At 55.5% G+C, this 136,451-nt stretch overlaps 8 protein-coding genes across 15 annotated transcripts; 4 read left to right on the top strand and 4 right to left on the bottom strand.

Annotated features, from left to right (window-relative positions):
* Positions 1–9,024: 9,024 nt before the first annotated feature.
* Positions 9,025–28,821, bottom strand: SDC4 (syndecan 4). The gene is made up of 5 exons (XM_050907228.1): positions 28,741–28,821; positions 14,318–14,459; positions 13,309–13,361; positions 12,885–13,068; positions 9,025–11,645 (listed from the first exon to the last, which is right to left on the bottom strand). Exons 1-5 carry the CDS (start codon positions 28,819–28,821, stop codon positions 11,494–11,496), a joined length of 612 nt encoding a protein of 203 aa, XP_050763185.1. The 3' UTR covers positions 9,025–11,493.
* A 7,375-nt stretch (positions 28,822–36,196) lies between these two features.
* On the top strand, positions 36,197–38,534 carry SYS1 (SYS1 golgi trafficking protein). Its single transcript, XM_050907377.1, has 3 exons — positions 36,197–36,358; positions 37,007–37,074; positions 37,673–38,534. The coding sequence occupies exons 1-3, from the start codon at positions 36,197–36,199 to the stop codon at positions 37,911–37,913; spliced, it is 471 nt and encodes a 156-aa protein (XP_050763334.1). The 3' UTR covers positions 37,914–38,534.
* A 3,942-nt stretch (positions 38,535–42,476) lies between these two features.
* On the bottom strand, positions 42,477–48,398 carry LOC127023346 (neuritin-like). Its single transcript, XM_050907427.1, has 4 exons — positions 48,356–48,398; positions 47,699–47,846; positions 43,255–43,491; positions 42,477–43,182 (listed from the first exon to the last, which is right to left on the bottom strand). The coding sequence occupies exons 1-3, from the start codon at positions 48,396–48,398 to the stop codon at positions 43,266–43,268; spliced, it is 417 nt and encodes a 138-aa protein (XP_050763384.1). The 3' UTR covers positions 42,477–43,182; positions 43,255–43,265.
* A 7,500-nt stretch (positions 48,399–55,898) lies between these two features.
* Positions 55,899–62,984, top strand: DBNDD2 (dysbindin domain containing 2). The gene is made up of 4 exons (XM_050907403.1): positions 55,899–56,010; positions 60,858–61,013; positions 61,464–61,607; positions 62,397–62,984. The coding sequence occupies exons 1-4, from the start codon at positions 55,968–55,970 to the stop codon at positions 62,603–62,605; spliced, it is 552 nt and encodes a 183-aa protein (XP_050763360.1). The 5' UTR covers positions 55,899–55,967; the 3' UTR covers positions 62,606–62,984.
* A 1,512-nt stretch (positions 62,985–64,496) lies between these two features.
* Positions 64,497–70,578, top strand: PIGT (phosphatidylinositol glycan anchor biosynthesis class T). 2 transcript variants are annotated; one of them, XM_050907239.1, is made up of 12 exons: positions 64,497–64,665; positions 65,073–65,250; positions 66,092–66,219; positions 66,721–66,821; positions 66,979–67,065; positions 67,328–67,415; positions 67,504–67,601; positions 67,900–68,065; positions 68,169–68,369; positions 69,506–69,671; positions 69,805–69,888; positions 70,024–70,578. In XM_050907239.1, the coding sequence occupies exons 1-12, from the start codon at positions 64,497–64,499 to the stop codon at positions 70,274–70,276; spliced, it is 1,719 nt and encodes a 572-aa protein (XP_050763196.1). In that variant the 3' UTR covers positions 70,277–70,578. The 2 variants fall into 2 exon arrangements, with proteins under 2 accessions (XP_050763196.1, XP_050763197.1); XM_050907240.1 differs by having other exon boundaries at positions 64,591–64,665; positions 65,086–65,250.
* A 3,150-nt stretch (positions 70,579–73,728) lies between these two features.
* Positions 73,729–81,025, top strand: BLCAP (BLCAP apoptosis inducing factor). Of its 5 annotated transcripts, XM_050907487.1 has the most exons (3): positions 73,729–73,900; positions 74,854–75,088; positions 80,592–81,025. In XM_050907487.1, the coding sequence occupies exon 3, from the start codon at positions 80,705–80,707 to the stop codon at positions 80,966–80,968; it is 264 nt and encodes an 87-aa protein (XP_050763444.1). In that variant the 5' UTR covers positions 73,729–73,900; positions 74,854–75,088; positions 80,592–80,704; the 3' UTR covers positions 80,969–81,025. The 5 variants fall into 5 exon arrangements, with proteins under 5 accessions (XP_050763444.1, XP_050763445.1, XP_050763442.1 ...); XM_050907488.1 differs by lacking the exon at positions 74,854–75,088 and having other exon boundaries at positions 80,622–81,025; XM_050907485.1 differs by lacking the exon at positions 74,854–75,088.
* Positions 81,026–89,072: 8,047 nt separating this feature from the next.
* On the bottom strand, positions 89,073–118,884 carry SRC (SRC proto-oncogene, non-receptor tyrosine kinase). Of its 2 annotated transcripts, XM_050907225.1 has the most exons (13): positions 118,853–118,884; positions 104,454–104,529; positions 100,375–100,624; positions 100,019–100,118; positions 95,896–95,994; positions 95,043–95,146; positions 93,128–93,277; positions 92,694–92,849; positions 92,352–92,531; positions 92,196–92,272; positions 91,654–91,807; positions 91,307–91,438; positions 89,073–90,846 (listed from the first exon to the last, which is right to left on the bottom strand). In XM_050907225.1, exons 3-13 carry the CDS (start codon positions 100,613–100,615, stop codon positions 90,638–90,640), a joined length of 1,602 nt encoding a protein of 533 aa, XP_050763182.1. In that variant the 5' UTR covers positions 100,616–100,624; positions 104,454–104,529; positions 118,853–118,884; the 3' UTR covers positions 89,073–90,637. The 2 variants fall into 2 exon arrangements, with proteins under 2 accessions (XP_050763182.1, XP_050763183.1); XM_050907226.1 differs by lacking the exon at positions 104,454–104,529 and having other exon boundaries at positions 118,853–118,881.
* Positions 118,885–127,531: 8,647 nt separating this feature from the next.
* On the bottom strand, positions 127,532–134,685 carry MANBAL (mannosidase beta like). 2 transcript variants are annotated; one of them, XM_050907549.1, is made up of 4 exons: positions 134,534–134,685; positions 133,143–133,227; positions 132,593–132,790; positions 127,532–130,011 (listed from the first exon to the last, which is right to left on the bottom strand). In XM_050907549.1, the coding sequence occupies exons 3-4, from the start codon at positions 132,740–132,742 to the stop codon at positions 129,904–129,906; spliced, it is 258 nt and encodes an 85-aa protein (XP_050763506.1). In that variant the 5' UTR covers positions 132,743–132,790; positions 133,143–133,227; positions 134,534–134,685; the 3' UTR covers positions 127,532–129,903. The 2 variants fall into 2 exon arrangements, with proteins under 2 accessions (XP_050763506.1, XP_050763508.1); XM_050907551.1 differs by lacking the exon at positions 134,534–134,685 and having other exon boundaries at positions 133,143–133,358.
* Between the last annotated feature and the right edge of the window lie 1,766 nt (positions 134,686–136,451).

Genomic DNA, 136,451 nt, shown 5'->3' with positions numbered 1-136,451 from the left:
GTTTCCTGATGGGTTGGTTGAGTGTTTTTCGGAGAGCGGGGGGCAGCCGTGGCACATGGGGGGTGTGGGGAATGTCCCTTCCCTGCTCACCCAGCCGAAATCCAGCCTGGTGACACCATTCTTGGCACCGAGGCAGCCGGCAGGCTGACTTGCTTGTAGGGCAATTTGCAACCACACCTGCAGAAAGGCCAGAAAAACTCTGGTTCAAGGGGGGTTTTGCACCCCCCTGAGCACGAGGGGTGGGCAGAGCGGGGCAGCTGGCCACGGGGCTGTAAGGAACGGGGCTGTTCTGTAGCAGCGAGGTGTTTGCCTTGGCAAGGGCAGCCCAGGGCAGGTCCCTCTGCTGCGCTGTGGCTTCGTCACCTCCCTGACACGAGCATGGTCAGGGCGGTGGCAGCGCTCCCAGATCCCTGCCCATCCCCTGCGGAGGAGCGTGGGGCTGTGGGTGAGCATCGCCAGGGACCCTGCATCAGTACGAGCTGCTGCAACCAGTGCTGGACACACGGGGCAAGCGGGGCCACCCCCCCCAGTCCTAAGTCCTTTGCCTGGGGCTGTCCCTGCCCGCACCCCCGGGCAGAGCCTCCGGGTGGTCCAGCGGGCCCCCGGCCCACGCTGCTTGGTGTAAATGTCTGTATCACCGGCCCTCGAGAATGGGGATGTGGGGATGCTGCTCTGCCCACCAGCCAGGGGAAAGGTGCAGAGAAAAAACCCTTTCTTGGAAACATGGTGCCCCTGGGGCTGATGCTCAGGGCTGGTGCAGGGCATGAATAGGGCTCGGCCAACAAGACTGAACCAAGGGGCTGGTTACTGCATCATGAGCCAAAAACTCCCCCTCCCTACCAAGCCCCTGCACTGGTCCCAGTCCTACCTGCAGACCCCAGTGGGGTCCCATTACCCCAAGCATCCCTCCAAGGGCACCCCTGGCCCCAGCCCAGCGCAGCATTGCGTATGGGGCCATAGGTTTGGGCAGCGTCCAGAAAACCTGTGCTGACTTTATCCTTTTTCTGACAGAGCTATAAATAACCCAGCTGGGCGGCGGGATGCAAAACTACACTGGGGCCAAAATAAGCTGAGTTGGGTCGCCGAGGAATTCCAATTACCTGCTCAAGAGACTCCAAGCACATTGGGAACTGCCCAGGCGTGCGGCCCTGCTGGCCAGACTCTAAAAAAAACCCAAATAGCATTAAGGACAGAGCAAGCCGGAGACACCCATGGGTGCCTGCGTCACTGGCGACGCCAGGAGCGGGTATTATTAGCCCCTGTCCCAAGACAGGCTGTTCAGGGGGCAGAGACTGCCACGCTTCTGTGCCCACAGCTCCGGGCGCTCAGCCCTGCCCAAGCAGCCAAAAAGCCTGTGGAAATTTGGTTTGGTTTTTTTTCCTAAAAACAAGTTGAAAACAAGTTCACTCCTGGCAAGCTCTGGACTCCCTGCAGCCCAGGGAAGGACTGAGCCCGGGGGCCAGCAGCATCCCGCCAGGACACAGGGCTGGGCCACTGCCCCCGGACTGCAGCCAGGGCTTGGTAGCCGGATTAGGGATGCGGGGTCAGCGCTGGACACGGCTCCCTGCGGCCGGCCCCACGCTGCAGCGCTGCCGGGGGTCCGGGGAGCCCGGCTAGTGGGGGCAGGATGGAGGGAGCTAGCAATCTGCTTTCATCCCACTCTCAAAAGAAACACATGGATAGTTTTCTCAGAGTTCACTGGGGAGGGAAAGTAGATTTTTAAACAGCTTAAATAAACAACTGGGCTTGAAAAACACCGGCCTGATTTCCATGCACTGTTGCTGTAATTAGGCATGCAAACCAGGCAGACAGTTACGGATCAGCACGGAGAAAGAAACGACTGGGTGCAGCTCCCTCCCTGTGAGCCCAGCGAGGACTTGGCATCTCTGGAGCTGCCAGCAGAGGAGCTGAGCAGCACCCCCGGGTGCTCATCTGCAGCCCCAGGGCTGCCGGGCTCACTGCAACCCCAGCGTTGCTCTGCTTAGAGCACCGCGGGGAGCCAGCAGTACCGTGCAGCACCATGCACGAGCGTGCTGGCACCCCGCTGCATGGTCGTGCTGGCTGCAGGCAGCCCCGTGCCCCTGCCCTGTTAAATCTGGCCTCCTGCCCTGGCTGCTTTGGGCTGGGACAGCTTGGGGATGAAACTCCAAACTCCCCCATTGGTGCCCCTCACCTCTGCATCAGGCCCGGCCAAGACAGCCCACTCCAACTGGTCTCTGCGGAGGGACCAGGATGTTGGGATGGGCACCAGGCTCTGCCAGGACAGCGGCTGGAAGGAGAAGCAGCAGCTGGAGGGCTTCGCCCCTGCAGTGGTGTGTCCTTGCTCCCTGCAGCCAGAACAGGGACCTGGATTTCAGGTGTGGGCTGAGCGGCGGACACGGGCTGGAAAAAAAAGACAGAAAGAATGAATTGTTACAGCTTTGATGTGTGAGCACAGCTCGGTCCGGTGCAAACCCACTCCCAGAGAGGGAGCCTGGGCCTGGGAACCTCCCCGGGGAGCAGGGCTGGGAGTGAGCGGAGCTACCTGCCCCAGCCAGACCCTGCCTGCCTCCGCTGCTGCCTGACAGTCCCTGCCTGAGCTGGGCTGCGGTATGTCGCTGCGAGAGGGGCTCAGCCCTGCCAGGGCCAGGCGACATGGTGCAGGGGAGCAGCACGGGGGCATTAGCCCTTTGCACACCCACTCTGCGCAGGGATGCGCAGCGTGGTCCTCGCCTGCTAGACCCACATGGGCTGATGCGAGGCCCCCGGCACACCACTTGTGGGGAGGCTGTCCATCCCAGCCCTGCACGGAGGGGCTGCCAGGAGCTGCCCGGCTGAATGGAAGTGAAGGGAGCAGCCCCTGCCGCTGCCCCCCCTGCCAAGCCCCAAACCAGCACCCAACAAGGGAGCTCGCAGGGTCTCCCACGCACAGGATGAGGCACCACAGGGGCAGAAGAAAAGGCACTTTATTAAACCTGCTCCAGCGTATGGCTAAATTAACAACAACAAGAGCAGGATCAGTGCTGAGAGGCAGGGCGAGATTTGCTCTTTCCTTTCTGCGCTGGGGAGCACAACCAGGAGCGTGGCTCTGGCAGAGGAGCCCCCCCACCCTTGGCTCCCAGGGAAGCTGGGGATGCACCCAGGGTTTGTCCCCACACCACTGCCCAGCATCACCGGCCCCACCGGGCTGCCTTTGTGGGTATGCATGGCCGCCATCCCCTCGCACCCCGCCGAGAGCCGACACGTGTGCGTGCACACAGCCCCCCGGGGCTGGGCTGGGGGGAGCAGGCAGATTTGAAGGGCTCTTTGTTCCCTCGTGTAATTATACCCGAGCGGGGGAATAGAAACGTGCTGAAAACCCCTCGTTGGACCTTTCTGACAGGAACCGGGGCGTTCGGCCACACAGTGGCCCCATTGTTCCCTCCCGCGTGCCTGGGGCAGCTGGCCCACCTCCTGCACCCTCCGCTTCCCCAAAATAACCAGCCTGTGATTAAAAACTGGGTCTTTTCCCTCCGCAACGTCAATACTGGGCAAAACGCCCTGAGCCTCCCCCTGCCTGGGGCCGGCAGGGCGACGCTGCAGCAGCAAGGGCAGTGCCTGCAGGTGAGCCGGTGCCTTTCGGCACTGGGAGCACCCCCAGCACCCCGGGCCCTCACACCAGCCCGGCTGGGCAGAGCCATGGGGACATCTGCACTCGTGTCCATCCCTGTCCATGCCAAACCCCACGGAGATCTAGGGACACCCAGTCCTTGCCCTGCCCCACACAGAAACAGTCCCGGCCTCAGGATGCAGAGCAGCAATGGACTTGCGGCTGCAGCAAACTGGTTTCCAACAATGAATTGGTTGTGGGTGGTACGGCTGCTCACCGGGGCAGCAGCAGGGGACAGCATGCCAGCCTGCCCCTCACACTGGTCCCGGCAGGTTGCCTTCTAAATTAGGCAACTGGCTTGCTTTCAGGCTGTGCTTCTTCCCAAGCCTGCTGCAAGGAGATATGCACAAAGGGGCCCCGGCCATCATCTTCCTGGTAGCCCCAGGAAAGGCTCAACAGAAGGACCAGGGTTTTGGATCACCTTTGCCAAGGATGGACTTGCAAAACAAACCTGCAACGAGCCCAACAGCCTTGGTGGCCAGATCCTGCACAAGCACCGCCCAGGCTAAGGACAGGCAGGGACTGGCTGCTGGCAGACGCTCAGCACCCCGCACATCTGACTGTCTTGGCCACGCAGGCGAGCACCCGGGACGAGGGGCCACCAGTCCTAGGGGAGCATCCCATCCCTGCAGCCGAATGGAGATGCACCCACAGGGCTCAGGAGAGCCCCACTCGGCTTCCCTCCCGTGGCAAAGCACGCGGTGGGGAGGCTGAGCTGAGCCAGCATCTCTGCCCTGGAGATCCCCAGGAGTTAGGGCTCCGCACTGAGCCACCACCGCCCCCCGCCCCGAGGCTGGGGGTGCTGCTGGGAGCCAAGCTGGCTCCACCACACCCTCTGCGATGCTCGGCACAGCCCTCGCAGGTCCGGGCTTGCTGGTGTCTCTGGGGACACGGCTCCCGGAGCTGCGAACGCGGCAGCTCATTGCAGCGTGCTGGTCCCAGGACAGGACAAGCAGGGGGAGCCTGGGAGGGCTGCCGGGACTGCCAGCACCCACTGTCCCTGCAGCCTGGTGGGACCCCCATGCTGGGTGCTGGGTTCCTCCATGAAGCAGGCTAGCTGGCATCCCCAAGCCCCTCTCCGAGTAGGGCAGCCCTGGCCACCCTGTGCTCAGCATAGCTGCGGGTGGATTTTCTCCGGTGAGCTCCCAGCGCCGCAGGGTCACACCAGCCGTGCAGGAGCTGCTCCCCCAGGGTCTGTTCCCCACCATCAAGCTCTGCCTCCTCTCACTGCGTCAGTCAGGCACACCTTTGCCGCAGTGACCCTGTGTTATTAAGTTTAATCTGTTCCCAGGACAAATGCATCGTTACGGCTTTTCCCACCCACACTTTTCTCAAGCCACTAATATTTTAGGACGGCAGGAGAAATCCCTGCCCCTTCTGGTTTCTGTGTGGGGACAGGGGATCTGCGTCTCCATCTGCTCTGCTGGGGAAAGGGAGAGGGGAATGGCCCATCCCCGTGGTGCTGGGGCAGGAGGGGGGTGCTGGTGGGGGTCTCCCTGCGTGGGCTGCAGCATGAGGCACAGCATGGTCTGATCGTCTCCAGACACAAAACAAAGCGGATCCTTACACCGGGGGGTGAGGTGGGTGCTGCTAGAGAGGCGCAGCCTTTCCCAGCCCTGCTCACCCACCACGTCTCAGCGGTGACTTAGGCATGGGGTGAGCTCCCGGGACACAGCCCTGAGCTCCTGAAACATGCAGCCCACACGCGCACGGGGAAAGCCAGGTCAGCACTTCAGCAGCCCTTGCTCAACCTGAGCACCTCCTGCCACACGGCCACTCTGGGGGTCCCCCTTCCCCCCAGGCTCACGCTGCACCCCCGCCACTCCCCAGCTAACCAGCCGCTATGGGTGACCATCCTTAGTCTGCTGTAGTGTCCGGCCATGTACTGTTCCTCCCCACAGCAAAGCCCCGCAAAGGCTCTTTTAATGCCTTTTGCAGGGAAATTTTATTTCCCTGTGGGTCCCAGACGTCTTTCAGAGCCCAGGTCACCTCTATAAAGCTGCCCACGAGCTTTGCCTGCAATAGCTGTGACGAAAAGCGACATAGCTAATGCCTCGATAACGCTTTCTCTGAATCCTCCCCATAAGGAGCACAAACCTGGGCTGGGGAGCACCCTGGGAAGCGCTTGCTCCTGCCTGAGGATTCAGGAGCTGGTGGCACCTCCAGGTGAGAAGCTGTTTCAGTCTCTCCTCCCCATTCCTGCCAAGGGCTCGGGGCCTTTAGCTGCATTGAGGCTCTTGCAATCCACTGGAAAAAAAAGATTAAAAAAAAAAAGAAAATAGGGGGGAAAAAAACAGGGGAAAGAGGGGAAAGGGGGGGAAGAGAAGGGGAAAGGGCGGGGAAGGGAAAAAAGACAAACTCTTAGCAGCTGGCTGGATTTCCTAACACTATTAGCGTGATTGCAACTTGCAGCCCCGTGTCCGAGACCGCTGCTTGCCGAGAATTCCCACCCGCGGCGGGGTGCCACGGCCGGGCAGCCCGTAATTAGCAGAGACGCCCCCCCCCGCCCCCAAAAAAAATCCGCTCCCCGGCGGGAGCCGCGGGGAAGCGAGGGCAGAGCACCAGCAGGCAGCAGGCAGGCAGCGGGCAGGGGCCCGGCCGCGCCGGGAGGGGTTTGCCCAGGAGATGGCAGCAGACACAAGGCGAGCGGGAGGGAACCGGCCCCGGGGGGGGGTGTCACGGGTGGGCCCGGGGTGCTCGGCCGCGGGGCTCTGCGAGGGCTCCCAGGAAAACGGGGCTGGTGGGCAGGCAGGGAAACCAGGCAGAGAGCGGCAGTGCGGAGTTTGCAGCGGAAACCCAGAACAGCGCTGCTACACCCAAAAGTGCAACTGCTGGTGCAAAGAAACCCACCCTCCTCATCCGCGGGGTGCTGCTTGTTAGCCTGCGTGGGCACTGCTGCTTCATCACGCGGCAGCGAGCACCCCAGCCCTCCTGTTCCTCCGAGTCTGTCCAAAACACAACGCTTGAGGAGCCACTTCTGTACGTGGGATGGGCTCAGCACCCTGAAGACACCAGATCTTTGGGCAGCACCGCCTGCACCGCAGCTGGCACCAAGCAAGGTGGGACAGAGGAGGGCGAAGGAGCTGAAAGGTTTTAGCCCCAACGATCGGAACATCCCTGCAGCGAAGGGTTAGCTGTACCCAGCCATAACAAGGAAGGAAGGTTTTCACCCATGGCAACCCTGCCCTGTTACCTCCTGCACAGCCCCAGCTCATCTGGCCAACTGGGAGCCCAGTGACCCGCCCCCCACCCCGTGCCCTCCAGCCCCAGTGTGCAAGGGAGGGCTGTACTGGGACCCCTAGCCCCTGGGCTCTCCCTGCTCGCCCTGTCCCCTGCCTGCAGCCATGGGGAGCCCAGCTGTGCACCCCGCTCAGCGCCCCGGGGGGCTGGAGGATGCTCGTGGGAAACACCGTGTCTCCAGGGTGCAGGAATTGTCCCCTCCCAGACTGCACAGTCTCCACGGGCAGCCTGCCTGGGTATCCTGCCCGGAGAGGTGGGTGCCCTGCACCCTCTGGAGGGTTAGAGGTGGTGGGGACAGGCACCGCTATCACAAAAGCTATTGTACACCATCTCCGTGACCCATTTTGGCACCTCTCTGGCACACAGCGCGGCACAGCACCCGCCTCAGCGCCACAGCTCATCCTGCAAAACAAGGGACCCGAACACCCATGAACTCCACCTCACACCCCCCCTGGAAGCCATAAGGTAAAGGGGATCAGCAAGGTTACACTTTATCTTCCAGCTCCTCCACTCATTCCCCCAAGGGCCTCCTGCCAGGGAGTGTTTGGGAAGGGCAGACCTGCCCCTGGCCACTCGATCACATCAGTACCTGGGAGGGTTCCAGCTATTTTCAAGCCAGGTGAAGCAGGTCCTCAGGGTTTTGGTTTTAAAACCAGAGCAGCACTAGGAGGAAAAACAACCAAGTATGATCTCTGGGGTCAGAGCTGAAGACCAGGAATTTGTGAGGCATTAGCGCAAGTCGCCCCTCAGCTAACACTGGGTACAGGCAGGCCGGCCGGGAAGGGCAGAAAGGCAGACGCAGGGAATGGTGACAAATCCATCCTAGGAACTGCGGCTCTGCAAGGACGGGCAGGCAGCTAGGCTTGCGCTCCAGGGATTTGCAGAGTACCCGTCCAGATTGCTTTGCAAAAATAAGGTGCTTTTACGCTGAGGGCGGTTTTGGAAAGTACACGGGATTCTTGCAACTGAGAGATGAAGCCCAGGGAGAAAGGGAAAAAAAAAAAAAAAAAAAAAAAAAAAAAAGACAAACATACGTTGTTCCAAGAAGTACGTCCAAGAATCTGTCACATACACACGAGGCACAGGAACATGAAGATTGCAGGCGTACGTCACCGGTTTACTGACAAACAGCAGCTCCCACGAAGCAAAGGTCAGCCCTGGGAGCACATGGCTCTGCTTTACTCGGTACCAGAAGCAGATTCTCAGAGGACCTTCGAGAGCACACCAGTGACAGACCAGGCAACAACAAGGAGCAGAACAAGGTGCTTGCTACTCCCTCACCCCCGAGGGAGCCTGTGTACTAATTTGTTTCCTCCATCCCTGCTAATCCTAACCACCCGGAGTAGGAGTTCCCACCAGGGAGAAGGGAATTAGATTTTCTCGAGGACGATAATCCATTTAAATACAGCACTTCTTAGGAGACTCGGCACTTTTCCCATCGAGCAGCCCTGCTCTCCGCACAGCCCGCCCTCTCCCATGTGCCCAGGGAGACAGAGATGGGTCCCATCCCTTGAGAGCACCAAGCTGTCAGAGAACCGCTTGCAGAAGCAGCCGCTTCCTCCAGGTCTTGCTTAAGAGAAGAGCTGCTTTAGTCCAAAATGGCATGAAGTCACCGGGGACTTGCTCCCAGAGCAGCTGCTCCCAGGGAAGCTGAAACAGCTCTATGCCCGCTTGAAAGCCCACATCAGTTAAACAGGGTTGGCTTGAAGCTTGGTCGAGAAAGACCCTGAACACGTTGCTCTCCTATGTCTGAGGGCACAGGTATGTGCTGCTGTCATCGGGGGATGTGCGCAAGCCCATCTCTACCTCCCTCTGTCCCTTCGGGCTGCAAGGGGACAGCCCTCTCAAAGTGCCATCACAAAACCGATCACCAGGGAAAGGATGGACTCACCTCCTCGTGCCATGCTGCATCTGCTTTACTTGCCTGGAGGAGCTTCAGTAGCTCCAGAAACCCAGCGGCACTGGTCCTACAGGGGTCACTTGTGGGACAGATGCTGACGGCAGCTTGGGAGCAGCTGACAAAGCCCCTCTGAGCTGCAGGCCACTGCCAAGCCTCCCAGTGTGCCTCCCGCTTCGGTGAACCAAGAAGTTACACAAACACAAGCTCCCTGTTATCCAGCTCCCAAAAGTAATTTCAGATCAGAAACAGTCCAAAAGACAGTTTTAGAAAGTACCAGTTTATTTGAGCAAAAAAAAATAAATCAGTAACAGTGGAAAATCCCCAAGAGCAATTACACAAGAGAATCTAAATATCCCGAGAAGCAGACATCAGTCCTGCCTTCCTGGTAGTGCTGTCCATAGCCAGTAAAGTCCTCCCTCTCCTTCCCAGTCTACAGTGAACTCTGTGCAGTTTTTAGAGCCTCTCAGAGCCTGCAGTTTCCCCGAACACGCTTGTACTGGGACCAAGTGAGTGAGTCAAACTGGAAGGAGGACCCTTTGGAAAAGTCCTCTCTCACCGATGTCTCAATACATGGCTCCCCTGCGTTCCCCACTTTGCCTGCCTAGCTCTGAGAAGCAGCTGCCACTGGCCGAAGCTGAACTTCTTTGTTCTATCGCCTCTACGAATTTGGCCTCAAGCCTACAACAAAGCCTCAGTAAGGAGGCTTCAGGAGTCGATGAGATTTCTGAACAGCCTTCTCAACCATCTGGTTTTGTGCTGCCTGCCCAGTTACTCAGTTTGGGGACCCACACTCAGATTTTGTCTTAAACCACACCAGATTCAAAGAGCTGCAGGAGGACACGACTTGCACAAAGTAGTTCTGTAATGCCTTCCTGAAACACAGGCATCGGACACGCACATTACTCGTCGCTCTAGGAGCACTGGGGAAATTGGTCTAAGTCTCATAGAGGTAGGAGCTATGTACATGATATATTAAGAAAAACCCACCGCAGGAGGTTCAGAGCTAGCAGTCTATGAAAGCTCAGCGCTCCCAGCTGGGAGATGCCGCCGAGGCGGACTTCTAGCTGCCAAAGCCAGCCTTCTGCAAGAGACAGGTACTCGGCACAGTACCGCAGGGGACTCTGCAGCGCAGCCAGCCCCCAAAACACAAAGTTATTTTCTCCGTACTGCAAGCTTCCAACGCTTGCTTCAAAGAGCAACCCCAGATGGGGATCTCTGCTCCAACTCAGAGGATCAAACCCGGCACATCACCAACGGCAGCCTGCTTCCAGGCACGGCCCGGGACACGGCGACGGAGCCCCGGGGCTCAGGCTGCTCCCAGCACAAGCCCACGTGCCCTCTAGACAAGACACTGGACAAACAGCAGTACAAATGAGATCAAGCCTCTTACACACAGTAAGGCTGCTGAAGAATTAACTCCAGCCTTTTCACTCTTAACTGTATATTTCTTAGTAAAACATATAATATATAGCTCTATAGGACAGATTATAATATATTACAGGCTAGAAATACTCTCGTCTTTTCCCTACTTCAATCATATTATGAATCCAATTTTGCATACGGATTAATTCTAGAAGTTATTGCCTTGAATTTATAATTAAAACTCACAGAATAAAGCTTAAATAGTTTTCACAGAGACTCATTATATTAGTGTTTTACATAAAAAGGATAAAAGTTACCAAATGAGAAGAGCAGCCATTTCAGAAACTATAAATAATTCTATTAAAAAAAAAAATCAAATCCTAAAAAAGTTATGGGAAAAGCATAAATATCTTTACCCTCTACATTAGCCGCTATAGAACTAGAAAAAACCTGTAACACACTGTAGCTAACTCTGCTTCAGTTCAGAATATGAATCATATAAAACAACATCTCTAGAGAAATGCCCGGCCAAAGGAAACACAAAGGGATTGAAAAAATAAATCTGAGGAAATTAAAAAAGTAGATTTTTTTATTATTATTATTTCAAAACAATTTCTACAAACTTTATATAAACATCAGGCTATTTTCTTTAAAATTTTGTTATAAAAAAATCCTACAAGCAATCCTTAAAAAAAGGTAAGAGACTGAAGGCAAGGAAAGGGTGTCGTCATAGCCACACAAAACTGGCTGTCCTGATTTCACGGACTAATGACCCTTGCCTGGGGCCGACAGGAAGAGACAGAAGTCTCCTGGGGAAGACATTCCCATAGGCCCTTTATGGCATTCAGGGATTTTGAGCCCCTATGGGCCTTTTACTCCCTGATAAGGCAACATTATCTGTAGTGTAAGAGATTCATAAATAGTTCTCCACAAAAATGCCTCACATCAACAGCCTGCTGCAAGACAGCTATTAGCAAGGTTTATTAAAAAAAGCCATCTTCTGTAGAAGCAGCCAATCTGATCACGGCACACTGGATACAAACACATGGTGTTTGCTTCCATACAGTCTGTTTTGTGTTTATATACCCTCTGTAAAACCAAGCAGAAAATTTGGCATCTTTATTCTTTTTACGCTAGCTTTAGAAAAAAAATACACTGAGGTTTTTTTTTCAGACTCTTTGTATTTCATTGGGCCCTTGTTAGCTGAGCGGGATGGGAAGGGTCACGTAGGAAGTTTGTTTTTTCTCGAAGTCACTTTGAAATTCAATCCATAAAGAGCATTTGTTCAGCACATCTCATCTGAGGGCACAGTGTTTCCATATAGTCTGTTTGTCCCTTGATGGGCACAAGGTGCTGCTGAGCTTTAAGCATAGAACTCATTTGTAGGGGCTTTCTTGTAGATTGGTTTCTTCCCAAGGTCGTAACTGCCTTCGTCCTTTTTCTTCATGCGATAGACTAAGAGGAGGATCAGGAAGACAGCAAACAGGAGGCCCACTGCTCCTCCTGCAATAAGAGCTGGGGAAGAAAAAAGAGCATGGAATAAGTCTAAACTCCTGGGCAACTCCAAACGATCAGCTACATCTCAAAATCTGCTTCAGGAGTAGCAGCCCCTAGAACTGCCTCCAGTGTCAGCGTTGTCCACGTGCCTGTCACCATATGGGCTGGCATTTTCAGTGACAGCAGATGTTATTGGAAAAGGCCAGAAATTGCTTTCAATCCAACCACAGAATAATTGCATGTTCCACATTCACCAGTTTGTGTTAATCTTCCAGTTTAATGCAAGAAAGAAATTTTGACAAGAAGACATCCTCCCTGCGTGGAGACAAAACAAAGAAAACCCAGCCAAAAGCGCCCCACCACAACCCACAAACAGCGTCAACTCCAGGAAAATGATATAGCTCTGATTTGAATGCTTTGTTAGCTACCTGTGTGAGCACACTCTGGGGAGTCTGTATTTCAATTAAACAGCAACATCCCACTACCACCACCACCTTCCTCCAAAAAACACCCCAAAAACCACAAACCCACAGAAAATCACCAAGATTTTCTCTCTCCTCACACCAAGGGTGGCCACAAGACTTCAGTGAAGTTCATCCTTTGCTGTGACACCTACTCATTGCACTAGATCAGCTTCTTTGTTAGATGGCTTTGCACTCTTCCAGTCACTCCTCCGACTGGGAGGATGGCTGCAGATTGGCAAGATACACCGAGGTTTGTACTCAGACCATCAGGCGAAGTGCTTGATGAAGCGTGCCTTGAGACAGATGTGTCCCACATGCTGAGGGGAAGCCAGCTGCTTGGTTTTGCTCTAGACAGAGGTACTTAGATTCGCAACAGTTGACTCGGTGTTCAAATCCCTTAGAGGGGTTGTTTGGTTCCTGGCAAGGCTCAGAAAAGGCAGGACTTGGGCAGAGGTTAGAAGGAAAACGCCTGCATTTGATATGAAAGTCTATGATGTCATTGATTTATGGCTAGATACGCCTCTTGCTGACGTAGTATCTGAGTGCACATCAGCTGCCACATGACTTGTGTGGCACTTAAGCCAACAGTCAGCTGGCAGGCTCAAAAACAAGCTGTTTACCCCAGCAAGACAAGCAGTAGGCTCTTCTGCTGTTTAAGGACTAGAAGGTAGAAGTGACCCTGCTACAGGTAGTCACAGCGGTAATGCATCTCACTCCCCTTGTCAACAGGGAACGATAGAAGCCATTTTGATTTACAGTATTAATGATTTATCAGGACAAGGTGGAGTATTACCTGTAAGGACTTCTGTTCTTTCAAAGATGCTGCTGTTGGCTGTGCTTGCCATGGAGATCTTGTTGGACAAGTTCTCTTCGACAGGTATAGCTTTGTCTGGAATGATTTCATTGTCCACCATTGTGTTTTTCCTCTCACTTTCTATCTTTCTCTCAGTATCTCCAGGGATATAGTTGTCAGATATCTACAGAATATAGATAAACCACACCCATCAGTAAGCAGCACCCAGCCTACCTACAACTGAAAGTAGAAGGGTGTACAGGGAAAAGAAAGTTTGCTTAGTGCATTACAAGTACACTGTTCCTGCTCATGCAGGTAGATTCATCTTGATTCCACGTCTTGCAGGGGGAAGGGTATTCAGAAAGCTTCACAGACAGACCAGAGTAGCTATGTGTTGCTTAAAACATGCAGAGGCAATACCTACCACAGGAGTATCCATGGTGGTCAGATATATGGCATCTTCAGAGTCTGAGTAGTCTGCAGAGGGGGGACGGGGGGGTGGGAAGTAAAAACACAGAAGAGGACACTACGTTTTCCTCTCATTACATGCCATTTTTCCAGAATTCAGACACTTCCCACAATACCAGCAACTGCGGACAAACTAGGACTCTTGTTCTCTGCTGACTACAATTCCCTCTTACCTACTAGTACTTTTGCCATTTAATGGCTTTGATTGCACAAGACCATGAGATGTAATCTTGAAACCAACACCTCTCGCATGGGAGGGGTCTTCAGCTGGATCCATCGGCCCCTGCTGCAGATTATCAGCAGCTGCCCTGCAAAGCAGGTCTGCTATTGCTTGCTAAGCTAATGCCAGTGGAGGGCAATGCTCTCACCACCCATCCCTAAAGAATAGTTCGCCAACCCTCTAGTTACCAGATCTGCCCAAACATGTCAGGCACCGATTTCAGCACTTGTTCTTTCCCTTTTAGAGAACAAATGTTCACATAAAGGGGACACGGAGCTACAGAAACTGGTTTGGGCAGGGAGCTTTGCATGTCATAGAGTTCACTTGAACATCAGCTAGTCCTTGACCTTGTTTGGCCTCAGCTGAGATACTAACTTTAAGCCTTTTAACACTGCCTCAACAATAGATTTTTTTTTTTTAATTTTTTTTTTTCAAGTTTCTCAGTTGTTCTTTGGAGTTCAACAGGAAAGAGAACCAGCCGGTGCAATGCCTTTTCACTCGCAGTAAGACAAGCTTGGCTGGGCTCCATCTGTCCTCCCCGAGTGATTCAACATCACGGTACCACCACTTTCACTGTTCTCATCTGTGAGTGACTACGATTCACACGGCTTTCTCATCTCCACCTGACACTTTAGTTCCCTCTGGAACTCTGGCTATGCACTTAGCCCACCACTCATGGGCTGGTGCTGGAAGAAATTTCACAGCATCAACTGAGGGAGATCCCTTCCCCCCCTTCCCTGCTTACCTCCAGACCCTGATGCCTCATCTATATCTAACCCATCAGAAGTTAAGTGAGGCCTGAATTCACCAATGTCTTCGTCATCTGGCAAGCCTCCGGAGGCAGGGTAGTCAAGCCATCGGGCGTCCATGGTCTCAGTTTCTCTCACCTGTAAAAGCAAGTGGAGAAGTGTTAAGTATCAGGCAGCTCCTCAGAAGCATTTCACAAAAGGTCAGGAGTTCAGAGCCTGTGCTGAGCACATCACTTCCATCAGAAGAAGATTAAATGCTGAACTTCCTCTCCACCAAAAGCATTATCTTCATCAGCCTGGAAATAGCTGAATTCCCCTAGAATTTCTCAGAACAGAAGTGAGAGCCAGCCTGGGAGGGGAATTTCCTGAGGGCAACAGATTCAGGAGGGTTCACTTGAACCCACAGGGTGAAAATAACACAACAGTATCTTGGTCAGGAGTTTGTAGCAAAAGCATTTGGAAAAGCAATACCTTCAGTTTGTGATAAGGAGGGATTTGGAAGGACTTGCTATTCCCAGAGAAAAAGCCTGGCACCTATAGGTCAGTTTTTTGCATAGCACCAAAGCCTCACACCAAGGCAATTTGTTGCTTCTTGTATTGAGAACAAACCTATTTTATCACCCAAGGGTTAAAAACTGGTCTGTCAGTTCAGCTGAATTGCAGTGCAATATAGTGTGACGCTCAAGAGCACTTGCTATCAATAATGACTTGCCTGTAGGAAGAACTTCCCTGGCCTCACCTCTTAAAACGCACGTAAACAAACAAGTCTGTAAAATGAAGTCCGTGATCCTATGGCCCAATGACTGCAGTTACGGACACACGTTAGCAAAACGGCAGGAGAGCCTCCCAGAGAATCAGCTGTTTGGCCACAATGGCAATTTACACACCAGAGCTCATTTGCACTTGGACCTTCCGGGAGCCACAAGCCCAAACCTCCTGCCCTCCCCAAGGTTATGCAATTTTCCCAGAACTATTTCTCCTCAGCCCACAGCCCTGGGGCCAGCCCCGGTGAGGGTTCCGCAGGTATGAGCTCTCAGGTTGCTCAACACCAGCCCACAGATTCCAGCAGCTCCAGATGCTTCCACAGCCACGAAGTCATCGCCATGGGGGGGGGCTTGACCCCCTCCCCTACGGCGAAAAGGGCAATGCAGACGGATGCGTCCCATAGCTAGGGGCTAAGCTGTCGACATTTTTTCATGCTGTCCCCACAGAAAGACTGGAAAGACTGGGAAGTTTTTCTGAAGGTTTATCTACTCAGGAGAGCATTTTTAAAACATCCCTTTACTCCACAGTCCTGCACATCCGAGGGGTCTTCTTAACGTACAGGTTTACCATGAGCTACAGCGTCACAGGGGGTGAAGATCAGAGACTCGTGGGGACAGTCAGAACTGGGTGGCACCACCTGAGCCCCAGTGCTTGCTGCTTCATCGGGGCAGCAGCGAGACCCTGAGCAGCTGGGATCAGCCTTCCTGCTCGCCCAGCCAAGCGTGGGCCATCCTACAGCCCAGCGGTGACACCGACTGACAAATGACATCCACTATCGATCTCACAAGCAAAGGCCAACAATCAGCCACACACCATGTATCAGCTTCCTCTGCCCACAGCCCCAGCCCTGCTTCCAGCCCAGACTTCCCTGCCCATTAGCATACTGGTTTTGCCACAAACAAGGCCTTGTGGTCAGGACAAGATGTTTCTCATTTTGCATAAGGAGCAGTGGCTACTAGATGTGCTTTTCATTAGCTTATTGAGGCATCTTTGGTTTCCGCAGCAACTCTGCTGGAGGATAACCAAATGAACAGCCTAGAGGGCATGAAGTGCTGAGGCCAGCTCTCCTCCTAGACCCCCTGTCTCCGCTCTGCCCGAGCCTGGCACTAGGTGATGGGAAGGGGGCTGGGGAAGAAGGCCAGCTGGGAAGAAATCCCCTCCCAGCCTAGAACCAGGCATTCCTGACATTATGGATCACTCACCCCAAAGCAAATTCATTTCAAGATATGTGAAACCCAGCCAAAGCCAGACCTGCAATGGAAACTGCCCCCGGCATGCAGTAGCTGTTCCCAGGACAGCTTCTGGCCATTTCATCAAGGGGCAGGAAGAACCCAATTCCCGTCTGCCCGAGCTAGGGCACTGGGGCTGGGGAGCACATTTGCTGCAGATCTGTATAACCCAGCTGCTGTGCCAGGGCAGATCAATGTTGGCAAGAGCGCTGCGCTGAGCCGCACCCCTGTGCCAGCTCACGCCGTACTTCATTATGAATCATGGCCAGCTAACGTCCTAACAAGGGTGGCTCAAGAAAACCCGCGTTTATGCCACCAAGTGGCTGGACAGCAGGCTGGCCTTATCAGATCAGCCCAGCCGTGAGAAATGCGGTGGCAGACCGCCACGGTGATTAGTACATACTGTGGAATGCACCAGGTTTGGCTATCAGAAAACCCTATTTAAATCAGGACAGACAGTGTTTACAAGCCAGAGGACATAACAAGTAAATTACTGACTCACAAGCGTAAATAAGATTATATGGGAGCGTTCCCTGAACTCACTCTTCATCATCCTCTTGAGCAAGGACAGGGAAGTTCCTGGAAGCCACGAGAGCTTCTCAAACCGTAAAGGAAACTTTTCTTGCGGGCAGCGAGCCTCACTTTACAGATTCATCTGCCAGGGAAGTTAGAGGGCTGCTGGGCACCTCCATACTTACCCTCCAGGTTTCAAGACATGCTCTCCTAGGGAGCAGGCTCCTACTGGGAGCTGGGGCATGGGCAGCCCGGGAAGAGTTAACACTGGAGTGCCGTGCTCGCAGGGCAGGTCTGGAGCAGGCACATTCCTCACATACACACCTTCGAGAGGGCACACAGGCACTTTCACAGACTTAAAAGCAAGGGCTGCGGGCTTCCCAAGTGCCACATAAAGAGCTCCCTGGAGTACTGCTTAAAAAGTGCATCCCTTTCCAAGAAGATTCACTCCTCCCTATAGCTCCGCTACCAGGTGAAGAGGCACCACCCAAGGTGCCCGTGCTTCCTCTCGGCTGGCAGGCTACAGCCAAGAGGAAAAAGCTAGGAGACTGCCGCAGGACCATGGTCAGCCCTTGCCAAGTCGCCTCTGGCCACATTGAGCTTAACACCTTCTGCAACTGCCAGCTGGAGAAGGGCACCGGCGCTGCTTGGAGTCTGCTTTCCACCACCTGTTATCCCAGCACTGGAGCCAGGCCAGGGACTTGCTGGGAGAGTTGGACTGGGCGGCTGCACAGCCCCACCTCGCCCCGGCAGCTGAAGTCGAGCCCTACTATTAATATGCTCCTATCTAGGAGAGGTCTGTACAGAAATCAACCTTTTCTGCAGGAGTCTAGTTCCAGGATTTCTTCCTCATGTTAAGCAGCTTTATCCCCAGTAAGCACCAAGGGGGATTAACCAATGTGCTGGGGAGCAGAAGCTTTTCCTGCCTGCCGGTGGCAAAAAAATAAGAGTTCATTCCCTGCCAGACAATCAGCACGTCAGGCACGTGAACTATGAACGTCATTCCTGGAAAAGCCGGGCACAGAGGTCTCATGTTTGAGCCCGAGACAGACTGCACTACTGGATGAAGCCAGACACTGTTTGCTCAGTTCAGGCACAGGAATCACACCCCTGGCACTCCAGGCAGGGGCTTGCAGTCCTGCTGTGCTCCATCCCTAGTGCACCCCACTCCATTTCGTGCGCCTGGGGCCTTCGCTTACAGCCCCAGCATACCACTAGCCTCTTCTCAAAGCAAGAACATCTATTTATTGAGGCAGCAAGCAAAGTTTCTGTCCAATGTGTGAATTTCCCCAGCGGCTGGCTAGTTCTGGGAAATAACAAACCCAGGCAGCTCGCCTGCCCCAGCCCACACGTCCTCACCACAGCCTTTACAAACCCCTTCAAAAACCCAAATGATGTTTTGAGGCAGAGGCAAAGTTTTACAGACATGGCACTGGCTTTTACAGCTGGCCTTTGTCTCTGATCAAACACACCAGAGTTCATTAAAAGCTTCTTTGAAGGGTCACAGCCAGCAAGCTGCAAAGGGAATTAGACCTGCAGAGACTCGGGCATCCAGAGTGCAGGGAGCTCTTTATCAAGTTTATAACTTTGGCGTGGAGATCCAGCACCTGCTCCTGTGTCTCCCTCCCCAGCACTGTGTACACAAGTCTAGGAGTAAACAGGAGCAAGGTGAAAGTCAACCTTTCCTAGACAAAAGCACATGGAGCTGGGCCAGCCTGGGAGGTGGCAGAAGAGGGGGCAGAGGTGCAAACCTCTTAACTCTTTGTAGCCTGCAGGGACAGATAAATGTAAGCTGCTCTCGGAGCTTTTCTCAGGTGCTCTGTACTAGGGTACAGGTGTACAGATCACCTCGTTTCACTTCAGCAAGCAGTATTACACAAAATATCTTTCCCAGACCTGTGCTGTCCTGGACAGATGTCACCTCACACAACCACAATGCACATCTAGATAGCTTAGCAAGAAAGGGCTCCTGGACGACATGAGCAGCTGCCCGTGTGGCCCAGCCTCGGAGCCTGGTTATTAAGAGATCATTCTCGCAAAGCCACCACCCTGTCCCTCATGCTGTCCTGCATCATGAACTGAAGAGCACCAAATCCAATGGGGCCTTTCCAGTGCAAGGATGCAAAGCTCTGTAAACCACCAAGCCCAAGAGAGGGGACTTCCATACAGTTCACTTCCACCGAGCTCTTGCAGGAGCACACAAACCAGGAAGGTTTTAAAGCATGCAACAGAGCAGAGGTTAGGAGCTGAGCTCACCCTCTCAAAGCACACCAGCCCCCCAAAAGCAGGAAAGCGGAGGAGCCACACAGTGCTGGAAACAGGGCAGCTCAGATGGGGGCGAGTCAGCTAAACAGAGCTGACCTCCAAGGGAGGGAGGCGTGCAGCAACGTAACAGGCAAAGACAGCTCTATCTTCCCATCTTAATAAGCATTAAAAGAAAATTAGAACTGACACGAACTTCCGGCAGAGGCAGCTCCTGCCAGACTAGTAAGGGAAAGGTCTGTATTTCCCCCCAAAACACCCTTTACTCCCTCCCCTCCTTCCATGCTCCAGCTCTGTGTAGGGGTAAAAAAAAAAACAACCAAACAAAAAAAAAAAACAAACCACAAAAGTCACTTTTGTCCTGAGAGCAAAGCAAATACCAATATTTCAATCTAGGTCGCAGCTAACTCCTTCAACACATCAGCCGCATTAAAAAAAAAAAAAAATCCACTTGTGCCAACTCCTTCGGCCCATGCTTGGAGGGTACCATTTTACCTCTCATTCCTGGTCAGTCTGTCCCACGTAATTCGCAGCACACACAGCCCACACTGGCCTCTGTGCCAACGGACAGAAGTTAAACAGCTCCCATCCAGGTACATGTGTGTATTTCGTTGCATGACAGGCTTACCCCGAGGCTTCCAGACATGGTTAAATACTACTGTGCCTTTGCTCAACACTTCTCAAGCAGTCCTAGAGCAGGACCACAGGCACAGTGGCTTTGGCCAAAGCCAGCCTTGCCCATCTCCCCTCTGACAGCTACTGTACAGGTGCACTCCCATCACAGTGAGCTGTAAAGGTAAATCCATAACATGTCTGGGGACTAAGGGGGAGGAAATCAGAAGTACAGACCAGGGCTTGCAGGCAGCTCCTGGCTGGCAGCAGGGGATAGCACTGCATCTCCAGTACCCCAGACCAGTTATTGCATGCTATCTCTTTGTGCCTCTTACCAAAGAGGGAAAAAATATATTTTTTGAATTGTGCTCAGTAATACAAGCAAGGAAGAAGGTCTTGGTTAATGAGACAGAGCAAGAGCAACATGCAGGCTGACAAACTGTTCGGCTGGTAAAAGCGTCACTCATTCAAGGTGACTTAAGAGAAGCATCCCCAGTCCCTGTCCAACCAGGTATCTGTCTCCCTGCAGCCACATAACCAGTCCCGTGTGCTCACACTCAGCAGCCCACGTGCTGCGTGGGGGCAGGCGCAGTAATGCATGTCCAGCACTAACACAGCCTCAGCCTGGGTCACTCCCCCACTTGCCCCTGCTCCCCGTGTGATTCTTTAAGCTGTGTCGCCGCAAGCAGCTCTCCTGGGGGCTCATGCGGCAGCAGAGGCATAATCCCCGTGACAATTACACCGTAATCCCGAGCTCTGGAGAGCGACCCGCTGTCACGGGTGCCTCCCCTGCAGCAGGGATGAATCCTCCAGGGCTCTGCTTGCTCAAAATAGGCTTCCCTGCATTTACAAAGTCAAACCTCAGTTACCTTTTAACTCGCGTGCATTTGCTTACACACAGCCTGCTCTCTTCAGACCACACTGTACACACGTGCCTTTCAGGCCATGCCATAGAAGCAAGCAGGAGGAGGATGGAGAGATTACAAAGGAACGAATTCTTGTTTAACTGCTCTTGCCTGATTATCAACCAAGAGCAAAGCCATAAAGATCGAGTCCTTTGCCAGACAGGCACATGCTGGGATCTGTCTACTGCAACGGTGGCAAAATAGCTGCTCTAAATACTCAATGCCCAGCTCCAGAGACCTACAGAGCCCCAGTGGGAAGGAGATGACTGCGTCCCCCCTCCAGCTGGAGGGGATAAAGCTCAGCAGGCAGTTGCAGATGGCTGTGTGTCAATCACTTGCCCTGAAGCAAATAAAGATAAGGTTCAGAGGAAAACTGCAGGAGGGGAAAGCAGGAGCTTTCATGTGACTCCGGAGGAAAACAACTGCGGCAGAGATATTTCGCACCCCTGAAAGGTTCTCCCAGTCATGCCAGTGATACACACCTAGTTCATAAAGAGATTATATTTTTTTATGGTATTTACAAACCTGATCATAGGTATTTCATACACTTCACTGCCCAGGGCTCAGTTCAGAAGTTGGAGAAATCTGTTCAAAGTTAAAAAAGGAATTCAGTTTTTCCAGCTCACAACTCACTTTGAGTTGTCCTACTCTATGCCAGGAGACTCCTATTGCATCCTTGTCTGTGGAAGAAAAAAAAGGATATAAAGGCCCCAGCAAAGCAGCTTTTCCATCAAAGGTGATTTCTCATGCTGATACTTCAGGCTTGGGATAGTTCATATATCATATTTCCACCTGACGCCGGGGAGAGGCCTGCCCTCACTGCCCTTTCCTAGAATACAGCTACACCCCAGTATTTCCCTGGACACGCACACAAGCAGAATTTCCACTTGGCAAGAAACGCGTGACATGCATTTTTGGGATCTTTATGCTCCCTCATGCCGGAGCATTAGCAAAATTAAGCCAGGCAGACACCCAACTTCAAAGGGTGCCTTTCCTAGCTAGCTCACCATGCAGCTAATCTCAGCTTGTTTGTACAGTCAAGATTCCCAATGCTGCGCCCTACAAATGCTTCCCCTCCCACAATCCATTTTAATCTAATCAGAAGTAGTAGCCCAAAGATTTAGGCTTAGCCCAGGCAGTTGAGCTCTGCCAGCACAGTTACGCTATTTAAAGTTTTGCTCTGTTGGCAAAGCTACCAGCAAAAAATTGCAGCAGAGGAAGTTATCAGCATGAAAGCACTTGAAACAGCTTAGCCGTACCACTCCACTATCAGGCTATACCTGTGTAAGCATTTATACAAACAAACATTTCAACAGCAGGGATCTTCCTAGTTAGCTACAGCAGCAGAGGCTGGCTTTTCAGCGTGGGGTTTTTTGTTTTGTTTTGTTTTTTAATAGAGACATTCCTGACTTAGGCAGAGGTTGCCTTGGCTTGGGCCCAGAAAGCAGGAGACACAGCGTGTGCTATTGGGGATAATACAGCTGTACTTTGGGAAACCTGTCACTCCCGGGAGCATTTTCTTCTCTCAGAGAGCTCTGGACTCCCAGCCAGGCTTCCTCCCCTCTCCGAGCAGGGGGTGAGCAGCTGGCAGCAGTTTTCCAGCCCTCCCTGACCACGTCTCTGCACCCGCACTGTCACAGCCAGGAGCAGAGGGACCCAGCTATTGTTTTGGTCACTCCTTCCTTGGCTCTGCAAAGCCTGCGCTCGGCTGGACTAGCAAGGCATTTAGTAACCAACACGCAGGACCAGCTCCTCACACTCAGCCTCAGGAAATTTAGAATTAGCGCCAAGAACAGCCCGCACATAAACAGTCTCCTGCAAGATCCTGGCTCCAGAGTCTGCTCCACTGCACACTGTGGATTTGCAATAAATATTTATCTTGCTGGGGAACAGAGTCTTCCAAGCAAAAGCTCCTGACATCAGCAAGGACTGTATTTCCATTTGGGGAAGAGTAGAAGTTTTTTCCTCTGTTTTTGAAGGGGGACACTAGCCCACAAAAGAAGCTTCTGCCACCCTCCTACCACCACACTGGCCAGGATCCATCCCTCCACCTATGGGTCCCACTCCTCTCCAGGCCAGTGCAGCAGCACCCCATCACACAGCACCCTCCTTCCAGCCATGCTCCCCTCAGTCACCTCGCCTTATGCACCGAGATTTCTGGCTACTGTGCCATGCAGGCCATTTCAGTGCAAGTCCAAGGCAGGCACTTTCACAGTCATTAATGCACATTAACATTTCTTTTTATTGCTATAGTTTGACTGTAATGGCAGCTAAAGGGCAGGAGGCAGGGTTAGCATCGCAAGAAGGTAAACAGGGCAAGGCCGCATCGCGTTGTATTCAAGTTCTACAGCAGACAGCAGCACAGTTTTAGCTGAACTGTGGTGGAGACACCTTTTCCCCTTCAGCAGCTAAGGCAGAGCAACATCAGAAGAGAGAAATCCTTCCCATGGCAGTCTTTGCCTTCCCTGACAGAACGCGATTTGTTTAAGCAAGAAGAAACGTTGTTTTTGCTTGACGTGACACTAGCTGCTTGGGTAACAGTGCTATGGGTCTCCCAGTCTCCTTCCCGCCCCAAGGAGTGTCTCTCTGAGATTTTAATTAACTGCTTTGATTTTTAAGTTATCCCAATAATTTGTCTAACAACAGCCTCTTGGCATTTTATAAGCAGAGTCTCAGCCTCAAAGGATTTAAGGATAAAACTGACAAGAGCGCATATTTCCAGCAAAAATAAGGCTTTTACAAGAAGCGTATTTTTGAAGTCAGCCAGCCTTCAGAAATTGAGAGGGACACAGCTACATCTTGTGTGTTTTCCCCTCCTACGCTGACATTTTCTCCAGATTCACGATTAAGTATTTAACCCCCTCTTTTGAGACTTTCTGCTCCTTTAGCTTGCTTTGAATGCTTTCAGTCATTTCAGATAATACTGCTGCTTTCCTCTCTCCCCCATGCAACTCTCATTTCCAACTATATCCGTCTGAAAACATAGCAACCACGGAGCTGCCAGAGCAAGTTAGTGGCTGCTCAAGACAAGGCCATTTTCTGATCTGCCTTTGCCAACTCAGCTACTGGCAGCAGCCATATGTCAGAGCCCGATAGCTTTTTTGCCCACCGTAGCCACAACGCGAGGCAGATTAGACAAGAGGCAGCAGTGAAGGCGCTCGGTGCTGAGGACAGACCATGAGCCAAGCAGCACTGGCTTTGCTTGTCACCCCTTTTCTAACCCCATAAGAAGAGATCCGCCTCTGTGCTGCAGCGCCTCGGAAGTCTGAGTCATTGCTTTGGGTAAGGGGCCGGGGCCGTTACTCAGACGGTGACAGCAGAGTCTCCGGGAGCTGTGAGGCCAGGCAAGTGCCAGAAACCCTGAGTCAGAGCATGACTGCTGCGAGTCAGGGCTGATGGTGATACACAGCAGAGCTGGTCAGAGGCAGCAGCATTTACTGGACAACCATTCAGGCACATGCTTAAAGACAAAAAAAAAAAAAAAAAAAAGTCTGAACTAATCTAGAAGTGCAGCCCTAACAGCTCATTAACACAGGATCTTTTATAGCCCCTCGGAGCAGTAGCTTATTACAAGTTAAACTCTTTAACTAGGCTGCCCTGTCTATTCAGAGCCACCAAGCCCAGTCTCATCACAAGAGTCTCATTCTAGCACAAATCATTTGAATCCATAATCTAAAGCATTTGCATTCCACTGAGTCTCAAACAAACAGCCGCACATGCTCCGCAACAGCAGCCCGGAGGTCAGGCGTGCGCAGGGTTTGTCCCCACCAGTTTTGTAGTGCTTCAACTACATTAGCTTCTAGTTTGAGGCTGCAAAAGCAGCATGACTCTGCTGTTGTTACAGGGCATAAAGGAGCAAGCTGTACTGAGTGGAGGGAGAGAATGCAGCTGCAAGGATCTAAGAGCAGGCTGAAGAGGATAAATGTTAACTCAAGAGCAAGGAAGTGTTTTGAAGGATGAATGCTCCGTTTTGTCTAGCCAAAGTGATAGCTGGGGAGTTCTGCGGGGTCAGTGAGCCACAATAACTTAATCAAGTAATCCTACAAGTCAACTTAAGTAATTTACATTGCAGACCGTAGAACCACAGTTACCATGCCTCCCTTATTGGTACAGTTACCATCACTGAATTTTTTTTTTAAAAAGTTGGGTTTAAAGACAAAGTCCATCAACCCGTCCATTTGAGGGAGAACAACTTAACATACACAAAATGCAACACAACCTAGTGTTAACCTATAGCCAAGTGGATTCAAGCAGCCAGCACGTTTTCAACAGAGCATTTACCAGCACCAGGAGTCAGAGAGGAGGGAAAAGCAGCTGCAGGAGTTGTGCTGATGTCTGCAGGCCGAGCAGCCAGCCAGAGTCCCTCCACTCCACCGTCACTCTGAAAGTCAGGTTAGCAGCTTCCAGCTCGTGGTGGAAGTGGGACACAAGTGTATCAAGAAGGCAGTAAGCCACCGCAGGAAAACCATGGCAAGGTCACATTAGGCTCCACTACAGGCATTTGAGAGCAGCAAATGGCCTCCCCACCCCAACCATTCAGACAGCTCAAGGCAATAGTAAAGCCATTAACAGAGGCTTGGAGGGGAAGGGAGAGGGGAAGACATATAGGAAAAAACATTTTCACTGTTGTTGGACTGGATACAGGCTTTTGCAGGACCTCAAAGTGCCAAGGCCTTGGGAGACAGCAACAGGAGGGGCAGGAAAGAGAGCAATCACGTTGGCTAACAGCCTTAACTTCCTAGAGTGAATGAGTTTCTGATATCCCGAGTCTGAAAAGTACCAAGTTCAGCCCGCTTTGCCTCTTGTGTAAGCTGTTCAGAAAACTCTGAACCACAAGAAAGCGCTCTCCAGCATGGGAGCTGGCAGGCACTTAGGACAGATGAGAACCGGGCAGCAGCACTGTTTCCCCGACTGTGCCCCAAGCACTGCAGGGGTGACTGCTCCCACCCGTGTGGGTACCTCCACATCCACTACGGACAAGGTGTTGGGCTGCAGAGGGACCGTGCACCCCTGAACTCCCACCCCATGAGTTGTGCATGCAGTTCAACAAGGTATGAGGTGCTAGAGAGGTTATTACTTTCTACACGTTACAGGCGTTTCAATCCAACAGCCAGCTCTAGGTTCCAGCTACCAGAAGTCATGGGCTCCTTCCCTTCAGCACTAAGGGACATCACCTTAGACACTGTAATTTTGCTGCTCTGTGTTTTAGGGAGGCTGAAGCAAAGCAAGGATTTGCTCTACATGTTCAGCTGCCCCATGAGTTTGCCAAGTCAGAAGGTAAAATAAAGTAAAACGTGCAGATAGCAATGTCTTGATTTGATTGGGAGGGACAGATGAGAAACTGGGCAAAGAGCAGAAAGAACAGGCCTCGGGGATCAATGGCAGCAAGACAAGCCAAACCGGTTTTAACATTAATAATGCTGCACTACTTTCCAAACACAGCTATCATCAACAAGACACCAGCTTTGCCAATCAGAAGGCCTCCAAGCATGATTGCTTTAAACCAGCAAACAGAGCCCACAAACAGCACGAAGCCTCCCCCCTCTCCCTGAACAATCCTCTGCCAGCAGCTTCTGGGTTGGATTTCTGCTTGTCTATACTGCTAGGGACACACAAATACGACGTGCTGCTGCACGGAGACTTCTTCTGCATACTTCAAGGCAGAAAAGTAGGACAGCTGCAACCAGCTTGCAGCCCATTAGCACTGCTATGGCCCTGCTGAGCTCAGGGTACTCAGAGCCCTCTTGCAGCTCAGACAAACATAGGAGCAGCCCAAGCCTGGAGCAGGCAGACACCTCTGCTGCGGGGGAATACCCCTTGCTTCCCTCCTGTGCTGCCAGGGGCACTTTAGATGCTAAAAGCACAGGGAGAGGTCAACAATGCTACTCTGCCCAAGCAAGGCAGACCTCAAGTCCTTCATCAACTCCATTGATCCCATGTCTCGGCTGCACTGGTGGCTTTCTGCCCATCCCCAGCTGCAGGCCCCTAAAGCATCTTCTGCAGGAACCCCATCCTTGCACAGCACAAGCAGAGGGGAGCACCCTGCCTGCACAGGCTTTGCTTTCTAAAGCACTCAACTGGAGAGGGCTGGGGACCACCAGAAGATGTCAGGCTTCAGCTCCAACCTCCCCCCACCCCACGGAAACAAGACGATGTTCTCGCACAGAGCTGCTGGGCTGTTGTAACACAACCCACCCACAGCCTAAGTACCAACGTCACACTTCAGCAATATTCCCCACCCTCTTACACATCCAAGATTGCTTCATGGGGAGAAATCCCATCTACACCAGAAAGCCAGGCAAGGGGAAAGGAGCCAAGGCGTTTTTGTTTGTACAGGCTTGGGGAAATATTCAAGCACCGAATCACTCTCAAAAGCCATGCTCTTACATAAGCACAAGAAATACAATCCCCGTCTTGTTAAGAAACAGCTACCTGTCTTCACCCTGCCCGCACAGAAAAACTAAGAGCCGCATGCTGTGCAGCCCTGCACGTTTTGGCAGTGCAAAAAAAAAATAACATGGGAGGAGCGCCAGCAGAACTCTCCTAAACAGAGCGTCATCCTCGTCTCCTCCCCAGCAGCCTGTAACCCAAACAATTTGTTTGGATAAGGCTTTATAGTAGGCCAGTGTTACTTCTCAAGCATACACTCCATCTTAGGTAACTTAAAAGATACGGACAAATACTCCATACAAGTTCTATGTAAGGATTTACAGAATACATCTGTGCAAAATTTGTTGTCTTTGCAGAAATCCGATGCTTGCAGACCACTCAATTCCCCAGGGACACCAAGTTGCATTTCATACCAAACATGGTCAATGCAACTTCCAGATGCTGTCTGCCCCAAAGCTTTGCCCTACTAGTTTGGGCCAGTTCTCAAACGAGCGATTCACGTGCTTAACAGCAGGGATAAAGACACCAGATTAGAGTAAAGTGGATTTGGGCTGGCTGGTCTTAGCAGAGAATAGCTGACAATTACTACAGATGCTCTCTGTGGGAGTTTCCTACTCTACAACCAGCAACCCCCCAACCCCGTGTCCCTATTAGAGAGCAACGGAGCAGCAGACCCTTATCAGTTCTGATCTGCCCACCCAGCCTTCAGTCCAGAACGAAGCAACGTGGATGATTAAACCTAGTTTTGAGAACCCCTGATCTCCTGCAGTTACCTTAATCTCAGCAGCTCTTTCAGACTAGCAAGAGGAATCTGCCCTGACTGCACTATCAGCAAGACGGACACACACAACAAAAACAAACAAACAGCAGGGAACGCAGAATCCCGAAATCTCTGCTTCACTACAAAGATCCCACGTGTGCCCGGCTTGAAGCATCCAAACTGTTTCACCTCATTATATATTTAAGAGACTCTTACACCCTCCATGACAATGCATCGTTTTTCACTCCCATGTGGAAGTGAGGAAGGTTTGATACACAGGGAAAGACACCAGGTACTGGCACAACCGAACTCAGGTAAGACTGGAAAGCCTATCCAGGCGCTGTAATGCGCTGCACGTATCTAACCCATCACACATTCACAATAAAAGAGGGATTAAAGGACTTAAGTCCATGACCAGCAGTTAGAGATCAAAGCTGTAACGGAGATCAGTTCATTTCTCATCATGTACCCTTGTACCCTGTACTGCTCTAATTCCACCAGCCCTGATTACAGAAGCGCACGACGAGGCTCACCCGTGCACAGGGGGGAGAAAGAGACGGGTGAGGAGCGGCACAGCCGCCGGGGCAGCTGGTGACAGGGCAAGAAGGCGTACACGGGGCACGACTTGGCCAGGACAACGCTGCTTTGGCATCAAACAGAGGAAGCAGCGCGCAAGCCAGGAAGGAGGCAGGGGAACTGGAGGAAGGAATGGGAACTGCCCTGTTGCCATTAACCCATTTTGCCCCCTCTTCCCCGGAGAAGGACAAATGGCTGGGGGCAGATCCCCGGGCGGGCAGCGGTGGCATCAGCTCTCAGGCTACTGCCGAGCGGGACCCGCCGCAAGCGCACCCACGGCCCGGCGCGGCGGGGAGCCACCCGGGTCACCCACCCCCCGGCACCGGGAGCACCCTTCCCTACCGGGGCGCGCAGGCGGGGGGGGGGGGGGGAGACCCTCTCCTCTCCCACGGCCCGGCGGGACTCACCGACTCGGCGGCGGCGGCGTGCAGGAGGAGGCCGAGCAGCAGGGCGGCGCGGAGCACCGGCGGGACGCGGGGCCGCGGCATGGCTGGGCTGGCGAGGCGGAGCCGAGGCGAGCGGTGCAGCGGGCTCTGGCCGCCCCTCGCCGCCGCCCCGGCGGTTATAGGGACGGCGCAGCCCCCGCGGGGGCGGAGCGCCGCTGCCGCCCGCCCCGCCGGGAATGCCCGCGGCCCCCGCCCCGCATCCCCGGCGGGATGCCGAGGGGGCTGCGAGCTGCTCCGCACCGGCACGGGCATCCCCGGTCTCGCCGCGGGAGCCCGGGCACCGGGCGGCTCGGCTGGCGGAGGAGGGCGGCCGGCACAGCGACCTGGGGACGCTGCCGGGTGGGTTTCGGAAGCACTTCAGCCCTGCTGCGGAACCCGGGGGGGGGGGCCTGGGTCCGGCCCTGACCGTGCGGCTGCGGAGCCTGCTCTGCACGGCTTGTGCCCCCGTACAGCCGGCGTGGCGACAGCCGCTAACTCATGGGGAAGGGGAAGAAAAAGGGGGGGGGAAAGGGGGGAAAGAAAAAGGGGGGGGGAAAGGGGGGAAAGAAAAGGGGGGGGGAAAGGGGGGAAAGAAAAGGGGGGGGAAAGGGGGAAAGAAAAGGGGGGGAAAGGGGGGAAAGAAAAGGGGGGAAAGGGGGGAAAGAAAAGGGGGGGGGGGGGGGAAAGAAAAGGGGGGGAAAGGGGGGAAAGAAAAAGGGGGGGGGAAAGGGGGAAAGAAAAAGGGGAAAGAAAGAAAAGGGGGGGAGGGAAAGAAAAGGGGGGGGGAAGGGGAAAGAAAAGGGGGGGGGAAGGGGGGAAAGAAAAAGGGGGGGGAAAGGGGGGAAAGAAAAAGGGGGGGGAAAGGGGGGAAAGAAAAAAAGGGGGGGGAAAGGGGGGAAAGAAAGGGGGGGAAAGGGGGGAAAGAAAAGGGGGGGGGAAAGGGGGGAAAGAAAAAGGGGGGGGAAAGGGGGAAAGAAAAAGGGGGGGGAAAGGGGGGAAAGAAAAAAGGGGGGGAAAGGGGGAAAGAAAAAGGGGGGAAAGGGGGGAAAGAAAAAGGGGGGGGGGAAAGGGGGGAAAGAAAAAGGGGGGGAAAGGGGGAAAGAAAAAGGGGGGGGAAAGGGGGAAAGAAAAAGGGGGGGAAAGGGGGAAAGAAAAAGGGGGGGAAAGGGGGAAAGAAAAAGGGGGGGGGGGGAAAAAAAAAAGGGGGAAAGAAAAAGGGGGGGAGGGGGAAAGAAAAAGGGGGGGGGAAAGAAAAAGGGGGGGAAAGGGGGAAAAAAAAGGGGGGGGAAAGGGGGGAAAGAAAAAGGGGGGGGGAAGGGGGAAAGAAAAAAGGGGGGAAAGGGGGAAAGAAAAAGGGGGGGGAAAGGGGGAAAGAAAAAGGGGGGGGAAAGGGGGAAAGAAAAAGGGGGGGAAGGGGGAAAGAAAAAGGGGGGGAAAGGGGAAAGAAAAAAGGGGGGGGAAGGGGGGAAAGAAAAAGGGGGGGAAAGGGGGAAAGAAAAAGGGGGGGGAAGGGGGAAAGAAAAAGGGGGGGAAGGGGGGAAAGAAAAAGGGGGGAAAGAAAAAAGGGGGGGAAAGAGGGGGAAAGAAAAAGGGGGGGAAGGGGGAAAGAAAAAGGGGGGAAGGGGGAAGAAAAAGGGGGGGAAAAGAGGGGAAGAAAAAGGGGGGAAAAGAGGGGAAGAAAAAGGGGGGGAAAAGAGGGAAGAAAAAGGGGGGGAAAGAGGGGAAGAAAAAGGGGGGGGAGAAGGGGGGAGGAGAAAGGGAACGGGGGGGGGGGGGGGGAAGTGGCAGGCAGCATCCGCTTTCGCAGCATTCCACAAGTGACAGTCTCACATTTACAGAAAACCGAGAACGACTCTGCAACTCGCAGCATGTCATCGCTGCGGTTATCAGGCAGGGTGTTACATCACGCAGTTCTTGTTGGAGATGGAAAACGAAACCGCTCCGTCTGTTTTCTCTGTAAGTGGCAAGTGCAAAAAACCCACGCAGATGAAGGGGAAAAACCCAACAGCACAGTTTAACTATTTCAGTTTTCTTTCTCTCATTAATAACTTTGCCTGACCATGAGAATTTGCTTGAAAGCATCCATTTCAGCCCCTTAACACGTGAGGTGCACCTGAACTACCACACCAGTATGCCCTCTGTGTCAGTCCCTCATTCACGCTGCAGTCACATCAGTTTGCACTTGGGCTCTAGTTTGTAGAAAATAAAATATTTTCTTAATGGGGAAGCAGTGCACAGACTACAAAGCGCGTGTGCCATGATCCCATCTGCCAGGTACTGATGCAAACTCTGCTAGATCTGGTTCTCGGCCCGCTCCAGCACTACAAAGCTATCCCAAGAGAACTTGTAGCCTTCCCCTGTCCCACCTTAACATGCTAACCCTCAAACCAAAAAGATGCCTAAGATGAAGCAGCCTTCCCAACTGCCTGTTCCCTTGGGAATAAATAGGTACAGAGGGTGCGAGCTGAGGTCAAGAGGTCTCCTCAATGTTTGTTAGGACCGTGCCTGCACACACAACTGCTGGCAGGAGAATCTCCTGGCAGCACCATGCTGAACTGGCTGCGGAGCCGGTTGGCATAATATGAAGTGACAAGGAGCGCTGCTCGGAGTTTAAAAAAATAAAATAAGATGTGAAGACAGCATACATCCAGGTAAGGGTAGGAACCAGCCTGGAGGAGGCTGTGGTGGAGTTTCCTGTAGGACATGACCCTCTGTGCTCAGGACAGCGATGTATCACTAACCCTCCAGTTCACCTCCGCATCCAAGGCCACCAAGGATGTGAGGGAGGGATCTGTGCTGTGGGCTGGGTTACTACCCTTCCTTATTACCCTCACTTCATCACACAGAGGAGCTGATGAAAGTCGCTCCTGGTGCGGGCAGGGAGCCCAGCTCCAGCGAGTCTCCAGCTCTGGACACGCAGCAGAGGTGGGCAGCAGAAGATGGAGAGGAACAAGAGCACATGGGCTGGGTCAAATGTGCAAAGACCGGTCCATACCATGACAACATCTGCCAGACAGGAGACAGCTTCAGCAGCACAAGGTGGCCAGAAGCACCCCACTCCTCCCTAACCCTCTAAATGGCACCTGTATTTGTGTGCGTGTGGCCATGACCCCTCTACACCTCCTTCTAGGTAAAGCAGCCACCACAAAGATGCTTTCAAAACCAGCTGTCTGTATTGTGGCTACAAACACTGCTGACTTGCCTGTTAACTTCCTCTTCAAACAAGCACAATACACCGTACTCCTGGTTGTCATAATCCTCAACACACACTCCCTCCACCAAAAAGTCCCCCCGCATGGCACAGGACACCATTTTCCCTCCTAGGGAAGTTCTGCTTTGACAGAATGGAGAGGAGCCAGTCTGTCTACCTGGCCCAGGGACCAGGCACATTGTCCATCAAAGCCACATCTGCACGCACAATCCTTCAAGCAAACTGGTAGAAGTCTTGGGCTTCTGGAAACAGAACAGAAAATTAAACTCGACCCTAATGTATTTTCCAACCTTGAGAACAAATTTATGTAACTTTACCGATGACATTCTCAAACTGCATTGTGTAGATCCACCTCCCTCACACACACACACACACACACAAAACTTTCTGCGACTGTATCTCAAGAGAATTCCTATGAGAGGAAACGCAGCCACAAAAATCATAATATGGTTCTGTAAACCCATGACATAAAATAGCCCGCTTCATTTTGCCCTTCAAATGTCCCCTCTCAAAATGTTGACATTCTCCTCTCTCTGGAATAACGCAGAAAAATCATGGGTGTATGACACTCACCGAGAGCGACAGGACAAATGGGCTCAGAGAGAAAAAATGCACAACTGAAATGCACTTTCCTGAAACGTCACTACAAGTGAGAGAAGCAGAAGAAAAATAAAACACATTTTCAGCCACACATTTGTTCTGGGCGATGAATTCTCACATTCAAGGTGTGCCAGTTCCCTTCTCCATTTAAAAATTACAGTTGGCAGAGAAATAACATAGGCTGGCCACCATTGTTCCTAACCCAGTGTTCAACAGTGAACAGTTACCTAACTCTTGTGTTGAAAATAAAAATAAACACTTGCCAGTTCCCAATACACAAACACGTAGGAAGTGGAATGGAGCATCCAAATACAATGCATTTGGAGCGTGAGGGGAATCACATTTTTACGACACATCAAAAAATGTCTAGATAATCTTGAGAAGGCCACATGCAGAGCCCTTTAGACAATTCTAGATCATAAATGCTATTGCACCGGCCAGGAAAAGAGATTCTTCAGCCAAGCTCAGCACAGTTCCTATAGGCAGATTTTAAAACGAGCTTAGAGCAGGATTCTCAAGCACAAAGAAACCTTAAGAAGAGTTTTAAAAAATCTCAACTCCCAAAGTCTGTTCAGTACGCTGAGCTCTTTGGAAAAAACACACCTGCACACTGCGTGGGTAGAGGAAGAGGAGCGACAGAAAACTCTCATCCCACATTTTGAGCTACCTAATGCTGAGTTATTCTGGAAATGTGTAATTTAGCCTTACGGTCCCTTTAGCAAAGGTCACCTGAGCACAAATCCTACCTGCCTGGCAAGAGGGAAACAACCCCAGCAAAGGCCAGTTCAGATAGCACTGCCCTTTGTACACCAGCTGGTAAAATATGGATACACCAGCTGGTAAAATATGGATCACCTAAATAAACAGCTTCCTGGTTTAGGCAATGATTCCTGAGGAGGAAAAACAATACCATCCTATACAGCTATTTCTTATGGAAAGAATCCCTGGCTAAATAGGGCATTCTTTTTCCACACTCCTGATAAAGAAGGGACCACGATAGTTGCATGTGATCTGGGTGCATTCTCAGGGCATCTGCTATGTCCTGGGCATATCGCCACTTCTTCTTCCACCTGCTGCTCTTCATGACATGCAGGTGTCACGCACAAAACAGTCAGCTGGTTAAAAAAGGACATTCTAACCAGAAGCCAGGCGAGCAGCACCTACTATGGCACCCTAGAAAGCATGATCTCTGTGTTTCAACATCCTGTTCCCTTTTAACACATCTTTCTTTCACAGCTGTCTCCGACTTTCGTTTAAACTAAAGAGGAAGAAAAGGAAAATTGAGAATGCCACTTAACTCCCCAATAATGTTTGCTTTCCAGGTCCACTTTAAACCCTTCCCACAGAGCAGGAGTGTGGGGCGAGGCTCCCCGTGGGGAGAACACCCTCTCTTCCAGGAGAAGGAGATGGTACCCTAAGCTGGAGCAGCCTGGAGAGGAGGGAGAGCCGAACTCAGGAGCGCAGACGAACAGACGTGACCATGTAACATGCCATCGCAAAGTCAGCCAGGAAATGAATTCACGAACCAGGCTGCAGCTGACTCGCAGCACAAATGTCTTTGTGCCACAGCACTTCACTGCGTCCGTACCGGTACACTGCCCGCCAAGGTGGGAGGGAGCCTCAACTCACGCATCTGATGTGACTGCTGCCATGCCGATGCCTTTAATTACAGGGCAGGAACCAAGCAGGGAGGAGTCTTGAATTTGGAAGGAATTTGAGTCGGTGCCTCCCAAAACACCACCTCGTATCTTGTGATCCCAGGGACTACTGGATAAATCAGAAATATTATTGCTGATGACTTTGGCTGTGGAAAGACACCCAGCAATTATACCAACAGTCCTACCTTACACTAGCTTGGAGTTTTAGTCAGCTATGACTAATCAACCAAAATTTTTGCTGGCAAAGGAAAGTCAGTCCTATAAAGCTTGAAAAGGAAAGAGGGAAGTGAAAATTGATATCTAAGCAGTGGCTTGCATGTCTCAGAGAGCCAAGCACAGCAGATTTCAGGAAAGGAAACCAATTTCTACCAAGAGTTAACAGAGGAAGTGTTGAGTCTCACAATTTATGCTCAGCAACATGCTGGCAGCAGACAGCCCTGCTAGGGTCGGGATTTTCCCGTGTTCATTTCTGCACTGGCTAAAGTTGGTAAGCTTCTGCAAAGACAAACTCTCCGAAGGCCCAAGTCAGAACTCAGCAGCAGTGGCCCACAATCCTTTCTAGGAGTGGCAGGTCTGGGAACAGGGAGGAAAATGTGTCAAACCTGCCTCGGCGCAGTCACATCCACAGAACGAGCACGGGAAAACACACAGCAAAGCTGCATAGGGAATTTCCCATGCGGGGACATGGAAAAAACGTCATGAGAGAATGTCACGAGATCATAATCTGAGTTCCCATAGCCAGAAATATTCCACACCCACGACTGATGTGAGTCTACCACCTCCCATAAAAGCCGGGTTCCCCTTTTGTCGCCCTCCTCCTCTCTTTTTCAGGTGACAAGAGCTCTGTGGCAACTCCCCCATCCACTGGAGCAGCCTCTTCTCCTTTTTCCAGCAGAGAACTTCTTATCTCCAAAATGCTCCGTTGTCCCACGCAGCCTTGGGGATTTTAGTATTCAGACAGCAACAACTCTCATATCTGAAGCCAAGCAAGCAGGACAGCTTATTGAGGCCACTAAAATGAGCTCCAGCAGCCAAGAGCAGATCGCAGAGGCGGTACGGCTGAGCATGAGGGACTCTGCCACCTGGCCATTTCATGAGGCATAAAAAGAAGAAACCACCACGTACCAGAGGATACCTCCCAAAAGAAGCCAAGCCCTACAGACGACCAGCCCTGTAACGGAAAGGTGCTGCCAGGGCATACCGGGACTCATAACAACATCTTGGTGCCCTATGCCCTAAAGCTAAAATGAGCACAGCTGGGCAGCAGCTACCGACAGTCTCAGTGCCTACGGGAATTGGCTCAGAGATGAAAGGAAATATCCCAGGACAATTACTTCTTGTATGTTCGGTATCTGTGTCTTTTTAGCAAGGGCTGCTCAGCCAAGTTATTGAATCCACTGAAACAAACCCAGACCAGCACCGTGCAGGAGACAGGGAAAGCCCAAACCACGCCAGCATGAGAAAGAGCCGGGCGCTGATCACCGGGCAGACAGCGCACAGCCAAAGCCCGCTGCTGACAAACTTCTCCCCCGTAATAAATCACATACGTGCTGTGGCCTCCCGGGGAGGCCGCTTCCCCTCCGCAGGCCGCCCGGTCTGCGCTCAAGGGCGATCCCTCAGCCCTGGCCGAAGGCCCAAGTGCTCACGGCAAGGCCTGCCAGGCACTACCACCAGCCCCGCACGGAGCCGGGCCGCGTTAACCGACGGGCCCAGCTCCCCGGGACCCTCGACCTTCGGCCCGGGGCCGGGCGCGTACTTGCCTTGCAGCGGGGGCGGAAGGCAGCGGCACCCCTCCACCTCGGTGACCGCCGGCCGCCATGTCGCGGCCAGCGCGGGGTCAGAGGGCGGGGGTCGGGGTCAGGGGTCAGCCCCGCGGTCCCGGGGAGGCAGCGCCGCGCCCTCCGCCGCGCTAGGGGCGCTGCCGCGGGGCGGCGGACGCCACTTCCGGCGCGCTGGGGCGGGTCGGGCGATGGCGGCGCAGTTCCGCAGCTACGTGTGGGACCCGGCGCTGATCGTGGCGCAGATGGTGCTGCTGCAGGCGGGCTACTACAGCTCGCTCGGGCTCTGGCTCGCCCTCCTCGGCACCCTGGGCAGGACCGGGCCCTCCCTCCACCAGGTCTTCAGCGATGAGGTGAGGGCGCGGGCCCGCCCGAGCCCCGGGGAGCCGCCGTGGGCACAGGCCCCTGTGGGGGGGAGGGGGGGGTTGCTCGGGGGCTCCCCTGGGGGAGACAGACCCCGCTCCCCGTGTAGGCGCTCCCCAGTATGAGAGACAGCCCCCCGCCGTAGGTAGCACCCCGGTATAGAGGCAGACCTCCCCCACCCCATGTAGCTGCCCCCCAGTATAAAGACAGAGCCGCTGTCTGTGTAGGTGCGCCCAGTATGAAGGCAGACCCCTCCCTTTGAAGAGGTGGTACCCCCGGTATAGAGGCAGCACCTCGCTGTATAGGTGGTACCCCCCGGTATAGAGACAGACACCCTGTATAGGTACCCCCAGTATAAAGACAACCCCACCCCATATAGGTAACCCCAGTATGGAGACGCACACACTCCACACCCTGTTTAGGTGGTACCCCTCAGTATAGAAACAGACCTGTCCCTTTCCTATAGGTAGCCCCAGACAGAGAGACAGACCTCTTAGAAGAACTGCCATAACTGCTCAGGCTCCTCTTGTAGATCATAATCAGCGCAGGGCCATGCCGATGCGGCTGGGCCACGGGAGGAGATTACGTGCTGTGGGCTGTGATTTGTGCCGCGGTTTCCTACTAATAGTCCCGTGTAGATTTTAGGCTTCTCAACCCCGCCGGGGAGGCTCTCCATGATGGCTTTCATCCTCAATGCGCTCACCTGGTAAGTCGGCAACTAGCTGGAGCACCTGTGTCTTGTTCTTTCTTAACATTAAACTTCAAGAGAATTGAGCGTGACATATTGCCTCTCTCAAAACATCTCCCAAAAGCTCTGTACCTGGTTGAGCATGTCTGCTGAGGGCCGTTGGGAACTGCTGACTCCTGACTTTCTAGAGCCTGGATAAGTCATTTCACTTCACTGCCTCAGTTTCCCATCTGGGAATGAGATTTGCTTCTGTGAGAGATTGTACTGAAAGTTAGAATGAATGGATCTCAGCAAACACTGATCTATAAACAAGAATGTATTTTGCCCCTGCCGCTAGGCAAAGATTACTGGGGGAGATAGATAGTTTAAAAATTCCTGCCTGGCGCTCTGCACTAAAAGCTCATTTCCCTGCCATCATATAATTAAAAAGCTGTAAGCATGTAAGTCTTACTGCAGCAGCCGGAAGAGAGGTCAGAAACAACTTATCCTTAGAACATTTAAGAAGTCTTAAAACAGCTAAATAATCAGCACTGACAACTGCTGATAGCTCTTGCTGTGTCTCCTTTTCCATAGGCATGGCGCAGTTTGTTTATTAATCTCTCTCTTTATTTTGCAGTGCTCTGGGCTTGCTGTACTTCATCCGCCGAGGAAAGCAGTGCCTGGATTTCACAGTCACAGTTCACTTCTTCCACCTTCTGGGCTGCTGGATTTATAACTCGCACTTTCCCTCGACCCTGACGTGGTGGCTGGTGCACATCGTGTGCACCGCGCTGATGGCTGCGATCGGGGAGTACCTCTGCATGAGGATAGAACTCAGAGAAATCCCCCTCAATTCTGCCCCCAAATCCAACGTATAGACTCGCTCTGGCAACAACATGCTGCATTATGTCATTGTTTCCAGCACAAGTGCATCTAATGCCTGAGCATCATCACTGAAAAAGCACAGCAGGTCTGTTTAGACTTTTTTTTTTTACCTTGGTGACTGCATGAGTGTGAGCATCTCCTCTGGCATCAGCTGGCAACGGGGGAGGAGCAGATGTTTATTTTGTTAACACAAAGCATTTAATATGACTGTATGGCAAGTGTGCTCTTAAACTCTTTACTCATGAGACTGTTAAAGGCCAGGTAGCAAAATGATGCGTGAGGAGCATCTGGAATTTAACAAATATGGGAGTGCCCTGTATGGGTAATACAGTGGTCAGCTCTTCTTGCGGGAGCTGGCACAGTGAGCAGTGGGGCTGGGAGGTGCTGCTTCTGATCTGTAACTTGTTTGGGCTTTGGTTGGAAAAAAGTCAAGGAAGTGAATGGATCCGGAGAAAGAAAATAGTTGTACTTACCTGAATCACCAGCTGAGACCCTAAATAACCTATAACGTTAGATGGGTTTGTTTGCTGTTTCCATGTTTAATACATAGAGATGTCAGACAGCAGTTTGCTGAAGAAATCTTTTGTAATAATAAAAATATTATGTTGCTGTGAGCGTGTTACGGTTCTCCTGGGAAGCTGAGCGCTTCAGGAAATACCATGCGTGTCTGTACCATGGCAACAGAAGGATATGGCCAGAGAACACGTGGCTGTAAGATGCCCACTGTCTAGGCCACATAAAATTTCCTACAATAAATATTTCATACCTCTGCTCTGAAATTAAGGCATCAGTGAGTGCTGTCTTGGGAAGTCAGCCAGCATAATCCTCGCTTCAGGAGGAGTGTCAGCAACCCAGGGTCTCCACATGTTCAGCCCAAGGCTGGAGCTGTCCTGGGGAAGCCTGCAAAGGTGTCCTGGAGCCATGCTGCTCTTCCCACTTGTCTGGGTCTTCCTGTCAGGCTTCAGAAGTCTAGCAACAGATCTGGTCTGGTAGATGCAATGTTTAGTTAAGTGAGAGACTGCTGCTTGTTTCTCAAAATAACAAGATGTGCCTTTATTTAGAGGCACTTCAAATAAACATCACCTGTGGCAGGCAGGGACACCACCTTACTGCTAAGGAGCCAAAGCCGGATGGTTCCTCCAGATCCCACAGCCCAAGCAAGCAGGTCTGCATCCTGCCTGGTTTCCGCTGAAGGACGGTCAGTTTGTGCAATCCCAAACGAGGGCAAAGCCAGTTCTAAAGACAGATTTTCTCCTGTGCAGCATCTTGTTGCAGTAACTTTCCTTTGTATATAATATTTGTAAGTGTTAATTTGCATAAATTATTTGCTAATTCAGCTTGTTGAAAAGTGGTGGGATGATATGGGATGCAGAAGTTGATAAACTCTTTGAAGCTGCTGTTTTGACTTCTGTTACTGGGGGAGCTGTATTTCAGTTTCTGCTCTCATATTCAGATACTATAAATCGAGGCAGGATAACATCCTGATGTTTTAAATACTTGGCAGGTCTGCTGCAGAGGAGGATTGCCGGTTACATTTGTTTAGACAGAACTTTTTGTAGTCTGAGATTTCGCCAGGACCTCTTCCTGACCAAAAACCCTTTCAGCACAGTTTTAAACAGCAGCAGTCTTTCAGACGGAAGAATTTACACAAGTTTTTTCTGGGCAGGAGCCAACGCTTGCTGGAGGGCCACCCAGAGGTCACTTCCTAGGGCTTCCCCTGCAACTCTGCTGTGCAGTCAGCAAGACAGTTCATCCCTTCTCAAAATCTGCTTGTTTCTCATATGTGAGGATACTTGCCTTTATTCCAGTCACCTTCAGCCTAGATATAAACTGGTCTTCCAGTAGGTGCCAGTATCTCCTTCAGAAAAGAGCAGGGAGCGTGCCTGTGATTGGGATCAGGGCGCACAGCAGAAGGCACGCTCTGCCTCGGGGCTGACAAACACTGGCTCGTTGCATTTTAAGACTCTTTCAGGGTCATTTTGTCCTCTCCTGCTTTTTGTTGCTATTATTGAGAAAGAACATCCCAATCCTGCACAGGGAAGGTTTGCAGGTTTAATTCAAGGCTTAACACCACACCAAAGCGCAGTGTGAACTCTTGTGTTCTTCAGGGCTGATCTTAAGGCAAATGTGAGCTAGAAGACTAATTACAGTGAATATGAGAGAGCAGAGGGAAAGCCACATTCATCCCATTTCTGAAAGGGGAATGGGCAGCTGATCCCAGAGTTGCTGTGAGACCATATTAAAGAGGTGCTATCTTTGTTTCCCTATAAGAACAGGGATGAAAACTTTGGACTGAGGAACACTTACCTCCTTACTTTCTGAATACGAGACATGCTGTAACATTCAGCTGCCTCCTTTGCAGGGAGGGTGAAGTCTGGGTACAGCTTTGTATCTGGAGACACTTGGAGCAAGGCCACGAGAAGAATCCTTGACAAATGTGGATTTAACACCAAGTCTGTGGGACATCCAATGAGCTGCACTTCATCAGCATGAAGTGTGTTGTAGGATTAGAAATTCTTTCTGAAAGTCTGCTGACTTTGCCTTTGAGGACTGAATCTGTATATTACTTTTTTCTTTTTTAAAGGAAATCTACTGTAATTGTCCTAGTCATAGGGGAAGTTCTGCTAAAAATGAAATACTGATTGAGGAGGGAACCTCTGAAACTCATCACTCCCATACTGTGAGACCTAATTTTCACTCACATGCTTTCAGTCAGATTTAGGAGCACCTTTGGCTCTAAAAAAATCTGCTGCTCCATACCAGAATGGTGGCAGATGGTCTTTGTTTCTTAATGAATCTTTGGTTTTTGTGTGCAATAGAGTTGAGGGATTTGCTTCCAGGGAAGATATGCCTCAACACCTGCTCTTCTTAGAGACAGTGGTAGTGTCAGCTAGCCCTTTGCATCCACGGTTTTGCAAAAAGACGACTTCTTGGAGACCTCTGCTGAGACTTTTACATTCCCCTTCCCCAAAGCTGTTTAAAAGTAGAAAATTTTAACAGAGAGGAAGATGCCAAATCCAAAGAGAAGCTAAGGGTTGTGGGATTTGGGGGGATTGTGCTTATTTGTTTTGAGGATTGTGTTTGTTTTCCTAAAGGCATTAAACACCTATTCTAAAGGAAGAGCAGGTGCAGGATTTGAATCCAAGACTCCAGCCCTGGTTGTACATGATACCCACCTGCTTCAGCTTTCCCCAGCTACAAACCGCAGGCAGGAGAAGAGATAACAGGGAGAGGGGGGAACAGGATCAAACAGCATACACTGCTGTTGGAGCAGAATAAGAACAACCGAAGCAGCTGAGTGGTTCACTCCAGGTTCTGCAGTGCTCTGGTTTACCCTTTCTCCACTACTTACCTTAAGGCTTTGTGCCCAAGATGCCGAGTACATAAGTAACAACTCTGTTGCCGGTACAAAGCCTAGGTGCCTCGCACTGAAGTGCTGTCTGAACACCAGCTGCTCCTCCCTGACTTATTTCTTGGAATTTGCCTCAATTTATTCGTTCCCTCCTGCTCCTGCAGGAGCAGAGTGTTAAGTGATAGGGAAGGTAAGAGGAAGAACATGTGAATACCAAAGGAGAGCAGCATGACCCATCATTAAAAAGCCCAACACCACTGTTGGTAAAAAGATCCTTTGCTGTAGGAGAAGCTTGCCCACGTGTCTGTAATGCATCCAGTGGGATCTCTGGGACTAGCAGGGCCCCAGATCCCCTGCTCACACTGTAAAGCACATTTTCAGGTTTGGGGACACCATTTCAGAACCTCCCGATCCATTTACAGCTGGTGATATCTAGTGCTGTGCCTACTCCCACGGCAGGCAGCGCTCAAACCATCAGTGTGAGGTCCTTGTTCAATGTTTCTCAGGACCATGAGGAACCATGAGCTTCCCCAGCTCTGCACAGGGCTATCCCTCGCTGTTAGCAGCTGCCTGCCCCTACTGAAGGCAAAGCAAGTGCCCTGGTAAGGGGCCAACGATCTGTGGAAACAGCCAGAGTGATGTGTGACGGATCTGGGAAAGTCCGGCTGAAATACCTCATTAGTTGAACATGGATGTTCCAGATCTGGTAAAAGACTGCTGAGTCCCATTATGAGAACATGAAGTTTACCACCACATCCAGCTGTTGAGCCCTAGTTAGAGCATGATGAAGACCAGCTCCTTCCCCATTCCGGAGTGGCAGCACCACATGGGGAATGCTTTGGAAGCAATATAAAGTCCCATCAGGACTCACTGTGCTTCCTCTTAGCGAGGAACTGCCCCGAGACCCTCACAGGAACAGGTTACAGACCCACGCTGGGTCACTGTGGCTCCTATGGCCCTGTGCAGCCAGGCAGGGCACAGAGCTTCATTAACATCCTTAAAACACAGAATTGCATCATAGCGCCCAAAAATACTGATGAGTTTTTCTAACGTACCCAGAAATCACTTGCAAGCACCTCTCTATTGCAAATACTTTCATGCTTGTACTGAAGCTGCAAAACTAACAACGCTCTGAGCCACAAAGGAGGCAAGAAGAGACTCTGCTATCGAACAGGAGGCAGAACAAATAACTTCTACCATGCTGTAGGCTCTACAACAAACTTTAATACTCTGGAATTACACACTGCCACCCACAGAGCTGCTTACAGGTACCTTTGGAGAGAGGTTTAAAGCAAGAGAGTTGCTATAAATCCTTTTTGTTGTGCTAGCTTGACAATCCCTCTTCCCCCAAATATATTTGCCCTCTATTTCCTTAGAAAAGGGATTTACACATAACACAGGAGTTAGGAATCCAGATGTGTGCAAGAGGTAATGTACCTGTGATTATTCTTCAGCAGGGGTTTCACCACGTCCTCAAAGAAAAAAAAGCCAGTACAGGGCAGTAAGGTCTGCTTTCTGCATTTGACAGGACATACACCGTCCCCTCCACCTCACAAATCGGTGGTAAAAATGCCAATCTTGTTTTCAGTGCCCACACCAAAAATCTGGAGAGTTGATCTGGTGGAAAGAGTCAGTGAAGTAAACAGGTTTCCTTCCAGTAGCCATAGAAGAGTGCAAAAGAATCCAGCGTTCATGACCAATTTATCATTTTTCCCCAAATCCTCTGCCCCATACCTACAAGTTCCCAAATTCCGCAGTCAGATCCGCGCCTGTGCCTTGAGGCAGAAGGGGACAGGCGTTATTCCAAATTGCAGAGAAATAGCAAAGCCCAGGAGATGCTGACAAGCTCTTCCATGTCTCGTAGGTGCAGGATGGAGCCAAGTGTTTGCTGAGCGCTGCACAGTGTATTCCTCAAAGGTTTAGAAAAATGATCAGAAAGATGCCACGACACACGCTGCCATTACTTTTGTTGCAATACTTACAGAGCTGCAGTTTATAAGTTCAGCCAGGTGACGATGAGGGGGATGCCGAGGATGGAAACGTTGGGAACGTGGGTCCAGGCAAAGCTTTGGGCCATGCTGGGGCTGCAGAGGTCAAACAAGCTGCCTTGAAATTTGATTTTCCGAGACTCCCTTCTCAGCATCTCCCAGGCGGCTGCTGCTTCCTTCGGGCACTCCCAGAGCGCTGTCAGGGCACACGTGTGAAATTCATCCCAGTACCTGCAGCCAGGGGAGACACCGCACCATCAGTCCCTTTGCACAGCACCAAGATGCCAGGCAGAGCCTTGCTGCTCAGAGCCCGCCCTTCGAGCGGCAACAAACTCTGTTTTGTGCAAGTTGCCCAGACTATCCATCCCCTCCATCGTCTCCCAGAGCGCCTTGGCTAAAACTCCAAATCTCAAAACACACTGAAATTATTTCATTTTTTTTTTTTCTTTCTTTCTCTGGAAGTCAATAAAATCCATTATTTTCCATCAACAAATGTTTCCCTTCAGCACCAGGCACCCTGAGTATCTAAAACAGGCTGCAAACAAAGGCCCAGCGCGTTTCATTCATAGCTTTCTCCAAGCTGAGTCAAGGGCGAAACACGAGCACAAAGCAAGGACAACAGCTCCTGCACACCGTTGCAGCTTTATAACTAAGGTATGGGCAGGGGCAGGAGGAGTTATTCACTGTGTTCTCATTAGACACGTCTCCATTTATCTGCTGGGTATTACCCTGCACAAGTAGAAGCCATTCAGTGGAAAGAGGCTCTTGGGGAGCACCAGGGAAAAACAACAAGACAGGGAATGATAACCTGCAGTCCTGCGGGAATAAACAGGGAGCTGCACGCTGAAGACCCCCTTGGCTGCCTCCCCTGGGGACGGCAACTTGGATTTTTTTTTTTTTTCAGATCCAGAGCTACAACCAGGCAGGGAAAAACCTTGGCAGAAACAGGGCTGAAAACCACAGCCCCCGAGAAGACCCTCCCAGGAGGGGCACAGTGGACACCACCCCACCGGTCCAGCATGCTGGGGCCAGCACCACATGGGATGACCCCACACTGCATCTATCCAGAGCAGTATCCAGCCTGCCAAGGCTTTATCCCCTCCCTGAGCTCCTTCCTTACCTCTGCTGAAGAGGTGCAGTGGCTCTGAAGCTGGTTTTGAGCCGCTTCCGACGAGTTCCCTGCCCACCGGTGTGAAGCTGAGCAGGGAGGGGTGGGCTCCAGCTGTCCGGGTACCAGGGCAGCAGGTACCAGGCTGGGCTGTGTCCCCACACCCAGTGTAGGGAGGACAAGAATGGGCATCCCTGCCTGATTTTTTTTGGCTGCTGAGTATCTGAGGATAGTGGGACATTAGTCTCCATATCAGACTCCCCAAAGGCTGCTGTAGGTGCTGCGATGGGGAGGGCACCCACAGCCTGGCAGGTTGCTGCATGCACACTAGTCCTGACACAGCTGAATTCACAGGCAAGGTCTCTGTTTTGTAGGTACAAACCCACAAAATAAAATAGCAGGAGCCCAAAAGTCTCAGCAAATGCCATGGGCCATCCTCTCCTCTGGAAGTGGCTCCTCTCCAAAACAAAAACTTCCCCAAGGGACGGGTAAGGCTCTATGCCACGCTTGCCACTAACCCTCCCCCATGACTTCTTTCCAAGAGTTTCTTTACCTGAAAAGAGCTTCACAAAAGCATTTTGTATTGCAGCTTCTTTGGAGCAATGCATCTCCTGGCACCCGATGCCAGGGCAAGGCAGGGACCAGCTGCAGGCAGCACCCTCCTGGGTCCCAGCTCCGGCCTCTGCCAGCCCACAGCACCTAGTGACTCGCACCCAAAGGCGCCCTCCTGCCCTCCCCTCCACCTCCGTTTTGCTGTCCCACGTTAGCTGGGGCTGGGCACCATCTCCAGGCCATAATTTACCCGCAAGCTGGGGACTGCCTAGAGGACAGGAGCAATCGCTCTGCCACCTTCCCTGTCGCGCCAGGACTCCAGGCACAGGTGTCACCCCTCGGGAAGGAGATGCAGCCCGGACGGCCGAGCAGGGACCCTGCACACAGGAAAGGGGCAGCTTGGTTTTGTCCAAGTGCCCTGTGCTGGAGACACCACCTTGTGCAGACACGTGGACCCGAGCACTCTACTTAGTTTTCCTACTGGGGCTTACGTCAGAACACCAGCTGTGAGGAAGTTCATTAAACCGAGTCACTGTGGCAGAATAAATGTCCCCAGATAATGAGAAAAGCTGGTGCCAAGCCAGGTAACCTCCTGCGCTCGCTCCTGAGCTGCAGCAGCAGCAGCAGGCAGCTCTGCCAGGTGAGAGTTAAACCCGGCCCGTGTCTTCGGGCAAAGGATGGCTGGGGGAAGGTGGAGGGGGATGACAGCTCCTGCCTGGTTCTGCTTTCAGCCGGGATGGCAATTCCCGATGTTTCACCCTTCACAGCCTCCATCTGCTCAGCCAGGCAGGCTGCTGTCGAGTGACTTGCCCAGGCCAGCTCTGGGGCAGCACCACACACGCAGAGCTGAGACGCCACGAGCCCCATGCCAGCTCCCAGCTCCGCATCCGTCCCTCATCCACGCTCCCGAAGAGGGGACCACGGCACCAGGAAAGCAGACAGCAGCAGAGAAGGCTGAGGGTTAAAGGCCAATACTTCAGAAATATTTCCTGGCAGGAAGCTGGGACATCATCAACTTTTTCCTCCAGCTGCACCAAGCCCGGCTAGCCATGCACCGGGACCAGCAGGAGAAGCTGGGATGTCCCAGCAGGTGCAGAGCTCCAGCCCTGCCGGTGCGGAAGATCCCAGGACCTGTTCTGTGATGGTTAGTGCCCCAGAGCCTGTAAAAAAACCTCAATTCACACATTTCATGTGAGTTTCGGCAAAGGAATCACTCCTCCAGCAGTCAACCACAGCACGTGCTGGGCTGCATGCCCAGTTGTTTTCTAATACCAAGAAGCCACATTTTCAAAAAAAAGTATATATTGCAGCCCAAGCCAGAGCAGTTCCCATTTCAACCCAGCCTTCAGCCATGACCCAGAGAGGCTGTTCATCCTAAGCTAGGCGGTCCTGTGGAGAAGGGGGAATAAACAGCAGGTCACAGCCAACGTCCCATCAGCATGTTTGCTGGCAGGGGAATGCGTGGACAAAATAAATAAATTTAAAAAAAAAAAAGGGGGTAGTTAGTTTTCCATTCTCCTTGAGCAAAAGAGTTTTGCTGAAGTATTTTCTACTTCTGGCAACAGCCAAAGTTAGATATTTCAGCTGGGGCAGTCGGGAGGGCTGGGGACCCTCCGCTTACCTCGGCAGCGGCACCGGCTCCTCATCCCGGCTTGCTGAGAGCCAGACCTGCCTCCACCGCCTGCCCCGTCCCGGCTGCCCCCTGCCCTGCTGTGGCCCCATCCATTGCCAGCCAGCTGCGCTGGCACCCCGGAGCAGGTCCCAGAGCCTCCACCCCATCGCTGAAGGCTATGCCTTCCCCTCCCAGCCCGTGGGGTGGTTTTCAGCAGCTTGGAAAGCCTGACCCACAGGGCACTCAGCCCTCTGCCTTGCCCTGGCAGGTTTCCACTGCCCCAAGGCACGTGGGTTTTGCCTTAGTTGCTGTCTGCATTTCCTTATAACTCCTTTTCACTCCCCACAACTCACTGCTGGGGACGCAGAGCTGCCTCCATTTACCTCCACGAATATTTTATTTCCACCTTTCACTTGCCCCCTCCACCTTGCCGCTTCTGCTCATGTGGTTTTTAAGCAGACCTTTCCCCAAACCTGCCCAACACCACCCCTCCTTACCCAACTCCTTTACTATTATTTCAGTTCTGCTGAAGTTAACGTCCCCCCAACACTGTCATCTTGGGGCACTTGCTACAAACTCATGAAAAACCAGAGGTGGGGCAAATTCAAGCCAGAAGGACGAAGGGTCTCGGCAGGGAGGGAGGCAGGGAGAAGGCTTGCTTTGGGCAGCAGGATCCCGCTGGAGGCCGGGTGCAGGCTGCTCCCTGCAGCGCTGGACCCTGGGGCAGCCCAGCCACGCGCGAGTCGCTGGCTGAAACCGGGGTGTCCAGGGGGGACTTTCTCAGGGGGCAGAGGGGGTCGGGTCCCACCAGCCCCACTCCTCCCAGCTGCAGGCGTGCAGGGGGTTGCGGGACAAGTCCTAGGGGCTGGAGCTATTGCTAAGGGCTGGGGATGCAAACTCCAGCTGGAGCTGAGCAGCAGAGGGATGGAGGGACCTCGCTGGGTCTGTCTGAAATCGGAGCAAGGTGGGGAGCACGTGTGTGTGTTCCTGGCGGGATCCAGGAGTGCAGGAGGAGAAGAGTTCAGACAGCAGCACCCGGCACAGGGGCAATGCCAAAAAGCCACACTAGCCATGCACCACAGAGAACCCCCCCAACCCTCCCTCCTCCAGGGACTGGCCCCACAGGGTGGGTTATGCAGGGGGTCCTGGCATGGGGCCATACTCACCCACAGACTCGGTGCAACCCCTGCAGCTCGATGCTGTCTGTCTCCTCGTACGTGGCCATGTTTTCCCCCAGCTTGAGGATGCAGTCCGAGAAGCCTTGGTAAATGTTGGCGCAGGCGGTGCCCGATGCCAGCAGCCCGGCAAGGTGCCCTGCCAGCCACCGAGGGGGTCCGTGTGAGTACCGAGACCTTGGGGGACAGAGCCCACCTCCCTCCTGGGGTGACCTGGGCACCCCTGGGCCGCCACAGTGCCGGTGCCACCGAGGCATGGTGAGCTCCCCCTTCCACGCAGGACACACACGAACCTCGCACCGTCCCTCACCCGTGCCCAGCCCTGCCTGTGTTTGCAGAGAGCCCAAAAGAGCCTCTCTGCCAGGGCAGGGAGCCAGGGCGGGGGCAGTCGGGGTGCCCCGCTCCCAGCCTGCCCTGGCTGCTCACCAGCACCCCCGGCCCGGGCAGAGGGCAGGGACAGGCAGGGGAGGCACGGCAGCCAGGACCCACCGGCGAGAGACACACGGCACCGGCCCAGGGAGGAGGGAGGGGACCCCGCATCACCCCCCGCCTGGACACTACAGATGCCACCGGGGAAGCGGCCCCTCCCCAGCCCGGGCACCCCAAACCCCCCCCCCCCCCACCCCGACCCCCGCCCGGCAGCCTCACCCAGGGCGAGCAGCAGCACGGCCGTGCCCCGCCGCTGCCCCATCCCGTCGCCGGCTCCGCCCGGGCTCGGGCTCCAGCCCCGCTGCTGCTGCCGGTACCGCTGCCGGTACCGCTGCCCGTACCCCCATGGCCAGCAGCGCTCCCCGCCCGCTCCCGCCCGTCTCCGCGGGGAGGGCGCCCGGCCCCGGCCGCCGCTAATGAGCGGCTTTGGCCGCGGCTAATTAAGGAGGGGGCTGGGCCGCGGCTAACGAGCGCCCTGGGGCAGCCCCGTGCCCGCACCCCGCACCCCCGGCCCCATCGCGCCCCCCGGCTCCCTGGATCCTGCACCCCTGGACCTCACAGCACTGCATCCCCTCGGGACTCTCTGCCAGCACCCACGGCTCCCCACACCCTGCACCCCTTTCCCAGCACCCTCTCCCAAAAGCCCCCCACACCCTCCCCCCCACAGGCTGCGCTGCCCACTCCACATGTCACCCCGAGTGGGGAACCGGGGCCGGTGCCCACTGCCGGCAGCAGGAATCCAGGCAGGGCAAGGACTGCATTGCTTCGGGCTTAGTCTCTCTCCGTGCACCCACACTCTGCCCTTCTTGCTCTCAGGGCTCTCCCCCAGTCCCAGCATCACTCCCGGGATCCTGCAATGCTCCGGGGCTGGGAATGTGCCAGCTGGTGCCACCTCCGTAAGTGGGACCTCCCCTGTACCCCCTGTCCCCAGGGCAGCCGTGCCAGCACCCCAGCCGCCTCCAGCCCCGGGAACCCAGAGCAAGTGGAAACCACAATTCTGCAAACGCTGCGTGTGCCCAAAGCAAATGCAAGGTTAAAAGACAGAGAGCTTGGGTCTTGAAAACATAAATAAATCTCTTTATTTACAGAAAAACAACTCAATATAACATCCTACAAAACTTGCTCTGGGAAACTCCTCTCCTGCGCCGCCAAGCCCCACATCTCCGTCAGCCCTGGAAGAAAAGCAAGCCGCACGGCTGTTTGGCTAATGAGCAGCGCCTCGCCGAGCAGAGCTGGGGCTTCCCGAGCCGGCTCAGTGACAGCAGCTGCTTTGGGTTGGGATTTGTCCTGATGGGCATTAGATTTGCCACAGCCCTGGGACACGCTGGGGAGAGCAGGATGCTGCTGCTGGCGCTAAGCCGAAAGGGACAGAGGAGGCACTGGCTCGGGCTCTGGGTAGGACCCAGCTGCTTCTGGCGAGTATCCCTCCAGCACGAGCCTGGGGTGCTCGGGGCTCCCACAGGGATGTGTCCCCCCGGGCAGGGATGCTCGATTTCAGCAGCGGATGAGCAGCCCAGAAGGGCTTCTCCCAGCCTGTGGCTGTGCAGGGGTGGGTGGAGAGGGCAAGACAAGCTCCCGGCCCCCCAAGCTCCCCAGAGCGGGGTCCCCACCCCACACCTTCCCCACAGTGTGTGCTCCAGCCTGCCCAGGCAGCAGGGGGGTGCCCACCTCTGTGGAGCAGGGCTGTACCAGCCGGCAGCACAAGCATCCTCTTTCTCTGGGCCTTCATGATGCCACCCAGATGGCAGCACCGAGACGAGGACCGAGGCGCTGGGAGCAGCCGAGAAGGGATGGGTCGTGCATCTGAGGCACCGGGAGCAGGGGAGAAGGGCTGCGTCGGAGCAGGGGAGAAGGGCTGCACTGTGCTCGTTGCTGGGCACTGGCAGTTGCAGCTGGAACACGGGCCGTGACATCACACCTCTGTGACACGGGAGCTCCAGTGCCGGCTGCGCAGCGGGAGATGGGGACGACGCCTTAAGGGGTTGCAGCTTCATGGGGAACATTGGGGAATTTTTATGTTACCCCTCGAGATGAATTAAACACACTTTTGTGCTTAAATATAAAATAAAATGAATGAACACTGCGTTGCGCAGAGTCCTGCCGCCCTCAGCGGTTTTTCAAGGAGCCTGCAGACATGCATCACGAGCAGATCCCTTATATCCACTTGCCCCAGCACCCATCCCTGAGCAGTTGCATGGGGCACCTCAGCCCGGCTGTGGGTCCATCCCCCAGCCCAGCTCTGCTGCCCAAATGCGGCCCCTGAGCGCTGTTTCTGCTCTCATCCCCAAGGGAAACCCCACTCCCTTGCAGGGAGTCCTGCTGGCTCTGGCATCTCTGCTGCCAGCCAGCTCAACCCCTTCTGCAGGGGCTTTCTTTACCCCTCATTACCCCTCTCCACATTCCCCACGGTGGCCTCGAGCTGTCACAGTGAGATGGGGAAGGGAGCCAGCCCAGCCTGGCCCTACTCCGCTTCCCCCGTGGATGGGCACCAGCCTGGCCCGGAGGTGCCACCACATCCCCACAGCATCTGCAACCCCCAAAGGCCGCAGGGACAAGCCAGCCCCGAGGGCGCTTCCCCTCAATGCTATATGTGCCTAACGCTCTCCTGCTGTGGGGAATGATGCCGCCGGCCCAGGATCCCTGCCAGCATCGCAGCCACTGAGCACCTGATGTTCCCCATCCCCTGTAACTCTCTGCTCGGTGCTCTCCTAGATGCTGCTGCTCTCGGGGCTGGATGGGTGAAGCAGTGTTGGTGTGACCTGCCCACAGCCCATGCAATGCCCCAGGACATGTGGCTGCCCGATGGCAGCAAGAGCAGACCTTGTGCAAGACGGCTCAGCGTGCTCAGCCTGCCCCCAAAGAAGCGGGAGCTGACGGAGGAGAAAGCCCTCCCAGCCGAGGGCAGCCCCGGGCAGCCGGGCTCTGGCAGCGCCATGCCAGCCGCCCTCCACCAGCCCTGCCTGCCTGGGAGGCAGCAGGCAGCTGCCCGGGTGCTGCCCAGAGCTGCCTGGCTCTCGCCCAGCTGGGCAAAGCCAGCAGCTCCTGTGGGGATCCTGCAGCCACAGGCGAGATCCACTCTGCCAGGGCGTGCGAGGGATGCTGACAGCACGGCAGGCACTGCCGATGGGGCAGCACTGGGTTGTGGGCAGCCTCCCGGCACCGCAGCTGCCTGTGAAAGGGGCTGGGGCACCTCTGACCCCGAGGGCTCCCCCCAAAACTGTCACGGAGCCAGGAGCTGCCTGCACACCATGGCCTGGACATCACTCAGCAGGCAGCACACAGGCAGGCAGGCCAGAGGGCTGGGGACAGGGGTGGCCCTGCCAGGGCACTAGTCTCCAGCCAGCCCTATTGCACCAGCAGGGGCTGAGCCTGGGGGGGGGACAGAGCCGGGGGGGGACTCCCCCTGGCCGCACCACTGCCTGCAGCCTCTATTACGCAGGCGCAGCTGTATTACGAACTGCCTGTCCCCAGCTTGGCAGTGGGTACGAACGAGCTGGGCAGGGAGAGGGCCAGCTTGCAGGATGCTGGGGCTGCCCCAGCCACGCTGCCAGTGCCCTGCTCAGCAGCCAGGCATCCCCCCCCAGCCCCTCGGAGCCCCCCAGCCCCTCACCTCTGCCTTCAGCCGGCACTGCCCCTTTGCAGCCACCTCCCAGGGCTGCTTCCCCGCATGGGAAGGGTGAGGAGAAGTCACCTGCCAACACAAGGGACGTCCCCACGATGCCCACACCCGTCGCTACCCACCTTTCTGCCTCCATCATGCTGTCTCCCACTGGACCGTCCTACGCATTGGTCTATTCCCGGCCGCTCTGCCCCGCGGTCACGTACTGGCAGCGCCGAGCCCCGTCCCATGCCGGCGGGCTCTGGTCCCTGCTGCCACCGACGGCGAGCACAGCCTTCGTGCTGCCCCACTTCCAGCGGGGCTCCCTGACGGCACTGCCCAGGAGCCGGCAGAAGAGGGTGGAGGAGCTGCAGGCGGAGGATTTCCTGGGGTGCACAGCAAGTGCGGAGCTGCACCTCAGCCCCTGTCTGGTGCAGGGCATCTGGAGGAGCCCGTGCACTGGCTTCGCCTGCCTGCAGGTCTACCTCGGGGACCAGGACAGGCAGGTGCGTAAGGTACCATCCTGCAGAGAAACGGGAACACTAGGGCAGCCGAGGACCCCCTGCCCAAACACGCAGGGTATGTGGCAGTCACCAACACAAGCAACCATCCTTTGCACTCCTGCAGCTCTTGTTACCCAAATCAACTCCATGGGCTCTGCAAATGTTATTGCAGAGTGGGACCGGCCAGCCCTGAGCGGCTCCTGGCCTCCTGATGGCTGGATCGGTACCATCTCCCAAGGCCAGGCTGCCCTGTCCCTGCAGCGGAAGGGGTCAGTGGCCAGGGAGGGCCGGAGTGGGCGAACACCAGCTCTGCCACTGATGTGCTGCATGGCCTCGGTCACCTCTCTTGATGCGGGAGGATAAAAAGGAGCTGTGGGGCCTGGTGAGGCTGGTGGGTTTACTGGGGGCAAACACACCACGGCTGAGCACGGCTGCCAGCATGGCTGGGAAGGAGCCAGCCCGTCCAAACTGCGGGGCAAGCAGGCAAGAATGGGTGGCGGGGGGGCTGCCCCCACCCCAGCCTGATGCAGGACCCCTCCTCGCTCTGCTCAGGTGTCTGCCGAGGTGCTCCAGGAATACCCCTTCTTCGCCCAGGGCCAGGGCTGGGTGTCCTGCTGCCCGCACACGACCTCCCAGCTCTACCAGCTCCCATGCCAGCAGCTGGCTGTTGGGGACATCTGCGTGGTGTGGAGCCCAGGACGCGGGGACATGACACCCCCGGGGCTTGGCAGGAGCCTCCCCAAGCACCGCACAGGGATCGCTAGCACTGGGACGGGGCTCCCCTCCCTCAGGGAAGGGCATGGCCAAGGAGCCGGCTGGCTCCTGGGATGGAGCGGTGCTGGGAACCCCGGCCAGGCAGCACCTCGGCGCAGCCCGGCTCCTCTCGCCTCGCCTCTCCTCCCCAGCCCTGCGGAGATGCTCATTTCTCAGCAGCCACATTCCTTTGAGGGTGTTTATGGCTTTTCTGTCTCCCCGCTGTCCCAGGCTAAAATCGCCCCTTTTAAGGGAGCCGGAGGACCATGGGTTGCTGGAGCCTTGCCTGCTGCGGGCTGCAGGCTGCTCCCTTGCAATGTATCGCCTCATTTACTGGGAAAGCAGCCTTGCCTTGTTTTTCTCTTGACTCCACAATTTACTGATCGAGTCAAGCTGCGGCTCACTCCCAGCCCCGTCCACGCACGCCTCCTAGAGAGTAAGATCTATTTTCACTAGCAAGTGATTCACCTGCCTGGCACTGGTTCACCTTTCCCTTAGCAGCCGACTCCTCCCCAGCTCCATCCTCCCCCTGCAGCTCCCTGACTCACCTCCCAAACCTCTAATAGACGGGAGAAACTGGAGCAGGAAGGGCAGGAGGAACAAGTCACGTTACATTTTCTCCTGATGACGGGTGCACTTTGATGCTGGCTCCCCTGGGGACTTCTGGCAGGAGCTGAGCTCTGTGTCCGGGAGAGGAGAAGCGGCGTCATTCCTACCTGGGCTTGTGACCCGGATCTCCAGGGGACACCTCCCAAGGACCTGGGCATTTGCGGTTAGGGTGAGGGCTGTTGACACAAGACGGTGCCGTCAGCCTGCGCTGGCGGCACAAGGGAGGTAGGAGGTAGGGATGCTGTGGTGGCCGAGGCAGACCCTGCAGGTATCTGGGAAGGCTTATTCTTAGGGCTCCCTACCAGAAGTGGAGACTCTCCACCGACTTCAGCATCACCTCTGTCCCCTCTCACCTTTTGGCCAGGGGCAGGCACACTTGGCCATGAGCAAAAAATGATTATGTGGAGCTGGCTTGCCTGCGTTGGTTTAATTGGAATAAAATGTGTGCCCCGCTGAGCGGCACGGCTTGTGCTGAAAAGCCGGGATGAGTCAGGCTCCGTGCCGATGATATCACTGCTTTTCCAACCCCCTCCCAGCAAGGCAGGATGGAGGGGCCGCAGCAGCGGGGGACCTGGGTGCGTGTCACTCTGCACGGGCAGCACCCACATGCGCCGTCCCCGCAGCAGGGACTCGGGCTGCAGTGAGCCCTAGGGAACTTGGGGTGCTCTGGGGGACTCATGGACAGAAACAGTCTCCACGCCTCGCGGTAGTAACCAGTGCCAATCGACACAGACGTGTCACATAGCAGAGACCTGAGCTAATTCCCCGGCCCTGTCTCCTCACCTCCCCGCTGGCAGGGCAGGGCAGGGGGTCAGTAGGGACGATGGCGAACGGCTGATCTGCCCGGAGGCCATGCCAGACCACACAGAGCTGTGAGCAAGCCAGAGGCGGCACGTACCCAGCAGAGATTTGCTCCTGCGGCTCCTCAGAGACCATGAACCCCCCCCCGCCCCTTCTTGCTACACCAGCCTGGCCCCCCCAGCCCTCCAGGGCCAAGCCACAGTGCTGGCATCCCACGCTCAGGTGGGAACCATCAGGCAGGACTGGGGGTGCTTTTTGGATACGGATAAACATTCACGTGGACAAAGTTCATCCCTTGTAACCACCGTGTGAGCTGAAGCCAGCAGTTAAGGGCAAGTGCACAGGGTGCAGGCACTGGCTTCCCAGCGCAAAGCTGGTTTTCGGCAGCAGGAGGTCCCAGGAGGCACAGGGCGGGTGGGGACAGCAAAGCAACAGTAGCCAAAACAGAGCTGGGACACACACAATATCCAGTTATCTTTAGTCATGCAGACTGTGAGAGAAACACACTCAGAACGGGGCAGGCGGGACACTCCACAGACACTGGAAACTCCCTTTCAGCCAGAGAAAAGGGCAGAGTGGATGCCCCCCCCGTCCTGGCTTGGCAGTGACCAGGCTGCGGGCAGAGCTGGCGCTGGGCACGGCGAGGCACTGACTCACCCTGCTGAGATACAGGAAGGAGGCGGGCGGCCAAGGCCGCTTCTCTGCCAAGGAGCAGCCCTGATGTGCAGGGCTGAACGTGGGAGAAAACACCCAGAGTGGGATCTGCTGGGGGATGAGGGTCTCGGAAGGCCAGGGGTGAGCCAGGGAGGGAGCCCACGGCCCATCCACGCAGCGTGCTGTCATCTCTCCTGCGTGATCGCGTGAGCTGGGCATTTAGAGAAGAAAAGCAAAAAAAAAAAAAAAAAAAGCAAGCATGAACGGTAACTGTGCTCCCTGCCCAGGCACCGAGACCCCTGCCTCCAGCCCTGCCCACCCCCTGCCACGCGTGGCAGAGCTCCTGCGGGAGCAGAGCACCTGCGGTCAGGCACTGCGGGGTACCGAGCTCTGCCCGGGGCGGCTGTGGATGTGAGGGGGAGACCCTCTGCAGGGACCCTCCTTGGGGACCAGGGACCCTGCATGGGGACTCTCTACGGGTCCCGGGAACGCAGAGACCCTCCGCGAGGACTGGGTACCGTGCATGGGGACCCTGCTCTCCACGGGCGCCACGGACCCGGCACGGGGACCCTCTGCAAGGACCCTCCCTGGGGACCGGACACCACCACCCCCCCCCCCGCGCCCATCCTCGCCGCAGGACTCCCCCAGCCCGGCCTTCCACCCCGGCGGCCCCCCGCCGCGACGAGCAGCCGTGGGCCGGTCCCGCGGCCGGGCAGCGGCCGGCAGGCGCCGCCGCGATGCCGCGGGGCTGGGCGCGCTGGCACCGCCCCGCGCAGCGCCGAGCACCGCCCCGCAGCGCGCAGCATGGGCGAGCGGCGGTCGGCGGCGGGGGGGGCGGCCGCCCGGCGCTGAGCCCAGCCGCCCCGGCCCGGCCCGACCCCATCCCGAGCCGGTCGCAGCAGCCGCCCGCCGTATGTCGGGGCCCGGGGCACAGAGCCGCAGCCGGCGGCTGCCCGGTAAGTGCCGGCCGCGGGGTGCGCTTGGCGGGAGGGGAGAGGGGCACCGCACCGGGCGGGCGGGCAGGGCTCGGGCTGCCCGCCTCCCCCCCCCCCCCGCAACACCCACCCGAAGCCCCTTGCAAAGCAGCCATGTCCCCCCCTCTTCCACCCCCGGAGCCCCCAACCCCGGCCGCCCCCGAGCCCCCGCCGCACCAACCTGCTGCGCCGGCACCGCTCCCCGGGCTGCTTTGGGCAGGGGCTGCCCGGGAAGCTCCGCGCCTGGGATGGGGGTGCGGGGGGGGCACCTGCCTGGGAAGCGGCTGAGCTCGGGGACCTGTTGGGCCACGGGCTCGTTGCGGAGTGGCATCGGTACCCCTCGGAGCCCCCCCAGGCCCCCGGGAGGAGCGGATCCCCCCGCACCTGCGGGGTTTAGGGGAAGAGGAGGCTGAGCAGAGCAAACACGTTGGCGAGCGCGGCAGGGTGAGCGGCAGCCGGGGTGACAGGGGGCTTGCAGGGGGCCAGCCTGCCACGGATCCGTGCCGGGGCTTGCACGCCGTGCCTCGGGCACCGCGCTGCCCTCCGGCTTTCTTGTCCTCACGCTTCTTTCTGTACGAATCGAAGCAGGGCCCCGTAAATAGCAGGGTCTTATGACACAGCCTCTGCTGGGGAAGGAGCTCTGGGCGGCAGGGATATTTTTAGTGCTGAGACGCAGGGGATTTGGAGATCGCTCGAAGGAGTGCAGGCGATGAAACCGCAGCACAGACAGGGGTTACGAGGTGCCGTGGCCTCCCTCTCTAGTTCCAGCCCCTTCCCTGCTTTTCCCAGCAAGTGGCTCTGCCAAAACCACTGCCTCCCTCGCACTCGCCTGGTGCACTTCCTCTCACCGGGGCTACGGTTATTTTTTGCTCTGCTGCAACACGAGGTCAGACGTGCTGATTGAGAAAAGACTGTTCAGGGAATTAACGCTCAGGCAGCCGGCGTGTCCAGGCACCCCATCTCCGCACAGCCTGACCCTGCACGATTCTCCGGGGCATTCCCAGCTCTCTACACCAGCTGCTTCTCCCAAGGCTAAAGGAGCCGAAAGCCCTTGGGATTTACCCTTGTCCCGCAGCAGTTTTGCTGGGGCAGGGTGATAGGGAAAGGCTTGTGATCTCTGCAGAGCCTCCTGGAAGATGCTGTGGCAGCCGAGGAGCTGCATCTTCCCCCCACCTGATCTCCTCGCAGCACTGCACACAGGGACCGGGAGCACAAGGCACAGTCCAGCAAGCCGGGCAGCGGTGGGGTGCTGCTCTGGAGGAGCAGGGTCAGGGCATCGGGCTCTGGGAAAGCGCAGGGAGGAGGGCAAAACCCAGTTGGGCCAGCGTGCCCCAGCTCTTTCATTCACCAGGGAACTGGCCCATGCTGGGAGCAACCCCTCGCTTAAACTCTGCTCACCTCCCCATCACCCCCTGTCCCTTTCCACAGCCCAGATTATTTTTCAGGACCTTCTTTAAATCTCTCGAAATCTCTGCAAGGTATTGCAGAGCCGTGGCCTCAAGAAGAGGCCGTCCCCATCCTCTCTTGGCCTTATGCCTCCACTAACAAGCCTTCTCCCACTCCCAAATACACCCCTCCTATTCACCAGCACGGAGAGGGGGTTGTACCGGGATCCCGCGGGCCAAGGAGGAATGAAAAACGCATCCCCTCCCAGCGGAAACGCAGCCAGAGAATTGAACCGTGCTCTGCTCCTGGCCCGGATGCTGGGTTGGAGAACACCCTAAGCTGGTGCTCCCAGCACCCTGAAGCCCTGTCTGGCCCTCAGCCCATGCTAACTGCACCCCAGGAATTGCTCCTCTCCCAGCCCGCTTCGGCGAGGGTGTGGATGGGAGAGCTCGCAGCGGTTTGCTTCACAGCCAGCCTTCCCACGCCTTTCCCCACCACGGCGGTGGCCATGAGCCCACACCACGTGAGGGCTGGCTCCTCGGCGTGCCCTGGCAGGGCAGAGGGACCAGTGGGGCCAGCATCCTCGCCCACAGCCCACCCTGTGGGCAGCTGCCCAGAAGCAGGAGAGAAGGAAATCCCTGCCTACATCTGCTGGGGGGGGATCCTGCCCTGCCCTGCCCGCCCAACCTCTGCACCAGCGTTTGGCCCCTGTTCCTCTCTGAGCTGCGGTGGCTAATAAGCCATAGGAGCCGGAAGGATTTGAAGGCAGCGGGGCGCCTGGTGCCGTCGCAGCTGCGCTGGGCGGTTCAGCCAGCAGGGAAGAGCCTGGCTCTGAATGCTGATAAGCCTCTGGCCCCTTGGCTGAGCGGGCTGTAGTAATAACCATGACAATAGTAATAAAAGCCAGGCCACCAGCAGGTACCGACAGATCCCCCACGGTGCACAGGGGCCGCATTGTGTGTGCGAACGTGTCCCGCGGTGGGAACATGCCAGCCGGATGAGACAATCCCCACGACTGACAGCCAGGGAGTGTGACCGGCCGTCACGTGGGGAAGGGCCGCGGCAGGGAATGCCGCTCTCCTTTATTTCCCCGGCGAGGGTTGCTGAGAGGCGGCTACACTAGCAGGGCTGTTCGCTCTCCCCAGGCCCGGAAGAGCCCCGGGAGGGGGGAAGGCTCCGTCCCCGACTCTCACCGCGGTCACGGGTCAGGCAGGGCCAAGCACAGCCCAGCTGCTGTCTCCCGCTGCCGGCGTTCCTTACATAATGGGATCTCAGTGCTCGTGCCCGACTCCCCGGCGAGAGCTTGAAAACAAGTTCATAAACAGGTCCTGCTAATTTCTCCCACAAGAGAAATCCCGGCGCCCACAGGAATGCTGCCACCAGCACCCATCCTGACTCTCCCCAAGCACCCTTACCCTGAGTATCGGTCACATGCCAGCGAGAGATGGCAGTGAGAACATTAGTAATGGCACAGATCAGCCACGCTCACGGCACTTGGGGCAGCACCCGCTAGCATTTTGGTTTATTTTGTATTTGCACTGCAGGAGGAGTTAGAGACTCTTCTTACCTCCACGCTGGGGTCCCTTTGGCAAGATGCCGTACGGAGAGCTGGTCTGTCACCCTGAATCCGGGAGCCAGCACAGCCTCCACCCTGAGCCCAGCCTCCCGACGGCTGGAGCCCGATGGGCTCTCCTCGGTGTGGTGAACTGCAGCAGTTTGCCATGGATTCGGCACAGCTGGGCTGGGGGGCAGAGCTCTGCCTGGAACAGACAGGGCAGGGCTGGCTCCAGCTGCTGAAGGGAACCAGCTCCATAATGAGTGCCGCGGTCACCCCCTCCTTGTCCCTGGCTCCATTCTCTTTTGCAGGTAGCGCAGGGGAGGCAGGAGGTTTTTGCCTTACCCCAGCGGCACTGGGCTGCAGCCGCCGGTCAGTCTTGCAAGGAAAGCTTCACCGGCATGGTGCATCCACCACCGCAGCTGTTAGCCTGGGTGCTGCACAGCACACCGAGCCTCTGCACCAGAGCAGGCACCCAGTGCTTAGGTCAGACATACCAAGGCAAAGGCCCCTTCAGGCAGCCAGGATCGCCGCCCCGGGCATCACAGGAAGACGCTGAGCAGACAGAAGAGGACCAGAGCCTCTTCCAGAAAGCACATGGTGACTGGCCCTGAGTCACAGTGCATCCCTGCACTGTGGTGTAGGCACAACCTGGCCTCCCAGGGGAGGCGCCTGCAGACAGTGGGGTTTAGCTGAAGGATGCCCCAGAAACGGGGTGCAGAGGAGCCCTGGAAGGGCTCTCGGGAAGATGTGACATTGATCTCCAGGACATCTCACCAGGCCCACCACCTCTCTCCCGTTTGGGTCCTATGCTGGTACATATTACTGACAGTCAGCCCCCCTGCTGTCCTCGCCCCCAATCCTGCCAGACAGGGTGGGGATGGTGCTCGCTCTGTTGCCTCCTCCCCAGCCTGGAGGAGTGGACAGTTTGGGCCGTGCTCCGGCAGAGCAGAGGATGTTTGTTTGGTTTCCTTGGTTACTGCACTGCCTGCTCCAGTAATCACATTTTCCTTGTGCCGGCTGGGCCAAGAGCAGCAGAGAGGAAATCTGGAATGGCTGAGGTCAAACACCAGCCTGGGAACAGCCGGGCCACCAGCCACGGCCCCTGTGTGCCACTTGGGCCCTTGCTGTTGCGGGTACCCAACCCGAAAGGGACATACCAGGCCCAGGGATGCAGCAACAAGTTCCTTCAGCGACAGCCCGAGGGCTCCCATCGCTCTCTCCCGTGTGAGCTGGGGACACAGGCACCAGTGTTGAACTGCAGGAAGAATTACAGGAATGAAAATGTTTGTGCAGGCAGAAGCCAAGCTGGCTGTGCGAGCGGGGGATGTGAAGGGGGGAGCCTGCGAGCGTGGGTGCGGCCGTATTTATAGTGACGGTGGCTGCAGGGGTGCGCATGTGCGGGGGTGATAGGGTTGCTGATGCCTTTTATTCCTTAAGCATCCCTCAGCCCAGAAAGCCTGGAGCACTAACGCCAGTTCTTGTGCCTGGGAGTTTCCCCCTGCTCGTTAGCGTTCACAGACAACCCTCTGTTTTGTAGCAAGGAAACTGAAACTTGAACATGTGCAAACCGTGGCTGATCTCATAACACCCCCCTTTCCCCCCTCAATAATTCACTTCAGCAGTCATGAACGCAGCATATGAGCTCCCCACTCCTGGCTGCCCTGCATCTCGGAAGTGAGATCTGAGGCTCCAGCACAGCAAATGCTGGTGACGCTGCCGTTCCAGTGTGTAACATCTATTCACAGTGACTAAATCAATGTGCGCTGGTAAAGCAGAGCAGAAGGGAATCACCTACCCTCCAGCACGGCCGTACTGCCTGAGCTGGGACAGGCAGAAGGGCTCAGACAGCCCTGCCTGGTCCAACCCTCCTCACCTTTCTCCCCAGCCGACATGGAGCAGGCGCAGCGGAGCCTGGATGCAGAGCAGATGCAGCAGCAGCAGCTGAAACTACGGGACCGGCAGAAGTTCTTTGAGGAGGTTTTCCAGCATGACGTGGATTTCTTCTTCCCTATGTCTCACCTGCAGATAGAGCATCGGAGACGTAAGTGCTGCGGGCACCAGCACGGGGCTGGGGGTGTTTCAGGAAACAATGACACAGGCGTTAGAGATCAGTGGGACATCCCCAGTCTAAAGGCGGCCGGGGACATGCATGTCCTGCACAGGACCACACACACTGCGTGTGGGTGTGCTGTGGATTACTCACACCACTTAACTGAAGTCACTGCACATGGGTACCCAGCCTGGCGCCCTGCATAGTCACTGGCTTCAGACAGGCTCCTCCAGACAGCAGTTTGGGGCAGTGAGACAGCAGGGGCTTCCAGAGGGACGTTTTAAGGAAACGTGATTTTCCTGGGGGCTTCTTACCGGCAAGTAGAATTCAGTTCCCCATGGCAAGGCTGGCCTCCCTCCTCGGGGTCCTGCCTGCACAGGGCTTGCGGTGCCCTTTGCCTGGCACTAGCACTCACCTTTTCACTGGCCTCTGTCTCTGCAGCCCCCTTAGGCAGCATTTCCTCCATGGAGGTGAACGTGGACATGCTGGAGCAGATGGACATGATGGACCTGTCAGACCAGGACACCGTGGACGTGTTTCTGGGCTGTGGGACAGAGGAGACCAGCATTGCTGGGCCCCTGCCAGGTACGTGCAGTCCCAAGCCTTTTGCGGGCCAGGCTGGGAGCCCTTCCTGCCCCCAGTGCCCACATTGGCTTGTTCCTCAGCCCTGGCCACCCTGCGTGCAGATCCACACACGCCCGTACAAAGACAGACACTTGGTGCTGGGGTCTGTGAGGTTGGAGGGACCTCACCCTGGGCTGGTGCATGTCAGCCGCCGCAGCCCAGATGTACAGACCCCTGTAAATACCTTATGCTGCAGAAGACAAGAGAGCCCAGGCACTTTCCAGAGTCCGTGGGGCAAATTCTCTTGTCCTGAAGCTCCTCTGGAGCAGCCAGTGTCATGATTTCCCAGGTCCCCACCGTGCTGCAGAGCTCACTGCACTGAGTGGGAAGGCTGCAGGACCCCTCCACCTCCCAGCCAGACCCCAGGGAGCTGGGCTTGGGTCCTGCAGGGAAGGCCTGGGGTGCCAGCACCTTCCTCCCCACAAACACACGCTGTAGTGATTCACCGAGGCCAAGCCAAAGGTCTTCTTGCCTGCTGCAGTCAACGGCCTCACACAGCACGGCTCCAAGCCGTGTTTCACGCGATGGAAAAGGCTCCACTGCCAAAAACGGGGAAGGAATGTGCGGCACTGCCCAGAGCCAAGCCAGGGGTGTGAGGTGGGGAACAGCCACGGCAGCCGCATGGGGAGCCGCCAGGAAAGCGTAGCCTGCCGAGGAATAAGACACGTGTATTGGAGGGGCTATCCGTGAAGCTAGGGAGCAAGAAACCTCCAGAAGCCTTTTTCTTCCTCTTACCGCTCTCTCCTCCAGGGGCAGATGCCAGCCAGTGCCCAGAGGAAATCACCCTGCAAGTGCCCAATGCAGCTGAGAGCAAGTCACGCATTTCCTCCACGTCCTCTGTCTCCACGGATCTGAATAGCCTGGACACCAGCGAGGAGGGGGCTGAGACCCCTGTGGTGCAGTCGGATGAGGAGGACCTGCAGGAGGACAGTCCCAAAGAGCAGGTGGCAAGAAGCTAGCAGCCAGCTCTGCCCTGCTCCCAGCCTCCTCCGTACGGACCTGCCAGCCCAGAGGAAGAAAAGCCGCTGGCGCTCAGTAAACCCCATCCTGGACTGCTGCCCTGCAGGAGGGGAGAGATGGTGTTCCCCTCCTCTCCCTCCGCAGGTTCTCCTGGCAGCCAAAGGAGAAGGAAAGGGGTATTGTAGGTTCCCAGAATTAACTCTTCAGGCTTTGCTGCTAACAATCCCTGCTTCACTCCCCTGAAATGCTCAGCGTTCCACAGCCCCACCATTCCCAGAAAGCCATCCCTTGGGATCCCAGCTCCCCCTGTCCTACTGACAAAGGTCCTGTCCAGACACGCATTTAACAATGGCATACAGAGAAATAACACTCCGATCTAAACAAGCAGTGGGTGTGTGTGTTATTGGGAGGAAACAGCACTGGGGGTGAGGGTTAGGTGGGGATTGCAGGAGGGAGAGCAGTGCAAAGCCAGCGTGCTAAGGGTGCCACGCAGGAGCAAATGAAGCCTCCTGTTGCACAGCCCAGCTCCAGCGCAGGGATGGTTCCTGCGCCCAGGGTGGGAGCAGACAGCACGGACCTCGGCAGAGAAGGGCGGCTGTTAGTGGAGCAGGTCACCATACCGAGCGACGCGGGTGCTGCCTCCAGGAGGGAGATAGATAGCCAGCGGCTGCGGTACAGGCACAGCTGACCTAAGCAGGGCTGCTGGTGACCTGTAACTACCCGCCATGAGTACACTGCGGGATTGCCCACGCAAACGGGCTGAGCGGAGAACATCGGCACACGCAGCACCAGCAGCCGCTGCTCCCCCAGCACAGCATGATGGCAGCAGCCCTGGCTGGAGGCTGCTTTAGAGGAGCGAAGGAAGAGCCATCAAAATGAAGCCACTTTGCAGCCTGCTACGCTTGCCCCCCGCAGAACAGGTCAAGAGGAGTCAGGCACAAAGCCAGCCAGAGGCCCGCTGCCACTATCAGTGGCTGCAGGCCAGGAAAGTGCAGTCCCTGCTTGGGCTGCATCAGCACAACCGTGGTCACCTCCACGAGGAAAGGAGCCTGGGAGATAAGTGACAGGAGCCAGGGAATGCTCCTCATCCCGGCTGCTTCCCAGGGGGTGTTCAGACCTTACTGCACGCCCTCCTGCGTCAGCCAACCCTTCGTGAGGCCGGCTGGAGTGCCCCAGTTATTCGGGAACGACCGGCCAGAGCGGGAGGTTGTTGTGAGCTGCATCGGACTGCCACCCCCAGCGCTGCCTTGCTGCGGCTGCAGTTTGCTTCCTCCTGGGGTGGCCTGAGGCTGGCCGGGGCTGGCAGCCGGTGGAAGCAGGGTGCTTCCGGATGGCTCTGCGCCCAGAGATAGACGCTGCCCTCCGGAAAGGAGACATCAAGGAGAGAGGGAGAGCAGGCAACAGCAGGAAGAGCTGGGAGGAGGAAGTCGCGGCGGGGACAGGCACAGTCCTTGCGGAGTCCTCGTGCCCGGCAAAGCCTTGCAGCGAACCACCCCAGCTCAGGCCGCACAAGAGCTTCCCCGATTTTAAAAGCCGGGGAGGGAGCCTTCGGGGAGCACTCCCCAAAACGGACGCCCTCGCTCCTAGGCTGGGGGCAGCCGCTGCCGGGTGCTCTCCCTCGGCCAGGCGCAGGCACAGCCAGGCAGGCGCTTCCCGCCCCCCCGAGCCGGGGCAGGCTCCAGGCTCCGGACCCGCTCCTTGCGGCCGCTCCTCGGCTCCCCGGCCCACGCGAGAGGGCGGACCCTCCGGCCCCGGGCCGGGCCCTCACCGTGAGGGAGGAGCCGAGACCGGGCCGGGGCTGCGGCGCCGCGTCTCCATGGCGACCCGGAAGCGGCCGCCATTGGCCGGGCGGCCGGAAGCGGAAGTCGGTGGCGGGGCCGGGGCGGCGGGATGCTGGCGGCGGCGGCGCTGCTGGTGCTGCTGCTGGCGGCGGGGCCGGGGCGGGCGCGGCGGGACGCGCTGCGGGAGGAGCTGCTGCTGAGCCCGCTGCCCGCCGGCGATGTGGCCGCCACCTTCCAGTTCCGCACGCGATGGGACGCCGACCTGCAGCGGGGCGCAGGTAGGGCGGGGCGCAGGGCGGGCCGCTATTGGCCGGGGCGCGGCGCAGGGGGCGGAGCTATTTCGCGGGGTGACGACGCGACGTGATGGCTTGCATTGGGTTGATGACGTTACCGCGTTGGGGAATGACGTCAGCGGGGCGAGTGACGTCAGGGGCGGGGGTGAGGTTGCTGTATCGGGGGGGCTGAGGTGAGCGGGAACAGGGCAGAGTGAGGCTATGGGGGCTGAGGGTTGCAGTGACATCAGCACGAGGGGGCTCGGTGCAGTGATGCAAGCAGGCTGCGTGTGACAATGCAAGCAGGGGTAGCACCAGGGGATGACATCATGTTTGGCCAGGCCCTAGTGTGACGTCAGGGGAAGGGGCCGGGGGGATGAGATGGGCAGGGCAGGGGCTAACGCTGCCCGCAGTCTCTCACTACAGGCTCTTCCCGAAGGCGCTGGGGCAGCTGGTGGCAGCGCTAGGCGTGCGGGAGCTCCACCTCGCCCTCACACAGGGCTTCTGGCGCACCCGGGCCTGGGGGCAGCCGCCCCTCCAGGCACCCGCCGGCGCTGAGCTCTGGGTCTGGTTCCAGCCCACCGTCACTGAGTAGGTACCCCAGCCATGGGTCTGTCCCTCCACGGCCACCGCTCCTGGGAGCTGTCGCCCTTCTCACACGAGGCAGCCACAGTGTGTGCAGGGGCCTCCTGGGTTGGGAAGTGTCCGCTGGAATAAAGAGCTTCCAACACCAGGAGCAGCTCTAAGGAAAAGCAGAATGTAGCCCCGCTCAGCACACAGGGCACGATGTGGTGCTGATGGCAAACCTTTGTTCACTAAAGGAACAAGTAATTCCCTTATGGTTTGTGATGACTAACCCCTCACTACATTAATATGACGGGGTTATATCTTGATCTCTTATCCGTGACTCACTTCCTTCGACTCCTGTCCAATACCTGTCACCATCTCCCTTAGCACAGGGCCCCTGGTTGAGCAGCAGCAGCTCTGCGTGGACTCACAGAGCTCTCTCCTCCCTACAAGTGGCCTGTTCCACGTCTGCCGGTCTGGTCAGCCTTCAAAGCTGCACCAAGATGTTGCTTTAGGTCTCACAGCCCCTTCCCCATACACTGCATGTCACCTCCCGCATGCTCCCTGCTCCCCCAGCCTCTCTCCTCACATACCAGCTGCACCCACCGCCGGGTCCCTGGCTGTGAGAAGCCCTGCCAGCCCAGGAGCTGCCCCTGCAGTGAATGTCCCCCAAATCTCATGCGTTAGAATAAAATACCAAGTGAGCTAGAGAGTGCGTGACCAGCAGCCTCTGTCTGCGCACTCTGTGCAGCTTCTGAAAGCCAGCGTGGTCACCCCAGTGTATTTATTGAATGTTACTGACTTGATACTTGTTGTTCCAAGGATTCAAGCTGCTGAGTAATCTCTGGTATCTGTTCTCACACAGTGTTGACAAAGCGTGGAAAGAGCTGAGTAACATCCTCTCGGGAATATTCTGTGCTTCTCTCAACTTCATTGACTCGACCAACACAGTCACTCCAACAGCATCCTTCAAACCCCTGGGCTTAGCCAACGGTGAGCCCAGCTTGCACTTGGCTGCCCGGCCCTGCCCTCTCACTCTTGCCTCTAGCTTTAGTTCTGCCCCGTGCCTCTGCAGGGAGTCTGGGCACAGGTCCTGCAACAACTCTGGGTCTGGGTGTGTACAACAGGGTCTGTTAACCTCCTCCTGGAAGCATTTCCTCTCCCTATGAATGAGGCTTGAACAGAGGAAACCCACAAGCAGTACATGGCAGATGCTCCCAGCCCCTTGTCTGTCTCTCTGAAAAATATTTTATGAAACAGTGAGGACTAGAGGATTTAAGGCACTCATGAACAAAATCTGCTAGAATATACCCTTACCTATTCTTTCCAAATCACTCTGAACAGAGTGGGATCTGTTCCTGATGGAGCTTGTGGCATTTCGGGCATATTGACAGGGTGGTGGGCTGTGGGGTACACTGTGGGGTGGAACAGGTCTGCTTCTGCTCTCATGCCTGTAGCAGTACCAGCCTGTTGACCCTCCACCTCCCTGCCCAGGGACAGATCACCATCTCCTGCGATATGCTGTCCTGCCCCGGGAGGTCGTCTGCACAGAGAACCTCACGCCTTGGAAGAAGCTGCTACCATGTGGCTCAAAGGTAATGGCAAGTCCTGCTGCCTCGTTGGGCCACTCCCAATGGAGCCGGGTTCCCGACAGCAATCCGGGAGCGTGCACTGGGAAGTCTCAGCAGGGCCTTTCTCTCAGTGGGAGCAGAGAACAGACCTGGGGCTGAGTTTCTCCTTTTCTCCCTGCAGGCTGGGCTCGCTGTGCTGCTGAAGGCCGAGCGCTTGTTCCACAGCAGCTACCACTCGCAGGCAGTGCACATCCGCCCCGTCTGCCGGGTAAGTGCGAGGCTCAGGGCTCCCTCCTTCAACACCCCCAAGAGAAAACCAGAGCCGCCTTGTGACACTGCAAGGTGACTCACCGGTTTGCCCAGCTCCCCTGCGCTGGGTTGCCTGTGTCTAACACAGCTGTCGTCCTGCTTCTCTGGTCGCACCTGCATCCCGATGGGATTGTTGCAGTCCTGGTGGAGTTCCAGCTCCGTCCTGGTGTCCTGCCCCTCCAGAAGGTGTGATCAGAGCCACCTGTCTCTCTCTTGTCCAGGATGCCTCCTGCCTGGCTGTGTCCTGGGAGCTCAGACAGACCCTCACTGTGGTCTTTGACACCTTTTCCAGCGGCCAAGGAAGGAAAGGTAAGCTCGGCGGCAGTGCGCTGTGGTCCTCGAGTGCCCCCAGCCTGCAGCACTTCACTCCGCCTGCCACTGACTTTGCTTCCCGCAGACTGGTCCCTCTTTAAGATGTTCTCTCGCACACTTACTGACGCGTGTCCTCTGGCATCGCAGAGCAAAGTCTACGTTGACATCTCCCCTAAGAACAAGGTAATGCTCACAGACCAGAGAACACCCCCTGCTCCCTCAATTCAGCCACTTCGTGTGGCTCTGAAACATCCTCGCCTCCACCACCTGCATGGCCGGGCCCCCCAGGAGCCCTCCAGGGCTAACGAAGAGGTGGTTTCCTTCCTCTGAGCAGGGCTGCGGGGATGAGCGGGGTGCTGTTAGTAAGAGTGCGGAGCTGGCCGTTGGGTGGGAAAGCTCAGGGCCAGCCAGAGGGGCTTTGCCCAGCGCTGCCAGTTACTTCAGGGGCACTTTTCCTTTCATGGTCCATTTGCTTTCTCAGGAAAAGGAGTTACTGGAAGTGACCCCTGCTCCAGCATCTGTACATGAAGCTATTGTCCAGGGAGACAAGAGAACCTATGCCGTCTATGACCTGCTGAGCCCCTCGCTCTTCAATACATCTCGCAGCCTCAATGTGCAGCTGAAGTGGAAGCGGCCCCAAGACAGCTGTGAGTGACCAGAACTTCACTCCACCTGCACCGCTGGTCAGGCCTCCAGGCCTAAAAATCACCTGGCATGGCCCCCTTTCCTGTGTCCTTCCTTCTTTCGCAGCGGAACTGCCGACACCCGTACTCCATGCTCAGCGCTATGTGAGTGGATATGGGCTGCAGACCGGAGAGATCAGCACTCTCATCTACAACACTCACCCGTACCGGGCCTTCCCCGTGATCCTGCTGGAGACTGTGCCGTGGTATCTGCGACTCTATGTGCACACTCTGACTATCATCACGAAGGGGAAGGAAAACAAGCCAAGTAAGTAAATCGTCCCAGGAGCACATGCCACCCGATTCCCTTGGCACAAGTCGCTCATTCCAGAGATGGTTTAGTCCCTCCCTTGGGCCCCAGTGATCACTGGGAAATTGGACTGGGAAACAAAACATCTTAGGATGTTTTCCTAGCCTTCAGTTCAGTGCTTACAGCAGATGGGACTTTATTAAGTCTGTTTTATAAGAGGCACATGGATGGTTGTCGTGGTTTAACCCCAGTCAGCAACTCAGGACCACGCAGCCGTTTCCCCCTCCCAGTGGGGTGAGGAGGAGGAAAGCAAAGGAAAAAAAGTAAAACTCGTGGGTTGAGATAAGAACAGTTTAATAACTAAAGTAAAATATAATACTAACAATAGTAATAATGAAATATAATAATAATAGTAATGAAAAGGAATGCGACAAAAAAAGGAGGGGGGGAGGAAAAAAAACCAGTGATGCACAATGCAATTGCTCACCACCCGCTGACCAATGCCCAGTTAGTTCCCGAACCGCGATCCGCGCCGCCCGGCCAACTCCCCCCAGTTTATATACTGGGCATGATGTTCCATGGTATGGAATACCCCTTTGGCTAGTTGGGGTCAGCTGCCCCGGCTGTGCTCCCTCCCAGCTTCTTGCACACCTGCTTGCTGGCAGAGCATGGGAAACTGAAAAGTCCTTGGCTTAAGATAAGCACTACTTAGCAACAACTAAAACATCGGAGTGTTATCAACATCATTCTCACACTAAATCCAAAACACAGCACTGTACCAGCTACTAAAAAGAAAGTTAACTCTGTCCCAGCCGAAACCAGGACAATGGTGTTTCATAATCCAACAAGGGTCTAAAGCAAAGTGAATTGATTTTTGTAGTAAAGGAGGCTCAATTTAAAACTGATGACTGGGTCTTATTTTGCATTTGTACCTTTCCTTATGAACACTCAAGTTTCATGGGTCATCAGCTCTAAAGACCAGCAAGATTTAGCTTTAACATACGCTTTTTGCTACCTGTGCATCTTCACTTGCCCAGAAAACATCTCCCAGGACAGTGGAGAGAGCAGGAGCACCCACCCCATGAGAGATGTCCAGGCAATGTGAGATTGGACAAGGTCCCCCCAGTGCCACTGACACGTCTCTTTGGGGTTAGGTTATATCCACTACCAGCCAGCCCAGGACCGGAGACGGCCTCACCTCTTGGAAATGCTGATCCAGCTGCCAGCCAACTCTGTCACCAAGATCACAATCCAGTTTGAGAGGGCCTTATTGAAGTGGACAGAGTACACGCCCGACCCCAATCACGGCTTTTACGTCAGGTAACGACATGCCTCAGCTCCTCATCCCCTTCTGGGCCTCGTGTAGGAGTTACTGCCCAGGTTGCTGGGGATGGGAAAAACTCTTGCGTCTCTGCTGGCAGGACTGACGCTAGCATGTCCTTTGTCTCCTTAGTTCGTCTGTGCTTAGTGCCCTGGTGCCCAGCGTCATTGCTATGAAGGACGTGGATGTGGAGGAGAGCCCTCTCTTCACCTCGCTGTGAGTGTGCCTGTGCTGGGGAGCGGGGCCGTACTGCAGCGCTGGCAGGCTGCCGGCCACTGTCATCCCATCTGGTGAGCACGAAGCAGCGGCCCTGTGTGGGCTGACACTCCCTTTCCTGCTTCCACTCTCCAGGTTTCCTTCCTCTGATGGCTCCAGCTATTTTGTGCGCCTGTACACGGAGCCGCTGCTGGTCAACTTGCCGACGCCAGACTTCAGCATGCCCTATAACGTCATCTGCCTGACCTGCACCGTGGTGGCAGTGTGCTACGGCTCCTTCTACAACCTGCTGACCAGAACGTTTCACGTGGAAGAGCCGAGCCGGGGCGGGCTGGCCAAGCGGCTGGCCAACATCATCCGCAAATTCAGGGGGGTGCCCCCCCTCTGAGAGAAACGAGGGCAGCCAGCGCTGGCCGCGGGGCTCCGTGGGGAGACCCAGGGAGCAGAGCGCTGCTGCTGCCTCTTGTCTTTGCTGGAAGCCGCCGCCTCCTCCTCCATTTTGCTGCCTGGATCTCTCTTTGGGATCCAACAAGCTGAGAGGTTGCTTCCGTCGTTAAGATGGAAAATGGCTCTAAGCCCATTGACTACTGAACTGCACTGCTACAGGATTGGGAAAGGTATAAGACTTCTGTTTGGGAGAGGAGTAATTTATGTGCTGGGAACAACGCTGGAAGTAAACTTGAGCTGTTTTGTACATTTCTGCTGCTCCTGGTTGGTTTTACTTTCTCAACCCCACAGGCAGAGGTGACCCTGTGAGAATCTGTGAGCGCTAAGTCTCTAGCACGCTACCCGAGTCAGCTGAGAGGAGATGCAGACGTGGTAAGGGGAAGGGGTGTGATCTGCAGCGAAGAGATGGGTTCATCTGCTCTACCATCTCACCTTCCACAACTGCCACGTTTCACAGCTCCCTCCTGCCACACTTCACCGCATTTGAGCCAGTTTGCAAATTAATTGTTGGCCATGGTGTACGTCTGTCCCCTCAGCCACGGCAAGGGTTTATTTTCTTTCTCAGGAAAAAGCTTCTCTTGCTCCCAGCTTCTATTTGCAGCATTTTGAAATCCCTCCACCTGCTCACCCCTCTGCTGCAGCACAAGATCCTCCTCTGCCTCCTTGGTATCATTTCTGCACGTCTGCCCAACGGCTCCCATGCAGCCACGGCGTCCCCAAAGCTTTGGGGAGCCTGTGGGCTCAGCAGACCCCAAGTGCTGAGCTGCAGCCGGCCAGGCTCTGCTGGTGGGCAGCAGTCTCAGCTCTCCCTGGGCTGAGAATGCAAGAACACCAGCACCACTGCGTTCTTCAGTTATTTTCATAAAATACAAGGTACCGCCTTGCCGCGGTTCACACAGAGCAGCGAGGGGATGCTGGTGGTGCTGCTCGGCCTCCAACGGTGCTGTTTTCAGGGGTACGTCCTTTGCATCTCGGATGTGGCTTTTGTGATAGGAACAGACAACTGCCTACAGGCAGCTAAACAAAGCACAAGGAAATCGTTAGAAGAAATATTCCCCGGAATCAAAGCAAAGCACAGCCAGAGGTCCTTTAAAACCTTCCGCTTGAACAGAAAGACCATAAAAACCCCGTTGCCTCCTGTCCTGCACAGAACAATCTGTTCCCACTGGCCTGGGATTACCTTTCATTTCCCTACCAGAGATGCCCTTCTCTCTGCACCTCCTTACGGATCCACTCCAGTGGATGGCTCCATGCAGCCTGCAGAGCTGCCAGAATACACGAGTTTGGGATGACCCCTCTCTGTCCCTGCTTGCTGAGAAGGACGCCACGGGGCTGGGAGCTCACGCTGCTTCCAGCCACACGACTGCTGCCACAGCTCCGCCAGCCAGGCTTCAAGCACAAAATGGAATTTCTTTATAGAAAGCTAGAACTACAACCAAACAAAACCCGAGCGAGCGCGCAGCTCCCGCAGCAGCGCAGGGGGACGCGGCCAGGAGTCTCAGGCACAAGGGTCCATGTTGCAGTTTGCAAAAGGATTTGGAGACCTCAAGTTGTTTCAGGTTAGGTCCAGGATAAATCCCGCAGACTGCAACCATCAGCACGTGCCGGAGCAGCTCAGAGTGGCCAAGGTCCCCCCAGCCCGGCTCCCCGGGGCGAAGCCTGTGTGCCACGGGCATTACGTGGAATCCGGCAAAGCCTCCCGAGCACGGAGGCCAGTGCCCATGGATGCAGCTGGCACCACAGGCCAAACCAGCCAAAACCAGTGTGAGAAACACAGCACTGCTGCAAACCCCACCGTCAGTTCTGCGGGACAAGAGGTCCCTGTGCTGAGGATGATGAGGGCACCCTGTGCCGGGCCAGTCGGGAGCCACCATGGGCAAAGGGTGCTGGAGCTGGCATATCAGCCACAGGCTTTGGGCCATTCCCATGTGGTGCCATAGACCAGGAATTTAAACAGCCTGTAAAGAGGTCAGCCTGGAATAACGGCAGAGCAGCAGGGAAACCGTCCTGGGCTGAATTGACACCTGCCAGGCCATCGAGGGAGTCGGTCTTATCACATCTATCGAATGCATGGGCCAGCCAAGCGGAAAACCCTTGCGGGAAACGTGGGCGGCCCTGCAGCCATGGCTGGGTGGGTTTTAAACGGCTGGGAAAACCCTGAATCTTAGTGTTTGGGTTTTTTTTCCTGGACTATTTCTCTCTGTTCTCTGCATGGCCTCCTTGGGAACCCAGTTGGAGCTGGGCATGGCTGAGCTGTGCTTGGTAACCTGCTGCTGGGTATCTGCAGAGAAGGGCTGGAGCTGGAGTGCTCACAGCAGCCCGGGCTTTGCTGCCAGCCCAGTGACGCTCAGCCGGAGGGCCACCAGCAAGCTAAGTCAAAAATAAAAGTGTTTAAGGGGAGAGGCCATGGAGCCATCTCTGCTCTACACAGGAAACTTGTGCAGGCTGCAGGTGCCCACCCTACTGCAGCATGGAAAACTGGGGCCCCTTGGGGCTCGACAGGGCTAAGTCAGCAACAAAAGTGCACTGCCATGTGTGACAAGGAAGCAGCATGCAACAAGGCTAAAAATAGCATGCAATGGAACACAAGAAAGCATGGACTTGGCGTGCCACGCAGTGCAAACACCGTGAGCATGTGGAACAGCGTGCAATGGTGTGCAAGGACACATGCCAACTGCATGCAAACAAAAGCCTGCAAACAGCATGCAACCACATGTAAGAAAGCATGCAAAAAGCAGGCCACTCTGCAGAGAATCATGCAAGCTGCATGCAAAAATGCAGTGCCTGCAACATGCAAGAAAGCAAAAAGCACACGTGCAAACAGCATGCAAAAAAAAAAAAATCTATGTGAACAGCGTGCCATGCAGCAAAGCGTGCCAGAAGCACGCTGCAGCGTGCAAGCAGCCTGCGACGGCGTACAAGCAAGCACAGTGCAAAGCATGCCAGCTGCGTGCAAACCCCACACAATGCCATGCAAAACAAGCCTGCCAAAAGCATGCCACGCGGTGCTAAGAAGCGTGCAAACGGTACTTTAAATTACAAAAATACATAAATACATATAATTTCTTAAAAAGCAAGGAAGCGCTCAAAAAACACGAGACGAGGCGCGCGCCCGCGTTGCACAGGCGCGCACCCTGCGCCGCCTGACCCCGGCGCAGGCGCACTGCCCACTCTGTCCGCCGCGCAGGCGCACTGCCCGCCCCCGCCCGCCGCGCAGGCGCACTGCCCCTCCGCGGGGCTGCCCGCGGCGCCGCCTGACGGAGCGGCGCCCCCCCACCGCCCCCGCAGCCGCCGCCGGCGGAGCGCGGGCCCGCGGCGGAGCCGTTGCGCGGCGGGGCCGGTCCGGTTCAGGCCCGGGGACAGGCGGGCGGCGGGCAGCCGCGGCGGGGTCCTGGTGGGACGGCGGCGTCCTGTCGGGGCGCGCAGGCGGCGGGCGCGGGGCGGCCCCCGGGCGGCGCGGCCGGCTCCGAGGGCGGCCTCTCCCTTCCCTCCTCAGGGCGCGGCGGGGACGGGCCCGCGGCGGAGGCGGCCTCGGGATGGCGGCGTGAGGCGGAGGCACCGCGCCGTGAGTACGGGCCGCGGAGGGGAGCAGGCGGGGGGCCGCCGGGGCCCAGCCTGCCTCTGGGTCGGCGACGGGGGGGGGGGGGGGGGGGCAGAGGAGCTCCCTTGAAGCGCCCGGCTTCGGCGCGGCCTTCACGCTGTCAGCGGGCAAGCGGAGGCCTGCCGGAGCTGGAGGTGACAAGTCGCTAACTTTGGGGACCGGGAGGAAGCGCTCGGGGGGTTTCCCAGTGCGGTGCCGGCGGAAGAGCCGCGCTCTCGTAGCCAGGCGTGCCTGGGTTATAAAAGCCGGTTTCAGCCTACCGTGAACATGCTTAGATTATTGCCGACCTAACATGAGAACACCACCACTGTATGCTTCGCCCCGCGACTCTTTTCCCCCCCTCTGCACCTCTGTTGTCAATCAGGAACATCTCATGGCTGCGCTCTGGCACCTTCCAAAAGCAAACCCAGGCCCATTTCTCCCCAGAGCCAGACAACTCTCTGACATCCTTTTGTCCAGCAGAGAATACGGCACTCCGCAGCGCTGCTGTGCCCGGGCCGGCCCCCTCCCTGCAACCCCACGGACGCTTTGAGCCAACTGCAAAGCAAAGTTTACAAGCCTGTTCTGTTGTACAAACATTGCTCATTACATCCCAAACATGCGAGAGCAAGAGAAGGTGAAAAACAAAGCTCTTAAATGCAGTCCACAACACAGTGAACTCTGCTATACTTCATTAACCCTGTACTGAAACATTACAATTGATCTTGCAAATATTGTCATAGTGGAGTAACCTTTGCTTTTCCAACCTATGTGTCATAACTCTCCAGAACCCCTTGCCAATACTGCATTTTTGCCTCTCTTTACCTAAGACACAGAAAACTGCCCTTTGTCGGGCTGTATTCAGGCTTCTGAAGCCTGTCGAAGGCACAAAGGTAGAAGAGATCCAAATTAAAACTAAAAATAATTATGTTTTTCAGGGAACTTGGAATGATCTTGGAATTCATGATCTTTGGCAGTTAAACAAAGGCAGAGGGCAGGAATGAGGACCACTGAGAATTAATAAATTAGTACAAATGAAAGTAGCGATACTTCAGATGACAGCTGTCGATGTTGACATCTCTTCCCACCACAGAGCTGGCTGACTTAAGGTTCTGCTCCTGTGATTTACTGTGCAGAGAAACACGGATCATACTGCTGCCTTCCTGCTTACAGGTGGAGGTTTATTCACCCTGGTGCTGTGAGTGCACTGCAGTCCAAATGGAGTGGGCACTGCACTACCTCTGGACTCAGGTTAATCAATCCCCCAATCAGTAGTGAAGCTCAGAGAGCAGCTATGGAAGTGATGAAAAGAGTGACTCAACAGAGAGCCTCTGCTTTTCATGAAATGAGTTGCTTTGGCTTGTCTTTAGCTTGAGAAATCAGAACACTTCGTAACCCCGAGGCTTGGTTAGTCAAGGATTTGCTGCTCTTTTGGAAACTGTTTGCAATTATATTGCACCATTTCTGAGTATATCAAGTGTTCAAGGCATGAACTTATCAAAGAATGGGGTAAGGCCTTTGCCAAAAATTGAAGACTCACTTTTTCCAGCTGAGTCATACTGGCAGATAAAGCTTTAAAAAAATAGAACAAATAGTGGCAAGGCCAAAAAAGACCCTGAAGAAGTTAAATCCCTGATACTGCAAATAGGTCTTAAAGTTTGAACAGTTATGGTTCTTGGGTTTTTTTAAGAGAGAGGGTTGACATCTAGAAAGCTGGTCTGCTGTTGGTTTTCTTAGCTGAACTCCTCAAACTTGTAACTTGATAGCTCTTTCACCTCTTTTCTTTCCCCCCAATGCTTTGGATATTGTGTATTTTTTAGCAGCCTATTTGGGTGCTACGTGGTATTTGAGAGTTGGTTTTGAACACATGCTGGCAGCATGAAGCACTGCCCGCACACATCAGTTCAAGTTACATGGCTGTGACAGGGTTTTTTGTTTAAACAATTTTAAGCAAACTGTACTACAGGTGAGCCTTATCGGTAAAAAACTCGGTGCAAGTCCCTGAGGCTTACTCTTAAGTTTATGTGCACTGTGTAACTTGAGAGATTTCTATCTAGACAATGTGACTTTTCATTCCCAAGCAGAAACTTCAGCTCTGGGAAAGGGTGAGATTGGCACCACCACTCCCCCAATAAAAAGGTTACTTGGTCTTTTATTGCAGACCTTTTGGCTGCCAGCCTGGGCGACTGTTTCTGTAGCATCTGCTGGGGAAGTTCCTTGTGGACAGTACTGACTTAATAGCTGCCTTAGTAAGGTCTGAACAAGCTTACCTTTTAAGTGCTTAGTGAAAGCCAGCTGATTATTCTCCCCTGTCAGGGTAAATGGACTGTTAAGGACTTAAGACATTCTTGAGAAAGGTACAGACTTGGTGTTAGCGTACTGATCTATAAAACCTATGGTGTAGGAACATCTCTCGGCCTTTTAATTGCTGAATTAGCTTGTAGAATATCAAGGAACAGCTTGCTAGCTCCTCAGATGGATTTATTCTAAAATGTGACTGATCCGTTGCAAAGCACTACAGATTAGCGCTGTGCTACTCACTTTTGACGTGTCATAGTTAAAGTTTTGTTTCTGGCTGGGAAAGGTGTGCTGCTACCCTCACATTGGAATTTGAAAATCCTCCCCACAAACACATGCCAGTAGGAGCTGCTGGTTTTGAATGGTCTTGGGAGGGCAGATGACAGAAGGAAGGGCTGTGAACATGATGGAAGCCAATTAATAAGCATGTGGAAAAGTATTGGTGTTTGCTTACTAATGAGGTGCACAGGGAACCTCCCCAGGCTGCTCCTCTGCCTGCAGGAACTGGCAGGGAGGAGGCTCCAGCAGCACATGGAGATCAGACGGAGCCACCGAGCGCTGACTGCGGGGAGAGCAGCGGGAGCATCGCCTGCTCTCTCCTAATGAGGGGTCTGAAGCAAGTTCAAGTGGTTCTAAGAGCTGCGGAGGAGCGAGAGGAGGCAGTGGTGGTGCAACAAAAGGAGCTGCCTGGTAAACATGAGTGGCCGCCAAGTCAGATGACTGGAGCAGGAGCACGAGAGCAGTCTTGAGAATAGCAGGGCACCAGGCTGGCTAAGGAAAGAGATGAGTCAGGCAGGGGAGAACCAGAGCAACTGGTTGAGGAAAAGCAGGATGCGGTTGTGAAACAGGGAGCTGGTAGAAATACTGTTGGGTGACAGGTTCTTATTTGCTCTGGGCCGTGGTAATCTTTAGCTTGGATCATGAGGGGACAGAGACAACAAGGTAGGAAATTTTCATTTGCAAGTTTCACCTTGCTTGAGAATCTAGGCAAAACTGAATATTGTTATGGCTTCAAGAAGGGACTGCCTATCCTGGGCACCAAGGAGAGTGATAGTTCCCTGCTCAGTAAAGAGTTGATAGCAGGAGACGCTGTTTCTCTTTGATCGATAGCATGGAAAGAGAACTCAGTCTCATTGCCAGCTGTATAAAGGAATCTCCAGTGAAGAGCTAGGAAGAGTATGTATCTTACTAGTGGAACGTGCCTTGAGGAAGAGAGCTGCAGAAGTCTCTAGTAGTAGGTACCTTATCTAGGATCAGCTGTGGGATACAGCAGACAAAGGGGTTTTGACCTTTAACTGGTGGATAGTGAAGGGGCACATGAAAATACAAGCAAACTGACTATAGATACAAGACTAACTGTTCAAATGCCTGCATTTGTTAGAAGTCCAAAGAGGTTTGCAGATTGAAGGGCATTGACATTGAAACTTCACAGTAAAAATAACCATTATTAAATGGTTCTTTATTCTGCAGAGTGGTTGCATTTGTTGGTACATGCAACTGGCTCTTGCAGGAAATGCCAGTATTTAAAAATGGGTAACTTGTTCTGAGAGGTATTTGTGTTTGTAGGAAGTATTTAGGTAATGCTTCCACACTTAGAATCACCTCACTGTTTAGAGCATTATCACTTAAGTCTTTGCCATGGTGAGGAGGCCAGACCGTGGAGTGAAATGCAGCTAAATCATGAATTATAATTATACTCTTAAATTGTAGTCAGTTGTAAAGTTTGGGGGCTAAAGGCTCAATAGCGACACATGGCCTTATTAAAGCTGAGAGATTTATGACATTAGTCCTGGAAGATTCTAGAGCTTTGTTCCAGCCTTGCGCTCTTCTGACAGACATGTCATCTTAGGTTGGTTTTTATCCATTTCCTTAGAGACAGAAAGCCCAAAGCAATTGTCTGTAGGCACTTTAAACTAAAGCTTCAAAGACGGGTGACCCAAAGACTGCCGCACATGTCCAGCTACAGAAGTCAAGCTGATGTGACTTCAGGGCTGGGTCTAGCAGAAGTATGACATGATGTTTATGCAGTGATTTGTACTGCTCAATGTTTGGAGCACTTAGTAGAGAAAGACTGTAGGAAACTTCAAGGAACAAGCATTTCAGGAGGATTAAGGCAGCTGCAGATCATTGATTTGGTACAATTTTGTTGTATTCAATGCAATCTGAACTAAAAAGTTGGGGGGGGGTAATTACCTTTCTGTTCAAATATTTGTTGTTAAATCTTTTCTCTCCATTCTTCCCCTTGGAAAAAAGTTATCTAATACTTCTGCAGTACTTTTGCTCCAGAAACATCTAAGTGGTTCACAAAGGCTAGCAGACAGCATATTTTGTTATGAAATAAGTAATCCTTATTTCCAGTTTATAGATGGAGGAAACAGGCTTGAGACTAGACTTGCCCTTAAAGATACAAGTGAGTGACCTGCATAAAACAGGACTAACATTGGGAGTTTTATTCCTTTGACTTGACTTTATCCATATTGCAACATAAAATAACTTCTTCCTTATTCTTTGGCTGCCTAACTGCAGCTTAGTTTTACTAATTGAACCTCAGCTGCCCTCTCTCTGCTGGAGAACACTCTGTTGCAGGAGCACCAGCACAACATACTTTCCCCAAACATTCTTAATCTGTTTGCCCTGGTGGAGATTTTGGCCTGCATTCTCCCTTGCTAACATTAAAATAGATCCTGCTGCTAAGAACACCACGGATGGCAGCATGCTTCCTGCTTCTGACAACAGAGCCCGTTGGTACCTACAAGCTTACAGAGCTGTAAGACAAGTCTGACCTCAGTGTTTTTTTGGAAGAGAACCATGTGTGGTTTTCTCTTGGCTTTTCTGTGCAATCCCTCATTCTCCCTCCCTTCGCCAGGAAATCCCTTCTCCTGCCAACAGGAGCCAGCGGAATGTGCTGTTTGTTTACCTTCTCACTCCTTCATCCTACTAACCTTCCCACCCCCCAGTTGTAATCCTAACAGGCTCGGCTCAGCCCTTCATCCTTCTGACAGAGCACTACTCAGTTGAGTATTTTCAGATAAAAGGATTGCTGCAAGACACTGTTCTGACCAGGCTCTGCTTAGTGTGGGTGAGGCTGTGGCATTCTGCAAGGCTGGGGCTGTCCTCTCGCCTGTCTTTCTGTGTCCTGGCTGGCAGCTCCTTCACTCAGTGCTGCTGCATGTCATCATGATATGCTACAGGGTAGCAGGGATGAGCACGCTTCCCAAGCTCTTCCCTTTTCCAGCATTCCCCTGCGTGGTTTTGCCTTTTGGGGATAAGAAGCTAGGCGTACCCTCTTCTCATGGTTTCCCTGCTGCATGAACTGAAGGAAAACTTCCAGTTATTCCCTCCCAACAATACTGGTATCTTCTAGCCTGACCTGCTATTGCTATCCCAGACTGCTAAACTTCACTCTCCTGCCCCCTTTCAACAGTTCTGGCTCTGTAAAAACACCTGTAAGGCATTTATTATTTTTAAAGCCATCTGAAATTCTTGGAGATGTTTGTACTGCCTAGAAAGCAAAAACCCACACACGCTTAGTGTAGTTGATGTGGTTGCTAAAGGTAGAAGCATGTTTTCTGGACTTGTAGTGTGCTGCCATCCCTGGTTAGAGACACCCTTAAAGCTCGCTGTTTCCACAGGGTTTTATAATAATCCAAGTGAGGAAATCCTGTGTTTACAGCACTTACAAAAATTGCCATTTTGAGACTGTCCCCTCTTTGATCTATTCACATACTTTGTCTTATCTGACTTTGGCTGATTGGCAAGGGTTATAAATCCCTTAAGCAGGGACTGTCCTCCCCTTTGTTTTGCAGCCTGGACACTGTCAGGGCTTTCCTGGGTAGCTACATGTATAGCTTGAATTTTATGCTGTCTTGCTGGAAGGCTTTATAATGGGTCTGTGCCTGGGAGGAAGCAGTTTGTGTGCTTAACACTTCATAGACACTTCTTACACTAATGCTTCCTTAACACTTCTTTGTAGCACCTAATAGTTTACCCCTCAATTGCATTTCTTTGTACCATCATCCAAGTCTTTGGGCGGTCTTGGATAAATACATGTGTAGGGAAGGCTGTGGCAGCTTGTTTTCCTTTCTGTTTCTCCCCTCTCCCTTTCTGTTCCTGCACTATGCTAAAGAAAAGGGTCTCACAACTGTTAGCCTGGGTAAAAGCCTGAGAAACAGAGCACAGAAGGGATACGTGTCTACACCAGCAACAGATAATCACGTCCCCAGCTGAGTGGTTCAGAAAGCAGGAAACTTTCCACCAGCTCTGAGACACACCAGAATTTAGTACTGGGAGTTCAAGCATCAGCATACGATGCTTGGGAGTAAATGAAGCTGTATGAGAAGAATGTCTGTTCATTTTTTTTGCTGTGTTTCTCTGACAGTCTGACGTTTTACCCCTCCCTACGTAACAGCCTGCGCGCCGGAGGAGTTGCTGGAGACTGTTCTGGAGCACATCTGATTGCTGCTGCCACAAGGCCCCAGCCAGCCAGCCACAATGTACTGCCTTCAGTGGTTGCTACCTGTCCTGCTCATACCCAAGCCCCTCAACCCAGCGTTGTGGTTCAGTCACTCAATGTTCATGGGCTTCTACCTGCTCAGTTTCCTCCTGGAACGGAAACCTTGCACGATTTGTGCCTTGGTCTTCCTGGCAGCTCTATTCCTCATCTGCTACAGCTGCTGGGGGAACTGCTTCTTGTATCACTGCACAGGATCCCAGTTGCCGGAATCAGCTCACGATCCCAGCATAGTGGGCACCTAGAAAACAATAATCTTCCAGTCTGCTGAGGGCTCTTGTTTTGCTTTTAAAAAGGGGGTGGGCTAGGGAGGAGGGAGGGGGTTTAGGCATGTGACTGGAGTAAAAACAGCCTGTTTCCTGTAACTGTGTGTGGACTAGAGTGGTAAATTGCTCCCACTCTGCCTGTGAAATTCAACTTGTTTACTGTGTGAATTCTGGCAGCAGCACCTGCTTTTTTAGAAGCAGAAATCTTTTTTTTCCTTCCTGTATCACCGGGAAGGGACCCCAGCCCTCCTAACTGAGAACTGGTGGAGGACTGAGCTGCTGGCCTCTGCCCAGCTGTTGCGCGGCGGCGGCGTTGTGTGTCACTCACTTGTCTGCATTAGGCCACGGTGGTCTAACTCAGGGCTCTCGGCCCACTGATTCTGCTCGAGTAGCTACAAGATTCTCTCCGTCTTTCTCTTTGTGGGGAGCCAGCCTTCCCGCCTTGCTGACCAAGGGCAAGCTCGACAGCTCACAGATGCAGTTGGCCAAAAGCTGCTGGAGCCAGAGGCAGTTGAGTCATCTCCTCCTGCGCAGCCTGCCAAAGAGATGCGTGCACTGCCGAAGTGCTTTCTGAACTACTTACGCTCTGAGTTCATAGCCTGAAAGCCTCAGTTATGCTGCTGCTTTTATAAAGCCTCACAGGTAGTAGAGACTATCTCTTCCCCTCCTAGATTTCCAGGGTTTACCAAGGTATTGACTGTTGGGATAAAGAACCGGTATGCTGCAAGATGCGGGGTTCTGAAAGCCACTGTGAACCTCACCCTATAAAACTCATGCTAGCCCAAAAGGCCCGGTGTGGGCAGGGCCGGAGAGGATCCCGAGGTGAAGGCATGGCTTGAAGCAGTAAATGCTTCAGCTGTTTTCAGTGATTGATAGTGTTTTTGGGCCAGGGGTGACAGAAGGTGCTGGTGCTACTGACTGGAGAATGGAGGAGGCTGGAGGAGCGCCCAGTGTCTCCACCTCCCCTGGCAGAAGGATGTCAAGAAGCCTAGGTGGTGGTGGGTCAGTCCTACAGCCACAGCTGTGCAGAGCTCCACGCTGCATACTTTACTCTGTGCAGCCATGGCTCTTGGGGAGCCCAGCCTGGGGCAGAGGTTGGTTTGTGAGAAGCCTTAGAGGTTAACACAAAATACTGTCTCTAAACTTTAAAGGTTTCCCTCCCCTTTGCCATCTGATTGTCTTTACTTCAGTCTCATAGTGGAGAGCAGCAGAAGTGGCTGTTGCTGTCCCGAGGAAGTTCAAGCTATGAGGTTATGAAACTTCCAGAGTATTGTTTGTTCATTGCACAGCTGTTCAAAATGTTTAATAAAGCTTTATAAACTTTGGTCTATGGCCTCCTGCCCAGCATGATGCATTGGCTGCTCATTGCAGATGCCTTAGCCCAGCAATCATGTGTCTCTGTATTGTCTGTTCCCAGCACAGTAACCCTGGAGTCTCCAGCAAGAGGTAGAGCCTGTTTACCCTGTAGCTCCCAGTACTGACTCTTCTCATTAACTGTTTAACTTGACCGTGAGCAGACTGAGAACCATACTGGTGATTCCTAAACAGGCTTGTTTTACACACAACACAGGAGGTCACTTCTGGTGGTATCTCTGCACTTAACGTGACACATTCCCTCTTTCCTTACCACTTAGGAAATTAAACCACAGAGCTGGGTCCTGAAAGCTGCTAATCCCGAACACCGGCAGTAAAAGTGTTATCTGCTGGGCGCCTACGCAGTGTAAGCCCATCCCACGATGCCACGTCTTCCCGACCTGTCCCCCTGCTGTGGGCAGAGACCGGGCTGCAACCCAACTGCCACGAGTCATCCAGGGGGAGATTCGGTTGTGTCCGCCCTTCCCCAGCTTTGCCCATGACCCCCTGTAGTACCGGGGGGAGAAGCGGGGCACATGCTGCAGCCAGACACGGGACTATTGGATCTGACGGCGCCCGGGAGCACCTCAGAGAGTTAAAGGGCATAGGAACTGTGCTGCTGGAGCTGAAACCGGCTTCCTCTACCCTTGCTCCAAGCCCTGAAGATCAAGTCCAAGTTGGAAAGGGTTCAGGGCATATCAGTGTTTACATGTTTAAAAAAAAAAAGTGTGTGCCACATCACCAAGAATAGATATGACGGCTCTATCACCTGTCAGGCCGAGGGAAATCCCAGTAGCTGTCATATTAGCTACAGCATAAATAGAAAGGAGAGGGGAGGGTATCTCATTTGCAAGCTATGGCAAGACTGTTGTCTGCACTCTGAGCAACTTTTAAGTTTAAACTTATTTAAGCTAATGCAGTCAGTTCTTTTAAGAGTACATTTTTGTTGCTAACTAGCCAAGTTGCACTCACAGCAATTTAAATAAACCCTAGCCACGGAGCCAGACAGTCCTTTGGACGAAAGCAAGCCCTGGCTTTGTACATGGGGTTCAAGACAAGACGCAGCTGCAGGCTTTCCCTTCTGCGAGACCCAACTTGGAGCAAAAAAGCACTTCAAAAGAGGGAGGCTGCCAGTGTAGTGACAGGAGAGATCTTGGCAGACCGATGGGTAAGAAACCTACTTTTTACAGCCCTCCCACCCCGACCATAGTTAAAGAGCACTCCCTGATATGCACGCAGCCCTCACCAGCACACTGTCTTAGCCTCTTTAGGGCACTGAGATACCATCTTCATTTTAAAGATAGAAAATGAAAGCAACTTCATCATGGTCAGACAGAAAGCCTCAGGCGGAGTGAGGAACCCAACGAGGTCTCACATCCCATGCTAATGCCCTGCTCCTCCTCCTCTGTAAAGAGACCATGAAAAACCAGCCTGCGACTGCAGAACAGGTCAAACCCGATGGCTTTTGAAAAGCATCATCACAGCTTCCCTGCTTGTGCACCGCAAATGGGACTGAGCCCGTACAGACGCAGCACCTGTGCTCTCGAGCAGGCATTTGCTGGCTACATGGAAGAAAGCTCAGAGATGTTTTGCCCTGGTCTCAAAGAGCTGCTCTGCCAGAAGAGCAGTGGGGTGGCTCTGTCCCCTGGTGTTTGGAGGCACCAAGGGGTCTGCATGGGGACTGCACCGGTGGGCAGGCACTCCAGGGGGGTAGCTACACTAGTGACTCTGAAAGCAGTGGGGTTTAAAACACAACTGCCGTGTTGTGCCAGGTCCCATCGAGCCTGGACACTGCCCGCAAGGGCTTTGGCACAGAGCGAGTCTCATCACCTTGCTGTATTATAAGTGTCCATCTGCCTGGTGCTCCCTAGATACGGGGAGCAGGAGCCTTAAGCTGTTCCTTTGTCTTTCCATTTGAAGGAGAGATCGTTTTCTTTTCTAGGTCACATCACAGATCAGTGACACAGCCGGTCAGGAAAGGAAAAAAAAACAAACCCAGGCTCAGATCCCTAGAAACAGAGCTGCAGCGTAGCTCAGGCAGGCCTTGGGCTCCTCACTGCACCCTCGGGGGTCTGGGGGCTTCTCACTCCCCTGCTCACCACTTGTCAGGGAGAGGCAGCATCCCGAAGATGAGCAACTGGGACACCACAAGGCTTCCCATGGAGAAGGTTTGGCCATGACCACCAGGCTGGTATGGCCTTTTGAACCCTAGATCTGCCCAGCGTCCATGCTGCTGCATCTCATCTCAGGGGCTGATGTTTGGCAGTCAAGCTCCCCAGCACTGCTCAGGGTGCAGGTAGGGAACCAGCCCAGTCTACCAGTGTCTGCCTGTCCATCCCCAGATCTTGCTGGGCAATTAGTGCCTCCTGCCTGGATACTCTCCCTGCTTACCCTGAGACAAGCCCACAACGTGGCCTTATTAACTTAGCAGCAAACGGAGGAGAGAGGTTGATCCCGCTGAGGAGCCGTTTGGGCTGGAAGCACCCACCGGCTGGCTCAGAGAGGCAGCCAAGTCCAGAGGTGCAGCCCACGGCCTCCAACCTCGTCCCCTCGTGCTGTTACCCTGGGGCTGGTCCAGCCAAAACCCCTGAGTCAGGGAAGCCACAAACATCACTCGAGGCCACAGAGAGCCCTGCGCTGCCAGTGCCCTTTGGTCTTGCCTGTCTCTTGCTCCTTGCACCGAGAGGTTTCCTAGCTCTCAGCCACTGCAGGAGGAAACTACACTCAGGTGAGGACTTTAGCCCTTCCCTCTGGAGCCTGGAGATTAACCCTTGGCAAGAGGGTTTTGCTACTCCTCCAAGCAAAGGCAAATCCGCTGGTAGCAGGGCAAGGGAGGACGGATGGCAGAGCCCGCAGGGGACAGAGACAGGCTTTGTCCTCCAAGTCAACGTGTGCGGCAGCCGCCCGTTCACCCCTTGCTACCAGCGAGCAGCAGGCACAGTGGGGGCTGTAGTGGCACAGCCAAGGAGACCCGAGAGCCTGGCACTGGGGCGCAGCCCCGCTGTGAGCCAGCCCTTTAACAAACACCCTGCTCCTGCCCCAAGAGCCCTTCTGCTGGGTCTGGGCTGTGGGAGAGACCTCAGACCCACAGCACAGCCCAGGATTTGCTCGGGGGATCCTCAGCGTGCAGAGCAGTTCAGGGCTGCCCCCCGCTTACTCACAAGCATTTAGCCTCCGGGAGCCTGGGTCAAGAGCCAGGACTCGATGCGCTTTGGGGGTGCTACCACTGAGTTTTGGGGAAAGGGAAGGGGATGTTCAGGCCAAACAACAACTCATCCTTGCCATTTTAGAAACCCATTGCCAGCACAAACTGCCCAGCACCGGAGGCCCACCTCCTCGCCAGACCTGCTGTGGGGGCAGCCACAGCCCCGACCCTAACAGCCAAATCCTCTCCCAGGCTTACAGGGTGAAACAAGAGTGTGAAGCAAACAGCAAGATTAAGTCCATTAAAGGAGGCACGTGGTGTAATCCCCAGGCACATCTGCCCAGCTCAGGCTGGGGACGTCTGGCAGGGGATCCCGCTGGTCTGAGAGGACCGAGGGGAGTGACTCCACAGCAAAACAGCCACCGAGCACTGCCAAGGTGGGCTGCAGGTACTGCCAAGTGCCCCAACCATCTTTTTAAGATGCCTCAGCTGTCACTGAGGCTGAGGACCGGACACGGAGCGAAGGGGACAGAGAGAGGAGGAAGCAAGCAGTGCCATGGGCAGGGCTTAGAAGTACTGAATCCGTCCCCCTCATTCCCTGGACACGACCCACCACGGACATCCGCGCTGCCCCAGGGCTCGGGCTGGACCGCAGCACCCTGCCTCCCCGCAGCACCCCCGCCTCCTCCTCTGCACGCCCTCCCCGTGGCCGCCCCGCTCCCAAGCAGCGATGCCGAAGGGGCAAAGCCAAGGGCTGGAGGAGCCTCAGCCGCAGCTCCCCTCCTGGGGGTGACCCCGCCGACCCACCCCCAGCCCACACATCGCACACAGACCAAGGGACTTGCCGACGACAGATAATCCCTCAATCACTTAACTGCTTTAAAGAGAAGCAAAACATAAAGCATTAAACATTTAAGGTGCTAAGACTGAGTCACTCACCAGCCCGAGGAGGAGGGAGCAGCTGCTCGCCAGCACCGAGCAGCCAGACCCGGGGACTCGGGGCACTAAAGCCAGCCCAGACCGTGGTGGTGGTGGTGAAGGTGCATTGTCAGCAGCAGCCACCCTGCTTTCAGAGGGCCTGCTTCCCCCAACGCTGTGCTATATATCAATTACTTAATCACTGAGTGAGGGATCCCAATCAGCACCCACTAATTATCCTAACAAAGCAGGCCTGCTTCTTGTCAGCTTGCTGATGAAGCAGATTCTGCTGAAGGGAGGGCTGCCCCGCGTCCTGTCCCCGCCAGCCCAGCCGATGGGGGTTGGCAGTCGGGTCTCCTGCCTGCTGGGCTTGGGGCAGCTCCGCTGGCCCTGGCTTTGGCCAGATCGATACGCACACCAGGGTCACCCTGTCACTCAGCCCCGTGGGGGCCAGTGCTCCCTGCGTGTGGGCAGAGACCTGGGTGTCCCCGCGCGCAGAGGCTGGGAAGCAGCGATGGGTGCAGCAGAGGAGCCCGTGGGGTCCCTCATGGCTAATGCCACGTGCCGGCGTCATGTGCCACAACCCTCCGCTCAGCATTAGCAGTTGCAGCTGCGATCCCACCAGCGATGCAGGCTTCATCCCAGCTCAGCTCGGAGCGCATTGGCCTGACTCTGCACCCACCATGGCAGTGCTTCCCCACCGGAGCAATCCAGGCACAGGGAGCTCACCCACCCCTGCCAGCCGGCTGGCCCTGGCCTTCAGAGCAGGAGGGATGCAATGGATGCGGCTCCTCTTGCAGGAGCAGGCGCTGGGACTGCGCTGGACCACGAGCCCATATGGGGAGATGGGAATGGCTCCAGCAACACAGAAGTGGCACCAGATCTCAGAAGCATCAGCCAGAAAAAGCATGTGAAGCACCAGGAGCCACGCATGGGCGTTGCACGTGCTCCAGGAACCACTCACTCCTGTAACAGGGATGCTAAGAAGTCCTCTCATACACGAGCGACACTTTTTTTTTGTGAGGTCTGTTTGTATTTAATTATCAAATTGCAAAGTATTTACATCAACATTAGAGTTTCAAAGCCTCTCCACCCCCCACCACCCACAAAGCCGGAGCTTTTCAGGTTTTTTTCCAAAGTTTTATTATTATCCAAAAAAAAAAAAAAAAGCTAAATATTTTACTTTGACACTGAAAAAGGCAGGTGGGGGGAGAGGGGAGCTGGGGAGAGAGAGAGACAGATCCACATGTTCTCTGCATAGTCGGTTGGAAATCTTACAAAACACTGTTTAAAAAAATGGTAACAGCAGAGGAGCATAACTTGTAGGGCATTATTGACCCCGGGAAGCCAAAGAGCATCCTTAGGTGGGGGTTCCCCTCTAGAGTTTATGGGCTTAAAAAATAAATTGGCAGACTACAATGGTGATGGAGGAGAGGCTCTCAATCCCCAGGGCCTCCAGGTCGTGCCGGCTGCAGCGGCGAGTCCAGAGATGCTGGGTCCCACCGAAACCGCTGCACAGAAACATGGATGGACACACAGACATGCAGACACACGGTCCCAACCCCATGCAGGAGGGCTCCTCCAGGATTGCTCTACTGTCTCCTGCCCTGAAATGTCCCCAGCACGTCTCCTTTGTCAGAGCTTGCCAAAAGCCATGGGGAATTAAGCCAGTCCGGGGTGTTCCTTGTGCCAAGGCTGCGTTCCTGCTCTGCCGCTTGCTGGAAAGAGCCAGAAAATGAAACTGCCAGGTTAAGCCCATTCCCGTCCCGCTGCGCTCATGCAAGACCCCATACGTGCTGCAGACAACCAAAGGCCAAACCTTAACATGTGCGCTTGCCTTCTCTCTCCCCAGCTTTCAGATCAAATCTGGCTTCCACACGTTACAGTTTTAAAAGCTTTCTCCCAGGGATGGGGATTTTGTATAATTTAGGCAGAGCTATGGGACAGGTCACCCCTCGGACCGGCTGCCACGGGATGGGGCTTCTCTGGCAGCACCGACGGGGACGTGGCAGCCGCCCGTGCCAGGGATGCAAACATGGAAAGACCCAGAACATCAAGGTTTGGAGAGTCCCTGCCCAAACGCAGAAATGCAGGCACAACAAATCTGCTAGGAAGGGGGGGGAGAAAAGGCTCTGAGTCCCAAAATGATTTAAAAAAATCCATTAAATCAGTCGCTGTTCTCCAAGCCAGCAGGATCTCTCCGTACTGCTGAAGAGCCCATTCAAGCTGATTTTGAAGGTTTTACTCATTAAAAACGAGCCACCAACCAACCAAGCAAGCACTTGGTTCATAAATAAGCGGCTGGGGAGCTGCGGGAGTGAGCAGGAGGCAGCGGCATGCCCAGGTCCTGCTCCGGCGGAGGTCTGGGCAGGGGGTTTTGGCCACCCCCCTGCCCACACTCGGCTCCCACCCGGTTTCACGGGACACCGGCACCGTGGCGGGGGCTGGTGAGAGGCGGTTTGGCTCTGCTGCCTGCAAGGAGGCTGTGCCGGAGGGAAATGCCATCCCACAAGCGATGAGGAGGCAAAGAAAGCCCACCGCCCGAGGACCGAGAGGCAGGTGAAGCCGCTGGCTCCCCTCTGCAGGTCCTTCCCACCGGTGCATGCCAGCACCCCTGCCCCACAGCACCCCTGCCCCGCAGCACCCCCTCGAGCCCCATCCCACCCCAGTCCAGGAGAGCATCCAAAGAGCCCCCAGGTCTTTCTGAGCGAGGGACCCGAGAGGTGAGGGAGCAAAGCCTCGCCACCATGGCGAAGGGTTTCCAGCTCGGTACAGCTGCAGGAGGGGGAAAAAACCAATACATGCAACTAAGTCAACGTTTGGGAGGGCACGGGGACCGCTCAAGGGCTATGTACAAGCAGGTGCTGGGTGGGAGAGCACAGGGGCTGGGTGCCGCCCCACTGGCCCCGGGGTTCAGTCCCACGGGATGTGTGCGGGGGCAAAACTGGGCACAGATAGCCACCCACTGCCAAAACATGGCTGAGGCCTTTGGGAGTGAGCAGGGGGGGAGATGAGGATGCAAATGTCTCCTGTGTGGCACAGCGCTTCCCAGGACTCTCCTCCAGGATGGTGGCCTATGGCTGGGGATGCTCCCACTGCATAGGGACTGCACGTGGCAGTTGAGACGCGAGGGGTGGGGGGAAGGCAGCTAAAAACGTACCAGGTGGACAAAAGCATTCATGAAAGATGAGTATTTCCCCCAAAACACTCCCACACCCTGAACAGCTACAGGTGCCATGCACCCAAGCCCCGCAGTGGCACCGGATTTGGTGGCAGGGCCAGCCCAGGGGGACTCTGCCGGTGGGAGAGCTGGTGGTGGAGCCGGGGAGGGTGGTTGAGGGGGTGGTGGTGCACTTCCCAGGGGGCCAGCTGGAAGACCAGGAGTGCTCGTGGGAGAAAGCACAACCAGGGCGGCGGGGCTGGCCACAGGCAGGGTGAGGGCTCTGCCGGCACCCCCCTCCCCGGTGCTGCTCCCAGGGGAGACGAGACGGGTCCCTTGGGGGGATAGACGCAGCTGGAAGACTCGAACGTGCACCCGGGTGCTCCCACGGGATGGTGTCGGTCACCGGAGCCGTGAGCAGCCACATTTCACGCTCCCGGCGCCTGCTAGCTGGCGAGGCCACGGCGAGGCCAGAGGGACGCCTGAGGAAGGGGGACCACCAGCGTTTCGCTGCCACCCCACGCCAGCACCACCGCCCTGGTGCATCGCCCCATCTGAACCAGCCAGGGATTGTGCCTTCCCCGCGGTGAAACGTCTCTGCTGGCGCCCTCGGGAGAACCAGAGCCAAGGTGGGGGATGGCAGGGAGGGCGAAGGGGCAGGGAAATTTGTGCTGATTTAGAAAGGGGGTGCAGGAGACTGGGGCTGTGTGTCTGAGGTGGGGTGATGCTGTCCCCCAGTTCCTCCGGGCTCACCCCAGAGCTGCTGGGGGGAAAAGATCTCCCAAAGGCCAAGTCTCTCAGCGGGAGATGCTCCGCTCGCCCTCCCAAGCCGGCTCTGCTGGTGCCTACAGGTTCCTCTCGCCAGCGGGACGGTGCCGCTTCGTTAAACACGGGCCAGAAGTCTTAATGAGCAACAGGGGGACCCAGCACCTCCCCTGGCCGCATCCGGAGACGATGCCCCGTCCCGCTCCGGGGCTGCTCCACAAAAAACCGGTCCCTCGGCGGGGAGGCCAGCCCTCGGCGCCCCACGGCGAGGACAGCAGCGTCCCTGGTGCCAGGAGGAGCTCCGGGTCTATAGGTTCTCGCCGGGCTGGTACTGGGGCTCTGTCGAGGTGAAGTAGTCCTCCAGGAAAGCCTGCAGGTACTCGAAGGTGGGTCGCTCCTCCGGGTCCTTCCGCCAGCACTGGCACATGAGGTCGTGCAGGGACTCGGGGCACTCGGGCGGGCAGGGCATGCGGTACCCCCGCTCCACCTGGTCCAGCACCTCTCGGTTCACCATCCCTGTGTGCCACCAGAGGAGACATGGCGTTGATTAGAGCTGGGCCAGATCCTGCACCGCACCTTTCCCAGACGCTCCACTGAGTGCATCGTGCTGGGACGAGCCTTATGGGCAACCCTGGTGACCCAGGGAGAGAGGGACCCCCCAGCCCAACAGTGCTCACCCCTGTCAGCCCTCACCTTGCTCAGGGACTAGAGCGGGACAGGGTGGCCGTGACCCTGCATCCTGGCTGGGCTCTGCTCACCCTGCCCCAGCGGGCAGGATCCGACCTGGGCAGGGGCAGCTCACCCCCGAGCCCACCCTCCCTGCCCAAATTGCAGGAGAAACTTTGAATCAGTTTGCTCCTCCACAAAGATGGCTCTGGGGGCCACGGAGTGCCAGGGGCAAGCGCTGGGCACAGGCAGCTGGTGTTGGGCCACCGCAATGGGGACGGGGCTTCTGCCAGCGGGTGCCAGCCCTCACCTGGGTACGGCACTCTGCCCTTGGTGGTCAGCTCGGTCAAGAGGATGCCAAAGGACCAGACGTCCGACTTGATGGTAAACCTGCCATACAGAGCAGCTTCGGGGGCCGTCCACTTGATGGGGAACTTCGCACCTGGATGGAGAGGTGGGATGAGGGGCTGCTCCCAGCCCCGCGGTGCCCGGGGGTGCATGGGGCTGCAAGTGCCTCCGGGACCCCCGTGCAACCAGGGCCATGCGCCGGCTCGAGATGCAACGCACACCCCTGGGGACCAGGGACCAGTGGCCACTGGTCCGGTGCCATCTGCCTGGGCAGGGTGCCGGCAGCCCCGGGGAGCGCCGGGCACGCACCTTGCCGAGCGGTGTACTCGTTGTCCTCGATGAGGCGTGCCAAGCCGAAGTCGGCCACTTTGCACACCAGGTTCTCCCCCACGAGGATGTTGGCCGCCCGGAGGTCCCGGTGGACGTAGTTCATCCTCTCCACGTAGGCCATGCCGGATGCAATCTGTGGGGACCAGCACATGGGGTGGGGACCGAGGCTGGCGGGGTGACATGAGGGTCCCCAGGGAGTGCCCGGCACCGCCGAGGGGAACTGGTCTGCAGTGGGACCCCACCCGGGGTGCAGGAACAGCCGGTTGCTCAAGAAAACCCACGCAGACGCAGGTTTGCTGGCCAGAGAGAGTGGGCAGCAACGGGAACGGGCAAAATGATGGTCCCTGACTGCAACCCAGCTCTGGGCTGAGCACCCAGTGGGGATGGTGGCACCCACCCGAGTGAGGCTGGGGAGCAAGCCCACCTCCCGACAGGCGACAGCCACGACAGCCCAGCCAGGTGCTCGGGCAGCCAGCGCCCTCGGAAGGGGGTGCGGGAGGCCTGGGGATGCACAAACCCACCTGAGCCGCCATATCCACGAGCTGGGGCAGCCGCAGGTACTTGCCCATCTCACCCTTCAGGAAGTCCAGGAGGCTCCCTGCAAGCAAGACCATGATCACAGCAATCCAGAAGAGCAGAGCCCCTTGGCCGCCCCCTGGCATCCCTCCCATGCTCACCCTTGCTCATGTACTCGGTGACGATGTAAATGGGCTCCTCCGAAACCACGGCGTAGAGCTGAACCAGCTTCTCGTGCCGGAGCTTCTTCATGACCTGGGCTTCCTGCAGGAAGGCCTCTGGGGACATGGTGCCGGGCTTCAGTGTCTTGATTGCCACCCGGGTGGTGCCGTTCCAGGTCCCTGCGGCACAGGACACGCTGCTCAGGACACATTTACAGGGCAGGGGGCCGTGTCCCTTGCCTGCTCCCCCACCCCGCTGCAGGCTCTGGGCACCTGCAGACGGCTGGGGAGAGGATGCAGGTGGTGACACGGTGGGGACAGCGGGGTGGGAACGGTCCTTACCCATCCACACCTCTCCGAAGCAGCCCTGTCCCAGCTTGACCTCCAGCCGCAGCGATTCCCGGGGGATTTCCCAGGCATCTTTGGCAAGGCCTTGGGTCTGGGGCTTGGATGTGGGGCAGACGTTGGTGAGACGGTGGCACAAGCCGTCGGCGTGTTCTAGCGCAGGAGGGGACAACACCAGGGTGACACTTAGGCATTTAGGCATGTGATGTCTTTACCCCACATCTTCCCCGCAAAACACCTCGGGGACCCGTACCCAAACCCTCACCCTCTTCCCTAAAACCCAAGCAGCTTTTCACCAGGGTCCCCCCCCAACTGGTTTGGGGTCCCCCAGCCCCACACTGACTTCCCAGCAGCACCTGTCCTGCAGCAAGGGCAGGCACAGCACCCAGGGTGTCACCCAGACCCCAAGGGGACCCCAAGTAGCTACCCACTGGAGTAATAGGCCACCAGCTGCTGCAGGCTGTTGAACTGGGTGCGGGAGGTGATGTAGAAGCCGCCACTGTCCAGCTTGCGGATCTTGTAGTGCTTCACGTTGAGCCCCTTGGCGTTGTCGAAGTCAGAGACGGAGAGGCAGTAGGCACCTGCGGGCAGGACCGAGGGGCTGGGGGGGAGATGCACTGCAGACGGGTGCTCCCCATGGGGTCCCGCTGGGGGGTGGGCATGGGGCAGCAGGATTGGGCATGCCCGCTGCTGCTTTCACCCAAAAGCAGAGGATGGGGAGCAGCTCTTGGCTGCACGAGCCAGCACCTCACGCCAGGGCGGGATGGCTCGTACCCCCGGCTACAGCCACGCCACGTAATCACAACCTCCAGCTGCCCCCGCTTGCATGGCAGCTCTGCCAAGCCTTGCCACCAGCCGGGCCGGCGTGGAGGTGGGGGTTCTCTGGGAGACCTCCCACTGCGGAAGGAGGCGGCTGTCGGGTCAGTCATCTGGGCACGGGTGATCCCCACTGCTCCTCCAGCCCTGGCAGCTGAGAGCTGGCTCAGCATCCCCATGGGATGTGCTTACAAGGGGCATCACCCCCTCCAGCCCCCCAGACCTGCCGGGTCCTTCTCTCCGGCAACACGTGGCACACAGCACCGCTGCTGCTTCCTCCGCAACGAACCCTGCTCTTGGCCGGGACATACAGGGGCCACCGCGGCTCAGAGGAGCCAGCACTGCGGGGATGGACCGTGCCCCCCAGGCTGGCACTGAGGAAGAGACCCCACTGGGTTTGGGGGGGCCCAGCAGGCGGGAGGGTGAGCAGCCCCCGGGACAGAGGGACAAACATGGCTCTGACGGCAAAGGGGGGATGCTGAAGCAGGGGAGAGGACCAGACAGGAGGCAGGCTGGGGGAGCTGCTGACCCACAACCCCAACATCTCGGCATCTCGGAGGGGAGCCAAGGTGGGCCCGATTCCCTCCTCCACAAATCCCACTGTGGGCATCGCTTCGGGCGCCTGTCTCTACTCTGCCCACACAAGAGCAACATCGTGCTGCTGGGGCCACAAATAACGAAAGGGAAGATTTATGCCACTGCTTGAGTGAAATGTTTCCACTGGAATAAAATAAAATAAAGAGTGGCAAGTTCAAGGCATCAAAACAGAAAGGAATGTCAAGGAGCTTTTCCCAAAGGTGCATTTGGAGCCAAATTAAACCCCGTTTCCAGGTAAGAAACAGCATCCTCAGGCAGCCGAACCGCGAAGACCACAACTTGCACTTTTGGGAGGCACAAAACAAGTATAAAGAGTCATTAGACTTGAAAGAAGGACCTAAAAATTAATCACTGCCTCTGCCTGGTTGCCCAGGAAGCACACGTTTAAGATTTTGCCACTATATAGGGACAAGGAAAAAACAAAAAACATCTACTTGAGGGTGTAAAAAAAAAAACAAAACAGGAAAAAAAGAGCATCCTGCCTGGTGGTCCTGCCAGAACTGGTGGGGCACCCGGCTCTCACCCTGCCATGAGCTGAACCATCTCTTTGAAGGGCGACCACTGGGCAGGCAGCACGGGAGAGAAGCGGCCGTGTCCCTCCACGGCACGGGAGGCTTGTTGGTGTAACGGCGCGTTCGGCATAGAGATGTCACCGGTGATTTAACGGGTGCGTCAGCACCTGCTCTCTGGGGACCGGCAGGGGCAGGGGAGACCCCAGGAGGCTGCCCGTGCTGAGGGGCATCGCTCAGCGACCCCGAACATGGGCTCCTGTCTAGAAGGTACGACTCTTTTCTCCTTCTCCCTCCCCGTGCACCTAAGCTGGGGGAACCGGGGCTGCGCAGAGTGACCGAGGGGACCGGGGTCCCCGCGCGGATGCCCCCCCACCCCCCGGAGAGGGGCTCCCCCAGGCTGGCCCCTCCCAGCCCCGCTCACCCTTCGTGGTCTCACTCTCCCGGACCAGGAAGGTCCCTCGGGGGTTTTCAGGGTTGAGCAGCAGCCGCTCGGACTCCCGGCGAGTGATCTTCCCAAAATACCACCTGCGAGAGCAAGGCAGAGGCTCAGTGCCCGGCACTCGCCCGCCCCCTCCATTGCCTTTCCAAGCAGCGGGCTCAGCCCTGGCCCCCCCACTGCAGATTTCGGACACCACGGGCTGTGTCTCTGGGCTCGGGCACCTCGAGGTGTGCCATGTCTCCATACAGCCTGGGCTGGGCATCACCCGAGGAGCAACCCTGCACCACGGACCACGAAACGCCTTCACTCCAAAAGCTTCCCCAAATGAGGGGCTCCAGGGACCCCTGAAGCCCCCTGAGCTCTTGCTGGGGGGGATGCCATGCTGCTGGCTGGGGACGGGCTGTGGGGATGTGGCTGGCACCTCCTGCTCTTGGACTTATGGCCAGCTTTGCCCCTGCCTGCTCTCCCCACGTGACGGTCGCCTCCATGCTCAGCCTGATCCGCACAGGCGGAGCTGGCAGCATCCTCACACACAGATGTGGGTCCATGCGGAAGAGTAAAAACGGGACCAAAAGCATCAGGTCCACCACAGCCCCTGCTACGCCACCGCTCATCCCTCCACCGCGCAAGCATGCCGCACCTCCGCACTTTATGGGCCTTAAAGAAAGGCTGGAAAACATTTAAGGGGTTTGCAAATTGAAAGGGGAAAAATAACAAAAAGGAAAAACCCAGCGGCCTTGCAGGTTTTGCCCAGGAGAGGGGCAGGGGGAAGGAGGAGCGCTCAGGGTGCGTTTGCTATTGCTCGTCTTTAAACTGTCTCAAAGATGCCAATTACTCTTCAGCCTGGATGGAGTCTGAGGGCGCGACATAGTTACTGGGGATGTAGCCCGTCTGTCCTGTAGTGAGGGAATGAGCCAGCCACCAGTCACCTTCCCTGCAAGAGAACCAAAACACACTCAGTGTGAAGCCAGGAGCCCCCCTGGCCGGCCCCTCTCCCGCCCGCAGACGCCAAGGCCAGGGGGGGCGAGCCAGTGCAGAGCCCCACCGGGAAGGGTGCAGCCCCTGCAGCCCCCAGCCCCGCAGCCGGACCCCGGCCAGGAGGGCTCCTGCTGCCAGCCCCTGCCCGTGGCTCCTTTTTGGGTGAGCTCTCGGTATTGGGGCCACCCATCCACATATGGGATGCTTTAAACTTAAATCAGGCAGGGCAGCCAGCAAGCCAAAATACCTTCAGAGCCACCTGAATGCAAACGGGGTCTGGCTGGAGGTTGAGAGGCATTGGGGATCCAAGGCAGCAGGGCAGCGGGGAGCGACAGGCAAGGGGGAGGGAGGGGAAACGGGGAAAAGCGACAGAATTATGGCAGTGATTAAAAAAAGCACCAGGAAAACCCAAGAGAGTTTGTTAAACACAGGCTGTAGAAGAGCAACAGGACGGGGCTGAGGTTTCGGCAGGGGTGGATGAGACCTGCCCCGCAGTGATGCCCAGCCTGGATGCAGCGGGCTCCGTCCAGCTCGGGTGTCCTGCTTGCAGCCCCCGGACGGGCACCCTGCACGGCTGCAGCCCCTGACCGTGAGCTTCCCCACAGCCCCAGCAAGGGCTGCGCCTGCACAACCATGAGTGCGGCTCGCACGGAGCCACACACACCCACGGTGCTGGCCCCATGGCCCCGAGCATGGCTCTGCCCAGTGGGAGCCCCCACACTGGCCCCAAAAACCCAGGGCTGACCCGCTGTCCCTCCTGCCCTGGGCACGGTGGCCCCAAGCATGTCCCCAGGAGCTGGCAGGGTGTGGGAGCCTTCTCACTGCTCTGCCCTCCTCCCCACAGGCTCCTGCACGGGATGGGGCAGGAAAGGACAATAAATAGACAAGAACAACAGGACGGTGGAAGGTGGCTTCCCCTTCCCCGCAGGCAGCAGGGCTTCCTCCCATCAACTGCATCTTCTCGCCCATCAAAGACAGAGTCACCTAATTTATCCTGACCACGAGGGAGGTGAGGCTACGGGAAAACTGCAGATTTGTGGGAACAGCACCGCAAGGATGCAAGAACTTGGCAGGACGACCTCCACAAACACTTTACAGAAAAACCTTAATAACCTCAATCACCACTAAAAGACCCATCAGACCACATCCAGACCCATCCCTGACCCCTGCAGACATGTAAACCTCCATCCTCACTACAGACACACCAGCAGTTTGTGACGTTTGCTTGCCCCAGCTAAAACAGCGATGCTTCGAAATGGCCGGGAGAAGCCGGACACGGCCCCCAGCTCCCAGCAATGGTGTCAGCGGGGCTGGGGAAAGTGGGGAGCCTCTGGGCATCTCCTCCCACCCAGACAGCTGGGCTCTGCTGCCCACCCAGAGCCCGTCCCCAGCCTTGCAGCAGCCCCAGCTGGTATTTTAGCTTCTCCTGGCCCCAGCGCATCTCGTGGCAGGTAGCTTGGGCTCCCCAGCCAGAGCTGCTGCCCCAGTCACCTTTACTGAGGTGGCTCCGAAGGGGACAGGAGGCTGGTTGGGCTCCTTTCCCACGGGACCAGAGAAAACATCTGCTTGAGAAATGCCCAGCTTTTGACTTGTGGCTTTATTCCAGCTTGGGCTGCAAGGCTGCAAGCTAGGAATTCGGCAAAAACAAACTATTCCAAAAATGTCTCAGCGGGGAAAAAAAAAAAAAATCATCATCATCATCATCAAAACAAGCATTTCAACAATTCCCTACACAATCCTACCCAAAATAGCCCACCACATCCCTGCTGGCTGCCAGCTGGCTGGGAGGAGACCTCCTCCCGCTGGAAATGGTACCACGAGAGCCTTTCCGCACTGGGGTGGATGGATTTGGCCCATCCGGGAGGCCGAGGGTCACCGCAGACAGCCTGGGCTTTGCCGGGACGCCGGAGCAGGGAGGTGAGGGACGTGGAGGCTTCTCCTCTCGCCCTGCGCAACCCCAGCCCCGTTAGAGCAGCTGAAACCCACAGCCACCCTGCAAAGCTGGTGGTGGCCTGTCGTCCCCGTGGCCGTGGGCTCCCACTGCACTGAGGACCTGCCAGCCCTTCCAGGGCTGACCCCAAGCACCCTCCCCACAGCCCCAGGGCACCGACTGTGCCCTGCCAGGGAGCCCAGAGGAAGGGGACATCGCATGCCTGCCTTTTGCTGTCCCCAAAGCTTGGATCTGGGCACCCAAGCAGCTGAGTGCACGCAGCGAGAAGAGAGCTTTACCCACCCCGAGCGCTGCACAAAGTGCACAGCTTTCTCCACCACCTCTCTCCCTGAGGACATCGCACCCACACAGCCGCAGCAGACACCGGGAAGGTCGGCAGCTAGATCCTGCACCCTCCACTGAAGGGCTGCATCGCCAAAAAAAGCCTTTTTGCTCCCCAGGACGCTGCAGAGCCCATCACACCCTGACCCTTCCCTCCAACCGAGCCTTTGACAAACAGCAGCAGAGGAAAAAAAGTATGGAAATCCCAGAAGTGATATAAGGCATAAAGAAAAAACCCTCACATATGGGCCCAGTCTGGACCCCCAACAGGCAGAGCTCACTTTGTAACAGCCCAAACCAGAACCCAAGCCTGGGGCTAGTACGCTGCTGAGGCTGTGAAAGCAAGAAGCACCAAACCCCCCAAATTCAGGCTTTTCCTGCAGCATTGAAGCCCTGCACATCCTGGACTTCATGGATTAAATGAATCACCATTAATAAACAGCATTGGAACAAGGAGAACAAGGATCAAATTGAAAATGCATTTGTGCAACGCTGCCTGACCATTGCAGGAGAAATATCAGCCCTGAGATGTTCCCTCATCTTTCCACCCTTTGACTTTGCAAAGCTGTTTTGGGTGCCCAGGTTGGAAGGCAGCAGCAGAGGGGCCAGTGGGAGCTGCAGACCCTAGGGACCCCATGGCAGCCCCATGGCTGGGGACATTGGCTCCGCCAGCCAGGCTCCAGACCGTATATGCCATGTGTCAGGACAGACCACGCGTGGGTTTAATACAGGATCATGTTTAGGAGCATCTTCCAGCTGGTCATACTGCCCTGCTCTATGCAGCAAGTGACGGGTGTGCTGCTACGACCAGGATGGAGAGCAAACAAGTGGGAGAGAGACCTCTAAGGAAGTGCTTGAGTCCCCTGAGCCACTCACAAAAAATAAAAATAAAATTTAAAATGCAAAAATAAATGCAAAAAAGGCCAGGAGGGAGCAGAGAGCCAACTGAAAAGGGACTGCAGAGGGGTGCCAGGCACAGACAAGGAAAGCGGGCCAGGTTCAGAGCTCCTGGGTGCAGACACAGCTCTGGATGGAGCAGTTCCCCGGCATGGGAAGGGGCTCCCTGGTCGCTCAGGGAGGATGAAACCAACTGACCACAAAACCACCGGGCAACCATCTCCTCCCAGCCCTGCTCCACCCAACCTCGCCCTAACGTGGGCAGCAGACGGGCTTTTATCATTTAAGATCATTAACAATAATAATAGTAATAATCTGCAATACACACCTGACGTCCACTTTTCTCCTAAATGACAGCATGGCACAGAGGAGAGAAAAAAAGAGTCAAGAGAGAAGCTGAGATCGGAGACACCGTGCAAGCACAGGGGAAAGCACCCGTGAAATTGAGATGTGTCCAGGCAAACAAGAGGGAGCTGAGTGCTGATGGGGACAGGGGACCGGCAGGAACGCAGCCCCGCATCGGAGGGCACGGACTGGCCAGCAAGCAGAGGAGGTGGCTTGGTGACAAGGCTGCAAGGCAACGGTGACCAGCAGCAGGGCCGGGAGGACGCAGGAGCAGGCAAATGATCGCCTCCAGCACTGATGTCCTCGGACAAGTCACTGTGTCCGTGCGAGCTTCAGCGCATCCCTCTTTGAGCACTCATCCCCGGGGAGAGCTGGCCCTGCTGGGGCTGGGCTCAGGGGCTCCGCAGGAGGGACGAAGGTGGCAGCTCACCCACGTGGGCTTGGCTGCAGGGACAGGGACACTCACGTGTTGTTGACGATTTGCAGGCGCTCTCCTTTCTTGAAGGACAAGTCCGTTTCGGTCCGGGACTCGTAGTCGTAGAGGGCCACGAAGGTGGTGACTCCACCTGCGACAGAGAGCAATCAGGATGGGCACAACCACCAGCGCTGCCGCGGCACAGCACTGGGTGCTCCTCGCCGGGGACCCTCCTCTCCCACCATCCTCCCACGGGCTGGTAAGACACAAATCTGCTCCCCCTCCAGCTCAAAGACAGAGTCCCTCAAAAGCAGGAGGTCCCATCATCACGAGAAGAACCTGGAACCAAACCCACAAAGACCCGACTGAGACCCTGCCCGCCCCGCCGAGCCCCAGCCCACACCGACCAGCCAGCGCCCCGGCACGCTGCGGCGAGGTGACCGTGTCGGAGGTGTTGAAGCCTCCGAAGAGCTTGGACTCGGCGGCCATGGTCCCGAAGGAGCGGCTGGGGGTGCGATGGGCGTCGGGAGCGGCCGCCTTGCTGGGCGTCTGTGAGGCCGGGTAGCCCCCGTGGTGGGCGTTGTCAGTGGGCTCCAGGCTGCGCCGGCGCTGGCTGGGGTCTTTCGGCTTGCTCTTGCTGCTCCCCATGGTCCCGGGCTGGAGGAGACAGACAGACATGCAGAGGGCTTCTATTATTATTATTATTATTATTAAACTGCCTCCCAGGGCTTGCATGACAGACGCCTGCCCACTAGGAAATGAAACAACCTCTGGAGTCTGTTCAAGCATCAGCTGCCAGAAAGTCTGGCCACTCTGCCCTTGCCCTGGGATAGCATCGCCCCTCATTAATGCTGAGCCACCTCCTGCGTGGCCGCAGCAGCCAGCAAAATGCCGGGAGCGGAGCTGCCAGGGCGCGCTTTGGGAGTGGAGGGAAGCACGCTTAGCCGCAGGATTGTGGGGCGAGGATGCTGAGCGCAGAGCCTGGACCGGTGCTCGGGAGCACAGCTGCGGCTGCCCCAGGGCCAGGTACCTGCTGTGGGATGCAGCTCAGCACTCCATACAGCCACGTTTCCTCCTACATGAGGGTTTCTACCAGGGCACGGACAGGAGAACACAAGACCCAGACAAATATTCATGAATTTGGATTATTCCGATGGCAGAAATTTGGAGAACCCATAGCTGTATCAATCTGCTTGCTCAGGATGGGGATTTAAATGCTGAGGATGTTCCTGTGAAGTCCAAAACGTGCAGCAAACGGGATAAAAGTTTCAGTCAGGAGCAGTTTCAGGCAGTTAGCAGCTAAAGACCCAGGGATCTCGGCTTTATATATAGTCATGCCTTCCTTTCCACTCAAGATCATGCTCTATAAATACCTTCAAGGTAATGATATAAATGAAGGAAGGGAATTATTCTCAGTCTCCAAAGATGGCAGGATACCCAGCAGTGTCCTGAAGCTATGCAAGGAAATATTTAGGCTAGATCACGCATGGCAGGAGAGAAAAGGGAGGTGGAGACAACCAGGGAGGAGAATATCTCTGATGAGAAAAAACAAGCAGGGAAGGAGCAGAGGAGGCAGCCGCTGCCCGCGGGGTGCGGACCTGGATGCAGCCACCCGTGAGGCTTTGCCAAGGGCTCAGCCTCACCCAACAGATGGTTTTTCTAACCCAGCTTTTGAGAGAAGCTCGGGCCGAGCCCCCATGAGCAGGGCCAGAGCCCCGGGGCAGCTCCAGCAGCCTGCACAGCCCTGGCGTCAGTAGGCAGAGCCCCCCCGCTCCTGCCGGGGGGAAGTTTAGGGGTGCCAGGCACAAGCTCTGCTCCCCTCCCAGCTCCCCTCCCCACAGCGAGGGCTTTGCCTGATGATCGGGGCTTATTTTCCAAAAGACTCAACTTCCATCTACTGTTTTCCAGCTCCTAAATTGCACAGAAGACCAGCAGCATCCCCTGCCCCACTTCCACGCAGGTTTGCTTCAGCTGCAACCGTGCTGGCAGGATCAGACCCTGCCAGGGTTTGGGAATCAGAATAAACTGATTTTTTGGGCTGGGTATGGCTACGGCAGCCACTCCAGCGGAGAGCGGAGCCGTCCTTCCTCCTACGCACGCAGGCAACGAGGAGGGACCGATGCCTCTATCTGCCACGGGACTCGGCCCACGCATATCTGTGCCGGGCTTTGGGGGCCTTGGAGCAAAGGAAGGTCAAATATAAGCTTTGCGCTTGCCCATTGTCACCGATAGCAATCCGGAGGCAGAGGCTGTGGTGAAGGGGAGGGGGTCTGTCCCGTAAATAAATGTGCTTTTAAAAGCCTGGTGCAGAAGATGCTAAAGCAGAACTGCAGGGGAAAGCAGGACCTTAGAAACGACGAGAAAAAGCCCCCATCGCTAAAGAAAGCGAACCTCCCCGTCCCCCGGCCAGCCCGTCGCTCACCTCTGCCCGGGGCTCCGGCACCCGCTGGTGCTCCCGGGATGGCAGCGGCAGCGCGGGGAGGAAAGCAGGGGCACGGCGGGGCTGTGACCGCGTGGCTTGTGACTGCCCACGCGACCGTGAGCAAGGGGCGCAGCCGCTCAGAGTTTCCCCTGGAAGCAGCACTTCCGCAGGCAGGAAAACACCCCAGCCGGGGCGGTGGATTTAGCGGCACTTTGGGGACAGGAGCGTCCCCCGAGCGCACCCCGCGGGGCTGCCAGCCTGGGTCAGCAACTGATTTATCAGCACGCTGAGAAAAATCAGAGTATAAAATAGTCAATATGCCTAGAGATTAGCCAGGAGCAGAGCATGGAAAGGGGACAGTGGATCCCCCACGCACTTCCCCAGTGTCCCCAAAGCAGGGGGGGTCCTCGCCTTCACACCCATTAGCCCACAGGCACAGGACGTGCATCTTCCAGGCACGTCCCAGCCAGGGACGCCACGCACCATGAGTTCATCCCTCCTTGCGCAGTGGTGCTGGGGAGGGAGAGCTCTCCAGCACACATCACAAGCTCTCAGCTTGTGCCTGGGTGCTAACCCTCCTTGGCAAGCGCTTTGCTGGGTCTGTGCTGCTCACTGGGACGTGCTGCTCTGACGGGGCCCAATCCAGCCGTCGGGGCTTTGGCTGCAGGAGCCGAAGATGGGAGAGGAGGAGGAGGAGGAGGCATGAGCCCGCAGTCCTCTGGGGAAGGGGCTGCAGAGCAGCGAGCCCCGGACCAAGCTCTCCTGTTGCAAATGGCTTTGCACCTAAACACCTGCACACACTTGCTTCGATTTGGCTAGTGCAAAATGTAGGCTGGCAAAGCCAAAACGTGCCCAGAGGCACTGGCAACCTCACACCATCCCCACTCTGAGCCCCAGGTAACTCCGCCAATGTGACCATGCAACTTTAGCTCTGTGGCCGCCCCGGGGGGGACGTTCCCCACCTGCCCCCAGGGAGGAGAGGGGGGCCTGAGAAATCCCTTGCCACCCCGCATCACTGCCTTGGCAGCCGGTGAGGAAACGGTGCAAATTCCCCTGGGAGGACGCAGTGAGTTGTGCAAGAGCCAGGCAGAGGAGTTATTAATGATGGCAGGAATGTGCTGTGCACTCAGGTCCCCGGGGGAAGAGGGGCCACGCACCAGTCCCACCAGAGTAGAGAGACACCCCTGCCTCCAGCAGAGGCAATGAAACCCACCCCGGAGCCGAGGGGCAGAGAAGGAAGCGGGTGAACCCATCGCCAGGCCGCGGTGGCTCCCAGCACACCCCAGCAGCATCACTGGGAGCTGTGGACAGCCACTGGACAGCATCACAGTGGCCAGATTGCAAAAAATACCCACTGCCAGCAGCTATGCTGTATTTATGTCTAACGTACAGTATTTCTACACGTAACAGGCTGCAGGCACGCTCAGAGCCGCCAGCGTCCAGCCAGGGCAGCCCAGCTGATGCCCGGCAGGATATTTCCCTGCTCCCGTGCTTTTCGCAGCTGACAGTGCTGGGATGGGGGGGGGGGGGGTCAGCACCGCTCCCCATCCCGGCCGGTGCCTTGGCTTTCAGCAGGGCTTCCCCTCCCAAGGTTTGCATGGCGGCAGCGGGCTGGAGCATGGCCAGCATTCCTGCCGTTTGCCTCCGACTGATGCGAGGCGGCGCACGGAGGCAGCTTTCCTGCGGCGGGGATTAGCACCCTGGGCACGTCGCAGCCTGCAGGAACTTCCCTGCTTTCCGCTCCAGGGGGTCAGCGCCGGCGGCAAATCGCAAACCACCGCAGCACTGAGTTGCGAGGCCTCAGCTCTGCCCCGATGGGCCGGCCACGCCGGGGGGAGCACCAGGGGGTGGGAAGGACGAAGGGAGGGTTCTGTCTTTTGCTCTTGCACCCAGTACCCTACCCACCCACAGATGCTGAAGGGCCAAATCCGGCTGTTGCAGAGCACCCAGTACCCCAGATCTGAGCCCCCCCCAGGGGGCTGGGAGGCTTTCCCTTCTCCCGGGCAAGTTCATTCAGCAAACCAGCCTGGTCCCCCCTTTCCGGGGCTATCGGAGATGCCTTACCAGCGCTTTCCGGCTACGGCCTCGCTGCGGGGTGCGGAGGGGCCGCCGGCGAAGTCAGCTCAGCTCCCGCCGCAGCCTGCGAGACAGAGGGGACGTCAGCACCCGTGGCAGCCGCCGCCGTCCCTGCGCCCCGCCGCCCTCTCCCCCCCGCGCCACAGTCCGGTGCCCAGGGTTGCCGCTGCCTTCCTCCTCCTCCTCCTCGCCATCCGTCCAGCGCGGGGCCGGCAGCTCACACCCGCTCGCTCTGATCTCTCATGTGTGAAGAGGGGACAATTCTCTGCTCCACTTCATCAAACCCACCCGGGGACAGGAGAGGAGGCGGCTGGAGATGCCCCGAGCGATGTCCCCGGGTGAGAGGGGAGCGCAGGCACCCCCAGCCCGCCAAGGGATTTTTCGGGGGAGAAGCGAAGCTGGTTTCTCCAGACACGCCAGCATTTCCAGCCCTGCCGCTCCATCTCCGGACAGCCGGGACCGGTGGCAGGGAGGGTCGGCCACCAACCGGGGACCTTGTCCCCAGGGATGAGAGTCACCTTCTCCATCCCCAAGAACACAGATGTGCTATGGCATGAACCACGCACAAGGTCTGGGGGCACCTCGTGCTCCTTAAGACCTGACTCAGCCAGAAAAATCACATTTTGGCCAAATTTTTCAAAAGGGACAGTTTCCTGTCACAAATGTGCTTGATGGGGGGACACTTGTCAGCAGCAGTGGCTCAGGTCAGAGCTTCAGGTTGAAAGCAGAGCAGGGCAGGGCCCCGCAGAGCCGGGGCAGTCACTCGCCTGGCTCTGCCACCCTCTCCCAGCCCCCAGATCCTGCAGGAACTGCCCCCTCTCCCCCCTCTCATACTGAAAAAGAAACCCCTCTCCAGCCAGCCCTGCTCACCCGGTGCCGGGCAGAGGCTTCAGCTGCCCCCAAGGGGCTCCGGCTTGCCCGGCACAGAGGGAATTCAGCCCCTGCAGCACCCCCAGCTTCATGGCCCTGAGCAGCATCCCAAAGGGCTCCTGTCTTGCTCCAAGGCTGGAGCCCAGGTTTCACATCTCATCCAGGGGGAACATCCCAGATGGATGGGGACAGGGTGGGCAGGTTTTTGCTGCTCTGCCATCTAACCCTGCTGGGAGCAAGCCCAGAAGAGAGACTAGCCACAGCCTCCTACCTTTATGCCCTCGGCCACCAAGGCGTAGCGAGGGGAGGGCTTGCACAGAGACAGCAGCAAAGGACAAAGAGCTGCTGCTCCCCCAGAACCGCCGGCTGCCATCACAGCCTCCCCTGCCCCAGCTGCCCTGACCCGACCCACTCAGCCTGTGCATTACCCAGATCATGGCATGCCGCCCCACGGCACGCACGCCGGGCTTGTTACGTTGCAAACACCGTGGCGTGATGGTGGAAGCCACTGAGCAAACCTCAGCGGGGTCGGTGTAATGCCGGGCAGCCACCCTGCATCCCTCTCGCTGGGTGGGTGCCTGGGGCGGTGGCTGCCACGCAGAGATGTGCCACACTGCAGGTTTATTTTGATGGCCTCCCCTTCCCCCTGCTAATAAGTTTTGTCACTATTTTTAGTGCATTTGATTAGGATAATAAGCAGCAGCTGACTGACAGCTCTTTAAGACTCTGAATGGTTTGTAATTCGTACTTGACTAATATTCGCTGGCAATAATTGCACAGCGGGATGGAAGGTGGGGGAAGCTGCAGTCTCAACTCCAGGCTGCAGCACATACAAATAAGGCCGCGCCGCGTACACACGTGGTGCCCATGTCCCCACTGCCTGTGCACGCTGTGCCACTTGGGCTCCCGGGCACACGCTGTGAGGCCATGGCCGTGTTTAAACAAAATAAGACCAAAAAAGCCACCAGGGAAATCCAAGTATGCCTCAGCCTGGGGTCAGCCACGCACCGGGGCAGTGAGGTGCAAGGTCCTCCAAAGGGGAAGGGACAGGTCCCCGCACGGCTGCCAGGCGGATGGATGCACTTGCATCCCTCACGCTGCCAGGTCTGGGTATTTGGCGGCTGAAAGTGGCTGCTCCGGCAGCAGCCTGCCACAGTCCTGCTGTCCGCTCCATAGCAGGGCTGCAATCCCAGCCGGCGCATCACCGGCACGGCCACGGCTGGGCTCGGGCACCCTCCAGCACTGCCATCCCCGTGTGCTGCTGGGTCCTATATTCGGGGTCTTCCTGGTCCCCCAGTCCCCCCCCAGGCAGTGGCTGGGCTGAGCCGCAGCCAGAGGAGAGAGTGCCAGGGCTGAGCCCAGCCGCACACCCTGCCTGGGGCAGAGGCTGCAGCAAGGAGAGCGCCCCAGCAAGAGGCCACCCCCACCCTCCCCTCTCCAAAAGCAATTAAAAATGAAGCACACTCAGCTGCACAACTCAGCTCGGATCAGATCACGGCATGTGAGACAGCGGCGTCCCCGTCCTCCCCCGCCGGCACTGGAAATGCCGCCTGACCTGCCCAGCATCCCCGCTCCTCTGACACCCGCGGCCCCAGGGTTTCTCCCCCCCCCAAATTAACTGGCAAGCTGGGATGCAGGAAAAGGCTCGATCCTCTGCCCTACCTCCCCGCAGCAGAGATGCTCTTGGAAAGACAACAGCGAGGGGAACCGGCTGCTCTCTGGCAAGTCCCACTCCGGCTGTTTTCCACTGCGCCCGATTGCTCAAGGATACAATGGCCGTGGTAACGCCAGGCTGATAGCGGGGCTGGCGGCAGAGGGGGAAGCGATCTTATCTTCTTTTCAAAGACACTAACAAAAGACACTGATTGAGAGCAGACAAAACACAGCAGTACGACTTCTGCGAGGCAGAAGCAGAAACCTTGGGAAATGCCGCGAAAGGCTGGGGCCCAACACCAGACACCGAGCCTTGGGGAGGGAGACATCTCTGGCAAAACAGGCTCCGTCCTTGGGGCTGCTAAGGAGCCGGGTGGGTGCCGAATGGCACTGACGGCAGACGGGATGGGGCCGGTGCTGGGGGAGAGGCAGACAAGGGGCCGAGGGCACCAGTGCCCACCCGCTGCCGGAGGGAGCCGAGCCGCGTCCCCGGCTTGCAAAGCCCCAGTGAGATTAATAACGGCAACTGTCTCACGCCAGACTGAAAAATGAAGCGTGCGGGACGGTGGGCGAGACAAAGCAGCCTCATGGCACCCAGCCCACAGCAGCAGGCACCGGGGACAGGAAGGAGCAGAGAGCGGCGATCCCAAACCCACCCCGACCCGCTCCATCCCCCTTTGCACACAACCGACCCCCTCCCAGCAGGACTGGGGTCCACCCCGGGGCAGATCCATGCAGGACAAACAGAAGCCACCTACGAGGTGTGCCATTAAAAACAGCGATCCCAGGTCGGAGGCAGGCAGGCAGCCAAGAGCCAAAGGGCACGTCGCTGTCCCCTGCATCCCCCTGCGCAGGCAGCACAAAGAGGCCCCGATTGTGGCACCCAAGACAGCGGGGTCAGCGCCGCAGGGAGACGGTGGCTGCCGCGCCAGGGGCGATGAATTGCTGCTTGGTCGGTGCTGCCGTAACCACGGCGAGGTGGTACCCGAACAGCCAGCGCCCCGGCACCCCTCCCTGCATCGGCCTCTGCTCCCTCCCTGCATTTTGGTAGGAAACGCAGCCCCGGACACACTCGCACAGCAGTTTCCCCCTTGGTCCCAGGGGGTGCTACTGAAATTTTGCCTTTTCCCATGGCAAGCATCATGGCTGGGGGCCAGCGAACGGCAGCACAGCCCCCGGTGCTTGGGGGAAAGCCCTGCTGCCCCGGCTCAGCCCACCATCCCCTCCTGCCACCCGAATACAGCAGGTCACCATGTCCCCCATGGAAAAATCGATTCCCGTCCCCTGTCCCATGCCATTGGGCTTTGCTCAGTACAAGGGGGGAACACAGACGCACATATCTGCCAGGCTGGGACCGGCCCCACTGCAATGAGTCGCAAGGGCTGGTGAAAAAGGGGGAGCTGCTCCCCTGGCCCCGCAAACCAGGGTTTGATGCTGCAGATCCTCTCCCTGCCCGGCTGACGCAGCGAGGGCACGCCTGGGTCGCGCCTCCAGCCCTTCTCCTCCACAAGGACACTCGTTTCTCACCTGCACTGATTCCTAAAACAGAAGGAGAGATGCAGAGATGCTCACTTCATCTCTCGGCTCCAATTCGGGGACCAGGGAAGGTGCAGGCAGCTGCCCCCGATGCCCACCCGCGACTCCTGCTTCGCCCAGCGACTGCATGTCGAAGGCCCCTGAGTTAAGGCACCCCAGCCCTCCCCTGGCTCCCCCCGGCTGGTGGAAAACTCTCCCAGATGAAAGAAATCGCTGGTGGGGGAGAGGGGAGGGCAGCACGGCTGCTGCGTGGGGGCTCGGCTACACACTCCCCACATATGTAAGTCCCAGCCCCTCCCATCTGACCCTGTCAACTCCCGTTAAATTTAAAACCATCTTAATTAAAGCTCCACAGCCCAAGCTAGCAGGGGCCAGTGGGTCACAAAAGGGGAAAGGATAATTAAATCAAGCATGGGGGAGAGTCATGGTCAGGAGTGATGCAAAATGCCTCCTAAAGATGTGTCAAAACAGGGAGTTTAAAAGACCAAAACAAACCCCTCAGAAGCACAAAAGCAGGTTCTAGATGTTTATCTGGCCAAGAAACTGGGAAACACCAAACACACACACAGGGAGCCGTGCAGGGAGCTCGAGCTCTCCCCACCGTCGCGGGGCCGGCCCCTTGACAGGCAGATTTTAGCTTGCTGGGGCGATGGGCAGCGGCTCTGCCAACACCAGCAGCCGCACACAGCTGCAGGCAGTGCCCCCTGCTACCCCCGCAGCACCCCGAAACCGGGCGAGGGCAGGGGCAGCCCAACGGTGGGCACCCCACAAGCACCATCTTGTGCAAGGCTGGCAAGAAAAAGTCGCAAGCCTTATCTCCCCGAAATAACGCAACCGGCTGCCCGGAGTGAGCGGGATGGGCAGCAAGTTGTGCTTGCTGGTGCCGAGCCGCCGAGCGCTTGGTTTTAAGCCTTTTTCTCCCCCAGGGGATGGGAGAAGGGACGGTGGCCATTGCCATGCCGTGTCACATCCCCATCACCGCACTGCAGCAGACCTGGGTACCGACAGGGCCACGTCTTCAGATCCCCCAGCGTGCGGATGCAGGCAGCCTGGGCTGACCCACCGCGATGCTCACCCACGGCCCTGTGCACCAGGTCCCTAGGAGCTGGCAAAGCTTTGCACACTCAAAGCTTCCTCCGAGGCAGTGGGTTTTTAATGTCCATTGCCAAGCGGCGTGGAGGGCTCCGGAGGGAGCTGGCAGTCGCCTTTCCTGACCGGCACACCACCGAGCAAAGCTTGCGGGGGCTCCTGGCACACCACTCCCCGGCATCACGCACACAGCCGTGCTGTGTGGTGGGTGCTGGGAGCTGCAGCCCCTTGCAAAGGGCTGCATGGGGAGCCGCTGCTGCAACAAAGGAGCATGGGCAGCCAGCAGTACCCCATCACCCCTTTCCACCTCCGTGCAGCAACAAAGCCACCCCAAAAATCAGGGCTCCTGCAGCTCCACCAGCCCCATGCCCTGGTCCAAAGGAGACCCCCCAGGTTCAGGGCACTGCTAGGAAGTGTTTGGGGTCAGGGAGGAAACGAAAGTCGATTGAAGGCTCCTGGAGCCCGTGCTGTCCCTTGTTATCCATGCATAAGCGCTTTGGGAAAGCTTTGGGACAGGCGGAGAACAAATACACAGGTCCTGCAAACCCAGCCTGAGTCTGCTGCTTGCACACACAGAGGAAAGGGGAGCCACGGGGGAGAGGGGAGCACCTCGCTTCCCGGCCAGCACGCATCCCCCATCCCTTTCTGCACTGCAAGGGCATCCTGGCAATTAGAGATGGGGAAAAAAAAAAAAAAAGCTCTCTCACCATGAGGGTGGCCCAGCACAGGAACAGGAGCTGGAGAGGTGGTGGGATCTCCAGCAGGAGATGCTCAAAGCGGGCTGGGTGCGGTGCAGCCTGACCTCGCTGGTGCTGCTCCAGGTCGGAGCAGGGATGCCTACCGGTGCCTCCCAGCCCGACTCAGCCTGCGCTTCCAGCATTCCCACCAGGACACCAGCCAAAGCCAGGAATTGCCCAACCAGCTCCAGCAAATGCTTTCCAAAGGCACACAAAGCCTTTGGCCTGCGTTAACCTGAAGCTGGCTTCTCCCAGACAGGTTATGAGGGCACCGCTCTCCTCCTGCCAAGTGTAGGAGAAGGAAACAGAAAGGAAATGCTTCCAAGGGCAGGAGTGCCTGCGGGGCCAAGGAGCGCCGATGTCGAGCCAGGCCGGCACTAGGAGCCGGAGCTCCCGGCCACCAGGACTGCCTGGAGCCATGGGGTGATGCTTCCCCAAAACAGCCTTCTAGCTCAGCACTGAGGATTCAATGCCCCCCACAATGTACATTTTTAATACTAGCCCCCAGGCATGCTGGCATCCATGTGCTCCCACCGCCCACCACCTAATTCCCCAGTTTCCCATGGCCCCATCACATCAATGCTGTTCCCGTCCTCCTCCAGGCAAAGCACCGGGACGAGGGACCGGCCCCGCTGGAGGGGGAGACGGAGACGCAGTGACATGAGCTGGCCTCTCGAGGAGGAGAGAGGATTTATGTTCCCCATTTCTGCAGCGTCTTTGCCAGCATGGCCAGCCTCAGGCTCCAGGAAATGGAGTTTGCTTCTGCTTTCTGGAAGGGGACATCTGCCCCGGGTGCTCTCCGGGAACGGCCGTGGCGCAGCACCCAGCCTGCCCTGTGCTCGGCTCCTGGGGAAGGCGCAGGTGGCAGCGAGAGGCTGATGTGACTCACGGGTGGCTCAGATCCGGCCAAAACGGTGCTGCCACCTCCGCGTGTCCCGGCTCGAGGGCTGCCGCACCCAACAGCACCCGACAGTGCTGCAGCAATTTCACCTCCGGGCGAGGACGGCAGCGCAGGCAGGCAGGCAGCAAATCTCCAGGGCAGGGGGAGGAAGAGGGCAAGGAACACGCCAGAGGCAGAAAAGCTCTGGATCTGAGCAAGTTACAACCACCCCTGGCCACACTGGCGTCACTGCTAAAACATTTCCACTTTCAGAGAAACCAGCCCATCCAGTCCAGCGAGGAGAGGAGCTCCCTGGGGCTCCACCAGCCCTCCGGGGCTGGAGCTGCAGCCCCACCGGCCCTGCAAAGGGGTCCTGCAGGACCCCCATGGCAGAAAACCTCCCAGCAACCTTCCTGACATGGAACAGGAACTGAAACACACACTGGTAAAAAATGGAAAATACAGGGAGGGTATTTGCACCCTCAACAGAAACCCTGTGGGGCCGGGCATTGCCCCGCTCCCGGCCGGGAATCACGGGGACTTGGCAGGACACATGCCGGGGTTCACTGCAATGGGAGGGTATGAAGGAGAAGCCAAGCAGAGCCCAAGGGTCTTCCATCACCGATTTCCAACACTTCCCACTTTGCAGACTCCTGAACAGTTTCAAACGAATAAGCAGGATCCCACGCAGCAAATTTATGCTGATTATCGGCTTATTTTCCTGGGTTACTTTGGGACTCCGGGGCATCTGCCCGAGACAAGCCACATGCTCTGGGGAACCGTGGGGCCACCAGCCCTAATGCACACATGCTACAGGACAGCGGGTGGCTGCAGGTCAAGGCTGGGTGATCAGGATCAGCCTCCAGCAATGCACGCTCGACTCCCACTTTCACCTCCCTGGGCATGGATGGGACCGGGAGCAGCTCCTGCAGCAGTGGGCACAGCTCAGGACGGTGGCTCTGGTCTCGGCACCGTCAGACCCCACTCCAAGGCATGCCCGGGGTGCCTGGACTTCGCTGGTGACAGAGCCCTGAGAGATGCTGGTCCCCACAGCCACTCCCATCTGCATCACCAAAACAAAGCAACTCTCTCAGGATGCGTCAGAGGAAGCAACCAGGGAGGGTCTTTAGGCGCAAACAGAGAAGATCAGCCAGCCCCGGACAGCATTTCCATACCCAAAAGCTGCGTCAGGTTCCCCAGCCGCTCCTGGGGTGAGCGGGATGCTCAGCAGCTCTGCCGGAGCCGCCGGGAGAGGAGCCGGCCGGGAGGTGCAGCCCCAGACAGTGCTCGCTATAAACAGCCTGAGCAGATGAAAAACAAAGAAAAACGCTGAGCTGGTGTCTTTTATCCCTGCCACTCCTGGAGGGGAGAGCCGGGCTCCGCACACCTCCCGGCCCTGCGAGCGGTGGCTCGCTGCAGCGGTGGTGGGGAGCGGAGACGGGCTATGGGCGAGGTGGATGGGACCAGCCCTGAGCTGCCGACACCAGCCAGTGGCGTGGGATGAGCTGCACGTGGACCTTGCACCCTCCCATGGCATCTCTCCAGCCCTCGCTTGTGCTGCTCTTCCTACCCGAAATAACCACCCCGAGCTGGAGCTGCCCCGCTCCCAGCCCTCGGGCAGAGCCTGCGGGGATGGGATGAAGGGACAAAGGGATGAAGGGACAAAGGGACGAAGGGCATCTCCTCTGCTTTCCATCACCTGTGGCTCATGGCAGCTTCAGCACAGCCCACCCAGACCACAGCACGAGAGCTATACCCATCCCCATAGCACCAAGAAGGGCTCGGATTAGCGTATGTACACACACGTGCGTGCACATCCACACATGGCTGTGCACGTGGGCAGGCAGCTGGTGTGGGCAGGCAGGTCCCTGCAGCTGCCCCCACGTGCTGCTCTCCTTGCCCGGCCCCAGCTGCACACACCGGTCCCAGCACCCTGAGCCTTTCCACCCCACACACTTCCAAACTCAACTGTCCGTGATGTTGGAGCATGAAACTCACCCTGGTCGCAGCGACTTTTGCAGCTACGTATGCACCCTGCCTCGTCCCACAACACCCTCCCTGCCGGGCGCAGCAGGGTCCTCACCGGCAGCTCCCCCTCAGCTGTGCCGAGGCTTCCCGATCCCTTCCCCGGCACAGCGGGGCCCCGCCAACACTTGCCCGATGGGCAGGGGAAGGAAAGGGCCTGGCCGAGCAGAGAGCGACTCCGACAGCCTTTTCGTGTTGGGTTTTTTTGCAGAAGTCACAAAGCGCACGCTTCCGCCCCGGGAGCATCCACAGCCCAGGATGGCACCGCCCGACCCCGCTGCTGCCGGCACCGGCTGCAGCCCGGCGGCACCCCAAAACCACCAAGCTGTGACGGCTGGTTTCAGCCGGGGAAGTCGGTGCCCAGCTGGGCCACGGTCTGGGGCAAAAGCCCTCGAAAACACCATCTGAGAGGCTGCGGCCGTGTGGGTGAGGAAGGTGATGGCGTTTCATGGAGATCAGATGATATTTGCCCTGCCTAAGGAAGAGCTTTGCCCACGATGCGTGCATCGTGTAGGGCCGTGCAGCTGGGGCTGGTGAAGGAGGGGCAGGAGAGGGGGAAACTGAGGCACGCACTCGGTGTGAAGCCTCACCAACCTCCGACAGCAGCTTCCCAGGTGCTCCCGGGGGAAACTGAGACACACAATGCTCCTTACCAGGTGGGGAAGCAAGGTGGAGCAGTGAAACCCAGACACAGTGCTGCACCTCCAACCCCAAATTCTTGCTAAAGGGTGCCCCAAGGTGAGACGTTTTTAGGATCAATTGAGCACCGACCTGACCCCGTCATGCTGCCCCCAAACTGGGGCACGGCCTGGGAAGGGGGATGCTGTGTGGGAAGGGAGCACGCGGCTCGGGACAGGCTGGACTTGTTAACCTCACCCATGGTGGAGGGGGCAGTGCAGCAGTGAGCTTTTACCCTCATTGCCCACGTTTTTGGTGGCCGAGATTGCCAAACGCAATCGGGAAGGATGGGAGCACCCACGCCGGGTGGAAGCTATTTTTGCAGCATGCAGTCAGGTTCTCCTCCATCCATCCAGCCCTAACACAGTGGGCTCAGGGCCAGCCAAAACCTCACGGTCACGGGAGCGAGACCACAACAGGTCAAGCATGGGACGGGGCTGGGAAACTCGGGGGCAGCCTCCGAGACTTGCAGCGTGGGGAAGGAAGCGCAGCACAGCCTGAGTCACAAGTGTCCCTGCGTCATGCGTGGGCAGAAGCACTGACCGAGCAAAGCCCGCTCGCCCTTCGCTGCAGACCCCAAAGCCATCCCGGTGCCCTCCTGGCGTGAGGGCCCACGCGTGCCAGGCTGCATGCCTTGCCCAAACCTCCGCCAGTTCCCCGGCTGCGAGGCGAGGGCAGGCTCGCTACGCACCTGCCCCATTTCTTATATTTTTGCCTTAAACACCCGGGCGGTTCTGTTCCCCAAATTCCTCCAGATGAGCCCACCGATCCCACACGCCAGCCTACGGATATTTCGGATGCTGCATCTCCACCGAGACCACCTGGAGCCAAGGGGCTCGGGCAGATTTCTTTAAGGTCTGAATTAAAATCAACGACTGGCCCCCCCTTGCCCAGCGGCCAATGCCCCATGGCAGCCCTGCCAGTCCCCAGCCCTCCCAAACACCTCCCTGCTCCGCAGCGAGGGCAGCCAGGAGATCCGTAGCCTGCAGGGAAGTCAGTGCAAGACGCAGATTTGCAGGTCCTGGTTCCTGGCCCAGGTTCAAACCACATTTGTTCCTGAAATCTGTTTCAGGGCTTTATTTTCAAAGCATGCATGTGCAGAGGCATGTGCAAAGCAGCACTGGTTCCCGCTGCAGCCAGCGCCGAGGTCGCCTGTGCCAACACGGGGCCAAGTCAGGGGCCTGGGTGCACCCGAGCACCGACTGCAGCCCATGCTGATGTAGCCATGCTCAGCCAATTAATGATATTACTTTTTTCCCTCCTAAGCGCACAATATACTGGACTATCTCACAGCTTGCTGCGCATTTAAAAGATGAAGGACCAAAGGCATTACTATTTTTCTGAGGCCCGCTTTAAAATAGCCCCACGACACACTGCATGTTTTTTGCTGATGTGCGGAAATTTCAGCAAGACGCAAGCCCCAGGGGAGTTAGTCCACACCACCCGCAGCTACAGGCGGTCAAAAAGAGGAGTTTGGACTGGGAACAGCGACAATCTGCCCTCCTGTCCCAGGAACAGCCATGCAAGGATGGTTACTTCCATCCAGAGGTCCGAGCTGCTCTCTGGGCATCGGATTAAAGGGATCTCTCCTGCATGGAGCAGCGCGGGGACATGCCACTGTCTGCCGAGGCCACTTCCCGCGGCCGATGGGATGCACGCTGGACGTGTCTCCAGACGGGCTCCAGGGGCGATGCGGAGTGCTGCGGAAGTGAGCTCAGATGGGAAATTGTTCCGAGAGATAAAGGAACAAGTTGGAAACCGAGCTGCAAAATAGACAGTACAGGAAACAATAGCGCTTCAGATAGGCTTTCAAATTTCCCCCAGCGATGCCAGGAGTACGGCGCTTTGTCCCAGTGATGCTCAGGGGTTCTCCCCCCCTTAGACACGCTAGGAGGAGGCGCAGACTGCTCGCTCCTACCTTTTCTCTTTCAAGATGTTACAGGCATTTATTTGCTGGTCGTTAAAATGAGAGGTTACAGACCAAGTCCTTCAGGTCCCATTAGATAAGCGTTTCAGCTCTGTTATGACTTCAAAGGCCAGGCATGATCCTGGCACCAGTAGCAGGGAGAGGCAGATGAGATTTCGGAGGCACGGGAGCCTCAACAGTCCATCCCCTCCTCACCTCAGTGGGCCCAGCAAAACAACGCTGCTTCCCGGGAGTTGCCCACGCTGCTAAAGGCCACCCCTGCCTCAGGACTGCTGATGTCCCCTCCAGGCCACCAAGGCAGCAAAGGAGCCTCTTGTCTCCATAGCAGAGCCTCCGCGTAGGTCGGTCACCACAAACTGCAGCTCTCTCTTCGCCTCGTCCCCCAGCTCCCCGGCCAGGGGCTGGGACGGCCCTTTCTGCCTCCCCGTGGTACCTCCATGATTTTCCATCACTCTGGCACAAAGTCATTAAAGGGCAGAGCTATCGTTAGGGCATCTCCATCACACAGGGAGCACTGCAAGGCCACTAACGATCGAGACAGGCAACATTGGACTTCCCTTAGCTGCTGCTGCGCCAGCCCAAAACCAAAACCATATCCAAAAAAAAAAAAAAAAAAAAAAAAAAAAAAAAAAAATCATCGGGCTGCGTTTTGGCAAAGCCACCGGGGCGGCAAGGTGTTTGGAGGAGCCTCTGCCCTGCTGCTCCCGGGTCAAAGCTTGGAACCGGGAACCGACCCTCGATCTTTCAAGCAAAGGTGCCCTTCTCTGACAAATGAGCATTAACTGGCTAATGATTACAGAGACGCGGCTCCCCGGGGAGCCAGCACAGGAGCCTCGTCTCAGAGACACCAAACAGCCAAGGTTTTGCTATGGGTCGGATCCTGAGCCAGCACGAAGTGGTGCAGAACAGCTGGCTTAGCACAGGGCGGCCCAGGATCAGCCGCTCCGGCTGCAAAGGTGCTGGGAGCCGCCCCACAGTGGAAACAACAGAAAGGATATTGCTTTAAAGGGCAAGATTGCTGATGTCCCCCCGCACGTCCCCATCCTCATGCCTCCATGGAGAGCCCTGCCAGCCCCCCCGCACTTGTTTGACCAACACATGCTGTACAGCGGGGCCCGGGCGTGTGTTGAGCCGCCGGGTGCTGAGGGGGGTCTCCAAGCCTGGCAGGGACGAATGGCTTCCCACCATTAACGGCTGGACCTTGGGAGGGTTTGTCATGACTCGGTTCTCCCACCCACGCACCGGTCACTGCTGGCAGCGGGTATCTCCTGATCGGCTGAGAGGAGAGCGACAAAGCCCTCCAGCTCCCTCCTGCTGTACACCTCCTCCTCTGGGGAGCACCAGACAGGCAGGAGGAAGAAAAATCAAGGCTTTTGTTGCCACCTTCCCGCAGCTCAGTTTGCATACAGCACTGCTGGGTACATGCTGTCCTGTCCCTGTCCCCACTGCGCAGGCAGCACCAGTCCCAGGCAGGAGCTCACCCCAGGAACCCCCCGGGCTCTGCACCCTCCGCTGCCCCCAGCTCCTAATGCCACAGGGCGGTGGGACCTGTCTTGGGGGACCCCCCGGCTGCACTGAGCAGCCACATCATGTCCCTTCCTTTGCATTGCTCCTGGGGAGCCAGGAGGACGGGCGAGCCAGTGGCACACACAGGGTAGCACAACCCACTCCCTGCCACCTATGACCTTTACTGCTGCTCAACGGCATTGGGACCGGGACCAGGACTGGAACCACAGTCACCTCCTGGCCCCAAGTCCAGGGGGCTGAGCCCTGGCACACCACAGCAGCCGCCGGGGTGAGGAAGGGCCAGGGGAGGAGCGCGCTGTGCAGGGCCAGCAAACGCGGGGAGATGCGGCAGATCTCCACTCATTTCCACCAGGTCTCGCAGGAGGCTGCGCAGCTCCCCAAGCCGATGCTCGGCACCAGACAGGACTGCGCCAGGGTCAGCACCACAAGATGCCCCCCTCCAGCCCCTGTCCCCAGCACACACAGCCCTGTGCTGTGGGTCCCATCCCCACAGGCTGCCGCCCGTGCCCGTCCCAAACGGCACCAAGATGCAGCACAGCCTGCCGGAGCTCCTGCACGGCCCCCCGGGCAGCGAGCAGGGATAAAAGCCCATCTCGATCCCAGTGTGGCTCAGGGCAAAACCCACGATGCTCTTCTGTGGCACCGGGGTCTGTGACAGGGACACGGGGGACACGCCAGTGCCACCACTCACAGCCACACATGGGGGAACTTCCTGGCTGTATAAAGCCTTTAATCAGGCAACCCGGGGCTCTGCAACCCCCCAGCAGGCTGCAAGCCAGCCAGCCCTGGTGAGGGGCACAGCGAGGAGCCTGGCCGGACACAGCTCTCCAGGCCCACCGGGGCTGGACAGGAGCTCCAGAATTACCAGTGACCAAACATGACAAGGGAAGCGGATCAGGAGACATCAAAGCAGGGGGGCGATGAATATTTCATGTCCTGGCCTACATACTGCCTGGCTCTCCCAGCCCCGCGCTCCCGGGGGTCCCCCGCAGCCCCTGATCACAACAAAGGGGAGTTGCAGGCAGGCGGTGCCGCCCCCGGACCCCAGCCGCCCCGCTGGACCCTCAGCATCCCCGGCTGGGCCCGTATCTGCCCCGCTAGGCAGTGGCATCCCCAGCCAGACCCACAGTTGACCCACCAGACCATGTGCATCTGCCACTGGACCCACAGCCGCCCCACCAAAACCCATAGCCAGACCGCGAACATCCCTGTCGGGACCCATAGCCAGCTCGCTGGATTGCGGGCATCCCCTGCTGCCGGACCCGCAGCTGCCCCACCGGAGCCTGGGCATCCTCGGCTGGACCCACAGCCTCCTCGCCAAACTGCCAACATCCCCGATCGGACCCACAACCAGCTCACCCGACTGTGGGCATCCCCCCGCCGCCCCGCCGGCCCCCACTGCCGTACCGCGGGCATCCCCGGGCATCCCCCGCCGGCCCCACAGCCGCCGCCGCCGCCCGCTCACCTCCCGCCTGTGCGCGCAGCGGGGCCGGCCCCGCCGCTCGCCTCCAGCGCTCGGCCCCGGCTTTGTCTCCGCGCCGGGGGCGCGGCCGCCGCCGCCGCCCCCCGCCGCCGCCGCCGCCGCCGCGCTGGGTGCCCGCACCGGGCCGAGCCGAGCCGAGCCGGGCGCTCAGGGCTGCGCCGCCGGCAGCAGCAGCAGCAGCAGCGGCAGCGGCAGCAGCAGCGGCAGCAGCAGCATCGCGCAGCGCCGCGGATCCGGCGCGCTGCTGCCTCGCCCGCCCCCGCTCACCCCTTCTCCGGGGCGGGGGGGGGGGGGGGGGGCAACCCACGGGGAGGGCAAAAAAAAAAAAAAAAAAAAAAGAGGAATATGGCAGCAAACCGGAAACGGCGGATGGGGGAAAAAAGCGGCCGCCCCTCCCCTCCGTGGGGTTTTTTTTTTTTAAGGGAGAAGGCTCCGGGCAGCCGGGCTCCGCGGGGCGCGCAGCGGGCGAGGGGGGCCGCCCCCGCCGCGGGCTCTGCCGGCGCGCCCCGGCCCGCGGCGGAGGGAACCGCCTGGTCGCGCCGGGGACACGCGTGGGAGCGGCGGCTTCGGTCCTCTGTGCGCGTCGCCTTGCGCGGTCCCGCGGGTGAGGGGGCTGGGGGGGCTCCGGGCTCCCCGCGGCGGTGGGGTTCTCCCACCCGAGCCCAGCGCTCCTCGCCCCGGTGGGCTGCGTTGTTGTGTTCACCTGGAAGCCAGAGCTGGGAACAGAAAAGAGAACGTGATTTTCAGGAGGCTAAAACCCGGCTGGTTCGGGGGTTGCTTTATTATACAGTTCTAACACACGGCGAACAGCAGGGAGAAACACTCTTCTGTCAGATTCGGCACCCGAATCCATGCATCTCCATCCCCAGGAGGGTCACCTCGCTGTCCCAGAGGGCTGCAATCCATGTTCCCCGGTTCTCTGAAGTCAGGAGGCAAAACTTAAGTGTAGAGGAAAAGCAGGGAAAGATAAACGACATCCTGGGCCTCCCGGGGGAACCTCACGCAGCTGTGAGGCCCTTTGGTGGCAGTGCTGGCACACAGTGGTGGCCGTGCCCTGCTGGGGCATCTGCCCGTCTTTGCTGTGTCCCTCACTCACCTGTGCTGCAATAAACACTTGGGGGGTTAATACACCCCCAGGTCATCCCTGCAGCCGGTGCCAGCCTCCAAGAAACGAGGCAGAACGGAGCTGTGGGTGTTCCTGGGGTGCCCGCTCCCCGGCTGGCAGCACCACCCCGGGCAGGGCTGGGTGAGGTGTGGGTCCCCCTGTATCCCGCTCGGGCAGGTGGGCACACAGGGACAGTTCCAGCCGTCCCTCCCCTCACTCCTCAGCACCTTCACCTTCCAGCACTGGGAGGAGGTGGAAAATGCCCAGCTTTCCCCTGGTGCAGAGCAGTGCCGGGGCACACACGCGGGCTCAGGGCCCGGCCGGGTGCCCGGACGCCTGCCCCAAGCCTGTCAGGGCTGCCCGACCAGCTCAGCGGTGCTGGCAGCCCTTCCACCTCCCCCATTAGCGATCCACTAAGGTGTTCCCTGTCACTTAATCCTCCAGGAAGAAATGGGGTGAAGCAGTCTGCTCCTTAAACCCCCATTTAGCTGGTTTATGAGGCACGTTCAGCTGCTGGCTGGCTCCAGTGACCCGTGGGCTGTATTTCCACAGCCAGCACCGCCTCTGTCATCCCCTGCCCACCCCTTCAGCCAACCCTTGCAGCCACTCAGCGGGGATTTCTGAAAACCCCATTACTCTGAAGACCTGACACTTCAGAAACAATTTAGGAAGTTAACAAGTTTCAGAGAACTATGTGGCGGAGTTTTTCTTTCTGTTTCCCACCCCCTCAGCCTTGTTCTTTTTGAGTTATTAAAAAAATATTTCCCATGACACTGGCGAAGGCCAGCGAATCCATGAGTCACCAGGAACAAGGAGTCACGCACACACCGATCCATCACCCCTGGCCAGCACATTGCGGAGGGCCCTTCCCTGGGAGGAGCCGCCTGCTGATAAGGTCCCTACAGCCGGGCTGAGCCGGGCAGGGCCGACGCTTTCCCTCCTGCCTCCCGGCTCCCTCCCAGGGCTGGGAGAGGGCGGCCGGGCTCCCCGCACACCCGTGGGGCGGCTGGTGCTGGAGAGCGGCTGGGTTGGGGGTAGCAACCCTGCTTGCTCCTTGCTGGAGCATCAAAGCGCAGCCTGGTTTGTACTGAGGCTTTTTGGGGGTGTTAATTCACAGCCACCCCCTCTGCTATCCAGGCGTGGGGATGTGTAGGGAGGGATTCCTCGACGTGGGATTAAGGAATTAACCGCGCGGTGTGGGGCAGCCCTGGGGTACTGCTCTACTCGCTCATACGTTAATACTTAGGTCATACTGTAGGACAAAGAGGGGGGCACGTCGATGCCTGGGGTCCCCCATGTCTTCTCCCCGCTGTGCCTGCACAGGGACACAGGGATGCTCCCCTCTCCCTCCTGATCCCAGGAGCACCCGCTCCCGCAGTCCCAGAGCAGGCGTGAGGAGCTGCTGCCCGAGGGGAGAGCGCCCTGGGGGAGCTGGGACCCGGCCCCAGCCCTCGGTGAGCTGGTTAGGATGACTCAGCCTCTACTGGATCCAGATCCAAATCTAAGATGCAATTATGACTTATAAATATTTGAATTTTGTTTTCCTCTTTTGCAATCAACTCCTTTTCTACAGGCTGTCCTACAATCGTAGTTTTCATCTCCGGCAGTGCTGGCCTGTTGCTGGAAGGCAAACAGCAAAGGCACTGTGTCTTTTAACACGCCGGACCAAGTCCACGACATAATCTCTTCTTCGAAGAAGATGCCAATGTGCAAATTTAAAATGGCAAATAGATACTCTCTAAAACCAGCCTCTTATCTTTTGGGCTCGGATTCAGGAATGTGCCCTCACAGGACTCTGACATTAAACATGCAGCGCTGGTGATAATGCGATTTAAGACCATTTAAGTTTAAGCAACCCAGCACACCTCAGTGCATCCCTGGCTCAGCCGTGAGGTCCTGAGCCCGACGGATGCCCCCCAGCCGCCCGCTTTCCTTTCCCTCCTGCCCCACTCCAAGTATTTATCTTTAAACAGTCTAATCCACAATTACTTTTTTTTTTACCCAACTAGGGATTTCAGTCTCTTCCCTGAAACTTATTTTCTTGAGATGATTCTTTCTCTTCACTTTTAAATAGCACCGATAAAACCCACCCCGGGGAGAGGAAGAGGGTTGCAGAAACTGAAAACCAGGTACTTCCAAATTAAAAAACCAGTAGCACTGAGTATTTCTGGTGGCTCAGTTATTACAGCACATCTTGAAATGATATTCTATCAAGAAATCAAGATGTGCTCAGGTATTTCTGTGCTTTCTTGCTGACCTTTATGCAAGTTTCATCAGGAAAAAGAAGAATGAGAGTTACTACGGGCAGAACGCTGTCACGCTCATGAGTATGTATGTGGCTCCTTCCCCCTCCAGGTGTGCAGATCAAACTGCTCCACAGGGCTCCTGAAATCTTCCTGCGGAGTAAGAGGGTGCTTTTTGGGTCCAGTAATTGATCTGAGTCCTGACCTCTCCAATGTAGCTGTGGATTTACAACAAAACATCTATTCATCTCCAGCCAGATTTATTTTTAAGCATCCCCTTGGCAAGCGTGAGTAAGTTTTGTCTAATGGATTCTGTTCCTGAGGCTAGCTGCATTTTGTTCACTGCGAATTCCAAATATATTCGCACGAATTATTACTATTAATAATATAATGGTTGCGTTTGAGATGCTGGACAGATGCAGAAGCAGCCACGGCTCTTGCCCTGAGATTTTACGATCATTGAGCTTTACCGCCCTGCAAATAGTAAGTGTGTGATGGCAAACAATCAGCACCACCAGCCCCGTTAGGGAAGCTGCAGTTACGAGCTCAGGAGCTGATTTACTAAAGGGGATTGACCAGAATAACTCCAGCAGTACGAGCCATTTGGCAATATTTCGTGGTAGAAACGCTAATTCTGGCTATTTTCTCCCGCACTGAGCAACGGGGCTGCAGGAGGCGAGCGGCAAAGGCCAGCATCCCGCAGGTTGTAGGATAAAAAGGGGTGGCTGAGAAGAAGTCACCAGGAGGACTCAGGACAGCTCAGGACCCATCGTGTCCCTCAGCATAGTGACAATCTGCCGTGCAAAAGGGGCCCTTAACCCCAGCACCGAGGCGGCCCCAGCCAGGAAGTGTCACTGCAAAATTCCCTGGGGGAAAGGACCACGGGGAAACCACTGACTCGGTGACGTGCAAATGTTCGATAAGGAGGCACCAAGTTCAGCAGCTGTGGGGGGAAATTATCTGCATGTTCAACAGCGGCACAACATTTCCGTCAGGTTTCTGACTGACAAAATACGACGTTTTGATACAATCTGAATTATGTGTCTTGGAATAGCTCATTCGCGCAAAAATGCGACACTTTCTGCTTCGTGCCTCAGCTCAGCAGAAAAGCCACATGCAAAACGTTAGCATTTCCCAGTGGTGGAAATTCTGCTTTTTGGACAGTCTTAGTATCAATAGAACAGAGCAGTTCAGAAAAGCCCACGGAAACTCGTCCAGATGAGATTTATAGCTCTCGTTCCGGCTTGCTTTGCTAACAGAGCAGCAGAGGGATGGCTGGCTAGCACAAAGCTCTGGTAGCCACATCCAGGCGACCCTGCCCTGGGGGCTGTGGCGTTCCCTCGGCAGAGGAGTTCCAGGCAGCCTCCCTGCCAGCACCCGGCTGCTCGCCGGCCCGCAAGCGGCTGCAGCCTGCGCCAAGCAGAGCCGGAGCAGACACAAGGGTGTTTCCCCTTAATCATCCAGTCTTGGTCCTTCGAGCGAGGGATGGGCTAAGGAGGCCAAAGTCTGAATCTGAAAAATTTAAACCATATGACGTTTGGATCCGTGCTCAGTTTAAAGTGAGCTAAATAAGGGGGGAGGTAGGGAGCAGAAATGGTTGCAGCTTCTTCCCTTCTCTCAAAAACTGCTCCCCCTGCGATTCCCTTCACCGCGGAGGCCTGACACTTGGGGACATCTGCTTCAGCCACCCAAAGGAGCCTCCGCAGCATCACAAGTAGCTGCTCCGTGGGGACCACAGCCACGAGGACCCTCTCCTGCGCAGCCTCCAGCAGCTGCGGTCCAGCCGTTCGACTACAGCGTGGGCCCACCCAGCACGTGCCGATGTGCAAGAGCCGCCCTCGGGGAGCCGGAGGGATGCGACCCCACAAGCCCCACGCCGGCAGCACGGCTCCACCACGGCTCCTGCCCGTGCTGCCAGAGCGGAGGCACAACTAACAGCAGGAAGCCTCGGGAGTCAGTTCCCTGAGCAGAGGGAGCGGCTTTGCCCTGCGAGAGCTCGCCGGTGCCTGTCGTACTCTGGACTTTGGCTTTTGGCAAGGTGAATTTGCAAGCTTGGGATGGCTTTTGGAGAAGCAGCAGCCAAAGGGAAGGCAGTAGGAACTAGCCTTGGAGCTAGGGACACCTAGGTTGTAGCCTCAGCTTGGGCAAAATATGAGACGTCTCAGGCCAGTGCTGATGCCTTCCGTGGCCCCAGTCCATGAATTGGGACTGGCTGAACTTGACACTTACAGCGACGGCACCGCAGAGGCTCGGACAGCCTTCTGGCAAGAAACAAGGGGACGGTCCGGAGTGCAGGTTTCACAAATGAGGAATGCTGCATTTAGCATGTAAATAGGACTTCCAGTAGAGCATGGTACTAGGGACACAGCTCCTTGCCTAGAACTGAAGACAGACAGAAGTGAGAGCCCTTCAACCCCCTCCACCCACAGCATCCCCCATTTGGGAGCCAAGCTCTTCAAGTGCGACAAGAGACATCAGCCAGGCAACAGATGCTTTTAAAAAGCAAAGATCTGATCCAAAGCAGGTTTACCTTGTACCTACCAGCCAAAAAGGCTGGACTCGAGCCACGGAGGAACCTGTCAGCCTCTCTGCTCCAACCACCGGCTCTGCGTCGCTGCAGTCCTCGGCGGGACTGCGGTTTCCTGGTGCGTGGCTGCTCACGCCTCCAGCAAAGCAGGGTGCAAGGAGCATCAAAGCCACACTGGGGCCTCCAGGCACTAAATGAAACCAGGGGAGCTGGGAGGAGGGAAGCGAGCACTGCGAGAGGCCGGGGATTGCACAAGACAAATCTGCGTGTGCTGGCGAGGAGCAGGATCTGAATGCGTGGTGTGAAGCATGCACAGCGTCGTAGCATTCACTTATCACAAGAGCTCGGAAGCATAATATTTGATCGTTTTAACTCCTCATGGCTCAGGGGTAGGCTGATGTGCATGGCACAGCTTCCCGGGTATACCTGGGGCTCCCAAGGTGGAGAGCTGTCCTTCCCCAGCAGTTATATCTGCTGGTTGAAAAAAGAAGGGAAGAGAAACATGCCGACGGGGCTGATCACAAGGGGACACCATTCTCCGTCCTGGATGCTTCTCCACATGTTCTTGCTTTGTGTCAGTCCTTGTAACAGCAGGTGATACCCACAGTCTGTCACTGGCAGGTAAAATTTGGCTGCAAGGACAGAAGAATTGCAACAGACATGAGTCTACAGGGTGGAAGCAACAAGAAGGGGCATGGGGGTGAATTACAGTGACAGAAAAGCCACAAATTAGGAAGAATCAACACGAAATAGGAAAATCAGCCGAATTTCAAGGGAGAGGCAGGAAGCTGAGTTCATCGCCCTGCCATTGCCAGCCCCAAGCAAGAGACATTTAGACCAGCTACTGCACACTGGTCCGGGCACCAAAAGCCAGCAAACACCCCCACAAACAACCTCTCAAAAGCCACAAACTACCAGAGGAGAAGAGCAGGACCTTGGGCCTGCAGTAACTGCCAATTTAAGTGAAATGCAAACATTGATTACAGCCCATGTCTCTTGCCAGAAAGGGAACGCTCCCTAACCAAATCATCCCTTCTGGTTGGATGAGGAAGAGGAGGAGGGTCAGATCCCTTCCCAGTGCCAAAGCTGGCAATCAACCTAATCACCAAACAAGCAGCCGTGCTCTGTACTCCAGCACTCTCCATTCATCATCCCGTTTTCTTGCTGCAGTCAGTCTCCGATGCCTCATGAGATTAATAAACAACTAAACCAATACAGTCATCTCAATCCCTGCAGGCCACAGGCTGTGAACAACGTAACTTCTGCCTGAAAGAAGTATCAGCGTGTACGAGAGGCTCCCAAGAGAGAAGTCCCGCACCCCAGCTCTCAGCTGCCCCAAAATTAACACACATACACACACACACAAGGGAACAGTTCAGCAGTGCCCTGGGAAAGAGATACTGAGCAGGTCCTCCCCTCCTACAGCTTCCTGATTTTCTCTTTGAGCATCATCACATCCAGCCTTGACCCTCCCTGAAATCCAGGCACTGAAGGAATATTTTCACATTCTTCATGACAGGCTGGGAAATAATCTTAGCTTATTGACTCGACAAGGGGGCTGCTCTGCAAACATCAGTCCTCTTCAAAGATGGCCTCGGGCTCTTCGGTTCCTGTCAGTAGGGAACCTCACCAGAATCTCTCTGAAGCAGAGAGAAGCGTGTGTATGAGAATGAAAGTAAATTAGGTCTGAACAAGATTAACAGGGATTTAATTGAACTATGTGAACTGGAACTCCAGTCACGAGCTACTTATTAGCCTGTCTCAAGGGACTGTGCTGCTTGCACTGGAGGAGCACAAGGATGCATTGTGAGCATGGGACAGCTCAAGGGGACGGCGACGGCCGCAGCTCTTGAGATGAGCGTGGCCAGAGAGGCAGAGCTGCTTGAACACCATCAAAAACGAAGCAAGGAATTCTCAACTCCCAGCCACGTTTCTTCAGAGCTGAGGCTTGACCTGTTGAGGGAAAGGAACTTGGTAACAAATGCTAGCAGAGACAACCCAGCTCTCAGCCCAGCTCCTGGGCTCTGGGTGGCAGAGCAAGGTGCTGTTCACCGAGGTGCTGCCTACTGGCTGGTATCTGGAGGCAGACCTTTGAAAACCTCCGCTTCAATAAAAGTGACTTAATGAGGTCTTCAGCTCCCTTTGGGATGTTAATTACAAAACAGTCTGGAGAAAAGTGCTTGGGAATTAAAGGAGTCACCACACCAGTCCTTCCCTCCTTTTGGTTTTCTGGTGAGGGAACCAACAGATGCTTGCCAGAGCTTGGCTACCACGCTGGTCTCACCGCAGCCAAGGAGAGCCACCAGACAGCTCCACGCTCCAGCCATGTAAACCTCAGCTACAATCACACAGCGAGGGGCTACTGAAAATCCCTGTTACCAGTCTACTGAATCCCCATCTAATCCCCTGCTCGTATTATTAACAAATGATGCCTTTATTATTGCTGCCTTCATGGGGGCTCTTGGAGCCAAAGTCTCTCATGAGAGGCAAATTAATTTAGTCATCGCACCATTTCCTCCTTCCTTCCAGGAAGGTGAAGCTGTACTGGGAGATAGTTTGCTACTTCCAAGTCAAACACAGATACACACATGCCTGACAGTATTAACTAACCAATTTCTCACAGATTAAGGATGTGAAAGGCTTTCCCTTAATGGATCATTTTTATGAATAGGTTATTGATGTCCCTGTGTTCCTGTAGTCTTGAGAGTTCTGGCAGCTTTCACAATGAATGCATGGAAAGAGGCAGCACAACTTTAAAAAGAGATTTCTTTTTAAACAAAGATTCTGATTGCATTTATTACACATTTCAAGAGAAACTAAAATACATGGGATATTGGTAATCTCTAAAAACATACTGTAAGTTCAGCTAACAAGAGCATTCAAATAGGTATAAAGCTGTTAGGAACAGACTGGGAAATTTATCTTAATCCCTCTTCCCCCCAACAAAACCAAACCCAAATATCCATGATTTCTACTTAGCGATGAGTAAGCCTGCCTGCAAATAGCTAGATGTAGATGTTGATGTAGTAGCCTGCTATTTCAGGTAACAACCACACAGTGCTCATTGCTAACTGCTTCTTAGCTGTAGAAGCACTCCTATATTTCAGGTAACGTGCGTGCTACTCTTTCAATAGTTGCAATTCCGTTAAAGCATTAAAACCCCCCTTTAGGTAAGCTGCAGAAAGCCAGCATCGTTAGATAAAACCACCACCATCCTCATTTATTAAAATGGAAGAAGTGCTCTGCAGTACCTATCCAGGGCAGTGGCAACGCTTTTCTTTGCCCTGCAGATCACAGACAGGAACACAGGTCCGTAATGGGAACTCGTAGCACAATATTGTTCTTTGTTATTTGCGTGGGAAATTGTTGTAATGTTTCTTTGTACTGAGAACTCAAAGCAACTTTAGAGTGCTTGTGTCTCCCATGCTTTGTTCTGTTCTCCTAGTATTGCCTTTATGTAGCTCAAAAAAAAAGGAAGAAAAAAGATGCTGAATTTAAAGCAGAACTCTAAGCTGGATTTTAAGCAGTGCAACTTGGTGTCAGCATTCTGGTTAAGAGAAGCAGAGAGCCTGGAGCAGGGAAGCAGTGAGAGGTTAGAATCAAACTGGTACTGGGATCCATCTGTCTCACCCACCAAAAGCAAGAGCGAGCAGAGAACGTGGCCGTTCTCAACACTGATGGTTCTGTAAACGTGTCATTCAACTCCTGTTAAAGAACACGCAGCACAACATGGCTACCATATCTGGGCTCACAAGGCATTTGTGAATTGAGGATGGGAGTCTCCGTATGCAAAAAGGATGGCAGACTTGCAGCCCTGCCAGAGAGAACCCTTTCCTTCAAAGCTGCTCTGAACCCTGGGTGCGCCTAAAAGAGCAGGTTCTCCTCCCATTGACTCATTCGTGATCAAACAAACCAAGATGTGAGCTGGCATCAGGAAGCTCGAGCTGCCCTACAGAAACTCTGTGGCTACGTCACCACCTATCTCTTTCCAGTCCTGTCTAGCCATATTTAAATCTAATACTAGATTGTCCCTGGGCCTGGAGAGCCAGAGCCTGAAGGAACACAGTGTATATGTCTCTTGCCATATAGTCATGCTACACAGCCAGCTTGCCACCCTTTGGATCTTAAAATACCGCACCTCCTCAGGCTGAGATCATACTTAACTTCAGGAAGAATTCAGCAAGAGGAGATGCAGCAGACTATAGCAGGTAAGGCTGGGAGGGAGTCTGCAAATGCAACAGACCCCAGCTGGGTTGGAACGGAGCACACGGTTAGGACTCGGCTAGCTGACAGGAGGGTTTATCTACAGTACAGAGAGGCAGTGCTGTTTGATACACGACCAATGCAGCACTCTGAGACTCCTGCCTCAGAGCAGCTTTTCTGCAACATGCAGTTCCTCGTCTTCCCAAGTTTCCAAGAACACCCCATTAGCACAGGCATTAAATTCTGCACCTTCCAGAATCAAATTGTTCCCTGATTCTTGTAGTCATTGCAGTCCCCACCACAGCCTCAATTCCCTGAAATGTACCTGCTTTCAAGGGTGGGAATAGAAAGGAAAAGTGCATGGGTGGGGAATAAGAAAGAGGTAGCGACGCTGGGGAAATGAAAGCTTTCATCTACAGCAGTCTGGAATCTGATGAGTTATTACCTAAAGAATTAAAGAATATGACAAAGACATTATTATTAAGCCATAAAATGCAGCTATGTATTTCAGACTAGATGACAACAGAGATGAATACAAAGCTGTGTAGTGTGGTATCCTTGATCCATGTGATGCCTCTGCCTTCAAAAAATACAACACAAACCGGTATCCAAAGTAGCAAACCCATGCTCCACCTTCCACAGGGACTTTACCTCAAATCCTAGCCAGCATGGAGGAGCTAGGACAACAGGCCTCTCTACCCATCAGAAATGACAGAAGTCACTTTAATGGTGACCCATTAATCATGTCAAATGAAGTCCTGGACGTGTGAAGTCCTCTTTGCTTGTAAGAAATCTATGGCAGAAGCCCACCCCTTCCACTCTCCCTTGTCCCCGAAAGGTAAAGCATGGCAATGCCAGAAAACCATTTAATATAGGTGGTTGCCTTTGATGTCATCTCCGAGAAAGCATGATTATAGGTAATTATTTTGTCTTTTGAAGCTCATTGGTCATGCCTTTATCGTTTCTTTTTGGTTTCCTTCTTGGGTTTCTTGCTTATCTGTGGAGCAGTTGCCTTTGGCTTCTTCACTGTCTCTGAATTCTTAGGCTCAAAACTGTCCGAGTCCTACAAGAATCAATTAAGAAACAGTCAGTAACTTTTATTTACAATTTGCTGACAGCTCACTTTGGGAATCTGAGTATAAGCCAAAGCAAGCAAGTGCTGGGTATCTCTGTTGGAACACATCTATATCAAACTGAGTCCACATTTAATGAGACTTGAGCAGCACCATCTCTGCTTCTTCCGCCTGTGCTTTTTGATGAGTGTGAGTTTATGCACAGAAACAGCTTGTTACCAGAGAAGCCGTTAAAAGCTTAAGTGTCTAAAACAGGCTTTGAAGAAAAACAAAACCAACTTTAAAGGCAAGAAGAAAATCAACACTAAATGAAAACTATTCAAATTAGGAAAAGAAGATACCATATAATCACCAGTGTGCATGGAAACATTCAGGCTGCCAAATGTTAATCATCATGTACAAGACAAAAAATATTCCCCAAAACAGTAGCAAGAATGTAAAGTTCAGAGCCTCTAAACCAAGCCCAAAATCCAGGGAGGGAATTGCAGGCAAAGCTTTCTTCACCTGGACTAACAAGGAATGCTTAGATATGCTGCTTGTTTCCTTCAGGGGAGATGACAGATAATATTTCAGCCATGGGAAATAAAGTCTAGTTATCTTGTAAAAACACAAGGGAACAGTGCCAGTCTCATCTGAGAAAGCGCACACATGCAGATTGCCTCCTTTCATTAAATGCATTTGAGTATAAATATTGCTTTAGCATCTTGGTTTCTATCAGTCAGAGCGTGCCAACTGGAAAAGGACACACAAAAAATGGCTGAGCAAGACGTGCTAGTTTCAAGCTTCCAAGACAGTGCTCCAGATAATGGAGGGGGAGGCGAGCATCTGACAGTATCCTTTTAATCAAGGAGCTTGGTTCAAACGTCTCTCAAGTTACTGGGCTATTACAGTACACATCTGTGTGGCTTTCCAAGGAAGGAGACTTGGCTGGCTTTCCAAAGGCTGTAATCGGCACATGGGGAGCTGGCAGGCTCTGGAGAAATGGAGCAACATGCAGTTATTACTCAGGGATGCAGTGTGCTGCTGCCGTGAAGTGAACACTGCTGCCTTCTAATGTTCAAACCAAGGTAGACTTCAAAGCCTGAAGCCTCCATGACAGAGAAGCTCCTCGGTATCCTACCCAGACTCAAGCACCATTCCCAAGATCTGGAGGGGTAGCCTCTAGTGTTTACGGTCTTGTAAATTAGTCATATGGACAGTAAATCAAGAGGACAGTATACATATGGAGAAAATAAAAAGTAGAGCATGCAAACATCAAAGCATGCTTGCAAACTGAAAGAGTAACAGGTCCTTGAGCTTTATCGCTTTAACTGGGGGCCTGGTTGTCAGTTTCCCACTTCAAACTAAAGCTCTCACTCTTTTCAGCTTTCAAGAATCAGGCTATTCAGTATTTCTCAAAAATTTATCAGGGGAAAGCATGGACTCTGACAGGCGGGCGCAGAATTATGCTGCAGAATAACGGTGCAAGACTTAGAATGTCACTGTATCGTGACCGGCAGCTGCCTGCTTCATCTCCCTGCTGGGAGCTGCAGCTCCTGTGGCAGGACTAGCAGGAGGGAGCGTGCGTCCATGCCAGGGCAGCGTCACTAATCCAGTACATCAACGCAACTTCACATTGCACCAACAGTTAAAGGTGAAAGAGTTGGGTCATGAACTGTATCCTTCACACTGTACCTCACCCTCAGGCATTCCCTTCCCCAGATAGGCTGAAAATTTCCATGCTTCCTCTGCACAAGAGGGAGCAAACATGGCAACAGAGATAGCCTGAAAACACAACTGCCCATGCTGAGTTGTTACTGAAAATATACCGTACACATTTAGACAAAATCTGTATCAAATCACCAAACTTGCAGCCTGATCACCAACACTGAAATATCTGTCCCCAGCACCACAGGCACTACCAAGCACATGGAGCTCTTTTGTCAGAAAAGCCAGGCAGATGCAGGTCATCCCACCGTGGCCCAGTCTAGAGGAATCGGAGTCCTGTAGCTCACCTCAGCCTTTCACTTTAACCTTCTCCTGTACTAACTGCATCAAAGGACTCTCTGCTTGCCGGCACAGGATTGGGTGTCAGTACTGAAAACTGCCTTCCTCACATTAGAATGTACTAGAAATTTCACCTGTATCTTGTTTCCAAAAACCGCACACAAACTAGAGCCCAAAGTCATTTCCTGAAAGGCAGGTCCTGCAAAGGGGACGCCCTGCCTGGCAATTAATACAGCAAATCAGCAGTAGGATGACAACATGGGATCGGGACTAAAGCCTTCTCGTGTGCAGTCAGGAACAGCATGTACATTTAGCACACCTTGCCAGCGTTTCAGATCGCTTTTTTCACTGATATTCAGAGAGACCCTGGCTCAGGTATTTGTTCCTGACTTTCTAATCTGGGGGTAAATCACAAGACAAAAGCTGGAGGTAGGAAAGCTAGGAGGAAGGAAGGAGAATGAACAATGAAACTGTCATCAATCCTAGGGGCAGACCACTGTGTCTCCATTAGCTACTCAAAGTTCCCTCCCATCCTATTTTCTCTGACTCTGCCCATCTATATCAATATTAGAGAGCACTGCTTACTGTCTTATGGGACTTTGAAACTGGCAGGATTATGGCTAGCACACAGATAAGCTGGAAAATGGCTCCAAAGAAGAGTCCGTAGCGTAGCACATTCTCCATGAATGTGGGCTCAGGGATTTCAGGTGGGGAGAAATCCAACTCAGCAGCCATCGTGAGTGCACCCTTCTTCTCCTCTAATGCTCTCAAGAAGACTGGTTACTAAAAGGGGGGGCAAAAAACAGAGCAATTATTTGCATCACGCTTTCTGGTATTCACTTTCCATTATCAAAAGATGATAGACTACCTCATGCAGGTTTTTTGAAGACACCCTTGATGTACAGAACCAATAACAAAGAGGGAAATGAAACTTGCATTTTATTTGGATGCTTGTCTTTTACCACCTGCCTAATAGTCCTCAAATGCTAGTTTTAGTCCATTTGCAGGTGAGGGCAAGACAAACAAAATATGAACAATATTCATGAAAAAATAAGGGAAAAGCTTAATAAGCAAGAATATACTTCTCCCTGAAGTCAATCATGCATGCAAGGTGACTATTATTCATTTTACTTACATTGTGTACGTGTGGTCACAGTCTTGTTGTTTTAGATGGTGTACAAAACCAACTACTACTTAAATACACCACACAGAAGGCAGATCTGTTGAAGACAGAGGAATGAGTTATGTGTTTGAAGTTAAGTATGGCTTTAGTGGCTGGTTACACTAAGCCCTATACACCTTGTGACGGTCACACAGGTAGTTTGTGGCAGAGTTAAATATTGCTCTCCTGGGTCCCAAGCTAGTTTCTCAGCCACGAGACTATCCTTTCTTCCTTCCTTTATCTTTTGCTAATGGAGTTGTCAATTCATTCTATGAATGACTAATGGCTTTCTACAATAACGGAGAACTCTCCTGCCACAATTGCTGGAGTACGCCACAGAAAGTCCCAAAAGGGAAATTCAATTAGCCTGAGATGCCATCAGAACTCAGTTGTGATTACCGTCTTACCCAGTTTTCCTGACCTGTATGATCCTGGTGTGTACTTATTGAATCAGCACTACTTATTGATACTTACAATTCTCTACATTACTAAAGCTTGGGTGCGTGCTTGTGCTGCATGCACGTTGCAGTTGAGTGGTAGTAATCTGCCTCCTAGAAATTATCTCCAAAGCAGGCTCTGTATTTCTCACGCTGGGAGGAGATTTCTACAATCTGCAGATGTGACCCAGTTGAGAAAGATGGTAAACTTAGAGTATAATTTGAGTAAACTTACAGTTGATAAATTTGAGAATCAATCAACAACTCAATGCCGTTGCATAAGAGGCAAATGTCATTTGGGGACATACTAAAAGGAGTGGTATATAAATTACAAGAAATTATTATTTTGTTTTAATTCAGCTGAAGTACAGGATATTGCTTTGAATTTTAAAAGACAGGAAAAAATTCCCAACTGCATGGACTGCCAGCCACTGGAATACAGAGACTGTGGAATCCCTGTTACTGGTGATTCAGAAGAGCAGATCAGATAAGCATTCGCCTGGGATGGGGTGTGAGTATATATAACCCTGCCTTTGAATCAGGAGATAAGAATAGGTGACCTCTCGCAGTCCCTTCCAGGTCTGTACTTCAGTGAAAGAAAATTTTTCAAATTCTGATTAAAATTCAGTAAGCAAGGGCTGCATGGGACCTGTACATGAAGTCAGAATACACGCTGGGCCACTCAGGCTCAGCAAGTCCCAACTGCAGTCCCAAAGGCTGCACCAGACATACAACGGTGTCAACAAACCACGCATAAAAGTGGCTCATCCCTAACTGCTTTTAACTTTCAAAACGCCCTCTCCCCCAATCCACTAAGATCGCAGTTCCTAAGCAAGAAACAGAATCATGGGAAACTTCACCCTTGACTTGCATTTTGTCTTGACTTTATTTATTGGGATATCTTTTGAAAACATTATTCTTGCCCACCCCCTTCCTCAAACAGAGCAGGAAGGGATGTTGCTTCATTCCTCACTTGGAGTTTTCTCAGGACAAACTCCTACTGATAATCCTGATTCATACACCTGAAACACAACACACAAAAATAAACCACAAAAGGAAACTGATACAATGAAAACAAAAAATCTCCATCCTCATCTTCCACAAGTCTCCCCTCCTTTCCCCTTTTCTACTTCACCTCCCTTGAGTCTATTAGTACATGACCAGCATCAAGAGCTCTCACACAGGCTGGCAGCAGCTGCCACTACCATTTTAAGCACTACCCCATGAAATATGCTCAGAGAAGACCTGACATCATGCTCCAACTAGTCATAGTAGAACGTCCTTGCTTGCACAGTAGCCACAGCAGGCAACCCACGTTTGGACCATTAGTTTTCCTGCTATCAGTGGAGCTGAACTAATATTAGCAAAATTTTTTCCTGTTTTAAAAAACTCCTGTGGTTAACACAGTGCCCAAACCTGCACAGGCAAGGAGGCTAAACCTTGCACAAACGAGCAGGCCAAAGTTGAACGCTGGGGAACCAGGGCTCAGCGTCAGGCACGCTGCCTTCTGCACTGAACGCAAAGCTTGCAAAGTGAGTTTTCTCACTGAGAGCGCTACCTCCTTACACTTTGCCTTGCAGCTAATCCAACAGCTCCCTGGATGATAATGGAGTCTTCCTCTCTGTTGCCGAGAAGCTAACAGTTTCACCACCTCTTCCTTGGCTAACGTTTCTTCTTCTCCACAGGTTATCAACGACCTTTTTCCTCAGACCGCGGCATCTATTCACATGGCTACGCTTAACATAATTGTTCTTAAATTGCATTTAAAGATCAGTACTCCTATTTCAGACCCTGAGAGGAAGCTTCCCCCCCACCCTCCAGCTTACTCATTTGGTCTAACAGCAGCTACCACCTCTCCCCACAAGCCTGGCCATCTCACTGGAATATAACAGCAGAAATAGGTCACAAACAGCTGTGCTGCACTACAGGAACTGATTTTGACTATCCGTTTAAAAATATTCAGTCTTGTCTCTATTAGGGTTTTACACCAAGCTAGCTACCCCCACACAAAAGGATCTGGTCCTGTAGCAAAGCCAGAGCTGTACCACAGAACCAGCGAGGGGGCACTCAGGGCTGCAGGCTCATGCTTTTGCTCAGTGACATCACTAGAAAATGATGTGGCTGTCGTCCCCCTGGGCGCAGGATCAGGCCCTGCGATAAATAACCATGAGTTTTCAGGATCAGGGCCACAAACTAGCCATCTCAATAGAGCTAGGACAGACTCAAACCTTTCTTTTTGCTGTCCTGTGTTTCCCAGCTGGCATCTTTAAGACCTAGCACTATATAAATAATTAGTGTAGGACAAAGCCACAGGAGCACTTCAGGTAATATATATTAGCTTCCTCTTGGGGTGGAAACAAAGAGCAACAGTATTGGCGCAGAACATGAAAGCTTCCGTCAAAGGATGAGGCAAAAAAAGCTCATGCTGGATTTCTGAAATGACTTAGTAGGTGTTGGGATGGAGACTGGCCAGTTCATATTGGCTTCAAGGGCATTTGCGTGTGCTTCGCACCGCTGAAAACATGACCATTAGCGAGGCCGAGGAGTGTGTGTGTAGGCTTACAGACCCGGTGAAAGGCAGCCGGGTCTGCCAGCCGTGCCCGGGGGCTGTAAGGAGAAGCAGCCTCAGAGCAGGGGACACCCCGAGTTCCTTCTCCCTTCTCGAGAGAACAGCTCTGTGAGGTCTCCTCCTGCAAGCACTGGCGGCCGGCCCTGGCTGCAGCAGGAGGAGCGGGCCGCCACGCAGCCAGCGAGGTTCCCCTGCACCCGAGGCTCTCCCACCCGCTTCCCGGGGGGCCGGGGCGACGCTGAAGCCACCGCTCCACCCTTCCCAACAGAGACCTTC

The sequence above is a fragment of the Gymnogyps californianus genome, chromosome 17 (assembly GCF_018139145.2).
Source record: "Gymnogyps californianus isolate 813 chromosome 17, ASM1813914v2, whole genome shotgun sequence".
Classification (NCBI taxonomy): domain Eukaryota; kingdom Metazoa; phylum Chordata; class Aves; order Accipitriformes; family Cathartidae; genus Gymnogyps; species Gymnogyps californianus.
The sequence above is the reverse complement of the archived record's forward strand: the minus strand, read 5'-3'. Positions and strand labels throughout refer to the sequence as shown.

What these genes read in the sequence shown, in the direction of transcription:
- SDC4 (XM_050907228.1), bottom strand. Translation starts at nt 28,821, where the DNA reads ATGCCGCGGCCCCGCGTCCCGCCGGTGCTCCGCGCCGCCCTGCTGCTC. An exon ending in TGAGGCATCAGGGTCTGGAG is followed by an intron (nt 13,362 to 14,317) that starts GTAAGCAGGGAA and finishes CCCCCTCTGCAG; the next exon opens with ACTACTCAGACTCTGAAGAT. An exon ending in CCACCATGGATACTCCTGTG is followed by an intron (nt 13,069 to 13,308) that starts GTAGGTATTGCC and finishes TATATTCTGTAG; the next exon opens with ATATCTGACAACTATATCCC.
- SYS1 (XM_050907377.1), top strand. Translation starts at nt 36,197, where the DNA reads ATGGCGGCGCAGTTCCGCAGCTACGTGTGGGACCCGGCGCTGATCGTG. An exon ending in ACCAGGTCTTCAGCGATGAG is followed by an intron (nt 36,359 to 37,006) that starts GTGAGGGCGCGG and finishes AGTCCCGTGTAG; the next exon opens with ATTTTAGGCTTCTCAACCCC. An exon ending in ATCCTCAATGCGCTCACCTG is followed by an intron (nt 37,075 to 37,672) that starts GTAAGTCGGCAA and finishes TTTATTTTGCAG; the next exon opens with TGCTCTGGGCTTGCTGTACT.
- LOC127023346 (XM_050907427.1), bottom strand. Translation starts at nt 48,398, where the DNA reads ATGGGGCAGCGGCGGGGCACGGCCGTGCTGCTGCTCGCCCTGG. An exon ending in CGTGCTGCTGCTCGCCCTGG is followed by an intron (nt 47,847 to 48,355) that starts GTGAGGCTGCCG and finishes GGTGGCTGGCAG; the next exon opens with GGCACCTTGCCGGGCTGCTG. An exon ending in GGGTTGCACCGAGTCTGTGG is followed by an intron (nt 43,492 to 47,698) that starts GTGAGTATGGCC and finishes CCCTGGCTGCAG; the next exon opens with GTACTGGGATGAATTTCACA.
- DBNDD2 (XM_050907403.1), top strand. Translation starts at nt 55,968, where the DNA reads ATGTCGGGGCCCGGGGCACAGAGCCGCAGCCGGCGGCTGCCCG. An exon ending in CCGCAGCCGGCGGCTGCCCG is followed by an intron (nt 56,011 to 60,857) that starts GTAAGTGCCGGC and finishes CTTTCTCCCCAG; the next exon opens with CCGACATGGAGCAGGCGCAG. An exon ending in CATTGCTGGGCCCCTGCCAG is followed by an intron (nt 61,608 to 62,396) that starts GTACGTGCAGTC and finishes TCTCTCCTCCAG; the next exon opens with GGGCAGATGCCAGCCAGTGC.
- PIGT (XM_050907239.1), top strand. Translation starts at nt 64,497, where the DNA reads ATGCTGGCGGCGGCGGCGCTGCTGGTGCTGCTGCTGGCGGCGGGGCCG. An exon ending in GAAGCGGCCCCAAGACAGCT is followed by an intron (nt 68,066 to 68,168) that starts GTGAGTGACCAG and finishes CTTCTTTCGCAG; the next exon opens with CGGAACTGCCGACACCCGTA. An exon ending in AGCCCTCTCTTCACCTCGCT is followed by an intron (nt 69,889 to 70,023) that starts GTGAGTGTGCCT and finishes TCCACTCTCCAG; the next exon opens with GTTTCCTTCCTCTGATGGCT.
- BLCAP (XM_050907488.1), top strand. Translation starts at nt 80,705, where the DNA reads ATGTACTGCCTTCAGTGGTTGCTACCTGTCCTGCTCATACCCAAGCCC.
- SRC (XM_050907225.1), bottom strand. Translation starts at nt 100,615, where the DNA reads ATGGGGAGCAGCAAGAGCAAGCCGAAAGACCCCAGCCAGCGCCGGCGC. An exon ending in GCGTGCCGGGGCGCTGGCTG is followed by an intron (nt 100,119 to 100,374) that starts GTCGGTGTGGGC and finishes TCTCTGTCGCAG; the next exon opens with GTGGAGTCACCACCTTCGTG. An exon ending in CGAGTACACCGCTCGGCAAG is followed by an intron (nt 91,439 to 91,653) that starts GTGCGTGCCCGG and finishes CTCTCCATCCAG; the next exon opens with GTGCGAAGTTCCCCATCAAG.
- MANBAL (XM_050907549.1), bottom strand. Translation starts at nt 132,742, where the DNA reads ATGGCTGCTGAGTTGGATTTCTCCCCACCTGAAATCCCTGAGCCCACA. An exon ending in TTTCAAAGTCCCATAAGACA is followed by an intron (nt 130,012 to 132,592) that starts GTAAGCAGTGCT and finishes TGATTCTTGTAG; the next exon opens with GACTCGGACAGTTTTGAGCC.